Source organism: Haliotis rubra, unplaced genomic scaffold, assembly GCF_003918875.1.
Source record: "Haliotis rubra isolate DU_JTF1 unplaced genomic scaffold, ASM391887v1 Scf108, whole genome shotgun sequence".
Classification (NCBI taxonomy): domain Eukaryota; kingdom Metazoa; phylum Mollusca; class Gastropoda; order Lepetellida; family Haliotidae; genus Haliotis; species Haliotis rubra.
In genome coordinates this window covers 1,098,907-1,220,802 of record NW_025764981.1, presented here as the reverse complement: position 1 = coordinate 1,220,802, position 121,896 = coordinate 1,098,907, and the positions used below count along the sequence as shown (strand labels likewise).

Here is a 121,896-nt window from a genome sequence, read left to right as displayed (position 1 = left end):
GAGCAAATAGTGTTGGGAGTAACGCTGCTTTGAACGGTATTTCAGTAGTGTCACGTCCTGTCACCTTTATTTTGGATTAAAGCCCAAAATGATGCTGGTGTTTGACGTTCACCACATTGTCAAACCCCACGAGCACATGTAGATTCTGAATATATTACCCCCGAAGACCCGGAATAGAATTGGTCTTCAGCAACCCATGCTTGTCGTAATGGCGACTTACGGGATCAGGTGGTCAGGCTCGCTGACTTGGTCGACACATGTCATCGTATTCCCGATTGAGTAGATCGATGCTAATGCTGTTGATAACTGGATTGTCTGGTCCAGACTCAATTATTTACAGACCGCCTCCACACAGCTGGAATATTGCTGAGTGCGGCGTAAAACTAAACTGACTCACTCTGAATATATATGTCACAGTGAACCTGAATTCTTGGTTATGGGCAAAGACGAGGTGTCTGGCAAATGTCAAATGGCATTTCTGGTGTCGCACGCCGTGATATTGCCGGAATATTGCTAAAAGCGGCGTAAAACCATACTCACTCACTGACCAGTTGCCAACACCATCCCGGATGTGCCCTGTTACAATTTGATATTTTACGAGTGTTTCCAGCGGGATCTGCAGTCACACTATCAATGGGCACCATTGTCCTCTTCAGAAATATTTGTCACTGGTTGGTTGAGAGTTGAAATTGCACGACATATGTCAGGGGTATCAGATGTTCAATCAACGACGTGTGCACGGAGTCTGCTCCCTTTTGTCCTCTACACAGGACCAATCATGAATTCTTTGACATATTTGAAACATTTCTGACTTTATCCTGTGGTCAATGAGGTTTCAAGTGTAAGTAGCCTCTGGCTTCGGATTGGTCGATACCGGTGAGCATTTGGCCAGTTATTCCATCTTCCTTGTGAATGTAGCCATTGAGGGAGTTATTCTGTTCTGATTGGACGATATAGGTGAGCTTTCGACCAATCATTCCATCTTTCGAGTGAATGTAGCCATCGAGGAAGTTAGTCTGTTCTGATTGGTCAATGCCGGTGAGAATTTGACCAATCACTGGAACACTCACCGGGCCTTTCATGCAAAGACATTTTGTGCGATCAGTGATTACTGGTGTGATTCTACTCTGAACCAGACGTCAGAGCGGCGTCGTCTTGCCGAGAGGTGACGTGGCACTCTGAAATTATGACGTAAATAGTAAATTCATGAAAGGCACTTATGATGATTATGATTTCTAGAAAATATACTTAGTTATATTTGTCACATGTGAGTTAGAGATGATGATAATGATGACGATGGTGATGTTGATGACGGCGATGATGATGCTTATGATGATGATGGGGGATGGTAAAAATCTATTTTTTTTATCCACTGCCAACCATATTACAAGGCAGGCTGTCTGGGTCAGACAAACCAGGGGTGACATTATGAGCAGTATCATGATCGCAATGTCCCACTAACGACGGCGACAACAGTGGAGCAGTGTTCTACGACGGCGACAACAGCGGTACACAGCCATCGTAGCTGACCAGTCGATGCTCGTCAGTCGACTTTTACGACAATCAACGGGTCTATTTTGATGTGGAACCCACATTGGCTGCGGGTAACGATGTCCGCAATTATAGTAATTGTGCTGGTGTTGACAACGACGCAGATGAATCGTCGTCGACGTGGACGATCAATGATATTCATCATGAAACGAAACTATGTGAAACTTAAATGAGTCAAAACAAGATCGCTGGATTATTTAGTCTGGAGTGAGTGAGTGAGTTTAGTTTTACGCCGCTTTTAGAAATATTTCAGCAATAATCCTAATATCATGCAGAAGTTGTCTTTGGGACCTTTGCAACGAGACTTTTCAGGGGCGGTGGGGTGGTCTAATGGTTAAAGAGTATGCTCTTCACGCTGAAGACACGAGTTCGAGTCCCAACATGGGTACAATGTGTGAAGCCCATTTCTGGTGTCCCCCACCCGTGAAGGTCCGTGTTAGAATTGATCTTCAGCAACCCATGCTTGTCGTAGGAGGCGACTAAAGGGATCGGGTGGTCAGGCTTGCTGACTTGGTTGATACATGTCATCGGTTCCCAAATGCGTAGACCTATGCTCATGCTGTTGATCACTGGATTGTCTGGTCCAGACTCAGTTATTTACAGACCGCCTTCATATAGCTGGAATATTGCTGAGTGCGGCGTAAAACTAAACTCACTCACTTACTCACTCTGCTGTTCCCAGCCGTGATATTGCAGGAATATTGCTTATAGCGGCGTAAACCCCTACTCACTCACGTACTCGAGACTTTGCATCAGCAGTTTAAACTATATCAGAATTACTGAATTATGAGTGCAAACAAAATACTTGAAAATACAAAGTTAAAAAAATAAACAACCCGACGTTGTTTTGAATCTATTTCCCCATCCCATCTGAACGGTCCCTGTCATTTCCCCGCTACTAGTTTGTTTTCTGTCGTGTTTGGCCAGATTTAAATGACAACCCAAGTCATGAAACCTCTTTCAATCCGACCTTCAGTAAACACTTGAACTAGCTCCACAAAGCCAGACAGTGACTGGCCCTTCGGATCTATACGTATTGCTAAGTGAAATTAACGATTATACACCTTCTTACACCAGTCTCCCGTGCCTCGGTTAATTTCCTCTTTGTACAAAAGTTTAATGAGCAAATAAAACGAATTTGGGTAAGTCTCGAGTGGATCGTTGATCGGACGGAAGGACTTGAAGTCGGAAATGGACGGCCGCCATTTGCAACAAATTTCATCAATACATTTTCGATTATAAACTCCGGTCATAAGTACGGGTTGGTTTCGGTTGCCAACCAGAATTGTCTTTCTGTTGGTCTTCCGATATATAATGTAAAAGAAGTTGGAATCAATAGAGTCTGAGGATATCCGAGAGCAAGAAAGGTTCATATGATAACAATTTCACACGAGGCGTAGAATTGTGTTTCTTCTTGGCTTGAGATTCGTTGTTTTAGATCATGTATCATGTCTTGCTGGTCCACGTGGTATTTGACGGTTTTCATCTGATGATCATTAACTTTCATTACAGAGAACGTTGGGTCTTCACATCTTAATATATACTAGACTTAAGTCAAAAAGACTTAAGAGTCACCTGTACAGAGAACGTTGGATCCTAACACCTAGATATATACTAGCCAAGAGAACTTAAGGATCACCTTCACAGAGAACGTTGGATCCTAACACCTAGATATATACTAGCCAAAAGAACTTAAGGATCACCTACACACAGACAAATATTAATGACATATAATTTTTAAGTATTGTTTTATGAAAGATTAAGGGATCCTTTACTTGTTAAGAATCGTACATATTTTGAATTGTTTGAAGTCGTGGAAGATGTTTTTGCGATGGGGGTAACAAATTATTATTGTTGTAACAAATACATTATTCTCCCCCCATCTCCGTCTCCAAAATGCTGTTTCGATAAATACTGGTATCAAACACCGATGGTGTCTCTAGTTCCCGGGGTGTATGATCGAGGATGCATCGAACATGACAATTAAAATATAGTAGAGCAGAAGCTGTTTTGTTTTCGAACATGTTTGTACTCAACACTCATTAGTGGTTTTCAACATTTCACTAACAGGAAGGCTGGAATAACGAGACTATTGATGATTGAATGGGTGAGTGAGTCTATTTTTACGCCGATTTTAATATTCCAGCAATATTACGACGGGGACACCAGAAATGGGCTTCACACATTGTACCAAAGTGGAGAATCGAACCCAGGTCTTCGGCGTGACGAGCGAACGCTTAACCACTAGGCTACCCCGCCGCCCCTATTGGTGAATGAGCTGAAACAACCCGATGAAGCATGAAAACAGGCGATGACAACAGAATACATAACATATTGTGCATAACATTTCTCCAGTCTCCAAGCAGATACCGATGTTTAATGCATAGTTTTGGAAAACTGACTCTGAAAGCAGGAGAGATTTGAAAGACAGTCAAGTCAAGCGCGTAATGAGGTTTGTCGCGCAGATACAATTTACCATTTTTTATAACACATATTGTTTTGGAATCAAAATCCATATAAAACTAACGTTGGTTGGTTGTTTAACGCTGCACTCAGCAATTTTTAAGTTATATAGCGGCGGTCTGTAAATACGGGATACGATGACATGTGTCAACCAAATCAGCGAGCCTGACCACCCGATCCCGTTAGTTTCCTCTTACGACAAGCTTGTAGAACTAACGAGAAGATTGATGAAGTGTAACTAAGAAAGATAATAAATGCCAGCGATAAATATGAAAGATCTGTTGCATGCTGAATAACACATAAACCCAAGAGTATCTACCTCGTTTTATACAATTTTAATTTGATTTGATTTAATGTGGCTTTATGTTGGTTGATAAGACCTAGGCTGCCCACAACGTTGGCCGTGGTATCCTCCCTAAGTGTACTTATACCATCGTAGGTTGATCACTGGATTGTCTGGTCCAGATTCGATTAGTTACAGACCGCCGCCATATAGCTGGGATATTACTGAGTGCGGCGTTAAACAAATAACAAACAAAAAATGGATTGTGGTGTTAATCTCTTTTTCTCCAAGTACTAATCACTGCATGATCCTCAAAGTTTTCCATTTTCCAAGATCAGTTACTTTACTGAATTGTCACATCGAAACATTTTACTCTGTTGATTCAAGTTTTTGTTTCAGACCTCATGTAATGTCCACAAAATTCACCCTTACGCAATTCTTTCCATGTGAGATTCAGAGCTTATCAATCAACCCTGGTATACTAGCACGAGGACTGCAAGGAGGAAGGAGGATTGCATGTACAGGTGTGATAACGTTTGACTATCTGTTTCTCAGGTGAAGAAATAATAGAAAAAGCTAAAAATCCAAACCAACTACACAAAAAGACAAAACAAAGAAAAACCCACAACAAACCAAAACAAAACCAAAAAAAAAAAAACAAGAAAAAAACAATAAACCAAACTACCACCACCAAAAACAGCAACAACATAACAACAACAATAACAACAACAACAACAACAACAGCAACAGCAAACAAACGATGATACCAAACCATACTGGTCAAAATAGATGAGATCTTTTTGCTTATGTACACATTTGCCATTCCCAATGACCAAGTGTAATGGACGTCACTTCCCGCAAAAATCCAGGAATATCACAGCGTTGACCACCAAGAAACGGTTCCAGAGATTGTCCCAATATTAAGCATTAAAGCTTGGTAGATGAGACTTGTGACGTGCAAACATTCAACAACTAGACCACGTCACCGTCCTTTTCACCGCTGCAGTGAGGCATATGGGATGTTTTGGTACCATAATAATATTTCATTCAGTACAACGAGTTTCAATGAACATTTCTTCATGTGTTAAATGTTATATCAAAGCTTATCACTAAGAGAACACATTTTAAATCTACCAAGCCGGATTTTAAACAATTATAGTTTAATTTCGAGATACATTATGGCTAAATTGTTTATTACTTTAAAATATTTAAAACATTTTTTTTCAAATAAACTTTAAACTATGCTACTTACTATTGATGGGAATATTTATATCTATCAATGATGAGGGGCGGTGGGGTAGCCTAGTGGTTAAAGCGTTCGCTCGTCACGCCGAAGACCCGGGTTCGATCCCCACATAGGTACAATATGTAAAGCCCATTTCTGGTGTCCCCCGCCGTGATATAGCTGGAATATTGCTAAAAGCGGCGTAAAACTAAACTAACTCCTCTTTCCATGATGCACGAATCTGAATCTCACAATATGTGAAGCGCATATAGAAAATATATATATTTCCTATCAAACGTTGAGTAATATGAAACAGCCATCAATTTAACAACAGCTGTCTACTATAATATACGTTTGTTCTTAACGAAAGGCAATCTGAAACCATAAAAAGCGTTTCCCATCCTGACTTATCCAGGGAATAATATCGCGATTCTGTCTTGTTAAACACCCTGGACCCATTCGCCACAATAGCACCGGAAGTGACGTCATCCCCTCCGTGCTCCAATCATAAACGTCGCACAAAAGGTCTCTCACTAGTAAGAGTAATTAGACTGGATGTAATTTGTAGCGTTGTGCTATTCGAATACATCAGTAAATTGGTCCAGAAACATATGGTAAGAGAATTGAGATATTGTACCCTGTATGATCGGAGATGTATATATACTGAACAAACATAGTTAGGAATCATGAATATGTTTTTGAATATTTGAATCTTATTGTGTGTTCAATCTCCTAAAAACCTCTACCCGTGAAGATCCGGGTAAGAATTGGTCTTCAGTAACCCATGCTTGTCATAAGAGGCGAAAACGGGATCGGGTGGTCAGGCTCGCTGACTTGGTTGTCACATGTCATCGCATCCCAATTGCGTAGATCGATGCTCATGCTGTTGATCACTGGATTGTCTGGCCAAGACTCGATTTTTACAGACCGCCGCCATATAGCTGGACTATTGCTGAGTGCGGCGTTAAACAACAAACCAACCAACCTAAAAAAACCTTCCCAAAATAGTCATGATCCCTAATCTATTTTGTTCAGTATATATTGAAGGCATAGGAAGATGGATATACGGAAGCACGGGGAAAGAAGCCAGGAAGCCAGGAAGCCAGTAATAAGCTTGTTAGTGTGCAAAGCAGTGGTTAAATGGCCCATTCTAGAAAGAACTGTCACGATTGCCACATTTTCGGTTCATTTGGGGCAGTCTTAGTGCTAAGATCGACTTTTGCATCTGGCCACTGACATCTTCTTTCTTCCTGGAACTGAATCTTGATTTTGAACTGAATGTACAATTCAACTGTGTATTCTAGTTTGTATTCAATGATACGTGTGCACGGTGAATTGTGACCCTACAAGAGCCTGGATTATTCTGTTTCACAAAGCGATTTCAGCGTGTCTACGATTGTAGGCCAATGTTAAATATGGGAGCTAAGATCACCTTAGCGCTAAGATCGCTTTGTGAAAATAGTCCCTGGTTTTTATCCATCATAGGCGTGCATTAAGTATTTTGAACGTAGTGTCCAGTGGGCAATATGTGCGTTCGGCGAATGGTGAAGGTGTAAATGGTACAACTACTTCAAGATGGACTTTAAACCCCGAAATGTGTGAAGGGTTAGTGAGTGAGTGAGTTTAGTTTTACGTTGCTTTTAGCAATATTCCATCAATATCACGGGGGACAAAAGAAGGCTACCCCATCGCCCGAGGGGTTAGTAGGTTACAACAAGATGGATTGAGGTGGGAGTGTGGTGGGGTGAAGGATGGCGTGTGGGTTGGAGATGGTGGTGATGGGGGTTCTTAGTGGACTGGGGGAGCAACTCCTTATCGCGAATACGTTTTTGACGTTCACTACGATTTTGTTCAGAGACAGTCAATTTTAGTAATACCTGATATGTTTTTAAAAAGGGCAACTTCAGATCCTCATTAATAAACTTCAAAATACACATGTTTATGAAACATGCCTTTGGGTTCATGATATATCGAGTTTCAAGAACGGGATACAAATCTTGGAAATAAAAAAAATACAAACTAAATATGTATCTTCAATCTAAGTGAGGTCCAAGTGGTCAAAAACAGGCACATTCTATATTCACAGCCAAAACGAGTTTATTAAAATACTGTTCAGCCGAAAACACAAAACTCAGCACAAAACATATAAAATATAAGACATACTCCCGCCATACTACACACACTATCATCCTTACAGCGGCTGGTCCACAAGCAGGATGGTAAGAGAGAAAGAGGATGAGTCCAATATGCAGTCCAGAGAGGGTATGAGTCTACACAGTGTCTACACCAAGCAACAGAGGAGAGTTAATATAAGCCTGCGTTTGTCATTAGTCAAACTGGTGCTTTTTCGAGCAATCAGAACAGTCACACTCGTCACACAAGCACGTGCATCGCATGCTGTTGTCAGCCTCTGTGATCGTGTAATCACGTGCAGGTGGTGCGCGCTTGTTCCAGATCTTTTTATTCCTGAAGGAAACCATGAACACTACCTCGCTTTGGGACAGGAAGAACGACGATGTCCGGGAGTTGCGTCGACGTGCGCGCGCATTCATCGAGCGGCTCAACCGGAAACGGTACCACTTCTTCTTTATCACACCACGAACCTGAAAGACGGAATACGCATATGTACTGATGTCAGCAGTTTGTTTCCATGCTAGCGTCATAACTGATGATACAACATCTATAATTAATTGCATTGCAACCCGTGAAGATCCGGGTTAGAATTGGTCTTCAGCAACCATGCTTGTTGTATGAGGTGACTAACGGGATCGGGTGGTCAGGCTCGCTGACTTGGTTGATGCATGTTATCGTAGCCTAATTGCCTAGATCGACGCTCATGCTGTTAATTATGGGATTGTTTACAGAACGCCGTCAAATAGGTGGAACATTGCTGAGAGCGGCGTTAAACAGCAAACCAACCAACCAACAATCACGTTGAGGACGACAGTAGTCTACGTTTTGTCCCTGGCTGGATGTTTTAAAGTGAACAATTGATTCGCCTTTGCATGTGTTTGTGGGGCAACAATCGGTGGGGCAGGATACGCTCACTTGTTCGTGGATGCCCGGAATCATGACAATGTAATGGTGATTCATAAACAAACGCTTATGATCGCAGTCGTCGGAATCTATTTTGCATGCTTTGAGCAGCGATATCCTGTGAATATTGAACGGCTATTGTCATGGTTACATAGAACAATACGCAGGAGATGCCCTGGTCACTGGTTCTCACTTTCTGCTCCTTAGCCAATTGAGATATCACGCCATCATGTGGAACCCGGGTTTGAACTGGTCAGCAGAGGCCTCTGCTGATACTAATTGACAAACAGAGGGTGGTCAGGCACAGGCACCTGGTGGACTCACAGTATTATTCACTAGATAATCTGGTTCAGATTATGACTGCCGTCATATATTTCTGCAACATTGGTAAATACGGCCTAGAAACAAAAAATTAAATCAACGTGGATGGAAGGTCACTGAAATCGTTTAAATCTCTAGCTCGTCACACCCTGGTACGAAACAGTGTTACAAAGTCAATGTTTGATGTCCGTCGCACATCTGTGGTTGCAATATAATTATGCGAATCTGGTACTTTTTGGTACTTTCTGGAATTCGAACCAATGGCATTCGGATCCTGGCACATCTAAGAGACACAACACCGCAAAGCAAAATTCGACGCCTGAGATCACTATATGGGTATGTATAGCTGGTACATGCATTGTCAGTATACCGCCATTTAAACAGTTTATCATGATAATTATGATGGTGATCGTCATCATGGCAGGTGTACCTATGCAAGGCGGTTATGTCGAATTGCAAAAACAATGGATTCAGAGACTCACCTCACTATTCATGAAGCAGTAGAGTAGAGATATAAAAATACCCTGCAAGAGAAAACAGCACATTAGTCCTTGTACGGTCATGTGCACTTTTTACAAAAGTCAATTTTTATTGCTTGAAGTATCATTGTTTAGGCGTCTTTTGTAAGAATCAGTGTCATTTGGTGAATGAAATTCTCATTTCGCGACCACTGACCACTCGTTAAAGGACAACAGTTTTAATATCTGGTGAAAGATCCTCCTATTTTCCGACAACCAACCGTTCTTTAAATACTACATCTGATTTGCTTTGTGGAGCAGGAACACCTCATCCCTCCACCAAGAACTACCCTTTAATTACCATAAGGTTCAATCCATGGAACATTCCTCCGCCAAGAACCACCCTTTAATTACCATAAGGTTCAATCCATGGAACATTCCTCCACCAAGAACCACCCTTTAATTACCATAAGGTTCAATCCATGGAACATAAGGTTCAATCCTCCGCCAAGAACCACCCTTTAATTACCATAAGGTTCAATCCATGGAACATTCCTCCACCAAGAACCACCCTTTAATTACCATAAGGTTCAATCCATGGAACATTCCTCCACCAAGAACCACCCTATAATTACCATAAGGTTCAATCCATGGAACATTCCTCCACCAAGAACTACCCTTTAATTACCATAAGGTTCAATCAGTGGAACATCCCTCCGCCAAGAACCACCCTTTAATTACCATAAGGTTCAATCAGTGGAACATTCCTCCGCCAAGAACTACCCTTTAATTACCATAAGGTTCAATCCATGGAACATTCCTCCGTCAAGAACTACCATTTAATTACCATAAGGTTCAATCAGTGGAACATTCCTCCGCCAAGAACCACCCTTTAATTACCATAAGGTTCAATCCATGGAACATTCCTCCGCCAAGAACCGCCCTTTAATTACCATAAGGTTCAATCCATGGAACATTCCTCCGCCAAGAACCACCCTTTAATTACCATAAGGTTCAATCCATGGAACATTCCTCCGCCAAGAACCACCCTTTAATTACCATAAGGTTCAATCCATGGAACATTCCTCCGCCAAGAACTACCCTTTAATTACCATAAGGTTCAATCAGTGGAACATTCCTCCGCCAAGAACCACCCTTTAATTACCATAAGGTTCAATCCATGGAACATTTAATTACCTCCGCCAAGAACTTCCTTTAATTACCATAAGGTTCAATCCATGGAACATCCCTCCTCCAAGAACCACCCTTTAATTACCACCATGGAACATTCCTCCACCAAGAGCCACCCTTTAATTACCATAAGCTTCAATCCCTGGTGAAGCAACACCTCGTCCATTGGTTTAACGCTCTGTAAATGTTACCTGATTATTGCTCTATCATTATGAACTCATTAAGTACAATCTGGTTCAATCTCTCGTGAAGGCACACACACTCATCCTCAACCACAACCTCTAACGTGTCACACATTTGTGGGGGCAGACAGCATAGGGTAAGGGGAGTAACTCTTACCTGACAAGCTGGAAGAACGGCATTTATAACACGATAGGCTTTAGTTAGGGACCCGTTTTCCTCCGGTTTCAGTAGAAATAATATATTAATGATTCCAAGCAGAGGAAGAAGCACGGCAGTCGCCTTAATTGCTTTTCTGAAATTAAACAAAAAAATACGTACGATAAAAACAGGAGTGAGTAGCAACTGACAGGGCTTTTCACTTTCAAGCAATTCTTTCAATGACTACACGTGTGACAATAAATGTACATGAAAGCACGGTTTGGCCAAGTGTTTCTTGGGGAACAGATTCCAGGAATTGAGCATCCGTATTGAGGAGTGATGGAAGACAGGGACATGACGAAATGGAACACAACATTGACCCGTTCTCCATATATACTACTCCACAAAAGTAAAGGACCATCTGATATCATACCTAATCTGTTATTGAATGAAATATGATTCTTAGTAATATGAAAGAATGGGATCCAGAGTAACTGTTAATCCATTAGGGATTACTGATTAGCTCTTTGTGTAATCTCCAGTAATGAAATAATTGGTGATGCGTAACTTGTTTGAATAGTTTAAGCTCTGTTCGTATATTTTTATACGTGTAAAGCAAATAAACTTGTTATTGGCTACAGGTTGTTATTGGTATGCGGGGACAAATGCGAGTGTTCACATCTAGATATATTACACACTCAAGCACAGGGGCAGTGGTGTAGCCTAGTGGTTAAAGCGTTTGCTCGTCACGCCGAAGACCCCGGGTTCGATTCCCCACATGGGTACAATGTGTGAAGCCCATTTCTGGTGTCCCCCGCCGTGATATTACTGGAATATTGCTAAAGGCGGCGTAAAACCAAACTCACTCAATCATGATGGAGTGAGTGAGTGAGTTTAGTTTTACGCCGCACTCAGCAATATTCCTGCTATATGGCGGCGGTCTGTAAATAATCGAGTCTGGACCAGACAATCCAGTGATCAACATCATGAACATCGATCTGCGCAATTGGGAACCGATGACATGTGTCAAGCCAGCGAGCCTGACCACCCGATCCCATTAGTCGCCTCTTACGACAAGCATAGTCGCCTTCTGTGACAAGCATGGGTTGCTGAAGATCTATTCTACCCGGATCTTCACGGGTCCAATCACGATGGAAACTTACTTATTATACATAAAACTTAGACATGGATAGACGAGATGAGTTCAGCTGATTTGACAGAGGTGCACTTACCGTATCCTAACAGTTTCTATCGTGTTGTTTGCCCGTAGCTTTGTGATGAGAATACGGATGATATTGACAAGGAACGCGCAGTTAATCTGAAAGAAAGCAATCAGGGCTTGTATAGACGATCAGGAGAAGACACAGTAAACATTGCCGTATAAATAATTGCATTCGGGACCAGATTTGCTAGATGTTACATCCGCAGCAGGTGCTTGTACAGATGGCATTTATACAGGCCGGCATGGTGCTCATGCTATCGCTCACTGAATTGTTTCTCGGTAGGAGTTGGGCTAGAATACGTCGACGCTACTTCCTGGTCGCAGGATCGTATTTGTTTGATCAGGTGTTAATGTGTGTGCATATTAATCCAACTCTTAATCCAACAAAACGTCATTCATTGACAGGCATATTATTATATATTTGTGGACAGATACATGTCTTCATTAGTTGACAGTCCCAACACATTTAAAGTAAATTTAAACTTGCCACCTTTTTAATCGTAGAATATGTGTGCTTTTAATTTATTGCTAGATTTCTCTTCAATCACCAATGGCTGAAGGGAGGGGTGTAAATCCAACTAGGGTCCATGCGGGTAGCAAAGGTACTGTAAGTCCCCATGGTCCCTAGTATGGTGATCTACCTTCAGTTGTTGCCGATCTATAGCCTATTTCTATATTGTGCTGTCCCCTATAGTTGAAATGTTTTAGATTTAATTACTAGTTTTAATTTCGAATCTGTGATAATCTAGTTATTTTACTGTCCTTCGTTGACAGGTTTTTACAGTTTACCATTACTTACTATGTAGGAAATTAATTGTTCTCGTCACGATATGGCTGAAATATTGCCGATGTGACGTTAAATTTTAACTCACTCACTCACTCATTAGTTGACTGCATCGACCATTACTGAAGCTATCGATACAGATCACGGAGATCGATAACCGTTAACTAAATATCGACGATTAACGATAAACATCGGAGAGGTAACTGTGAGCAAAAATGCCAAAAATATCTGAAAGAAACGAATATATTTCACGTCGCTGGTGCGTGGTGACATATTTATACATGGATTATTAACAAAACAGCCTCCTGAACATAATTTAGAAGCAACCGATGAATAAAGACCTAACTTGGTGTATTGTGTGAGTAAATTAAAAGAAATTTATCACAAATGTTCATGTACGATATCATCAATAACACAATTTTCATTTCGAAAATCATAAATAATTAATCCTATCGACGATATTTCCGATTATCGATCATTTAAGGCAGCCCTATATGATACGCAGGTTGTTAAAGCTCATTTAGGGCTGGTTTCTGACCAAACGCATAGCTTTACTCTTCTCCAAAGACAGCAGAAATCACACATGTGACTATCCAGTCTTCATCACTTCCTGCGACGATAAAATCCATACAGCTGGAGACTTGACTCTTTCCCTTTAATTGGACACACTAACAGGAAGTAGACAGCGCACTAAGATTAATGGAATGACCCGTTATAACCAGTTCAGAAACCCGCCTACTGTCTTGTAGTCATCCGTAGTAATGGATGCCAAGAAACGACGTGGGTCACCCCAATAGTGGAGAATGTGACATCTATATAGTCTATATGAGTACGTACTACTGGGGCGTACAACGAGGGGCTAGATGGTCAGTACTCACTGCAAGGGCCAATTGAATAAGGGCGTAGATGTCACAACTTACATCAAGGATTGCTAGAATTGGGGCGTAGATGGTCAATACGTACGACAGTGTCACAAGAATAGGGGCGTAGATGGTCAGTACTTACTACAAGGGTCACTAGAAACGGGGCGTAGATGGTCAGTACTTACTACAAGGGTCGCTAGAATCGGGGCGTAGATGGTCAGTACTTACTAAAAGGATAACTAGAATAGGGGCGTAGATGTCAGTACTTACTACAAGGGTCACTAGAATAGGGGCGTAGTTGTCAGGACTTACTACAAGGGTCAGTACATACTACAAGGGTCACTAGAATAGGGGCGTAGTTGTCAGGACTTACTACAAGGGTCGCTGGCATAAGGGCGTAGATGGTCAGTATATACTACAAGGGTCACTAGAATAGGGGCGTAGATGGTCAGTATATACTACAAGGGTCACTAGAATAGGGGCGTAGATGTCAGTACTTACTACAAGGGTCACTGGAATAGGGGCGTAGATGGTCAGTATATACTACAAGGGTCGTTGGAATAGGGGCGTAGACGGTCAGTATATACTACAAGGGTCACTAGAATAGGGGCGTAGATGTCAGTACTTACTAAAAGGGTCACTGGAATAGGGGCGTAGATGGTCAGTATATACTACAAGGGTCGTTGGAATTAGATGGTCATACATACTACAAGGGGCAAGTAGATGGTCAGTATATACTACAAGGGGTCACTAGAATAGGGGCGTAGATGGTCAGTATATACTACAAGGGGCGTAGATGGTCAATACTCGCTACAAGGGTCACTAGAACCGGGGCGTAGGTCACTAGAATAGGGGCGTAGATGGTCAGTATATACTACAAGGGACGCAGATGGCCAATACTCACTACAAGGGTCACTAGAATCGGGGCGTAGATGATGAAGATGAGCGTGGACTGGTTGTGGTTGTCCCAGCAGCTGTCCTGGTTGTAGAAGTGCATCAACAACGCCCACAGTAGGGTGATCACACCCGGAATACCTGTAGATGGAGAACAGACACACGTGTATCGTCATCACTATCATGGACCTATATACGTGTCTTATACAATTATACTATTACTTTCGTGCCAACTATATACAGTACAACCAGAAATTATTGAGAATTTAAAGATTGTAATTTTTATTTTATTTTTCACTCATTACTCACGTATTAATGTGAATATTAGCAGATCATAACTCGAGATTCAAAGACAGGTGAACAGTTAGTATTTTGTAAAGGCACCATGGGAAGCAATGCAGGCTTCAATGCGGCGGGGCATACTACTGATCAAAGAAGTTAGAAAGTCGTGGTCCATGCTGTCCCAATATCGGACCACCTCTTCTTTCATTTCAGCAATATTTGTCAGATTTTCTTATTGACACTTTCCTTCATAAGTCCCCAAACATTTTCTATTGGATTTAGGTCAGGGCTATAGCTTGGCCAATCTAATAATGTCATATTTTGGGTCCGAAACCAGGCCTGTGAATGCTTTGAACGATGTTTTGGGTCGTTGTCCTGCTGGAAAATCAAAAAAATTTCCATAGAACACGTGAGCAGATGGAAGTAAATGTCCCTCGAGAATATCTGTGTACCGCTCACTGTTCATATTCCCTTCAAATACACAGAGGGGGCGTTGCCCCTAACACAGATATCCCACCCACACATTAAATTTCGGACTGTACTTTGGGTGCTGATACAAAGGTTTTTCAGTTTGTTTGGTCCAGAATTTCAGTGTATTAGGAAACAGCCACACAGAACTTTCATCTGAGAAAATCACATTGTCCCAGTTAAAATTTCTATGCTGTAAGCACCAGTTCAACCTTCGCTCCTTTTGTTCAGGTTTCATGATCGGTGATGAAATTCCTCGACTTTTCTGCCAACCCATTGCATGCAGCTCAGTTCTAATTGTCTCCTTACAGACAGCCACAGTTCCTCTATCAATCATATCCAGCCTTAAGTTTTCTGAACTCCTCCGTTTGTTTTTAGAAACAAGAATACCAAGCCGCCTCCTGTCACCGACAGTCAATTTTCTGGGCCTACCTGCGCCTCCCTGGTGCTCAATGCCATATCCATTTGCAATATTTTTCAAAACACGATAAACGGTGGACAAAGGGATGCCTGTTCTACTTGAAATCACTTTAGCTGATCTGATGTCCTTGTTATAATACTCTAAAATCAACTTCCTCTTCTCTAAATCATCCATACTGAGGATCACTGAAAATGTCGTCTGCTAGCAAGTAAACAAAGGGGGATAACTCTTCACAAACTAATGAAAAAGGATTAACGGAGTTGTCTCTCTTGAATGAAACCAAGCACTTGATAGCTGGTCAAGGTTGTTTATACTAGAAATCCAATTAAACATATTCCTAAAATTCACAATAATTTCTGGTCATACTATATCATTTGTATACATAATTCAGAGCTACAGATAACTTTTTGGATCTTTAAGTTATGTACTCGCGATCGCTTGTGTTCATCTCAATTGGGTATCCTAATTTTCCTTTGAGTAACCAAATAAATTGTACTTACCTCACTCAAACTCAATTGGGTATTTTGCCATTTTTCATTAATTTTAAAAATATAATAAAGTTTAAATGTTAGTGTTTGTTATTTATATTTGATCTGCAATATGAGAAACGATAAGAAAGACTGCAAGTTGCCAAGTTCATGTCCTGAAATAGAACCTCTCAATATACAACACAAATTTCATCTATCCACCGGTTTGACATTTTTGTGTGTACGTGTAAGATCACATTTTTTTTAGTATAAACATTCAAGCGTATTTGTACGCAATAGACTTGATAGGAATTGAGTTTTCACATAAATGTTTACGTAATTTACGCATATACGCAGCTTATCTGTACCTCTGCTGAAGACGGACACCCAGTTCTATAACTCACCACTGTCTATGACGTAGATCAGCGCAAAGGGCGCCTCCGTGCTGAAGATGGACACCCAGTTCTATATTACTCACCCCAGCCTATGACGTAGATAACTCACCCCTGCTTATGACAGCGTAAAGCGGGCCTCCGTGCTGAAGACGGGCCTCCGTGGAAGACGGACACCCAGTTCTATAACTCACCCCAGCCTATGACGTAGAACAGCGTAAAGGGCGCCTCCGTGCTGAAGACGGACACAGCCAGTCTGTTGTGTAGAAACAAGCCCTCCACAAACATCCAGAAGAAGTTCGACACGATGGTGTACTTTCTCAGGGCCGTAAGCGTCTTACAAAGCCAGTCCTGCAACGCGTGTAACATACAATGCACAACTGTAACATGTTGTAACAATGAGTGACTGAGTGAGTTGGGTTTTACGCCGCTCTTAGCAATATCACGGCGCGGGACACCAGATAAAATACAATAATATTGAACTGTAACAGGCTGTAACAGATCGTGTACGATTTAGAATAGTGAACGCCTGTCATATGTGTAATATTGTAGCATACAGTCAAAATACGTAACCATGTGTAAAACTGTAACATAGCTGTCACATATCGTAACAATGTAACACTGTAAGATACAGTTGACATTCACCGTTAAGCTATATCATATTGTTATCACACCCCGTAACACAGTGTAACACTGTAGCACACAGTTAATCTTCCTCTTAACAAACTGTAACATGTCTTAACATTGGTTAAAGTATCGTGGAATGCTCCACGTTACAAAGTAACGCATGTGGATTAGGTATAACGCCAGTTTTAGCAATCACCAGGCGGCACAAACGACAAACAAACTCTCAACACCTCGTACCCATGTAGGGAATCAAACCAAGGTCTTCGACAAGAGCGCGCGAACACTTGAACCACTGGACTACTCATTGGTTCAGAGCGTTCTTGTGAAAGGCACGAGGTACTAATTACTAACCACCCCCCATGCACCCCCCAATAAGTCACGTCCACTGCTGAACAACAACAGGGCTTGAGTGAAAGTGCATATGTTTTGGTTGTTTCAGGCTGGGTTCTGTCTTCGTGTGATGCGTTTTACGTTTATATAAACATTTGTACGTGTTGAACGTTTTTTCTGGGTGGAGATTTTTATCTTGACGTTTTCGTGTTTTTTCGTCAATCATTCACACTTCACCTGAGACTGTTTTAGGTTTTCTCTATCTGACTGTGATTTGTAACGGAAGAAATGAATATTTTCACACTATCTGCCCCACGGAAGATCCGGTTTTTCAAATTGGATTGACAGGATTTAAATTGAAACGGGTGAAAAAAATATTGAATTATTTAAAAAGAGTTAAAGGGGATGACAATGATGTTGACCTCCGATTACTATTTGATTTCCAGGGACGACGGTAACGTGATCAACTGCAACAGCATCAGGCGACATCGATACCACGCTCCTCACATTGTTGACATTTTCCCCACTCTACGTAGATTGTGTTGTGAGTTTATAAAATAAAAATGTAAAAACTAATCCTTAGCCAGAATCAGAATTTCCTTTAACTCTGAAGCAGTAAAGTTTGAAAAAAACAGTTATTTAGAAGGTATGGCATGTTTTTTTTCGGGCGGGAACACAAGGGCTAGTGGTGCTACAATGACAATAGTACTATCTGAAGGATGTATTAGACATCTAAATAAAAATTCCTGACTGAGCAAACGTATGTCTCATTGCTGAAACTAAATGAAAAGTTATAAAACAATTTTTTGTCAAGGTTTTGGTTGAAATATTTTTTGTGGAACTTTTTAAATGATGAGTTGATGAGGGAATTTTAAATCGAATTAAGTCGAATCTTGCAGTGAAATGGATCGAATATTGCTATAAGCGGCGCAGATACTTATTTTTACTGAACGAGGTTTTGTCATTTTGCTTTAAACTGCAAAAATGCATGTTTTTCGAAACCACGTTTTCTCATATAAAGCGGTGTTATTAAATAGTTTGCTAGATCGAGAGTTGGTGTTTTTGCTATGAGCGACGTAAATACATTTTCCCAAGAACGAGATTTTGTCATATTCCTGCTATAAGCGACGTAAGTACCTATTTCCAAAGCAAGAAACTTTTTTTTTCTTATTGCAATAACCGTCCTAAATGCCTGTTCTCACAGAACGAGGTATGTCACATTGATAAAAGCGGCGTAGATACTCATTTTTCCAGAAAGACATCCAGTTAAAAACGCTGCGAAAACATATCTTTAAGTTATGCTCCCTGGCCCGCCATCTTGAAATATCTAAGCAGCACGGACAACACTTACGAAATCCCTGTATGACGTGTCTCTCTTGGAAATGTAAGGCTCCATCATGATGATGATGAGGACAAATCGGAATATGAAAGACGAGACGAGATTCTTGTGGATCGAGATGCGACTACACTGTAGAGACCTGCAAAACAACAGTGATACGGTTGAAAAGGCTATGTGGAATCCTGTATCAGTGTGGCGGCGTAAGGTACTTACCTGTCTCAGGGAGCTGAAATATACTTCTCGTGTGTGTCAATGACACTACGAAGTCTTGAAGATTCAGGTTGGAATTGGTCTTGCTTGTCGTAAGAGGCGACTAACGGGATCGGTGGTCACACTGGCTTACGTTGTTGACACATGTCATCGTATCTTAAGTCACTGGGCCAGACTCGATTTTTTAAAGACCGCCGCCATACAACTGTAATATTGCTGAGGGCGGCGTTCAACAACAAACAAACAAATAAACAAACAACTACACTATGACTTTTACAGCTGCAAGAAACACAATACATGACAGATATAGCAATCATTTCTTGACCTGTTTATCTCATCACGTTACATGTTTTTAGTCAGGTTGCTCGATGAGTGAGTGAGTGAGTTGAGTTTTACGCCGCACTTAGCAATATTCCAGCTATATGGCGGCGGTCTGTAAATAATCGAGTCTGGACCAGACAATCCACTGATCAACAGCATGAGCATCGATCTGCGCAATTGGGAACCGATGACATGTGTCAACCAAGTCAGCGAGCCTGACCACCCGCTCCCGTTAGTCGCCTTTTACGACAAGCATAGTCGCCTTTTATAGCAAGCCTGGGTTGCTGAAGGGCTATTCTAACCCGGACCTTCACGGGTCGGTTGCTCGATGAGATATAAATGCCACATTGTACCCATATGTGGGGACTCGAACCCGGGTTTGAGGCTTGACGATCGAACACTTTAACCACCAGGCTATCCCATCGCCCCACACGAGTAACGATCACCAATGAATGGACACACTGGACTGACACACAACCCGGTGCCCAACTGTGACTGACGATCTTTTTACCATCGGGTCTTTTGTGGCATGTTGTGTAGACTTACATGCATAGACGTTCTACCTGGATACCAGCATTGCTGATAATTGAGCCGCATTGGCATGTGTTTGTGACGAGTGTCAAAGGCGGCGCGGGACAGAGTCACCATTTAGCAAACACCTGGCATCATCACTACTTGACAGTGATCCACACAGATACATATATACTATGACAAAAAAGAAACGCATAGGCGTTTTGTATTTCTAAAAATCTATTAATTACTATTGTGTTCAAACAATCGTCAAAATATGTAACGAAAGTGTTGATAGCATGATTTTATATAATTGCACAAGTAAAACATCGATTTTATGTTGATTTTGATGAGATTTCTTTACAAGATTAAAAACGCATCGCCACAACGCATTAGAAAACGCCAGTTGAAATTGTTGCCACAGAGCATGCACGCCCTGGCCATAAAAAGTCAGATTACTAGTTCTTTCGGAAATCGGCATTCGTTTTGAAGGAGTTTTAAGGTCAAATCATTACGCTACGTCTTGACGCTGCGACACGGAACATCGCCATTGAAAGAATGCGCGCTGGAGATTACCAATCTTCTGTTGCCAGGCGTCTAAATGTTAGTCTGAGCACACGATATCACGGCTTGCAGCTCGTTTCAGTAAACAGGTATAACAAATGACCGTCCCCATACAGGAAGACCTCGAGTCACCACTGCAGCTCAAGATCGGTACATCCTGGTACTACAATTGCGTGATCGTACTGCCACCGATTGAGAGCACAGCAGCCAGGACCCGCCTGGACTTCGGAGGATATACTTCTCGTGTGTGTCAATGACACTACGAAGTCTTGAAGATTCAGGTTGGAATTGGTCTTGCTTGTCGTAAGAGGCGACTAACGGGATCTGTGGTCAGACTGGCTTACGTTTTTGACACATGTCATCGTATCTTAAGTCACTGGGCCAGACTCGATTTTTTAAAGACAGCCGCCATATAACTGTAATATTGCTGAGGGCGGCGTTAAACAACAAACAAACAAACAAATAAACAACTACACTGTGACTTTTACAGCTGCAAGAAACACCATACATGACAGATATAGCAATCATTCCTTAACCTGTTTATCTCGTCACGTTACAGGGCGGTGGGGTAGCCTAATGGTTAAAGCGTTGGCTCGTCACGCCGATGACCCGGGTTCGAATCCCCACATGGGCACAATGTGTGAAGCCCATTTCTGGTGTCCCCCGCCGTGGTGTTGCTGGAATATTGCTAAAAGCGGCGTAAAAACCAAACTCAGTCAGTCAGTCATCACGTTACATGTTTTTAGTCAGGTTGCTCGATGAGATATAAGTGCCACATTGTACCCACATGTGGGGACTAGAACCCGGGTTTGAGGCTTGACGATCGAACACTTTAACCACTAGGCTATCCCACCGCCCCACACGAGTAACGATCACCAATGAATGGATACATTAGACTGACACACAACCCGGTCCCCAACTGTGACTGACGATCTTTTTACTATCACTTCTTTTGTGGCATGTTGTGTAGACGTACATGCATAGACGTTCTACCTGGATACCAGCATTGCTGATAATTGAGCCGCATTGGCATGTGTTTGTGACGAGTGTCAAAGGCGGCGCGGGACAGAGTCACCATTTAGCAAACACCTGGCATCATCACTACTTGACAGTGATCCACACAGATACATATATACTATCACAAAAAAGAAACTCATAGGCGTTTTGTATTTCTAAAAATCTATTAATTACCTATTGTGTTCAAACAATCGTCAAAATATGTAACGAAAGTGTTGATAGCATGATTTTATATAATTGCACAAGTAAAACATCGATTTTACCTGAAAATGTTGATTTTGATGAGATTTCTTACAAGGATTAAAAACGCATCGCCACAACGCAACAGAAATCACCTTCCAGTTGAAATTGTGCAGCAAAGAGCATGCACTGTCTGGCTATAAAAATCCAGATTACTTTCGGAAATCGGCATTCGTTTTGAAGGAGTTTCAAGGTCAAATCATTACGCCACGTCTTGACGCTGCGACACGGAACATCGCCATTGAAAGAATGCACGCTGGAGATTACCAATCTTCTGTTGCCAGGCGTCTAAATGTTAGTCTGAGCACGATATCACGGCTTGCAGCTCGTTTCAACCAAACAGGTATAACAAATGACCGTCCCCGTACAGGCAGACCTCGAGTCACCACTGCAGCCCAAGATCGGTACATCCTGGTACTACATTTGCGTGATCGTACTGCCACGGATGAGAGCACAGCAGCCAGGATACCTGGACTTCGGAGGATATCCGGTCAAACTGTACGGAACAGGTTGAGAGAGATTGGACTGAGAGCCAGGAGACCCGACGTCGGGACCGTGCTACGTCGTCACCATCGCGCTCAACGTCTCCGTTATCTAAAATTGTCCACTTGGTTGCATAGACATTACCTTCTTCTAAACTCATGTAAAATTCATGTACTAAAGTCTATTTGTGGACGAGTTATACATGTTTGAAAATACAACATTTTCGCAACAGATTTCTGGTCTATGCGTTTCTTTTTTGGATAGTATATAGATATAGTCGTCCTCATACAATGGCTATATGGCTGCAATATTGCCAATGCGATGAAAAATTGAAACTCACTCATACAATGGACTCAGTTTTCAGTAGAGATTTGTTGTGATTATGGAAAGAGGACTGTCCCTTTTACATGTTAATGAGAAGGAGTAGTGAGAGAGTTTAGTTTTACGCCGCTTTTAGCAATATTCCAGCAATATCACGGCGGGGACACCAGAAATGGGCGTCACACATCCCGGGTCTTGGGCGTGACGGGCGGACGTCTAAACCACTTGGCTACCCCACCACCATCTGAAGGGTATTGGACTACGCTCCCAGCCCCACCCGAGCGAGATACTTACTTGAAGTAGGAGAAGATGAAGAGTGTGAGGATGAGGAAAGCAAGGGAGATAATGCTGGCCACGAAGTAGATGTCCCTCAGAATCTCCGCCAGACGCACCTGCAACAAGGAGTGAGGGGGTTTAACGGAGTTGATGTGTATTTCAGTTACATCACGATGTGTCCACTTCACTGGAATGAAACCCTTATATGACACAGAAGCTGAAGTCTTCTATTCGGTCAAACCTTAGGAATATAGATCAAGGACCATAATCAGTGACTATCCGAGATTCGAACCAGTGGATGCGGATCCGGGCAAGAATAGGGCAAGCTGCAAAGCCAGTTTGGACGCCACCGACAGCTTGATCTCTCGTTCCCGGTGGCTTCAAAGTGCGTAAATAACACTCGCGTGAGTGAGTGGGGTGAGTGGGGTTAGTGAGTGAGATTAGTTTTACGCCGCACTTAGCAATATTCTAGCTATATGGTGGTGGTCTGTAAATAGTCGAGTCTGGACCAAACAATCCATTGATCAACACCATGAGCATCGATCTGCGCAATTGGGAACCGATGACATCTGTCAACTAAGTCAGCGAGCCTGACCACCCGATCCCGTTAGTCGCCTCTTACGACAAGCATGGGTTACTGAAGATCAATATTCTAACCCGGACCTTCACGGGTGGGTGAGTGAGTGAGTGAGTGAATAAAGCCTAAATGGGGAACGAACCAGTTTCCACCGAAAGGACGACCGCCATGTCAAAAACATTACCTTACCGCCCCTGGTTCTGGTTTTACTGGAAACTATGCACAAGCCTTTTTATTTAGGGCTAACGGATAGTGGGATGGTCAACTGTTTGCTCGTCACGACGACGGTATGGGGTCGATTCCCTCCGCGCGTACATGTGACGCCCTTGACCAGTGTCCCGTAAAACTGCATTAAAATTGCTAAAATTACAGTAGAATTATAGTATATTACTCACTTACTGACCCTTAGGGGTAAACGTAATTAGTCCAATTAGATCAATTAGACACTGGCACATACTATGTTTAGACTATCCAAAGTCCATCAACACTTCAAGGGAGACAATTCGGCCTAAAAGGCGTCATTCGGTCACAAATTTCGACCACTTCCAAATTAGTGGTTTTCCGGTGGGATTTGATGTTATAATTATCTCTACACTAATTTTCAACAAGTGTGGTAGACGTTTATCAGTAATACACCAAGGGTGTGTCTGCAGGTCTTCTGGGGACTGGTCGTTTCTGAGCGTATAACCGAAAATTAATTTTATTATTTTCACTTACAAATACTCAATGTGCACCCGACCGTCTCCATGGTGTAGTGGTTAGAACGTCCGACCGGAGAGCGGAAGGTCACGGGTTCGATTCAACGCCGCGTCATACCAAAAGACGTTAAAATATGGTACTTGTTGGTCCATGGGTAAAACAAGGACTGGTCGGCTCGGAGTCAGTATAATGTGTCTGAGTGGGGTATTCATGCTTAACTGCGGCATGGTATCTCAGTGGGCTAGCACTATAAAACCAGTTAAAGTCTGGGCTAGTACAAGCAGCCACAGATAAGCAACATGAAGTTAGAAACGGATTGGGGATTGGGGATTCGAATTCCCGAATCTGAATATTTTTTTCATATTCGGGATTCGAATCCCGAATCTGAATATTTTTTTCACATTCGGGATTCAAATCCCGAATCTCTTATTTTTTCACATTCGGGATTCGAATGATGAATCTGAATTTTTCTTCAGATTCGGGATTCAAATCCCGAAACTTAGATTTGAGGTTGAAATATCGGAAACTGTAGTTACCCAGGTATACAACGAGCACCTGGTACTTTAGAAGGGGGATGAAATATAAGAGTTCAAATACCGAATGCCGAGTGTCGAATGTGCAAAAATACCGAATCTGAAAAAAATTCAGATTCGGGATTCGAATCCCGAATATGGAAAAAATATTCAGATTCGGGATTCGAATCCAGAATATGAAAAAAATATTCAGATTCGGGATTCGAATCCCCAATCCCGAATCCGTTTCTAACTTCATGTTCCCCCACAGATACACACGCATATGAGCGAAATATTCTTAAGTGCGACGTTAAACCCCATTTCACCTTACCTCACGTTTACCCACTATCTGATGAAGGTATTGATTGTTGGTCACTGAAAGTCTTGTTTGTGTTTCTGGGGGTCTGTTGGGGAACCTGGACGCTGATATCTGACCACCTTAGTTCGATTTTTCGTGAGGGTATAATTACCGGCGCCTCTCCATCTTGTTCTTCCGGTGTATTGAGTAGATACTTGGGCGAAATAAAACGATACTCCTGTGCTGTATCAAAACGTAAACATTTCCGGAGGAACGGCGATTTTTATCACCTTGAACGACTTTCTAAATACGAGGCTGCTTAGAAGATAAGTATCAATTCATCCACAGGAAAATATTTGCCCTCGCTTGGAATGTTGTTTTACACGATAGCCTATTTTCCGTTTACATTTAAATCAGCGTGTGTGGAGGGAATGTATAGAGTGAGTGAGTGAGTGAAGAGTGGGTGAGTGAGGGAGGGAGGAGGAGGCGGGGAGGGGGGAGAGGGAGTCGGAAAGAGAGATGGAGGGAAGGAAAGGGATGGAGGCAAGGAGAGATATGAGAAATGAGACGGCGGTCTGGATTTAATTGAGTCTTGAACGGTACGACCTCAACACAACTGGATCACCCTACCCATGAAGTCTCTTACGACCAGCACCCATTTCTGGTGTCCCCCGCCGTGATATTGCTGGAATATTGCTAAAAGCGGCGTAAACCCAAACTCAGTCAGTCAGTCAGTCAGTCAGTCTTACGACCAGCAAATTTAAAGGTTCCTTAGGACTCTTTTGTATCTGGAATACCACCAATCGGCCTATCGGTTTTTCTCCAGATAATGTTGGACACAAACACCAACAAATATAAACATGGACTGACCACGTTGCCAATTACAGTGGTGTCGTCCTCTCTACGCGTGGACTGCCACAGCTCGATACAGCCGCCATAGTCTGTCCAGTTACCCTTCTCCCAGGTGCCATTCTCGGAGCACTTCCGGTGCGCAAGATGAACTGAAACAACAATAGAAACCATATAAGTCATTAATTGAATTGAAATCTGAAAAATTGAATTTAAATTAAGGACTGAGTGACTCTCTTTTCTCCAGAAATGACTATACTCTCCGGCAAAAGAATGTATACACAGGTGTTACGTCACACAAGATGGTGGTTAGACATGACAATCATGAAATGTGTATTTGATGGTGGTGTATATGATTCGGGTATCATGGTTATGCTTTGGACCTTAATTTGACAGCATTTCGTCCTGATTTCACCCTAATGATGCTTTCATAATGTTTGTTATTGTTCAATCACAGGCAAACTGTAGCGCAAATAGGGTTGCGCAACAAAGAGAAAATGACCAGTCTCGCTTCGCTCGCATATAGAAAGACTGGTAATTTTTCTCTCTGTTGCGCAGCCGTATTTGCGCTACAGTTTGCCTGTGGTTCAGTTCAGTTTTAAGTGTATACTTTCTTTTCCCCTACAGTTTGTTGTATGCTGGAGTAGTATAATATTTCTTCTCGACGATCCAGTAATGAATGAGTGAGTGAGTTTAGTTTTACGCCCCTTTTAGCAATAATCCAGCAATATCACGGCGGGGGACACCAGAAATGGGCTTCACATTGTACCCATGTGGGGACTCGAACCCGGGTCTTCGGCATGACGAGCGAACGTTTTAACCACTAGGCTACCCCACCGCTCCAGTTATGAATAACTTTATGGTCATAATATATTAGTTTTAGAATAGACTTAGTACTTGGAAAGAAACCCAGTCACATTATGATATATTTTGTCAATAATTAGTTTGATGGTTTATCTTTCGTCTTTATTTCATTACCTTTCAAGACGGACAAGGGGTGGTGGGGTAACCTAGTGGTTAAAGCGTTCATTCGTCACGCTGAAGGCCCGGGTACGATTCCCACATGGGTACAATGTGCGAAGCCCATTTCTGGTGTCCCCCGCCGTGATATTGCTGGAATATTGCTAAATGCGGCGTAAAACTAAACTCACTCACTCACTCACTCAGGAAGGACAAGATCAGCAGAATGGTGACCAGTGCAAATGTTGGTACTTCTCTGTAGGCAATTTTGGATCAACTTATGTCATTAATCCGTCTGGATCCAGCATGTTGAATAATAATCTTGTTTTGTTGAAGGTACTCCGTTTCCACAGTCAATTGCTAAAAGCGGCGTAAAACTAAACTCACTCACTCACTCACCACAGTCAAATCGCGTCGAAGAAAACTGTTTACATTAATTCATCGTTCTATTCCGATTCCGAAAACCCAAAGTATGCTAATACGCCTATATGTAATACCATCTACAGAGCATAACCACATCAAGAGCCGTTAGTATCCTGTGAGACTCGTTGATCAACACAATACTCAAATAAGCCGCCCTGTTCTATAAACACATGAAAGTAATAGTCCTGAAATGTTTGTCTTCAACGAAATATAACTATGTGATTGTTATCATAACATGAACATTCCACATATGAAATTAATACTTCTGACACAGTTGTCTTCAAACGAAATATAACTATGTGATTGTTATCATAATATGAAATACCGCATAAAAACTGAAGTTTATGATAAAATTGTTTTCGAAGAAATATAGTTTTGGCGTGTTATTTAATATCAAACTACCGAATAAAAATGACGCTTCTGACAAAATTGTCTTCAAAGGAAAAATGACTACGGTTTTGTTCCTATAATTTAAAAGTAGAGCGTATGAAATTAATACATTTGATGCAGATTTTCTCCCGGGGTATATTACTATTGCTGGTTGTTGCGACTGTGAAAACCTGATGCTGATTACCCCGTAGTAACCGTTGATGGATGCAAGAATGTCTAAAAGCAGCAAATCATATAAGCATCAGGAAACGCATGACATCTGAAAGCCCTCCAACTGTTCATATTTGTTTAAACAACGTAATCGATCTGATATGAAAAGTGTTCTGCCTTGAGATCTGTCAGTGTATCTTGATGTCCGTAAAAATATATGTGTCATCTGAGTTGATTATGTGGTGTGATATCTCGGGAATACACAGCCGTCGCTCAAACTGGTCTGGGATGGTGGGGAGTGTGCCGTTACCGTGTCCCGATCTGATGATGCTTGATACAGCAATATAAATAGCCTATACACTGGGATGGGTTTATGTTCTCAAAGAGACTCTCGGAATGGAAGCAGATGGAACATCACTGCCGTCTTGGCAGGACCAACAACAGAAGCTTTGTATTTAGTCCAGTTCTGATACCCAGGAGAGTTAACGGGATCATATGCTCCGTTCTAGTCTCTCGTACAGACCCTGAAGCAAATATATCCAAGAAAGCCCACGCAAGTCTAGAAAATGTAGCAAGTCTAGATTTCCTCAGCTTCAGAAAGTCTCAGGGCTCCTTTTCATTATATATATATATATTTACTATGAACGTTTTTTTCAGTAAAATATGTTCATTTCAGAGACTAGTTGTTAGTCTAGCTCCGTTCCTGTGCGTGCCACTGTAGATTCCTAGCGCGGCATTCGTAACTACTCGTGTCATTCCGGCAAACCTTCGTGGATGTCGCGGAAAGGGGCGAGTGGAGACGAATGGTCCTCAGTAAGGAACGATTTGTCTCCCTTTGAATATTCTCGCGAAGCAAAGGTCTTCAACTACATGCTTGTCTCCGTTTGAATATTTTTGGCAGGATGGTTCCCAGGAGCACTTGCTTGTCTCCCTTGAATGTGATAGGACAGGAGAGGCCCCGAGTGCCAAATGCTCGTCTCCCTGACAATAGTCTAGGGCAGGATGGTTCCACGTATATGGTGCTTGTCTCCTTTGAATGTGCAAGAGCCCATATAAGTTCCTGTATCTCGTGCCTGTCTCCCTTGAATGTGATAGGGCAGGATGGGTCCGCAGTACCTCATGCTTATCTCCCTTGAATGCGATAGGGCAGGATGGGTCCGCAGTACCTCATGCTTATCTCCCTTGAATGCGATAGGGCAGGATAGGTTTCCATATAGCTGGAGTGGGGCGTTAAACAACAAACAAACCAAACAGACCCTTGAATATCCCCATTACCTCATACCTGTTTCCCTCAAATGTGCAAGGGCAACCAAGCTCCCTTTTATAGAAACATTGCATCATGTATTAAACTTTCATCCTTTTGATAATCATACAGGGCCTGTAAGCTTCGCGAGGTGCTACTCCTGGTACTAATCTGGTTCCAGGCTCCCTTTCCGCTCGCCATCTTGCGAGACGGGGGCCAGCTTACTTCCGGAACCAGATTTCAGGTGACAAGCGTATATTCGAGAACCAGTTCTGGTTCCAAATTGCGCGACCGCCAGATATGACTTTACTAGACCGGACTTTACTAGACCGGACCCAGTGTACGTTGTTTGTCACTGAGAGTACTGAGGTCTCGCGAAGTACCGTGACCCACTTACGGCCCTATTACTTCGTGAATAGTTGTGGGACGCTGATTAGGGATCAGTACAACTGACTGACTATCTGAAAACATATCACATGAAATTAATTCGCTAATTCCCGTTGCCAAATGTATAGTCAAAGATCAGTAGAGCAATATTACGACGGGCACACCAGAAAGTGGCTTCACACAGTGTACCTGTGTGGGGAATCGAACCCGGGTCTTCGGCGAGACGAGCGAACGCTTTAACTACTGGGCTACTCCACCGCCCCGATAAACAGTAGATGTCACGGTTGCGTGTTTGAGTGAGTGAGTAAGTGGGTTGGGTTTTACGCCGCTTTTAGGGTCTGTATGACAGAGTGAGTGAGTACAGTTTTACGTCACTTATAGCAATATTCCAGCAATATCACGGCGAGGGACACGAGAAATGGGCTTCACATATTGTACCCATGTGGGGCATCGAACTCGGGTCTTCAGCGTGACGAGGGAACGCCTTAACCACTAGGCTACCCCCACCGCCCCTTGCGTGTTTGAAGCTTTGACATCAGCGCGAGGGCAGTCTTAGCTACGACCTCTAGTAGTGAGCCAATAAGACTTGTGATCTTCCCGAGTTATCGCGCTTGTTTTGCTAGCAGGATGTAGGCTTCAATAGCATCAGAAACATTGGTAAACCGTGTGATTGGCTCTAGGGAGACTTAAGGCAACATCACCCAATAAATTACCACAATACTCCCTCCCTCCCCCACCCTCAACACAGAGTGAGATATGTGGGAGGTGTGTGACAGGTGTTGACAGCCCACGTGACCGGAAGTTGTATGTGGACTAGGATATTGAGATCCTGAAGAGCTTCAGATGAGACTGACTGACACGCGTGAAATCCCATCCCTGATCTCATCCTCAGATGTTGAAGCTTTCCGATTAATTTACTAGTTAACGGTGCTTTGAGGAAAGCTGTGCTTTAACCTGTCAATCGTGGATTGACTAATTTTAGAAAACGTATCCGAGTGGTTTACTGAGAACAAAGGTTGTTTTTTTAATACATGTACTGAATAAACCGGAATTCTCTCTGTGACATCTGATGGTTACTGGGCATTTCAAAACTGGTACTAAGGAGTAGGTAGTTTACAAGTGTTGACCTCTTTCGTTGAAGCCATACTGTGATGGGCAACACATCTGTGTAATTGAAGCCCTACTTTGATTGGCAACACATCTGTGTCATTGCAGCCATACTGTGATGGGCAACACATATGTGTCATTGAAGCCATATTGTGATGGGCAACACATATGTGTCATTGAAGCCATACTTTGATGGGCAACACATCTGTGTCATTGAAGCCATACTGTGATGGGCAAGACATATGTGTCATTGAAGCCATATTGTGATGGGCAACACATATGTGTCATTGAAGCCATACTGTGATGGGCAACACATATGTGTCATTGAAGCCATACTTTGATGGGCAACACATCTGTGTCATTGAAGCCATACTGTGATGGGCAACACATATGTGTCATTGAAGCCATATTGTGATGGGCAACACATATGTGTCATTGAAGCCATACTTTGATGGGCAACACATCTGTGTCATTGAAGCCATACTGTGATGGGCAAGACATATGTGTCATTGAAGCCATATTGTGATGGGCAACACATATGTGTCATTGAAGCCATATTGTGATGGGCAACACATCTGTGTCATTGAAGCCATACTTTGATCAAAGTATGGCTTCAATGACATATATGTCTTGCCCATCACAGTGTGGCTTCAATAACACAGATGTGTTGCCCATCAAAGTATGGCAACACATACTTTGATGGGCAACATACTTGTGTCATTGAAGCCATACTTTGATGGGCAACATACTTCTGTCATTGAATCCATACTTTGATGGGCAACATACTTGTGTCCTTGAAGTATATTTTGAGGGCAGTCATATATGTGCTATTGAAGCATATTTTGAAGGTCATCACACCCGTGTCAATGAAGTCAGAATGTGATGATCAACACACAGGTCTGTGTTGTTTTAGTGTGATTGGCCGCACCCCTTAAAGCCATCTTGTGATAGGTGACGTACCTGTGCCCTTAATGTTTATTTGACATATATCAGCGTCATTGAAACCAGGTTGTGATGGATGACACACCTCTGTTATTGAAGCCTTATTGTTAAAGGCAACACAAGTGTTGTGATGGATAACCTTACCTGTGTCATTAAAACCATATTGTGATAGACGTCATACCTGTGTCATTGAAGCCATATTGTGTTAGACATAATACCTGTGTCATTGAAGCCATATTATGATAGCCGTCATACCTGTGTCATTGAAGCCATATTATGATAGACGTCATGCCTGTGTCACTGAAGCCATATTGTGTTAGACGTCATACCTGTGTCATTGAAGCCATATTATGATACACGTCATACCTGTGTTCTTGAAGCCATATTGTGATAGACGTCATACCTCTGTCCTTGGAGCCATACTGTGATACACGTCATACCTGTGTCATTGCAGCAATATTGTGATAGACGTCATACCTGTGTCACTGAAGCCATATTGTAATAGCCGTCATACCTGTGTCACTGAAGCCATATTGTAATAGACGTCATACCTGTGTCATTGAAGCAATATTGTGATAGACGTCATGCATGTGCCACTGAAGCCATATTGTAATAGACCTCATACCTGTGTCATTGAAGCAATATTGTGATAGACGTGATACCTGTGTCACTGAAGCCATATTGTAATAGACGTCATACCTGTGTCATTGAAGCCATATTATGATAGCCGTCATACCTGTGTCATTGAAGCCATATTATGATAGCCGTCATGCCTGTGTCATTGAAGCCATATTGTGATAGACGTCATACCTGTGTGACTGAAGCCATATTGTGAGAGACCTCATACCTGTGTCATTGAAGCCATATTGTGTTAGACGTCACGCCTGTGTCATTGAAGCCATATTGTGATAGACGCCATACCTGTGTCCTTGAAGCCATATTGTGATAGACGTCATACCTGTGTCACTGAAGCCATATTGTGATAGACGCCATACCTATGTAATTGAAGCCATATTGTGATAGACGGCATACCTGTGTCATTAAACATGTTATGATAGACGCCATACCTGTGCCATTGAAGCCATATTATGATAGATGCCATACCTGTGTCATTGAACCCATATTATGATGGACGCCATACCTGTGTCATTGAAACCATATTGTGATAGAAGTCATGACTGTGTCGTTAAAACATGTTATGTTGGGCGACTTACCTGTGTCGTTGAAGCCATATTGTGATGGGCAGGGTCCGTATATGGTGGTATTGGCTTTGGTAGCGGGCCAGCACTGATAACGGTCCCATGTCGGGGGACAGTATTGTGTGCCTGGAAATAATTGATAAATACATCTTAATGCCATCTTCATTAAAAGCGTAAATCTCAGAACGTGGTGATAGTGTACGAAACTGATAAATAACACATGGTTACTGATATATCACTATATCAACATGCATGCATAAACGCGATCCGAGTTAGAATTGGTCTTCAGTTACCCATGCTTGTCGTAAGAGGCGACTAACGGGATCGGATGGTAAGGCTCGTTGACTTGGTTAACACATTGCGTAGAACGATGCTCATGATATTGATCACTGGATTGTCTGGCCCAGACTCGATTATTTACAGACCGCCGACATATAAGCTGGAATATTGCTGATTGCGGCTTTAAACAACATCCAAAACAAAATAGACGTATATTGTTCGTATAATCAAATATACAACTGCATTTTACAATTACCATAGCTGCAATATGGTAAGATATTTAAATAATTACATATGAAAAAACAAGACTGTTTCATTACAGTCTGTATGGCAGAATAGTGATTGAACGCAAAATCCTCCTATCTCACAGATGAATGTGTTGCACAGCTGTTGGGGTTTGTGAACTACTCTCAACTATGGAAACCTGGAAGGGACATTGCAGTGCTGTCGCCTTTTCAAAATTAAGCGTCAATAAATAGCCAAAGCCCGACAACGTGACAATGCGACATTTTGGCCATATGGCGCATTGTCACGTTGTCGCATTTAAAGACTAGTTTCTATTCTACAAAGGGGTGTCCATGCAACAACGCTACAGTGTTCAATGTCAAAGTATGTCACGTGGTCGCATTGTCCCCTGTCTAAGATGTGTCTAAAAGCATTAAATTGCGCGACAAGTCGACAATGTTCCTTCTAGGATTCCGTACTGATGTGGCACATTAAGATGCTTGATCAATGCATTTCGTGTCAGTTACTAGACTGCTGTTTTCGGACTCGACAGGTGTCACAGATGTGGAATATTGCTGATATTCTTATCAACGTTGTAACCGAGGGGTAATGGATGAAATGGCTTTTAGCTCGTCACAATCCTAAAACCATTGACTTTTCTATTGCGAAAGCGTGAAGTCTATGTTCCCGTCTCAACAATTGTTGCAATGTCACACTCTATCACAGTCGTAAACGATTTCTAAACTCTTTTAACTCACAAAACATCGATAAGAAAGAAAATTTCTAAATTTAAACATGATCATTTTGTTTTAGACACGGTGATTTGTTCTATCCTGGGATCAACGGAGCGTTGTCTGACGGAGTAGAACTCAATTCTCCTTGACAAATACATATCTTTTCAATACACATTTTCCCCATGATACACCATCGGTGTGCGTTATGAATTGGTGTCTCCACAAAGGTAGTCTTGACATGACAGTGTATCTGGTTGTTTTAAAAGTATTTAGGTTTAGGGAGACAGTGAGTGAGTGAGTTTAGTTTTTTCGCCGCACTCCGCAATATCCCAGCTATATGGCGGCGGTCTGTAAATAATCGAGTCTGGACCAGACAATCCAGTGATCAACAGCATGAGCATCGATCTGCGCAATTGGGAACCGATGACATGTGTCAACCAAGTCAGCGAAACTGACCACCCGATCCCGTTAGTCGCCTCTTACGACAAGCATAGTCGCCTTTTATGGCAAGCACATGGGTTGCTGAAGACCTTTTCTATCCCGGATCTTCACGGGTCTTTACGGAGACAGTAAATGTTTCCACTCCAAGGACCACGTTGATGAACCCACGTCTCATCAACTGTCACTAACCTAACATGTAAATCCGGGATGCGATTGTATCTGGTTCAGAGGACATTAGAGGTGACGACCGGCCACCATTCCATCTGACCGCATCCAAGAGACCCATCGGGCACACACATTTGACGTATGTAGATGACCATGAAGTGTTGTTTCTGCCTGACTCACACGAGAAGCTTGTCCCCTCTAACTCATGGACGGTAAGGACCTATTGTTCAGAACCAGGTGTGGACAGCATCAGTGTTAATTGTTGTGCTGCTGATGGTGGGTCGACCAGAACGGGGTGACCCCCACACTGCCTCCCCCTGCTGAAATTACTTCACCGCTCGTTTTTGGTATATGGCTGTCGGAATCCCCATAAACAGCATGAGTAAGTTCATATAGTGATGTCATTATCCCCAGACAATGGACTGAGCATGTCAAATCTAGCAAGTCGATAATGAGGTTAATACAACACTTTGGCCATTCTGGATACAGGATTGACGGAAACCTCCGTTACTCTGGCCATGATAAGGATGAAAAAATGATTTGACAATCATGCAGTTACTATGAATATATGCGGCATGAATTCGAACATAGTGATGTCATTAATCCGAGACAATTCACTGAAGCCAACCAAATCTAATAAGATGACAAAAAAGGTTAATACTAATATAGAATAACAATATAGATAACAATGTCACACGAAATAAAATAAGCATAGTCACACGAGCATAAGACAAGCATTTGATACTATGTCAGATAAAACAAGCTTGATATGTCAGTTAATACTAATATAGAATAACAATGTCACACGAAAGCATAAAACAAGCTTGATATGTCAGTTAATACTAATATAGAACAAGCATTGTCAGTAAGGTGACATAATCCCTCGCCGCAAATTATCAAATCAAACCTAAGATGAAGTTAAATGTCAACAAAAACATGACCAGTCAACCTCTCTTGATATCTTGCTCTTTAGTTGTTCAAACACACAAATATTTTCAAGACTGATTTTGACCTTGACATGAATGTCATAGTGTATGAAATATGCAAAAATGGTACTAAAGAAATTGCTTGTTGAAAAACATTCAAGGTAAGTCTTGAAAGTCTATGAAGAGAATCCAGTGAATTCAGGTTAACATGCTGATATCTTCAAAGTGTCGCAGTGACCTTGTCAATTATGTGAAGGTCACCAAAACTGACTGGGCCCTGCTCCTTCATTAGATGAAGCTTGGTGTCAAATATGAAAAAAATCCAGTGACTGTTTTTTGCGATATCTTGCTGGCTATCTTAACATGTAATTTAACATGGTGAAATCTTCAAAGTGTCTTTGTGACCTTGAACATTAAGTGAAGGTCACCCAAGTCGACTGGGCCTTGCCCTTTCCCAAGATGAAACTTGATGTCAAATATGAAGAAAGTCCAGTTAATGGTTCTTGAGATATCTCGCTGACCATCTTAACATGCAGGTTAATATGCTGAAATCTTCAAAGTATCGCCATGACCTTGAAAATTAAGTGAAGGTCACCAAAATCGACTGTGCCCTGCGCCTTCTCTAGATAAAGCTTAGTGTCGAATATGAAGACAATCTAGTGAACGGTTCTTGAGATATCTCACTGACAAGAGATAACGTTAAAAAGTCCCCTTGTGACCTTGAAATTAAGGTCAAGGTCACCAAACCTGACTGGGACCTTTCTTATACTGTGATGAACCTAGGTACCAAATATGAAAAGAATCTAGTTAACAATTCTTAAGATATTCCAATTCGTACGTACGTACGGCGCGAAACGCGCGGCGGGGGATAATAGCAATGTCACACGAAAGCATAAAACAACCTTGATATGTCAGGTTACTGTATTTATAACCTAACCTCGTATAGAAGGCATTGAGTATTCGCCTCTGCCGTTTGTTTATTTTTTGTTCTAACCGCAGTACTCCAGCTTAATGATGACGGTTAGTAAGTAGTCGAGTTTGGACCCGACAATCCAATGATTGACATCATGAGCAGCGATCTACGCAATTGGGATACGATGACATGTGTCAACCAGGTCAGCGGACCCGACCACCCGATCCCGTTAGTCGCCTCTTACGCCAAGCATTAATGAAGACCAATTCTAACCCGAATCTTCACGGGTTACTGATATAGGATGACGAAAGGTGAAGGAAAAATGGGATGTGACGTCGCGCTCAAGCTTTTACACGGGGCAGGGTAACAACAAGTTCCATTTTAACGCCATTTTTGTCCGACAAGGGTCATCATCGAACAAGTGATCTTCATCTCCCCGGCCAGTGAATCACAAAGACTGTCTCCATCGTATAGGATCCGTCAACAATCTGCGCAGTCAGATTCTACAGCTAATAACTTTCATAAACTTTACACACTTTCATCAGACACTCAGATTCGTGAGTGACTCACAGCTTTACTGGCGGCCATTCTTTATCTTAATCTAGCAAATGATTTAAACAACATCGTCTTTGTATACACCCAAGGCAATGAGACATACGCTTAGTTTGACGCCATTTTGTTTATCTGGCCTATTGACGTCATTCGTTAATATGTTATTAAAAATTACACGCTTTTAGCAGACAATCTCTGTTGACATAATACTGCTCCGTTTATGACGTAAGACTTGACCTCAATCAAGTAGCCAGCACTTCCGGTGAGAGCAACCTTCGCGCATGTCTACTGATCGGACTATGAAACACTAATCACCCGGAAATGAAAACACTGATAAAAGAATGATACATGTTTTCATGTTTTTTCCATGGTTAAAATGACAATCAAAACCTCAAATGAGTCGTACCCTTCCCTTGTAAAATATCAGGACTTTTAGAACCAGTTTCACATTGCGTGCAATCGACCTACATTTCAAGAAGGCGGATTTTCGCGGAAGGTTAGAGTGAATAACTATCATATGTTTGGATTGCCCTAGAGATACGCTCACTATGTAAGCAAATGTCGTCTATAAACAAACCCCCGCTTTGTAAAAGCCCTCGTAGGCCTACATTATGAAGCGATCTGGGATCTGCCACAGTTAATCAACCAGCTCATTGTTGCAGATTTGCCCTGGTTCAACGTCTTTATCCCATCATGGTTTTTATCTGTTCTTTCCAAAGTTTGTTACCTTTCATTGTCATAGACCAGTTAGATTGATTGAATTCTGGTTCGAATTGGTCTCCAGCAACCCATGCTTGTCGTAAGACTGACTGACTGACTGAGTTTGGTTTTACGTCGCTTTTAGCAATATTCCAGCAACATCACGGCGGGGGACACCAGAAATGGGCTTCACACATTGTACCCATGTGGGGATTCGTACCCGGGTCTTCGGCGTGACGAGCCAACGCTTTAACCATTAGGCAGCCCCACCGCCCCTTTGTGGTAAGAGGATCAGATGGTCAGACTTGCTGACTTGGTTGACACCAATTACGTAGATCGATGCTCATGATGTTGATCAGTGAATTGTCTGGTCCTATGATTCACGGACCGCCGTCATATAGGTAGAATGTTGATGAGCGCAGCGTTCAACAGTAAACAAACTTTGAATTCTAAGGGAGAAGATAAACGAAGCTATATCTTACCTGCACCTTTTGCCGGCTATTTAGATTGATACTTGCATTGGAGGTGAGGTGAGGTGATATGGGGTTTAACGTCGTGCTTGAGAATATTTCGCTCATATGACGACGTGCGTGAGTGTGTATGTGTATGTGCGGCTGCTTGTACTAGCCCAGACTTAAGCTGGTTTTATAGTGCTAGCCCACTGAGATACCATGCCGCAGTGAAGCATGAATACCCCTCTCAGACACATTATACTGACTCCGAGCCGACCAGTCCTTGTTGTACCCATCAATGCCGAGCGCGGATGCACGGAGGCGGTCACTTTGCATTGAAAGAAAAGTAAGCAGTATGTCTTAGTCACACTTAAACTCTTACGAAGGATGCAATTGCCCCAAGAAACGATTGATCCAATTCATTATCTTCATCACCTTATACATCGGTATCGTTGGCAACGTTTCGCAAACGTTTGCTCGCAATGGCTGTTATGCATGGGTGATTTGTGGGGAGCCTGTCATTTGGCATAAATCTTACTAACATGGCATAAATCTATCATTGACTACACGCTGATGTAAGGCTCTCCGTAATTATGCACTCATTTTTATCATTGCCATCGTATCGGCGCCGTAAAACAACATTAATTCACCCGGCGTTATTATTCTCATCACGACGATGCGCCGTGGAACTATAAGCGTCATTACGAATAAAGATCATTGAAACTCGTCAATTACAACCAAATGTTGAAATTTCAAGACGAATGCACTGGCGAAATTAATCACACCCCCTGGAGCAATTCTAGTTGAGACCCGACCTTGAAAGTTCAAGGCCATAAACAACATGGCTGAAATAACAAATCGTGTTCTTACATCCTATTTTGGCCAATTAATTTGTTGCAAGCCCGCGGCAGTTAGGGAAGGTCGGTTTTGGGGGATGGGGGGAGTTCAAGCGGGAGTAACTCTGAAGAACCGTTACAACCTTCATAAGATGCGATTGACCCATATGGTTTCCATATGCGCATAGGTACTATATGGACCGATTCTGGCTATTCCCTGACGGAAATCGTCCGAATATGAAACAATATGCCAGTTTCGGCACGTTGGTGTGACATGTAGTTGCCTGCTGCTGAAAGGTTACATGTATATAAAATATTAAAGGTACCAGACATGAAGAACGTATAAACACACACATTACAACCTATTTTATCAGTTACAATGGGGCGATGGGATAGCCTGGTGTTTAAAGCGTTTGCTCGTCACTCCAAAGACCAGGGTTCGATTCCTCATATGGGTACAATGTGTGAAGCCCGTTTCTGGTGTCCCACGCCGTGATGTTGCTGGAATAGTGCTAAAAGCGGCGTAAAATCAAACTCACTCACTCACTATTTTCTTAAACAATTTGTATATTTTATGAGAAGCATTGCAATAGCAACAGGTAATCGTGTGTGTACATACGTATGTATGTACATGTGCCTTTCCCGGTTAATCTGTCTCAACTGTTTTTTCCTGGTTATCAGGTCCGGACTAGCAAGGTGACATCGTGGATGATTAACACAAATTCGTAAAAATGTCAGCTAGAAAATATTCTCAATGTCAGTGCTGTCCTTTGCAGTAGATGTAACTCTGGTCCGTTTTTGTCTGTCACCTGTCTGAAATGTGAGCCATCTTGTCTCAAACTGTGACTGCAGTCTGTCTACATAATATTTAATTAACTGGGGACTATATTATTTAGAGGATATCTTTTAACGAAGATTTGCCTGTGGGAACCAGAGATTCGCCTATGTAGTGTACCGTATATTCACTCCTAGGTTGTACACTTGTTTAGACGCGTGCCCAGTCGCTGAAACGGATATGGTTAACATAACCAGATCAGAGACAGATTAAACACAGCAGAGAAAAAACAATATAACGATAAAACAATAAATTGTCTGCGACTGAAGAAAGCTGAAGGCGTCAAGGGATACGCAATTAAATGAACAACCACTAATACAAAACCAAGCTTAAAAAAAACTACACAAGTGTAAGGCAAAAAGGTCGTCGTTTACAAGAGGGAAATAAACATCGCCATGTATAACACATCGTAGTGGTGGTGTGTTGCCCCCGATGCCGGTACAACATTACTCACTATCCTCCTCAATGAAGCCCCCTCCCGTCTGTAGCGTTCCATCTGTGTAAACATACCCAATGGGATGGCCAACAGATGCGTCGGAAGAGAACTATCCGTTCCGTTAAGTAGTTCGCGCTTTGGGTTCACGCGGAGGAATACAAAATGGCATATCAATCCAACATTGACCGGAAATGGCGAAAAAAGCGACATTCGGGGTACATGGAAAAATAATATACTGGGCGCGCAGTTGATAAACATGCTCACATGTATACAATTAATACCTGCTTAAAGCAGAGACCTAGCATATCCGCTATTTAGGAAACATTTACAAAACGCATTACATTATTACAAAGCAGATTGTTCCTGTATGGTCGAGTTTAGTTCCTGGTAATGGATTCACTCTGCGCAGGGCCTTTCATCATACAGGTTGTGAAATCAGGTGCAGACAGAACATACATAATAGAGGTGGCGGAATGGGGCATAATGTTACGTCTAGGAGTTGTGCACTTATGTGGCGACGTGAATCTGTTTGTTGGTTTGTGTTTGTAGGTATTGTGTTAGTAAAACATTCGCCTTTGCTTAACTTGTTGTTTCTCGTGATAGCTTCGAATATTTTGGCCACAGTTACATACGCCTTTCCCTGTGTGTTCCCGCCATCGCAAAAAAAATCTTCAATGTGGTATTAAGTCATTTTCAAAAAAGGGGGGGAACCCCTGACCCCCTTCCCCCCGGATACGCCAATGCACACAATACTAATTCTGTGCCGATCAAACCTAGTTCTCTCCCTTTAATGCACAGCTACAAACAGGGCATCAACAAGTACCATGTTTTACGTCTTTTAGTAACACGGGTGCTGGGATCGAACCCGAACTTCCGCTCTCGCTAGGGTATTAACTTATAACTGACGTGTTAATGATAGGCAAAATTTTCGATATTTCACGTCATTTTGAGAAATACAATTTCTATCTAAAAAAGATATATTTGAAGCTGTTGATCTATTTTGATTTCCCCAGATCACGATAAGACCACGTTGCCCAATCGATATTTTTTCCCGCCATCTCACTCGGAAGCCTGACGATTATTATTGAAACCAACTACACAAACACCGTGTCGTGCTTGAACAAATGTCTGAATGTAAAATCAAGGCCAATTCAGATACATGAAACCGTGGAGAAGAAAAACAGGGTGAATAGAACTCGGTAATTCCTTGTCGGTGTTTCTGGCACCTCTCTTCCACAGAACTTCCTTCACGAACCTGAGCTCTTAGTTATCAATGCGCACATCTACACCGTCGACTGGTAACTGCAGTTCGGGTCGGGTTGATCAGTAAATTTTTGATCAACTTGCCGTGCACTACACCGGAATCTAACCCGATCAAACGGTGTAATCAATTTTAATGGCGTCCGTGTTTCATCGGTCTGGTTGTGAACTAGTATTGTACCCACATCATTAGGTTTTGGATTTACACGAAGTCTGTAGACGTGCTTGTCACGCCTACTCGCATTTACTCGAAGTCTGTAGACGTGCTGGTGTCACGCCCACTCGCATGTTTAACTCGTCTAGCGGATATTATTAATGATATATCATCTCCATATAGCACATCTTACACTGGAGTTTTAAAACCCGTTTAGGGGACTGATACCGTGAACTGCCACTTGGGACCCATTGCTAACACCCCGTCTACCGGGACTAGGACGAATACAGTATCTAAACTAACGGGACTTGTATCAAACATGGCTATCTGACTAGGGGGACGTGTGCCACACATGGTTATCCTGTCTGATGGGACTTGTATCAAACATGGCTATCCGTCTAGTGGGTCTTGTATTAAACATGGTTATCCGTGTAGTGGGACTTGTATCAAACATGGCTATCTGTTTAGTGGGTCTTGTATCAAACATGGTTATCCGTTTAGTGGGTCTTGTACTAAACATGGTTATCCCGTCTGATGGGACTTGTATCAAACATGGCTATCCGTCTAGTGGGTCTTATACTAAACATGGTTATCCCGTCTAGGGACTTGTATCAAACATGGCTATCTGTCCAGTGGGTCTTGTACTAAACATGGCTATCCGTCTAGCGGGAATTATGCCAAGCATGACTATCTCGTCTAGCGGTACTTGTGCCAATAATGGTTATCCCGTGTAGGGGGACTTGTACCAAGCATGGCTATCCCTTCTAGAGGGACTTATGGCAACCATGACTATCTCGTCTAGCGGTACTTGTGCCAATAATGGTTATCCCGTCGAGCGGGACTTGTGCCAAGCATGGATATCACTTCTAAAGGGACTTGTGCCAAACATGGCTTTCCCGTCTAGAGGGACTTGTGGCAAACATGTCTATCTCGTCTCGCGAGACTTGTGGCAAACATGGCTATCTCATCTCGCGAGACTTGTGGCAAACATGGCTATCTCGTCTCGCGAGACTTGTGGCAAACATGGCTATTTCGTCTCGTGAGACTGCAGAATACACATTAAAATGCATGTCAAGAAACAAATGCTCTAAGCCGGCTTTGGATGATGCCGGCTGAATCAAACTGATTTTACCTATTGGAAATCAATAATTAAACTGCAGAACCCCATGCTGGTGAAACTGCAGCTTCCGCTGTGATGGTTTGTCAAAAAGCGAAAAATAAATTGAACAAATGTCTGAATGTAAAATCAAGGCCAATTCAGATACATGAAACCGTGGAGAAGAAAAACAGGGTGAATAGAACTCGGTAATTCCTTGTCGGTGTTTCTGGCACCTCTCCTCCACGGAACTTCCTTCACGAACCTGAGATCTTAGTTATCAATGCGCACATCTACATCGTCGACTGGTGACTGCAGTTCGGGTCGGGTTGATCAGTAAATTTTTGATCAACTTGCCGTGCACTACACCGGAATCTAACCCGATCAAACGGTGTAAATCAATTTTAATGGCGTCCGTGTTTCATCGGTCTGGTTGTGAACTAGTATTGTACCCACATCATTAGGTTTAGGATTTACACGAAGTTTGTAGACGTGCTGGTGTCACGCCTACTCGCATGTTTAACTCGTCTAGCGGATATTATTAATGATATATCATCTCCATATAGCACATCTTACACTGGAGTTTTAAAACCCGTTTAGGGGACTGATACCGTGAACTGCCACTTGGGACCCATTGCTAACACCCCGCCTACCGGGACTAGGACGAATACAGTATCTAAACTAACGGGACTTGTATCAAATATGGCTATCTGACTAGGGGGACGTGTGCCACACATGGTTATCCTGTCTGATGGGACTTGTATCAAACATGGCTATCCGTCTAGTGGGTCTTGTATTAAACATGGTTATCCGTGTAGTGGGACTTGTATCAAACATGGCTATCTGTTTAGTGGGTCTTGTATCAAACATGGTTATCCGTTTAGTGGGTCTTGTACTAAACATGGTTATCCCGTCTAGGGACTTGTATCAAACATGGCTATCTGTCCAGTGGGTCTTGTACTAAACATGGCTATCCGTCTAGCGGGAATTATGCCAAGCATGACTATCTCGTCTAGCGGTACTTGTGCCAATAATGGTTATCCCGTGTAGGGGGACTTGTACCAAGCATGGCTATCCCTTCTAGAGGGACTTATGGCAACCATGACTATCTCGTCTAGCGGTACTTGTGCCAATAATGGTTATCCCGTCGAGCGGGACTTGTGTGCCAAGCATGACTATCACGTCTAGTGGGACTTGTGCCAAGCATCACTATCTCATCTAGCGGGACTTGTGCAAATTATGGTTATCCCGTCGAGCGGGACTTGTGCCAAGCATGGATATCACTTCTAAAGGGACTTGTGCCAAACATGGCTTTCCCGTCTAGAGGGACTTGTGGCAAACATGTCTATCTCGTCTCGCGAGACTTGTGGCAAACATGGCTATCTCATCTCGCGAGACTTGTGGCAAACATGGCTATCTCGTCTCGCGAGACTTGTGGCAAACATGGCTATTTCGTCTCGTGAGACTGCAGAATACACATTAAAATGCATGTCAAGAAACAAATGCTCTAAGCCGGCTTTGGATGATGCCGGCTGAATCAAACTGATTTTACCTATTGGAAATCAATAATTAAACTGCAGAACCCCCATGCTGGGTGAAACTGCAGCTTCCGCTGTGATGGTTTGTCAAAAACGAAAAATAAATTGAACAAATGTCTGAATGTAAAATCAAGGCCAATTCAGATACATGAAACCGTGGAGAAGAAAAACAGGGTGAATAGAACTCGGTAATTCCTTGTCGGTGTTTCTGGCACCTCTCCTCCACGGAACTTCCTTCACGAACCTGAGATCTTAGTTATCAATGCGCACATCTACATCGTCGACTGGTGACTGCAGTTCGGGTCGGGTTGATCAGTAAATTTTTGATCAACTTGCCGTGCACTACACCGGAATCTAACCCGATCAAACGGTGTAAATCAATTTTAATGGCGTCCGTGTTTCATCGGTCTGGTTGTGAACTAGTATTGTACCCACATCATTAGGTTTAGGATTTACACGAAGTTTGTAGACGTGCTGGTGTCACGCCTACTCGCATGTTTAACTCGTCTAGCGGATATTATTAATGATATATCATCTCCATATAGCACATCTTACACTGGAGTTTTAAAACCCGTTTAGGGGACTGATACCGTGAACTGCCACTTGGGACCCATTGCTAACACCCCGCCTACCGGGACTAGGACGAATACAGTATCTAAACTAACGGGACTTGTATCAAACATGGCTATCTGACTAGGGGGACGTGTGCCACACATGGTTATCCTGTCTGATGGGACTTGTATCAAACATGGCTATCCGTCTAGTGGGTCTTGTATTAAACATGGTTATCCGTGTAGTGGGACTTGTATCAAACATGGCTATCTGTTTAGTGGGTCTTGTATCAAACATGGTTATCCGTTTAGTGGGTCTTGTACTAAACATGGTTATCCCGTCTGACGGGACTTGTATCAAACATGGCTATCCGTCCAGTGGGTCTTGCACTAAACATGGCTATCCGTCTAGGGACTTGTATCAAACATGGCTATCCGTCTAGGGACTTGTACTAAACATGGCAATCCGTCTAGCGGGAATTATGCCAAGCATGACTATCTCGTCTAGCGGGACTTGTGTCAATAATGGTTATCCCGTGTAGGGGGACTTGTACCAAGCATGGCTATCCCTTCTAGAGGGACTTATGGCAACCATGACTATCTCGTCTAGCGGTACTTGTGCTAATAATGGTTATCCCGTCGAGCGGGACTTGTGCCAAGCATGACTATCACGTCTAGTGGGACTTGTGCCAAGCATCACTATCTCATCTAGCGGGACTTGTGCAAATTATGGTTATCCCGTCGAGCGGGACTTGTGCCAAGCATGACTATCACGTCTAGTGGGACTTGTGCCAAGCATGACTATCTCGTCTAGCGGGACTTGTGGCAATAAAGGTTATCCCGTCGATCGGGCTTGTGCCAAGCATGGATATCCCTTCTAGAGGGACTTGTGCCAAACATGGCTTTTCCGTCTAGCGGGACTTGTGCCAAACATGGCTATCTCGTCTCCCAAGACTTGTGGCAAATATGGCTATCTCGTCTCGGGAGACTTGTGCCAAACATGGCTATCTCGTCTTGCGAGACTTGTGGCAAATATGGCTATCTCGTCTCGCGAGACTTATGGCAAACATGGCTATTTCGTCTCGTGAGACTTGTGGCAAGCATGGCTGTACCGTCCAGTGGGGCTTATGCTAGGCATGGCGAACCGCGTTCTGGCATCCCTACCAAGGTCGAGTTGACAAAATATATAGAATCACTTCTGAATAAACAGAACCATGGTCGGGGCGAGATAACTAATTAACCTGTGACTGGTACGTCTGCAGTATACACAGTAAAATGCATGTCAAGAAACAAATGCTCTGAGCCGGCTTTTGATGATGTCGGCTGAATCAAACTGATTTTACCTATTGGAAATCAATAATTAAACATGCAGAACCCCCATGCTGGGTGAAACTGCAGCTTCCGCTGTGATTGTTTGTCAAAAAGGAAAAATAAATGTCTTTATGTGAAGTTAGATTATTATCTGAGATTACGGACGAACCGGTGCAGTTAAACTGGCCGTTTATCAGCCTCGTAGGACTGTTGGGCAGCCGCATCTAAGCTGGTAGGGGTGTACTGGAAAATACATCAAATCTTACGAAGATTCACAATAGTGTCTCGGGGAGAAATGGGATTAAATCAGAGAGACAGTACTACACATCTTCAAATCTAAAAGAGTATTTCTTGTGATTAGACACGTAAAGATCCGGGTTAGAACTGTTCATAAGTAACCCATGCTTGTCGTAAGAGGCGACTAACGGGATCGGGTGGTCAGGCTCGCTGACTGGGTTGACACATGTCATTGTATCCCAGTTGCGTAGATTGATGTTCATGCTGTTGATCACTGGATTGTCTGGTTCAGATTCGATTATTTACAGACCGCCGCAATATTGCTGAGTATATAAGAATATATACAGCAATATAGGAATATATACAGGAATATAGGAATATAAAACTAAACTCTCACTCATAGTCTCAAGAAGGTTGAGTTGAAGGGGTGGTGGGTCACTTGGTAATAACAACGGTTGCCGTGGCCGTGGCCGTGGTCACACCTAACCCCCGGGGGACATTCCGCCCCCAATGGGCGCAGTGTGTGATTGAGCAGGGATTAACGACATTTACGCTGGTGTAGTCCGGCGAATACTGGTCTAGCTGGTCACATTGAGTAGCCAAGCGGTTAAATAGGTAATACCCAGGTTCGACTCCCACCTTGATGAAACGTGGGAAGCCTATACATGTGTTCCTCGAGTGATGTTTGGTTAGAATAGGTCTTCAGCAACCCATGCTTGTCGAGTAAGAGGCGAATAACGGGATCGGGTGGTCAGGCTCGCTGACTTGGTTGACACATCGTATCCCAGTTGCGGAGATCGATGCTCATGATGTTGATCACTGGATTGTCAGGTCCAGACTCGATTATTTACAGACAGCCGCCAATAAGGTGAAATATGGCGGTGGTTCACAACAAACAAAACTTCACTGCTCACCTTATTTTTGTATAATTACTTTAAACAATGGCTTCCATCTCCCAACAGCCGCGATTCAAAGCAGTGACCACGTGACCAAACCGACCAATCAAACACTACCGGACAGAAAATAGCATCTCCTTGTATACATTCCCTTGAACAGGGATTAGCAATCTCGACCTAAGATCAATCACCTTGAGGGTCAGCTTGTCCATCATTGGATATGAATGTAACCGGTAATTGAATCGATTTGATAGGTCACTCCCAACGGGCTGGCCCTCGAGGATCTAGAGCGTCCCTTTAACTGTATCATGGAAACAAAATACTCTCAAACCGAACAGGGACTGGGTTTTTGTGTGAGCAATCTTGTATCTATTCTTAGTGTGTTTATATTTACATAACAACGACGTGTATATTTAGTGGGTAAGAATTTTGTACAATTGACATTTTATGGGGAAATCCTTTCAGATTGTTGTTTACATTGGAGTGTGTGTTGTCGCCATCGATGGGAGCTAATCTTGGAAACAACTGTTGCTGGGTTAGTTGGTGACCTTTCTGCAGGTCAAGGTCACAGGTGAATGAGTTCTACTATACTACTACTACTACTACTACTACTACTACTGCTATTACTACTACTACTACTACTACCACCATCATCACTACTACTACCACTACTATCTGCGCCACAACCACTACTACTACTACTACTACTACTATCACCATCACCACTACTACTACCACTACTATCACCATCACCACTACTACTACTACTACTATCACCACCACAACCACCACTACTACTACTACTACTACTACCACTACTACTACCACTACTATCACCATCACCACTACTACTACCACTACTATCACCACCACAACCACCACTACTATCACTACTACTACCACTACTACTACCACTACTATCACCATCACCACCACCACTACTACTACTACTACTACCACTACTATCACCACCACAACCACCACTACTACTACTACTACTACCACTACTACTACCACTACTATCACCATCACCACCACCACTACTACTACCACTACTATCACCACCTACCACTACTACTACCACTACTACTACCACTACTATCACCATCACCACTACCACTACCACCACTATCACCATCACCACTACTACTACCACTACTATCACCACCACAACCACCACTACTACTTCTACTACTACCACTACTATCACCATCACCACCACCACTACTATTACTACTACTACCACTACTATCACCACCACAACCACCACTACTACTACTACTATTACTACTACCACCACCACCACTACTACTACCACTACTATCACCATCACCACTACTATTACTACTACCACTACCACCACCACCACCACCACTACTACCACACTACTATCACCACCACAACCACCACCACTACTACTACTACTACTACTACTACTACTACCACCACCACCACCACTACTACCACTACTATCACCATCACCACTACTACTACTACTACTACCACTACTACACCACCACCACTACTACTACTACTACTACCACTACTACCACCATCACCACTACTACTACTACTACCACTACTACCACCATCACCACTACTATTACTACTACCACTACTATCAGCATCACCACTACTATTACTACTACTACTACTACCACCACCACCACTACTACTACTACTACTACTACTCACCACCACCACCACTACTACTACCACTACTATCACCATCACCACTACTACTACTACTACTACCACCACCACTACTACTACCACTACTATCACCATCACCACTACTATTACTACTACTACTACCACCACCACCACTACTACTACTACCACCACCACCACCACCACTACTACTACTACTACTACTACCACCACCACCACCTACTACTACCACTACTATCACCACCACCACTACTACTACTACCACTACCACCACCACCACTACTACTACCACTACTATCACCATCACCACTACTACTACTACTACTACATCTACTACTACCACTACTATCACCACCACCACTACTACTACTATCACCACCACCACCACCACCACTACTACTTCTACTACTACTGTTAATACTACATTTGGACATCTAAAAGCTAAACAAACTGACGATGTGACTATAAATTTTAAACTCACTCACTAACTCACCTATGAACATGATCTGTATATATGTCACCAACTATATATTTCTCTTTCAGTGTTCCTGCCAAAACTCAACACATGGGTTATCGGAATACAATGGGCGAAAAATAGAATAGAAAACCTAATATTGGTCAAAGGCAACACCATCTGGTCGTAAGAGACAACTTAATTGCTTAGGTTATAGTCCTGCACGATGTCCCCGTTGATTGCAAGTCATCAATCCCAGGTGTGTAGATCGATGCTCATGATATTAATCACTAGATTGTTTGGTCCAAACTCGATTATTCACAGACGGCCGTATATTGTTATACCGGAATATTGGTCAATGCATGCGGCATAAACCAATAAATATACTGAAAATGATCATTGCCTTTTTGACCTGGTATGGCGTCAAGCGGTCTTTTAAATAATGAGTTAATTTTTAGCTCGAGATACTCTCTTTTAAGGCAAACAGACGGAGTCGGCTGTATCCCGGCTCAAGTTATGTATCCAAGCACTCACTCAGCTTGTACACTGATGCTCTGACATTTCAACACACAGACTACAAACTCCCCATCCTAAAGTTCACAATGAAAAAAGGTGCATTGAAAAATTGGGATAAAATAGCCTACCGCGTTGAGACGAAACACGATGATGTAATTGTCTGTGCAGACGGTGTTTCAAACCTTGGAGTCAATCAGTATTCTTTACTTACTTGCGTGGATAGATAAATAAAAAGTTTGTAAATTACCATATCAATCACAATCTATGTCCAGGGGCGGTGGGTTAGCCCGGTGGTTAAAGCGTTCGCTAGTGCCGCCGAAGGCCGGGTTCGATTCCCTATTGGGTGTAAGGTATGAAGCTATTCTGGTGTCACCCCTTATGACACTAGTGGAATAGTATAGCGGCGTAAAACTATACTCATTTATTTTTTCTCTTAAATCTAATTCCATCTGCCAAAGAATGCTGTAGAGCCGAGACAATGCCGATTCTGCGTGAAATATAACTGACTCCAATAGCCAATATTTGTTTAGGCGTATCATTCATTCTGGACCAGGTTTAATTGAAATACTTGCTTAAAACATAAATATAACACCGTTTCGATTGCTTTCTCAAACGTCGGTATTTCGAGGACCACGTGGCCAGCGAGTCCTATCAATATAAGAACTCATTTCTATAGAGTTGAGAGCTGGAGATTGTACTCCAGGCGGCCAGGCAAATAAAGGTACGGATTGTCTTGTAACTGTAACTCCACACAGCGCCGGTGCGTTCCCCTTCGGGTCTAACTATGTACACCTGCTATTTATTCACTGTTGTGATCTTTCACCTGTTAGATGCAGGAATTCCTCATTTCGTGGTCCGGATTCTATCAAGGCTGCGTTTTTTCGAGCATGTCCCAAATCTACGTTCGTGCATCTATAATTGCTATTCATTTAGTCATTCGTTAACCATTTGTTATGCAATTCTAGAACAACCGTTTAGTCTAGGAGACTGCTACCTCTAACATGACATTTTAAAAAATATTTCGAAATGTATTTGAGAAATATGAAACGCGGAACATTTTCTGAAAACCCTACATTTTATTCTCCAAAACGCAACCGGAGCCTGCTTGAGGTGCTGTAGACATGTTTTCATCAACGTAGAAAGGCATAGTTGACGAAACTAGTCAGGCCTGGGGCCTCGATGTCCGGCGATAGTGCCTTGTAAATCTAGATGTAGGGTGGTTTGATTAATAGAAAGGTTTCTAAACAGTTCCAAATTGATGCTTCAGGTAGCTTTGAAAGCATATTAACAGTCTGGTAAGGTTGGGATACTTTGCCATGTTAGGTCTGTTCTGTCGAGCCAGCAGTAACACATTTATGACAGGTCTGATTTCCTTTAGTCGTATGATAATGTGTAATTTGCAAAGGCAGGACAATTGTTCACCTTTAAAACACGGGAATATAGGTTACGAGTCAAGAAAGGGAATTTAAGTATTATCATTGATGCGTGAAATTTGGAAATGACCTCCGTTTGTCTACCATAAAGTTTCCTGGAAAGGTTACTGTAACCCTAATCGAACATGGTTTCCAAAACAGACGGGGTGCAGTTTAGTTAACTGGGCCCAGTGTGTTACAGCGTGGCAGTTTCTATCATCGAAGCTGTGAGACCATCTTCTGTTGATGACCCGACGCCTGTTACGAGCTTTCAGAGCTTCAAACCAATCTATGCGTTGTATTTATATTTTACAGTGTACTGACTATATGGATACATATGGTGCATGGTGAGGTGAGGTGAGGTGAGGTTTAACGTCGTACTTAAGAATATTTCGCTCATGAATACGTGCAAACACCTAGTTGCGGGTACAGCAACGTGCAGTGAACTCGGACAAAGTACTGTGACTATGTGTCCCAGTCCACTCCAGCTGTGAATGGGTACCTCGTTAGAATGAGAAAGCCACAATAACTCGGTGCGCCTAGTGGCTGCAAGAGTTGTATACTCCCCAGGGAGTTGAGATTGATAATACGATGTGCCGTTGAGATTGACATCCAATGATCGAGGGAAAAATGCCAGCCCCTTGAGCATGCACTAGTTGCCTGGATATGTGCGCTATATAAATATCCTATAATAATAATAATAATAAATATGACGACGTGCATGTACCTGTTACAGAGGGTCCAATTCTACCGTCCAGGTTAGAATTGGTCTTCAGCAACCCATGCTTGTCGTAAGAGAGGAAAACGGGATCGGGTGGTCAGGCTCGCTGACTTGGTTGACACATGTCCAGTTGTGTAGATATATAGACGCTCGTGAAGCTGATCACAGGATTGTCTGGTCCAGACTCGATTATTTACAGACCTGCGCCATATATCTGGACTACTGCTGAGTTCGGCGTTAAACAACCAACGAACCAATGTGAAGCCGAAATTTGTCTAGGTGGGTAACCTAGAGGTTAAGACAAAGGTCACACTGAAGGTCCAGTTTCGACTCTTCATATGGGTACAATGTGTGAAGCTGATTTCAGACAACCTTTCCTATTTATAGCTTAACACCGAGAACGTTCAGTACCGGAAAATGGCGTACTTCCGGTCACACGTACATATGTAGTTGTACCTTTTCGCCAAAACTGATTTTCCTTCCTTCATTCTATTTCTCACACCATCTGTTACGTTCATAACATTTTAATATAGAGAAACAGATCATATGTATTCTGGTATGCCTTGTGTATGGTAAAGGTCCTGTAGTTTTGCTTATGTGTTAAAGTGAGTGAGTGAGTATGGTTTTACGCCGCTTTTAGCAATATTCCAGCAATATCACGGCGGGGAACACCAGAAATGGGCTTCACACATTGCACCCATATGGGGAATCGAACCCGGGTCTTCGGCGTGACGAGCAAACGCTTTAACCACTAGGCTACCCCACCGCCCCTCATGTGTTAAATATAAAGACGTTCCACTGTTGGTCGGCACAAGAAACACAGCACATTAGCATGTTTTGCTTCAAGTAGACAGGAACCCATTCAAAAGCAGATCACTTAGCGGTGGGCCACCTTCACGGACATGTACGAAGATAACCGAGGTACGCTCGGCATTCGATTGAGTCCTCAATCACTGAGACAGCGCAAACACACCATAGAACGTTTCAGCATGGGTTATTTCGTCAAGAGTCTAAACGATTTCTGATTGACGTGTTCAGGTTGACCTGTCGGCATTGCCTTGTCAATAAACCTAATTATTCGCCGAGATTTCAACCAGCTTATTTGATCACACTGAAGGAAAAGACTAAAAAACTAGATGACTGGTACAATTAAGTCAATCAGAGAAATACTTGTCCATAACCCAATGACGAAATGAGCAACTGTCGGTCAAAGAAATCAAGTACGGCGAACGGTAGATGACGGCGTATTGTGTTTTGTGCACGCAATCAAAGGACCTGTCTGTTTTGGGGCTCAGTATAAGAAATCACGTCATTGACAGAATGGTGATGCCTACTAGCTGAGCTCCCTACACTGTCCACTCGGTGTGGAGTTGACAGCGACACACTGTAGAGAGAAGCAGTGATGGAACTTAAGGCAAATCAATACTACAATTGTACATGGTCGTGGAAGAATTAGAAGAAAATTGTTTGGTTAATCGTGATGACTTAAGATAAGGGCCATTAACTGGATATTGATGACTTGGATCAAAGTGTGGACGTGTTTAGTGGGGGCTGCATATTTCCGTACTGGACTGAACTTGCACTTTGTCTTGGCCGTTTTCGCCAAGCACTGACGTAGGTAATCGAGTAGCTGTTAAAGGGGTCTTACTATAGAGTATTACTTGTCTTCCTATGTGGTATACGACCAATATTGCTCTGAGTGAGCTCTGAGTGGAGTGGTGTAAGATTTGTGTGAGTGAGTGAGTTCAGTATGGTGTGAGTGAGAGTGGAGTGGTGAGTGAGTGAGGAGTGAAAGTTGAGTGAGTGAGTGAGGAGTGAGTGAGTGGTGGTAGTGTTGAGTGAGTGAGTGGTGAGTGAGTGAGTGAGTGAGTGAGTGGTGAGTGAGAGTGAGTGAGGTGAGTGAGCGAGCGAGCGAGTTTTTACGCCGCTTTTAGCAATATTCCAGCAATATCACGGCGGGGGACACCAGAAATGGGCTTCACACAATGTACCCATGTGGGGAACGTAAGAATTGTGTTTTCATATGGTGTGAAACTAATATTCCCATATGTTGCTATAGTATGTTCCCTTATGGTGTACAATTTACTTTCCCGCAGGGTGCAAGATTTACATTCCGTGGGGTGTAAGATTTACATTCCCGTAAGGTGTTAGATTAACATTCTGATATGGTGCAAGATTTACATTCCCACAGGGTGTTAGATTTACATTCCGATATGGTGCAAGATTTACATTCCCGTAGGGTGTTAGATTTACATTCCGATATGGTGCAAGATTTATATTCCGATATGGTGCAAGATTTACATTCCCGTAGGGTGTAAGAATTACATTCCCGCAGGGTGTAAGATTTACATTTCCATGTGATGTAAGATTTATATTTCCATATGATGTAAGATTTACATTCCCATATGATGCAAGATTTACATTCCAATATGATGCAAGATTTACATTCCCGTAGGGTGTTAGATTTACATTCCGATATGGTGCAAGATTTATATTCCGATATGGTGCAAGATTTACATTCCCGTAGGGTGTAAGAATTACATTCCCGCAGGGTGTAAGATTTACATTTCCATGTGATGTAAGATTTATATTTCCATATGATGTAAGATTTACATTCCCATATGATGCAAGATTTACATTCCAATATGATGCAAGATTTACATTCCCGTAGGGTGTTAGAGTTACATTCCGATATGGTGCAAGATTTGCATTCCGATATGGTGTAAGATTTACATTTCCATGTGATGTAAGATTTACATTTCCATATGATGTAAGATTTACATTCCCATATGGTGCAAGATTTACATTCCCATATGGTGTAAGAGGGATAATTTCATAAATACACGATGTCTTTCAGAAAGCGTTTAAATGCAACATTTGTAATATTCAGGAATATGAGAAAAAATAATAAAGAATGCTAAAAATGTATCCACAATATGTCATAAAGTGTATTTTGTCATAGGTTATAGATATATCTTCTCATATGATCATGTAAATAAATAAATGTAAATTTCATATTCCCGTATGGTGTTAGAGTTGTATTCTCATCTGATGTAAAACGCGTATTTAAATGTAGTGTAAAATTTTTAATTCAAATATGGTGAAATTTATACTCACATGTGGTGTAAAATTCATATTCCCTCTGATGTAAGGCGTATATTCCCATTTGATGTACGGCCTACTAGAATCACATTCTTATAGGCATAAGTCTTTGAAATTCCCTTTGGTGTTACGTGTATTCCCAAGTGACGTATTGCCTAATGAGTGAGTGAGTGAGTGACTTTGGTTTAACGCCGCTTTTAGAAATATTCCAGCAATATTACGGCGGGGGAAACCAGAAATCGGCTTTACACATTGTACCCATGGGAGGAATCGAACCTGGGTCTTCGGCGAGTAGAGCGAACGCTTTAACCACTAGGCTACCCAACCGCTCCCTAATGCTGTGTTACAGTCCTCGATAATGGGTTATTTGTTGTCGTATTTTAGGGGTAACATAGGTAAAGAAAATCGGAATAATCTTAACAGTGCGATTAGCTTTTTAACTGTTCCATATTATTTTATACTTAAAGTTTCCAGTTTAGGGTCGAGTGGTTTATTGTTACTGTGTGTAGGTTACACAGGTGAGTCTGACTGGTCTGGGATATTTCACAGGACAGAGCTGGTAGTACTGACAGAAAATATGTGTTTATGTCTGTTCATTAATTCCCAAATCCCCATCTCCTCCGCTCGACCCTCAAATTAGGTTCCATACGAAAACGACCGAAGTCATTGCACTGACGGTGTTGGGAGTAAGTGATCCACTATTTCAGAGAATAGTCAATACTTGCCACTAAAAGCTCCTTGCAGGGTATTGACACTTCCCGTTTCTCGGGATACTACGCTATATTGCATACTGGAACATACTGTTAGGCCGAGAAGAATATTGACACAAACGGGAAAGAATGTGTGTGAAAAAAGGTTATTGTTGTACAATTTCAGGGCTCCCAGATGGTGGTTTACAGAGGGCGTTTGGGATGAACCAGAAACATGATAAATATATTAGGTGTTACTCATGGAAGTATTAATATCGTCCCTTGTATTGTCGAGGCACACGGTATATATTCTTGTATTCGTTGAAAGCGATCGGACAAATGCTGACAGAAATAGCTTCTATTTATGTAGGTGGGTTGGGGTACACAAAGATGCCTTAATCAGAATTGGTCTTCAGCAACCCATGCTTGACGTAAGAAGCGACAAACGGGATCGGGTGGTCAGGCTCGTTGACTTGGTTGACACATGTCATCGTATCACACTTGCGTAGATCGATACTCACGCTGGTGATCACTGGATTATCTGATCCAGACTCGATTGTTTACAGACCGCCGCCATATAGCTGGAATGTTGCTGATTCGTTACACAAACAAACAAACTTAATCACTAATATAGCATATGAATAACCGCGGAATTTCGAGTCGGTCGAATTTGGTGCAGGTAAACCAGTGTGTCGCTGACACTCATCTAGCGAGGCATTGCAGGTAGTAATCGGTGATAGGTTTGTAGAAGTATTTGTTTGCATACTTAGTGAGGTTATTTAGGGCCGTTTTGAACAGCTTTATATCATGGCGAGTTATCTTGAAGTGGAGTGAGTGAGTGAATATGCTTTCTCAGCGCTTTTACTGATATTCCAGCAATATCACAGCGGGGGACACCGAAAATGGGCTTCACATGTACCCAATGTGGGGAATCGAACCTGGATCGTCAGCGGGACGAGCGGACGCTTTAACCATCAGACTACCCCTTGCTGTGGGAGGAAACAGAAAGCGTTAAGTGAGTGTGGTAGTTGGTTTGTATATCTGGTGAAATGTAGATATACAACGTCAAAGACAGAGAGTAATCGGTTTCCATTATCCGCCGAAACTGATTCCATTGGATTCCAGGAATGGGTCACGGAACATCAGTGACGCCACCAGGTGTTCCTACTAAGGCTAGGGCGTATCTGTGATTCGATCCGGCTGATTTCGAGACAAACAAGGGACGCAAACATGAGTGAGTGAGTGAGTGATGTTTTACGCCATTTTTGGCAATATTCCAGAAATATCACGGCGAGGGACTCTAGAAATGGGCTTCTGACATCTTACCTATGTGGGGAATAGAATTCAGGTATCCGGCGTGACGAGCGGAATCTGTAACCATTAGGCCACCCACCGCCCCGAAACATGAGAGATGTTATACTTATACATTGCATACGTGTATCCTGGGCTGTTATTGTTGGGATATTGTCTCTACAATTTCAGAAGTCCATCAGCGGGTCCACAACTTCATATTCGGCGACCAAATATACAATTACAAGATATACGCCCATTCTGTTGAAATGGACATATCCTATATCCTTTTTACGTACTGTGAACAATAGATATACGACTTAACTCGGGGAATATATAAACATATAACTCTCTTTTAACACCCATATCCAGCAAATGTGCCAACGATACTAAAAGTTGAAGATATTAGTCACAGCATCTCAGTAAATACTTTTAATTATTTTGATTAATATATTAATAAAATCTATAAAATAAAATATAAAGGTCTTTTGGACAACTGAACCATCTCCAAGTTTGACGCTGTTACGAGTACAGAATTAGATGTCGGTTATGTCGTTGCATATCAGTACATGGTGGAGATGTTTACAACACTGTCACAATACAACTTGACTCTTGAGAGTTTCTAGGACTTCAGTCTTGTCCCACAACGAAGCACACATGACAAATGTGGTCGCACCTTAGGCAAGTGAATGTTTTCAATACTGCCTTGGTCACCAAGCAAAACATGGGTACCCGGCAGGATAAGTCATATAACTATTAACCTTCCAGCGCCTCACGTGCAGCTTGGGTTATCCGGGGTAATATAGTCTGTCATACAGACCCTGAAACAAATATACTCATGCCAATAATGGTTGTCATTCTCCCCACACACACACACACACACACACCCCACCTCTCACCCCACACCCCCTCTCCAATTAAAAAAATTGAAGGGGGTGACAACCATTATTGGCATGAGTATATATAGCCAAGAAAGCCCATGCAAGCCCATGCCCATGCAGTTTCGAATGAAGAAAGCTTCTGGGCTCCTTTTCATTATATTTTATGATTATTTATGAACAGTATTTTTCTGTAAAATATGTTCATTTCAGAGACTAGATGTTAATCACTGGTAATAATATCCATCATGTTGTATTCACTTAGAGCATGTCCCTGCGGCGTGGAGTTCAGCGTTATATAAATGGCCTTATAATAATGATAATCTTTGTCTTGATTAATATTTTCGTGTTGAATTCGTTCTACGCTAGCTAATTAAAGGTTCACCCAGTTCGACGCTGTCACGAGTACAGAATTAGATGGCGTTACGGGGGCAAGGTGTGGTTGCATCTATCTCATTACCACGTCGCCATCGGCTCAGTCACGCCTCGTGTCTCACTCGCTGTATACCCAGGCTCAAATCACGGAACATCAAAGCGAGCCGACAGGTGCGAGGGCTTTACACCTGTATGGAATGCCCGGATGCAAATACTTGCCTCACGTGGCAGGTTACTCAAGGTCATGACATTGACATAGCGTAAGAATATGGCGGCACAGTTGACGTTCGATTGCATTGTGTTTAAGTGTTTTCAAGCAACTAAAGCGTTTATATGAACAAATATTTTCTAAATTGACATTTAACAAATACCTGGTGATTCCGAGGTCTGTCCTTTCTCTGGATATATTGCAAAACAATTTCTTCACTCTGTGACTACAACGTTTGCGGCATATACAAAACAATAAATTTTCTGATAATTTACACAAACAGATGCCACCACACGCGTGTTAGGATGCCATGAAAACTCTCCGCCATTGATACAGTACTGAGTTTAAGTTCTGGTTAATTTTCAAACTCCGGCGTTAAAGTCAATTTTGTCAGAACAGCTGATAAAATATCAAACATGTCAAACGGATTGTTTTAATTGTCATGTCGAGAACCAGTAAAAGTTCGATACTCGGTGTTTTTTGTTGAACGGAAGTCAATATATTCTCAGTTTAAGCGCAGTGTTTTATCCACGCTGGCAATGCTATATTAACTAGACTGTACCAGCTGGTGTTGGTATATCCACGTTGTCGTGCTGACAAGGGATATATAATTCTGTATGTTACTCTGTGAATCATCCTATAACAATTACACAGTACTGCACAGATCAAACAAACAAACAGACATACATTAAACTCACGTAACGGATAATCAGTATGAATTTAATAAATTTACATGGAACAGATCAATAATCTGTAAGCTATAATACGCAAGCTATGTTTAATATAGCTCGGGGGGCGGTGGGGTAGCCTAGTGGTTAAGGCGTTCGCTCGTCACGCCGAAGACCCGGGTTCGATTCCCCACATGGGTACAATGTGTTAAGCCCATTTCTGGTGTCCCCCGCCGTGATATTGCTGGAATATTGCTAAAAGCGGCGTAAAACCAAAACTTACTCACTAATATAGCTCTTGGAGCGGCTTATGGAGCTACTCATGGCGAGGCTTAACGGAGTTTAGTCTTTTGACGTATAAGCTTCATAGATTATTATGAGGACATGACCATGGATTTGGAAGCTGAGTTGTGTTTTACGCCGCATGTTACAGAAATTCAGTTGTACCACAACGTGACTCTTAAATGTAAGAGGAACACCCCGAACAGCACATGATGTAGAGTGAGTGATTTAATTATACGCCGCTTTTAGCAATATTCCAGCAATATCACGGCGGGGGACACCAGAAATAGGATCACACATTGTACCCATGTGAGGAATCGAACCCGTGTCTTCGGTGGGACGAGCGAACGATTTAACCACTAGGCTACCCCACCGCCGTGCCCCCTGCCGTGATATTGCTGGAATATTGCTAAAAGCGGCGTAAAACTAAACTCACTCACATGTAAGCTAACACGCTGGTATAAAACTGGGAAACTGTTGACTAGCCTTAACTCACTCACTCACTCCTACTTCGTGTTTGTGCTTCACGTGTTTGCAAACGACAGTCTTTACGAAAAGCCATTACCCGGGGAGTAGGAACGTGTACAGAATAATGAACATGGCGAATAGTGTACGTCCAATGCATCCCTATTAAATAATTGCAATGAAACGGCCGTAAGAAATCTTTCTCTTACATCTTAACCACTGCAACGTACAACCAGTTCAGACCCTTTCATCATGACACGTGACACATTCTTAACTGTTTACTTGTATTTGGAAGTTTGTAACAGTTAAACCGCTGACTCTTTTCCTAAGCAAATAATTAACTTCTAAACGAGGCCCTAACAGCCTGACTCTGACATTTCCAAAGTTTAAGTACAATAAAACAACCCCCTTTCTCAATCTAGCCATTACATGCGTAGGCATGTCTTTTATCTTCACACGCCCCCTCTAGTCGTTCAGAAAATAGCATGTGAAATGTTTCCTAATAAAGAACGAGTAGTCACTTTAGGGGTGGTCTCAACATGCTTGGACTATTTCCCCATCTCTGAGACGTGACCTAATATTTGATTTAGATGAATCGGGTGAAATAGAGAATCTCACCGAGGGCCTTTTGAAATCCAATATATCAACGAGCCGTTAAATGATAAACTCCTACTTTTGCAATTTTTTGTCATTTTTGCGACTTGTGTGTGGCACAAGGGGAATCCTAAATCGTTTTAAATCAAGTTTTCAGTTTCACACATATATAAGTGAGTATAATTTTACGCCGCTTTTGCCAATATTCCAGTAATATGGCGGGGGTGGGGGTGGGGTGGGGTTTAAATGGGTTTCACATGTTGTTCTGTCTGCATCGAAAGGTTTTCGGTGTGACGAACAATACCGACGACTAGGTTAACCCACCAACCCACCCACCACCCCACCACCCCACCAACCCACCACCCACCACCCACCACCCCACCACCCACCACCACCCCACCAACCCACTACCCACACAGCACACAGTAATTAGCAGGGTATGAGAGTCAGTTTTTGCGTGGTTATTGGTGATGTCAATTAATTGTGTAGGCATGGTAATCCTTTATGTTTTAATCTTATATTTTATACATTGTATGCACACACTGTCTAGTGTGTCTCATTGGCCATCTGGCCTGGTGTTTGTATTTTTCTGTTCTTTTACCACTGTACACTCACGGGATTCATAAATAAACAAATTTGCCTGTCTTTGTCTGTCGGTAATCGATGATAATGTACTGTTCACACAGAATCCTGGATCAATAGAGCAATACCTCGAAAGTGATATCTCCTGTAGGACCTAGTTTTGGGTGATAAAAAAATCATTACATTGAAAGTGAATGATAATTGGATGGCATAATCATTGATGGTATTAATATTAAAACGGCGGCTGATCATAAGGGCACGCGTTATAATTTTCTTACTAGGAATGAAACTAGCATAAACATCTTCGTGGTGTTTTTTTTTCAGACTAAATGACTTTTGATGTTCTCACTATTTTGCCAAGCCGAGGTCGAGTCATTTGAGATAAGTTTTGAGTCGAGCAGATCCAACCTCTGCCAAGGGACACAACCTAACAGATAAATACGTCAAAACCTGATCAAATGATGACATAAAACGTCAAAGTCAGGAAATAACCAGGCTCGGTTACCCGATAAGATAGATTCAGTTGGGCGAAAAAGACTATGAATTGCCACTATCTTATAATTACACTTTATATATTTTGTATTGTACGTGGGCCTAAGGCCTTTTAAGGAAATAAACTTGAATGATCGAAAAGGCAAAGTAGCGATTAAAATTATATGAAATGTCCTGTCTGAATGGCAGAACCAACAAAAAGGTATTTGGCAGAAGCACCTGACCATTGTAACGATCCGCCAAGAACTGCCAAGAGTTGGAGAGTAACAACAACATCAACAACAAGAACAAAAAGGAAAAACAAACAAAACCGATGACCAACAAATGTTGGGTGTGTTCTGTGAAGAAAGGATGTATTTAATGTGTTGAAGGAATGGAAACAACATGAAACAATATCGTTTCCGTTATCATTAGAAATCTCTGCTGAAAGAAATACTATCAAATAGTGGCGATGGCAGGTGCTCGCGAGGTGAGCGTATCCTGTCCCATCGGTCACAAACACATGCAAAGGCAAGCCAATTGTATCTCGAAAACATATGGTACATAAATAGTTCATTGATGAGATATTGTTGGTCGCTGGAACTAAAAGTGTCCTCCACATATCAACATTTTTGTGAAGGTCTCACAAAGGTCTTGGTGTGACTTTGATCAAACAACTTTTGGACACAACAAATGATAACTTAAAACAGTCAAAGAAAGTTAACGAATTTTAGAATTAAATACTTAAGTGATTAAGAATATGTTTGAAATATTCTGGCATGTTCCTTACAAACTTTATATAGGGCTCTAAAGAACTGAGAGAACATCCAAACCAATTCTTCCCCAAAAGACTAGTTTGGTTCATCTTTTCAAGAAGGGTAAACCCTCCTGACGATTTGGAAAGCTGTCTACCAGTATGTATGTACTAAAGGTGCTTTCGTCGTGGTCTATAAAACAAAACAATTATTTTAGGAATTATGCTTTCGTTGCTGCCCAGAGACAATCCTTAATGGATCTACATCCTTGATGTCATCTGACGTCAGAAAACACTACAAAACAATATAGAGTTTCCCTAAGCATTGCCAGAAATAAAGCTATTGCGTATAGATTTGGTGCTGGTATTGTTTTGTCCCTCGCCATGACACGTTCCCACAACACCCTACACTTCCGGTGTCAAGGACGTCGTGGCTGCCTCAACGCTCTTTCACGCGCCTGGTTAATGGCAGATCAATTATTGTTGACACAACCTTAACACAATCAGGTGAAGGTGGTTTGAATCACAAGAGATACAAGACACAAATTTAGTATCGGATATCGACACAATGTGTGAACATAACAGATTGGGTTCTCACAATAGTTTCACCATAAACCAGTGCCTCGTCCTTGAGGGGTGCACAAACATTCTTAGACTGAATTAGCGCTTATACCATTGTTGCACCAAATTATTGATATTGTTATACATTTCTTAGATCGAGTTAGCGCTTAATACCATTGTTGCACCAAATCATTTATTAGGTTTGATGGTTGAAATTACATTTAAAACGTAAAGGCGACTGATACGATATAAAAGAGAAACTTGATGTAAGTGGAAAATTTGCCAGGCTTTATTACTGCATGGGTGTAAACCAATGACAATGACGGAATAAGTAAGTAAAAAGCTTTTAGTACCTAATGTAATGCCACTCTTCGTCATTTGTATAAGATAAAATCCTCCAAGGGTATGAAACAAGTTATTGATGTCTTTTGTGGAATCTCATCATTGTTAATATCAATGAAAAGACAATGATCAAATGTTACATGTGTGAGTTTGTCCGTGATTAATGTCAGTCTTCATGTGTAAAGTACAAATTCAAAGTTCAAATTCCAGCCCTAACCGGGATTCAAACCCACACTCCCAGAGTAAGGCGGCATGCAAAGTCAGCGACCTACTCAGCCACCTTAGCTTTCATACAAATGGAAGTCCGATAACTATACTCAACAAAAGAACTTAAGGAACACCCCAATTTTCACTATTAAAGTATTTAATAGTTCATATTATGATCCATGTAATACTTAAATATTGAATATTGGGGTGGACCTTAACTTTTTTGGTTGAGTATATATAATAAGGAAGGATAGCAATATATTGATGAACAATTTCTTTATCACAGTGAAAGCGGCTTTCATCCGTCACATAGATACACTTCTCGGGCCTCTCAACCCGGGTCTTCGGCTTGACGAGCGAACGTTTTAACCACTAGGCTACCCCGCCGCCCCATTCAGGCCAAAGACACAAGTATGACATATGTATCAAATACACTATCATCGAGTAACTATTTAAAAATACAGTTCGCCCTACCACCATGTATAGTGTAATAAAGCACACTTTCGCCCTGAACTATTATAATTAAAGCACGAGGACGCTTGTTATAATAGTTCAGGGCGAAAGTGTGCTTTATTACACTATACATGGTGGTAGAGCGAACTGTATTTCTTTTCTAAGATGCCAAATTTAATACTTTCTAAGGATAATTACGATTCATTCAAGGCAGAAAACAAACGACGGTGTCTGTGACCTAAATTAAGAATCCTCGCACAGGGCTAACTGGCGCGCTGTTCTATTGATGTGTCTGTCCCCTACGTTAAGACGAACGTTACCAGAAAATACAAATGATAACAGTTTGATGACGGTTTACGTTCGGATTAAATATCGTCTCTAAATTATTTTAATTACATCTGTGATTAACGTAAACCATATGGGGCAATATGAACGTCGCATTTCTACTACCAACGTAAGTTTAGATCAGTACATTCAGATAAAGCTGAGTAGTCAAGCGACATTCCACGATTGCATTGTGGGAATATAAACATTGCGAACGTTACCGTGTCGCTGAAAACCTATGAGTCGAATTGAGACATTTTAAACGTCGGAAAACACAAACGTAATGTTTCCACCAGTGACGTTAGCTGCGTGAAGCAACTACAAACCAAGAAACGGGATGCATCGGAGTAGTTTACTGTAGGAGGCTGTACGAGGCGATGGCAACTGACAGGCATCGTGACGTCGCTTACATTGTGACGTAATGCAAATTTGTTCGATTACGAGGGGGCAGACTAGAATGGCATTACATTGTGACGTAATGCAAAAAGTGCACATTATCGTCTCATAAAGTACTGTCGGCGCCTTTGATCTTTCACCGAAGCATCTTAGAATTCATGTTCATTCCAGTTTCTGCCACTATCAGACATGATATAGGTTATGTGTCTATAAAATGTGAGAAGTAAATGTTTCATGATTTAAAAAAAAATAATTGAATAACATATCCACTTTGACGAGTCACGTATAAACCTAACTGTAATATCATGTCTATTGATGTGAATAATTGAGAAGGGTAGTTATTTCCTTAAGTCAAATAGACTCTTGACCCAAGTAAACCACCATCAAATAACGCCATCAAACCGTGCTGAAATCAAATCATATCGAAGGGAGCTAGGGGAAAATGTGCCCGACGGTTACAACCACAAACTGCGCGCGGTGATTGTTTCAGTTTACGCTCGACTTAAACGAAGACCGTTAGCTGTTCGCGTTATCTAATTTAATCGTCTTATCCCTTCCCCATAATCTGGTACATGAATAATATCAGTGTTCCGCGAAGCCTAAACGCCACCTATCGGGGGTTAAGTAGGCTCAATGGGCTTCCATAACGGGATAATGGGGAGATAATTGAGGGATAATCGATCAGGTTATTGTTAAGAACTGACGCGTGATAGATTGTGAGAGAGATGTTGATTTGACGGATATACATCACACTTGACCACCGGGCAAACTCTCACATCATGCTTGACCACTGGGCATCCTCTAGATAGTTTCATCCGTCACATTGATACACTTGTCGGGCCTCTCAACACAGATTAAAGAGCCCAAGCGTTTATGCTTCCCTTGCTTGTAATAATGGGCCAATTTGCCGGACGATGAACCCCTGTTTGCGTGGAGGAGGTGCGAAAATAGAGTTTTACATAATTTTTGAATGTTTCACACACATGACACGTCAGCGCTGAAGAAAATAGGTCTCGATTATCCCTCGAAAAGGAATCTACTGAGTGTAAACGGGAAAATTGCGGTGAAAATCAGCTGAAAATTAATGATGACACCAAGTGTCCCAAAATGCATTTAAAATGGGAATCACATATTCCGATTTTTACATATATTTACCGTTTAATTTTTAACTACAATAACATGGGCACAATTTACACTGCGAGTGTTATGAGAGCTTTAACAACGTTTCCTTGGTCAAAAACCATACAAGTCATAAACAGACATGATCGAACCCCAGTCTGCAGCGGAACGAAAGACATTAACCCACTAGGCTAGCGCTACCAGTGTTCGAAATAGGCACAAAACGAAGGCCCGTGTTAGGTAGATTTGGCATCGGGACAGTGGTTTCAAATGAGTATGTGCTGTTGGTCACTGGATTGTCTGGTCCAGACTCGATTATTTTCAGACCGCCGCCATATAGCTGGAATACTGCTGAGTGCGGCGTAAAACTAAACTCACTCACTCACTCACTCAAATGAGTATGGGTACCTATGACCTGCTGTAAATTTAAGTTTCGATTATTTGTCACTACAAGCTGCCACTCACTCACTCAGAGGTTGACTCACTCACTCACTCGCTCAGAGGTTGACTGTTGGACTGTTTGTATCCCAAAACGAATAAAGCACATTTCTTTGCACGAAACACAACATTCACCTGAAAACCACTTATGAGCATTCAATTCCAATGCGAGAACCCAGATGGACCAAGGACGTGTTGGAAGCTTCACAATGATAACAACGCGTGAGGTATTTGTTTTGTTCTTAACAAGGCAGTCAGAACACATCGTCGATTTCCGTAAATTTCCGGAATCCGTTTCCGACATTAATATTCATGAGGCGTTAAGATACAGATCTGTTATGGCAAAATCAACATTAACTGGAGACGCATGGGCAGTTGGACCAGTTTTCTCTGAGATCTGTGTAGGTATTTCTAGATTGGAGATAATGTAGAATATATTTGCCGGGCAATAAACTTGAAAACATAGAGTTTGCTGTTTTTTTTGTATACAATCGATATCCCTTATACTCTTTCAAATCCATCTCGGATGAATGTAATCAGATTATTTTAATAAAAAATAAATGAAAATAATTTTAACACTGGAGAAGATAGTGTTAGGGCAGACGAAATGAATCCGTAATTGGCTGTGTCAAAAAAGGGAATCAGAAAAGAGACGGATTGAGACAACCAAATTAGAACGACGATCCAGGAGTATCCGAAACGAAAAAATGGGAATGGATATGAAGAATATAAAAGAGGAGATGAAATCACATTTGGGGTCTGTTTTTCCAGAATTCTGCACTTATGCCGATATAAGCACGTATTCAAACATTGACACATGTGATGCATCACGCTATATAATGTTTCATAAACCACCAGCCACGCCATTTTTAATCGACCGCAACAACGGTATTAGTTGAGACAGATACATGTAGCTTCAGAACCAATTTTATGGAAAGATGAACTTAATGTGTTTCATTTCTCAATACGTTGCCGATACAATCTGGGACACATTCACCAGATTCAATTCCACTGGTAGGAAACTGATTCAACATATCCCCTGCTTCTCGTAAAAGGGCGTCAATGTGGAATTGGTCACTCAAGAGATTCTAACAGTCTGTCAAAATGGTGGACTATGTTGTGATGAATAGTTTCTTAACAGATCAAGGGAAACACAGAGAGCAATATTTTGGAACAGTTTTCAATTTCTTGTAGACATCAGCATATAAAACTAAACTAAGGAATGAAGACGTGAAACTTTTGATTACAAATTCTTTTTATTATATAAATAAATGTTATCCATAAAAGTTCCATGTCTTCATATTCTCAAGTATTAAATGTCTACAAAGACCTGGAAATAATGTTGGGTGCGTTCTGACCAGGTTTTTGGAGAATTTTTCCTAAATCATAAGGTTGTTTCAACAATGCATGAAGTGGATTTTATATTCAAATTATCCAAGAAGTCGTCGCTGACAATTATTCTTTAAAGCATTTTACTAATTGGACGAAAGCGGAGATTTGCTCAAACACATCATTTCATCTCCAGAATATACAAAAATAGGTCCTCAACTGACAATTACAATTGACAGGATTAGATACTTATGGGTCTTGAGTAGGGACAAACAGAGCGAGGTGTTCTCATTTCATCTTGAATATATACAAGGTAGGTCCTCTACTGACAATTACATTGGAAAGCATTACATCCCCATTGGCCATGAACAAGGAAGAATGAACGATGTGATGGAAAACAGCGTGAGTATCGAAGAGGATTTCATCTTCAGTACAAGATCTACAGATGTAGATGTGGCGCATAACGCTGGATAACACATGGGACCAAACCCCTGAAGATCGGGGTTAGAATTGGCCTTCAGCAACCCATGCTTGTCGTAGGGGCGACTAACGGGATCGGGTGTCCGTCATCGAAGGCACGAGCATCGATCTACGTAAATGGGATCAACCACGTGCCAACAAGGTCAGAGAGCCTGACCACCCGATCCCGTTAGTCTCCTCTAAAGTAAAACTAGTTTGGTACCTTGAACAACAATACAAAAAAGACCAGTTCTAACCCGGATCATTACCGGGCAGTACAACACGAAGGACAATACATGGGCATAAACCCTATCCCTGCAGAGTGAGTGAGTGAATAGCGGTTTAGCAGTATCCCAGCAATATCACGGCGGGGACACCAGAAACGGCCTTCACGCATTGTACCATGTGGGATTTGAACCTGGGTCTTCGGCGTGACGAGCGAACGCTTTAACCACTAGGGTATCCAATCTCCCGCTCCGCAGAGTGAGTTTACGTTAAATCTCAATCAAGACTGAGCCTTACCTTCGTCTAACTCATCTGGCCAGTCGCACGGCGGCAACGTAATGACGGACACATTGTTGAGGACGTAGAGGCTGGTGACGTCAGGGAGTATGGAATCGGTGGTTGACGCCATAACGTGGCTTGAGACGAGACTACACGAGAGTTGGTGCAACGTCTAGTAAATCACAGTATAGATCCCGTGGAGCCATGTTGACAAGAGTATGCCCCAAACAAATCTGCAAACAAGAGAATGCATTGAATGAAAACGAGAGTGGTACACATATCGAATGCATAGACAAGGCACCTCAATTATTGCCCTGCACAGGTGAGGTGAGGTGAAATTGGGTTTAACGTCGTGCTTGAGAATATTTCGCTCATATGACGACGTGCATGCGTGTGTATGTGTATGTGCGACTGCTTGTACTAGCCCAGACTGAAGCTGGTTTTATAGTGCTAGCCCACTGAGATACCATGCCGCAGTGAAACATGAATACCCCACTCAGACACATTATACTGACTCGAGCCGACCAGTCCTTGTTGTACCCATTAATGCCGAGCGCCAGGCAGGGACCAACAAGTACCATATTTTAACGCCTTTTGGTATGACGCGGTCGGGGATCGAACCCGCGACCTTCCGCTCTCCGGGCGGACGCTCTAACCACTACACCACGGAGGCGGTCCCCTGCACAGAGTTGAAGTCCTTCGTTAGTCGGGGACATGCTATTGATTGGCGGAAATCCGATTACGACAGCACGAGGCTGTACACCACTGAACATGACTTGTTTAATTGTGTTTACCAATTCTGGGCCAATATTCCACGTCAAATATTGTGAATAGCGCTGTGAGAATATTCCACGTTATATATTGTTGAACAGTACAGTGAGAATAGTCCACGTTATATACTGTTGAACAGTACAGTGAGAATATTCCACGTTATATATTGTTGAACAGTACTATTGTACAACCACGTTATATTGAACAGTACAGTGAGAATAGTCCACGTTATATACTGTTGAACAGTACAGTGAGAATATTCCACGTTATATATTGTTGAACAGTACAGTGAGAATATTCCACGTTAAATTCTATTGAACAGTACAGTGAGAATATTCCACGTTATATACTATTGAACAGTACAGTGAGAATATTCCACGTTATATACTATTGAACAGTACAGTGAGAATATTCCAGGTTATATACTATTGAACAGTACAGTGAGAATATTCCACGTTATATACTATTGAACAGTACAGTGAGAATATTCCACGTTATATACTATTGAACAGTACAGTGAGAATATTCCACGTTATATACTATTGAACAGTACAGTGAGAATATTCCACGTTATATACTATTGAACAGTACTGTGAGAATATTCCAGGTTATATACTATTGAACAGTACTGTGAAGACATTCCACGTTATATACTGTTGACCAGCACTATGTCTATATTCCTCGTCAAATACTGTTGAACAGCGCTGTTTATATTCCACTTTATACACTGCTGATCTATGTGAGAATATTCCACTGTCGAACAGTTCTGTGAGAATGTCAATGTTATATGCATAAAGCAACTATGTGCAGTTATACAATGTTAAATAGCTATTTCTGAATACTTCACTATAAATACCGTTGAACATAAATGTGTCACCATTCCATGTTGAATATTTTTTAACACTTTCGTGTCAATATTCCACGTTAATTACGGCTATATACTACACCATGTGAATATTGAACGCTTAATATGTCTTTATTTGTTTGTTGTTTAACGCCGCTCTCAGCAATATTCCACGTATATGGCGGTGGTCTGTAAGTAACCTAGTCGATGTTCCACGTCAAATACTGTTGAACTCTCTGTGTGAAGTTTCCATGTCAAATACATGATGACCTCTATGTGACTATACTCGAGTATATCTACAATCGGGCGAGAGAGCACCCGTGAAGATCCGGTTAGAATTGATCTTCAGTAACCCATGCTTGTCGTAAAAGGCGACTAACGGGATCGGGTGGTCAGGCTCGCTGTCTTGGTTGACACATGTCATCGTATCGCAGTTGCTTAGATCGATGCTCATGCTCTTGATCACTGGATTATTTACAGACCGCCGCCATATAGCTGGAATACTGCTGAGTGCGACGTAAAACTAAACTCACTCACTCACTACAATCAGGCGAGCGAGGGTAGGTGTATATTGAAAGAATTAACCAACTGAGACGATAACACTGACTGACTGAGTTTGCTTTTACGCCGCTTTTAGCAATATTCCAGCAACATCACGGCGGTGGACACCAGAAATGGGCTTCACACATTGTGCCCATGTGGGGATTCGAACCCGGGTCTTCGGCGTGACGAGCCAACGCTTTAACCACTAGGCTACCCACCGCCCGAGACGATAACAACAACCAGTTATTATCCAGCCTCATGTAAGAATGTCGAGTTTTGATTGGTTCCAGCGTAAGACTCTGATAAAATACCATGTACACCCGTCACGATCCGCGAGCAGGAGTACAAAAGTCATATTATCCCGCCACGCCTCGGTGACCACGCGAAGTGAGAAAAGCGTGCATCGCCAAGCCTTTAGTAACGTGCGCTGCATTGAGGTCAATCGATCAGCTGTTGTCAACATGGCATCTCACATAAATAAAAACAAGTCGATTCGATGCGTATTGTTTTCTTTGATTTAGTAAAACATTCGGCTAGATAAATGCGTTATCACATCATCGGGGTTTTATCAGTCCCGAGTAAGGGGACTGATAAAACCCCGTATTTAAATTTCCCTCGACACGATGTGATAACTTATACTGTTAACGCCGTTAAGATATGTATGGTATACATCGATAGCATAGATGTTACTATGACACATGTTACAGATGCACATGTTTCAGAGAACATTTGGGGTGGTGGGTTAACCTAGTGGTTAAGGCGTTCGCTTGTCACGCCGAAGACCCGGGTTCGATTCCCCACATGGGTACTATATGGGAAGCCCATTTATGGTGTTCCTCCCCGTGATATTGCTGGAATATTGCTAAAATCGGCGTAAAACTGAACTCACTCACTCAAAGGACATTTTAGTATATGGGGCCGACGTACTACTGTCGTTGTTGACAAACAAAGTTTGAAGGATTTACTTCACAGTCCTGGAAGCACATGTTCTACCTCGTCATTGGTCGCCAGTAACGTGTTATAGAACAAGATAAATAAGACAAAACAAATATGGCTCCGTCCAAACCATACAAGACATTCTGGGTTGCGTTGTTGATGTTTATTTTGTCTGTTTGTTGTTTAACGCTGCTCTGCAAAAAATTAACGCTGCTCTGCAAAAAAACCCAGATACATGCTCGACTCTGGACCAGACAATCCAGTGATTGACATCATTAGAGATATGATGCCATGCACAACAATGTCCGCGAGTCTGACCACCCTGTCAGGGTACCCGGCCCTTATGGTAAGCATTTCTTCCTGAAGACCAATTCTAACCAAAGTCCACAAAGGTCACCATGTTGAATTGTGCGCATTAAATCAAGTTTAAAACTATTTCTTGTCATAAAATAAAACTAGTTTCTAGTTGGACAGTTTAGACAGTTCGAACTGCCACAGAGGATAAGTTTGGTGTCGCGGACACTAGCATAATGGTCCAGGTCTGACAACATTAATACCCTGCGTTAGGCTCCTATGTCATATCTGACGTGTCACGTGGTGCATCCTGACGTCGAAAATCTACAAATTAGTGACCGATAAAAAGTGTGTTTGTCGAATGAAAAACTGTCGACATTCGGTCCATCTGGTAATGTTATAAACTTCATCCGAAACATTTAAATGATAACTGTATTTTAGAGTTGTCAGAAAATACATTTTATGAGATTCTACAACAGCAGTCAAAATCTACTTTCGCGTTTTGAATGTCAAGACAATTTGTGATAAATCCAGACCTCAGCTGGGGTGACTGTCACCGCGGCGTGGTCCGTATTTGGAGTGACTAGGTAGTCTAGTGATGTCAGAATTCGCTCAGCATGCCAAACACTGTGAGTGTAATATAAAGACAATTAATATGTCAGGGGTATTGAAAAAATAGTTTCTCACTGACGCGTATCATCTCATTTACTCGCTGACTGACTGACTGACTCACCAAAATACAAAGATAACTTTCACTCACTCATTCACCAAACTACAAATATCACTCTAACTCACTCACTTACTTACTCGCATCACTCACTCACTCACCAAAATACTCTCTCTCTCATTCATTCACTCACGTACTGACTGACTGACTGACTGACTGACTGACTAACTCACTCTACCGCTTCACTCACCAAAATGCAAAGATCTCTCTCGGTCACTCACTTGATCACTCACCAAAATGCAGAGATCTCCCTCAGTCTCTCACTCGCCTCACTCACCAAAATACAAAGATCACTCTCACTTACTCACTCTAACGCGACACCCACAAAATACAACTCACTCACTCACCAAAATGCAAATATCTCTCTCAGTCTCTCACTTACTCGCTCACTCGCCTCACTCACCAAAATACAAAGATCACTTTCACTCACTCACTTTAACGCCACACCGACAAAATACAACTCACTCACTCACCAAAATGCAAAGATCTCTCTCTGTCTCTCAATTGCTCGCCCACTCACCAAAATACAAAGATCAGTCTTACTCACTCACTCTAACGCCACACCGAAAATACAAACATCTCTACTCCTCTACTTACCAAAATGCAAATCTCTCTCTCTCTCTCTCACTTTGCTCGCTCACTCACCAAAATACAAAGATCAGTCTTACTCACTAACTCACTTTAATCAAATCCCCAGTTACAATCATTTAACTCACTCACTCACCAAAATACAAAAATCACTCTCACTCACTCACTCACCGAAATGCAAATCATTCTCACTCACTTTGATCACTCAAAATACAAAGATCTCACTCTACTCACTCACTCACCACTCACTCACCAAAAATACAAAAGATCACTCACTCACTCACTCACCGAAATACGAAGATCATTCTCACTCAATTACTCACCAAAATACAAAGATCACTCTCACTCACTCACTCACTGACCAAAATACAAAGATCACTCTCACTCACTCACTCACTGACCAAAATACAAAGATCACTTTCACTCACTCACCAAACTACAAAGATCACTCTCACTCACTCCCTCACTGACCAAAATACAAAGATCACTCTCACTCACTCACTCACTGACCAAAATACAAAGATCACTTTCACTCACTCACCAAACTACAAAGATCACTCTCACTTTCACTCATGGTAAATATTTCTCATGCAGTGGCGTCTACATAATGTTCATGATACAAAGAGAAACCAAATATGTTTATAAGATAATCTTTTCTAAAACATTTCACGATTCCTACTATGCCTTGAGCATGGGTTTATGATCACTTCCACATAGTAATGTTAACAACGGCCCCATACAAAACTCAGGAAGAAATCCGCCATGAAATATTTAAGTATGCTTTCCCGTTGCATTAACCCATTCACGTTAAACACACGACCACCGTAAAAGTTTCCCTGCTATTGATAACACCATACCAACGGCCGATATGTCAATTCTTTCTTTATGCGTGTGGGCGTGCGCGTGCGCATGCGTGCGTTATATGTGGTATGTGCAGTGGTTTACACCCTCTTTATCGCCAACACAAGAAACAATCAGGCACTGTCCGAGTAAAATCATGTCACAATCATTTTCTTGAAGAACGGTCATTTTGAAGCACCATCATAACTACATCAACAATGTAAGCCGTAATACGTGAGCAAGACGCTAAAAATCAATTCTGACTATGAATGGTATACGAAAGCCGTAGCCTGAGCGGTAAGCTGAAGAGGACACGAATAAAACACATGTGAACAGATTCTATTGAAATAAATACTGTCCGTTTTTCATGTAACAATAAAGGATAGTAGCGTGGGAAGTAGGTCACGAGCCGCTGTCCAGCTGACTCTTGTCCTGGACAAACTCTACAAGTGTTTCCTTGTTTTTTTATCCACTAACAAAACTCTCAGATCCTTGTCTTCGACTGGCCGAGCGTGAGAACAAAACTTTGGTCCGAATAGGTTAACAGTAGAAATTCTTATTCGCGAGACTCCAGTCACGAGCGTGTTCATTTATTTAAAACACATCCCTATTTGCTAAAACTTAAAATACAGTCTTACTTTTTGAAAAATGCAAAAGAACTCTTTGAAGTCAGCACTAATATTGCATGAGTCAGGCCATGGTAGTCACGTCGTTGTCGGCACTGGTACAACAGATATGTACCCCAGGTACGTGTCTGTATACACAAACCCGGACCCTAGGATAAGGGTACCCATTCTGCACCGTTTTCTTTATCGGAACCGTCATACTTGCATAAGATGTATTTGATCGCTGTATATAAGAAACGACCATACACAGTAACGAATATTTACCGATGCACAATACCACTCCCAATCAGTTAAACGGGAACAGTTACATACAGTTTCGGTTTTGGGTTGAGGAATATGGACTCATCCTTCGTTTAGGGCACGGGGTACGTATCCGTATTTTGACTGTTTGGGGTACATGTCTGTATGCAGAAACGTACCTGGGGAACATAGCTGTAGTACCTTAACCGACAACGATCCCTTCAGCGCGAGTCACCTTTGTGTGATACACGTGGAATACGTTTTACACGACATGCACGTGGGTTTTACACGTGCTATACCCACGTGCAGTCTAATTAGATACGCGTGGTAGGTCAACGGTTAAAGAAGGGGAACCCCCCATCGCCACGGGGTCGTCCCACTTGTCCGGTCAGGTAATCCGATGTTATCGCCACTGTGGTTAGAGCAATGTTTGCCCTTAACCCTGAAAAGCTGCAGGCCCATAGGACCCAGAACCATAAAAAGTTATGGGTCCTGATCAGACTGTGTAGGCCCTATATTTTACTATCTTAGGAAATAATAATCTTAGTTATTGGGGATTAAAAAGATGTCGGCCATAAGGACCTACAGAAAACAAAAGCTGTGGGTCCGAGTGGTTTTCAGGAAATAATACTCTTCGTTATTGGGGATGAAAAAGCTGCAGGCCCTAAGGACCCAGAACCATAAAAAGTTGTTGGTCCTGATCAGAATGTGCTGGCTCTATATTTTAATATGGAAATAAAACTCTTAGTTATTGGGGATTAAAAGCTGTCGGCCATAAGGACCTGCAGAAAACAAAAGCTGTGGGTCCGAGTGGTTTTCAGTCGGCTTCGGGCCTAAGGACCGACGTTAATTTCGAACGCTGGGTTACCTAGCTTTCGATCATAATCCCCGCGTTCTTTTTTCCATTTGCCAAATCGTAAAGTCCATTCCTAATGTCCATCAAACATCTTGCAACAATTAGCATAACACAATACTCACTTATCTTTGGTCACGCCTTACAGCCAGTGTGTATGTCCAACTGACGGACCGGCACAGTGAAGTCACGTACATGTATCTTTGTTTATTGTTGCTGACTAGGAAGTCTTGATGGACTACCTGTCCGGTCTGGAGGGCAATGACCTCGAACGGTCATCTCGTGAACTATCCAAAACCACCAACAAGGCATCTCTATATACTGTATATGATACATAGAGGATATTATATGAGTGCCTATGTCATACTATGTTTACGACACGAGTGCCTATATGTCGGTATTTCCCGAGCGAGAGCGAGGGATATACCGATATTTAGGCACGAGCGTCGTAAACATAGTATGATATGGGCACGAATATAATATTCTGTTTATTACCGAAGTCGTCAAATTGAGGAAAATAACCCAAATCTACTTTCAAACATAGGCTGGCTACCCGCCGTCGCCGCATGTAGAACGCAACGTCACAGAAGAAACGTGACGTCATAGCATTGTTCATGACGTCACGTTACCATGACAAAGTGATATTTTGCCCTAGGGCATCGTATGAAAAATATGAACCCCGATATGTTCGACCTCGTATAAATAGGTATAAACTTGAAGATACTGAGGAAGAAGGTTTGTTATAAAGGGACATACCACAGTGAAATATGACCAGGTGAGGTTTGCTTTAGGGATGGACATTAGGGTTAGGTTTTTTGTCGGCTGTTTAAAGCCGCACCCAGGGCTTTGTTTGGTTTAGTGAGTGAGTGAGTGAGTTAGTTTTACTTTTAGCAATATTCCAGCAATATCACGGCAGAGGACACCAGAAATGGGCTTCACACATTGTATCCATGTGGGGAATCGAACTCGGGCCTTCGGCTTGACGAGCCAACGCTTTAACCACTAGGCTACCCCACCGACCCGGCTGGGGTTGGAGTCATCGGTGAAAGATTCATATCTTACTATGACTGAAAACAAACAACCATGCACAGAACAAAATATGAATATTCCGAACAAAGATTAACTCACTAACATGCGATCCTTCTGTAAATACAACCTTCCACGGAGGGAATGCCGTTTTCGTCAGCGGTAATCAGAATGACTGACTGGGAAGTTCCAAGCCTAAGAAATTGTATAACAAAGCTAGTTAATCAGAAGCTTTGACGCTAAACGATTATCCTACACGAAATAATTCATTGCGATTATACAAAAATCCTCAGTAAAACTATTACTTGACACATAGCCTACAGCTCCTGACCTCTGCGCCACTGAACACACTGCACCCTGAGTGGTGTTAAGTGACACGGTTATACAATGTGTTCTGAGTCGTGGATAAAGTCGAGTGTATACGAGTCATATTCAACACCTGGGAGTCAATCAATGATTGTAGGAGAATTACAGATGGCACGTGAACGAATGTCGTTAGCCGGAGAAGAATATCATGGTAATCTCCAGTTTTAACTCCTGTTCAGATGGCAAAATGACCTGAAATCTGTCAAGGAATGATTAATTCCTATCCTAATTCGCCACATCGATTTTATGAATAGAGATTAAGAGTACGTACGCCAACCTCCCCCCCCCCGAAATAAAAAAATAAAATTAATAATATTTAAAAACAAAAAATAAAATTAAACTTAAAAAAAAAAAACAAAAAACAACAACAATCAAATAAAACAAACACAACCAATAACAGCAACAACATAAACAACAACCCCAAAACAAAACCCCAGCAACAACAACAAAGCGGCAACAAAGCAAGATACCGACCAACCAATCAACCAGCCAAATACAATGATGACGTAACATATTAGCTGATAACTTATAACGTCATGTAACATTGTACTTAATTACGAATGGAATCACATAACGCTTACTGACCAATTTCCATCAGGAATCGATATGTTGCATACGAGAGATTATGGAACTGAATCATTACAAATGCTATTTCAGGGCTGCGTTGAATTGCAGTAATTCTAGGAATATTATATGGAGGGAGTGGGGGGTGGTGGTGGGGGGATGGTTGGGGGTAGCCTAGCAGTTAAAGCGTTCGCTCATCACCGGATGGATCTGAGCTCGATTCCCTTCACGGTACACTGTGTGAAGCTCATTCCCTGATCTTGCTGGAATATTGCTTCAAATGGCGTAAAACCAAAACACAGTCGAAGGTCGAAACCCTGCACAAATGTATTTCCCTAAAACATATATCTCCCCGAAAATAATTAGACCTGTCTACTCGCCAAACTTGTCTGAACTTGAGAGCAGATCTTACTTGACACCATGTGCTGTTGTAATCACTCACTGTTCAACATCATGCGTTGCCCTGCCTGTGAACCTGGGAGTCACGGCCTTCTTAACAAGACTGTCCAGTTGTGTTTATTCGTTATGGGTGATATAGCTTTCTGTACAACACTCCATCCATCCATGGTGTAAGTAATGTATCTGCCAAACATGCAATCTTTAATGAAGAAGTTTTGTTTTGCCGCTGTCAAAACGTTGGGCGTGTGTAGGATACATTACCTGGTTTTCTTATGCGAGGGACTGTGGGGTAGCCTAGTGGTTGAAGCGTTCAGTCGAACGGGTTCGATTCCCCACATGGGTAGAACGTGTGAAGCCAATGTTGTCCGTGATATTGCTGGCATGTTACTAAAAGCGGGGGCGGTGGGGTACCCTAGTGGTTAAAGCGTTGGCTCGTCACGTCGAAGACCCGGGTTCGATTCCCCACATGGGCACAATGTGTAAAGGCCATTTCTGGTGTCCCCCGCCGTGATATTGCTGGAATATTGCTAAAAGTGGCATAAGATCAACTCACTCACTCACTGTCTGGCAGACATAATTCTTAACTTACTGCTGGCAATATAAGTGAGAACTGTTGACAGTAACTATGGCGTTTTATGTAAACAAATCTTTTTATAAACGTCAGAGAAAACAGAATTATGGTAAATAAAAGCGACAAGACCCTTTCCACATCCATACGAAATAGCTGTCAAAAGCTGACGGATTGTACAATTCCGACTAGATCATGAGCATTATGCTTATGAATCACTATCAAAATAGTGCTAACACCAGGTGTTCGCGAAAAGATGAACGTGCCCTGTCCCATCGGTGGCACGACGAAAACAAAACGAAAAGAATAAGGTACCTTTTAGAAAGAACAGAGTGCCCTAGGGACATTTTTTGAAGGGTGATTTGGTCAGAGTTCATTATTTCGCATGAGGGGGTAACCTAATGGTCCGCTTGTCACGCTGAAGACCCGAGTTCGATTCCCCACATGTGTGAAGCCTATTTCTGGTGTTCCCCGCTAAAAGCTGCATAAAACCATACTCACTCACTCCCTTGTTTCTCATGATCAAATAGCATTGTACTCATCACTATAGTGCGTTTGGCTCAAAAGCGGACCGATGAATTGCAATCTAACTCAAAAACTAATAAACATATAATACTCAATGAAACGCTGATCATAATCAAAACATCAGACCAACTCTGTGATTTGTTTGCAGAATTTATGTCCTAAAATTAAAAAAGGTGTTTAACAAACTATCATTAAAATATTGACACAGTTCATTATTTGTTACGAGGGAGGAGTGCAGAGAAAGGGACAGCCAGATGTTAGAGAAGCACGTGCACAAGTGCCGACAAAGTTATTGATTCATTAACCTGTGCTGTGCCGTCTCCATCCTTTCTCGCACACCTGGCTGTCCCTTTCTCTCCACTCCTCCCTCGTAACAAATGGTGAACTGTGTCAATATTTGGTAATGAGGAACACACATATTTACCCACAATTTGATGAAATGATGAAGAGGTTGTATTTGTCATGTTACTCCCTCACTAACTCATGAGTTTGAGCATACCAACTGATTACTGACCCTACCGCGAGAACACCCAAATCTCGTACATACGTGACCTTGACCTTGTGTTCCGTGACCACATATTGTCCCTCATCTGAGTATTTCATCAGAATAGTCACCGCATGTTTATGTGTTTATGCTATATACTCACAGGAACGCCCTACGACCCTTGGGTTCTCGTAAACGAACAGCCACAGAACGCCACGGGCATTTCCGGCGTTTTACTTGCGTTTTGGGAAGAACTGTTTTGTTCTCTAATGGCAGAGAAAACTAAGGGTAATGCAACTTCGGAACTGTCGTCGCGTATGTTGTATAGGACTGAAACGGTTCGAATAAAGTGTGATAAATAGTTCGAGTTAAGTGTGATGTATACTACAGCAGTAAATTAATATTCTCGGGTACTCGGGGAGTTATGTGCCGTGTGTGATTACATTGTCTCCCTTCCTCTGCAGCCATTGTGAACAACTGAAGCCGAATTATTGAAGTAAAATACAACATAAGAAAAAAAATATATCAAAGCAACCAATTAAATGGTCGACCTTTTGGGATGGCACTGTCACCACAATGAGAAGCCACGTGACACTGGGACTTCTGAAACCTCCAAGACATTCCATCTCCTCGCTGTATCCTCCTCGTCAAGCATCGAGTGATAGGCGCAGCTTCAAATAGCTCTGCTTCGCATTATAACAAAGGTATGTTTGTTGTTTACGCATCGATGTACGCAAATTGTTGATTGGTTGGTTTCCTGTTTAACGCCTCACTCAGCAATATCCCAGCTCTATGGCGGCGGTCTGTTAATAGTCGAGTTTAGACCAGACAATCCAGTGATCAACAGCATCAACATCGATCTACACAACTGGGATACGATGACATATGTCAACCAAGTCGGCGAACCTGACCACCCGACCCCGTTAGTCGCCTCTTACAAGCATGGTCGAAAAGCATGGGTTGCTGAAAGCTTTTCTAAATTGGATCGTCTGTGGTCTGTTACAAAACACCATAGTAGTGGCGTTATGGAGTTGAAAATATTTGTATTTGGTACAAAGGAATCATTCAGACTTAGTAATGAAGCAAAACTATTTCAGGTATTATAGCATTTTCACGGACAGTAGACTTTGTTTCGTCGATAGTCGAGGTTGGTTTCTATCTGGCTTCGACGTTCTATATTCATAGACATTTCTGGAAATTTAAAAATCTTCTGCAAAACGTATTTAAAACTTATTGGTAAAAGTTACCGAACGTTTCTTTTTCCAAATCACAAACAGCCATGTTAAACAGTGGCAGGATACATTCACCTAAAGGGGCGGTGGGGTAGCCTAGTGGTTAAAGCGTTGGCTCGTCACGCCGAAGACCCGGGTTCGAATCCCCACATGGGTACAATGTGTGAAGCCCATTTCTGGTGTCCCCCGCCGTGATATTGCTGGAATATTGCTAAAAGCGGCGTAAAACCAAACTCAGTCAGTCAGTCAGTCAGTCAGTCAGTCAGTCAGTCATTCACCTACATGTGTTATACGTCGTTGTTCAAACGTATTTATCTCGCACGCATTAAACCCCATCTCTCCTCGCCTCAAGCCAAGCATTTATTTAATTTAATTTACAAACATACACTAATAGAGCTGCTGCACACTACCCCATTTCTCACAGATAAAGACCCTTTTGTCCACAGAATAGAAAGGTAGTGATCCCATTCGGAGACCAGCGAAACATCGCTGTTTCTCCCAATATGGCGGTACTTCCGGTCAGACATTGCTTCCTCCGCCTGGGGAGAGTTCTTCCTGTTCTACTTCTATTTCTGTCGTTTTCAGGAGTTACACAACATACACGGCAGCGTGTACACGTGGAACCAGAGTCTGGGCACCAGATGTCCCCACAACGACATCGAGACAAAGAGAACACGGGAATATACAACCCTGTTGGGTGAAAACTAAATATAGACCTCGGAGCTATTTAGGAAATGAGAACAAAATGCCGAATTCCATGTGGCGTGTGCACCAGTACGGTTCACAGTTGGGTTGTAATTATGGATGGCCAGTTTTTATGTAAAACATTAATATATGTATCGGATGTAAAAAGTCTATTTGTTTAAACACGAATCTGAATTAGGTTTTGAAGCGAACAGTATGAAGCGAACTTTGTGGAAAAGGAACACTGGTAATCTGATATTGTAACTAATAGACATTTCTGAACATACATGGTGTTGTTACTTGGTTGAATAAGTGAGTGGGTTTAGTTTTACGTGACTTTTAACTATATTCCAGCAACATCACGGCGGACGACACGAGAAATGGGCTTCACCCATGTGTGGAATTGAACCAGGGTCTTCGGCGTGACGAGCGAACGCTTAAACCACAAGGCTACCACAGCGCCCTCGAGCCAGTTGAGAGCATACCAATAGTTTGGTACATAGTTGATGAGATGTCACTGGGATCCAGTTCAGTGTTCTACACAAGGCGGATGCGCCTACTGTATAGACCAGCAGTTGGATGCAGGGATTGGCGTGTACATTTCCTGGACAGTTGGATACCGTTAGACTTGGTCTCAGGAGCCTTTGCTGGTCGTAAGTATGTATAGGTCGGTTGGTGAGGCGCGGGGATTTGGTTGATGGAGCGTCATCGTATCCCGACGGTGTGGGGCGTTGTTCACAACATCGATCACTGGATTGTCTGGTCCGGATTCGATTACTTACAGGCCGCCGTCATATAGAGGGAATATTGCCGATCATCGTTTCGTCAAACAAACAAACAAATAAACAAATAAACAAAAAACAACACCCGATGTGTTTGTTTCACGTTCTCAACACATTATCAGTCTAGAACATTGTCGTATAATGAGGACAAGATAAAAATTTTTTTCTAAATGTCACGACAAAACACTAAAATATATAGTTATACTGACATCCAGCAATCATTGGTCGTTGATATCACAATCAACATAAATTGCTTAAGCATGGTTGCTGGGAATCGCGCCCAGAGATAGCCAATCATCGATGACGCATTCATATGTCCCAACTCCGAGGTCACACCAAGAAAGGTCGCGTCATTCCTAAAGCTGTTAAAACACGCCACTTGTTGTTTCCCCGCCCAACGCTCGCCAGAAGGTGACTGGTCTTCTAGGAGTCTGAGAAGAATATCCATGTTATAATGTAGTATGTTTATCAGCGAAATCCATTAATCCAAAGATTTCACAAACAAACTTGACTCTTGTCACCACATATTGAAAACAATTTGACGTTTCTCCTTTCCTACAATTTGCTGACCCATTTAGTAACTTTGATAATACCCCTGAATATGACAACCGGCCTATGCGGGGTAAAGTACGCCAATAGTGGCTCGCGACTTTCTACCTACTTGAGTATGTAGGGTAAACTATATCTACACTACTCATTCATGTTTACCTGGGTGACAATATGGGTAACCTATGCTTATTCAGGGCGAATAACGTGTCATATGTTTACTAAGCTTAGGTCCAAATGGTGTTTGTTCTCTGTGTTTTAACATATGTTCCTCTTGTCTGACGACATATAATTTCATCTTTTATATGTATCAATAAAAGGGGTTACATATGCTTCTTTTTCATAAATACTCCGAAGTTTTAGAAGCATTCATATCTTTGTCACAATGCATGCATGGATGCATGCAGGCATGTATGTATGTGCGTGCGTGCGTGCGTGTCTGTCTGTCTGTCTGTCTGTCTGTCTGTATGCCTGCCTGTATGCCTGCCTGCCTGCCTGCCTGCCTGCATGTATGTATGTATGTATGTATGCATGCATGCATGCATGCCTGTATGTATGCATGTATGTATGTATGTATGTGTATGTATGTATGCGTGCCTGCATATATATGCATGTAAAATATGCGTGCCTATATATATGCATGTAAGTATGTATATCTATTTATATGTATGCGTAAATATACTCATGTCAATAATAGTTGTCACCCCTTCAATTTTTTATTGGAGAGGGGTGGGGGTGGGGTGTGTGAGGTGTGTGGGGGTTGGGGTGGGGAGGGGGTGACAACCATTATTGGCATGAGTATATAATCTTGTTGTGTCATTATTTTGAGGATTTCAGTATATATGTACTTTTGCAGACTGCTGAACCTCACCCCTTTATATATATAATATAGTATATTTATTTCTATAATTTACTTTTTTATTTATGTGGATGAGTACGTGGGTGTTCCCTGAACTCCTGTAATGGCCTGCATTGTAAGTGAACTATGTGATCTAATACGCATGTAATAAGTTGTGAACATCCCCTCATGGGTACAATGTGTGAAGCCCGCCGTGATGTTGCTGGAATATTGCTAAAAGCGGCGTAAAACCAAACTCCGTCAGTCAGTTGTGAACAAAACTTCCATCAGGATAATAAAGAGTTATCTTTTCTTATCTAACAAACGGATTGCGTGTCCAAATTTCGAGAATCAAATCTCTTATGTCAGTCAATGTCGATTGTCTAAAAACAGCCGTCATACAGCTGGATTATTACCGAGAGCGACCCTAATTAGTAAAGCAACGAATTCTCACAACAGGGTCGACGATATCTGTACATAATATCAAGATAATTCATGTCTCGTGCTGATGAGGACTACATTCTAACCAAACACATAATAAGGAAAATGCCACAGTTTATAACAAATGTCACTTTGTTTGTAGCAGTGAGTGAGTGAGTTTAGTGGGGAATCGAACCAAGGTCTTCGGAGTGACGAGTGAACGCTTTAACCAGTAGGCTACCCCACCGCCCCTGTTTGTAGTACACTGTTACAACTTGGATGTACCGTGGCGATAGTTATCCTACCGTCATACTGCAACCATGGCGTCAGCTGCCAATATGGCTGGAAGATTGCTCAACACAGCTTCAAACAAGGAACACACCAACACGCTGAATATATAAGCGGGTGGTTACAATGTATGACCCTGTATGGGCCACGAACGTGTCATTGTACCCCACAGCGTGGATAGTTTTGACAATCCTTTCAATTCAAGTTTTGATAAAATTTAAAGTTGGCTACTCTATTTGCCTGCAGCGGGAAGAGACGTGTAGCAGGATAAAGGAACTGTTTATAAAAATACACAGTCGTTATTTGCTCACCTTAGCGGACAAAGCACCTGTTCAGTTATCTACCCTTTCACGATGTTATAATTTGAAAAAGTGGTAAGTGGTTTAAATGGAAACACACACGCACTGTGATTGTGGACACCGTATAGCAAAAATTGTGAATATAGAGTCTCATTTGTCAGCGGTCACATATTAAACTTTAAAAGTGAATCAATAACCAAAGGACAGATATTGACAAAGAGGTATGGACATCATAAAGCACGTTATGAATACTTCAAATTTCATATTGAATTTTTTTGTTGTTGAAATATTTGACAATTTTGTTGCACAAACGCACTGTGAAAGAAGATGTTATTTGAAATGATAAAAGAAGAGTTCATAAGTTGTGATCTCCAGTTTTCCGAGCACTCAATGGTATTCCATCATAACACTGAGTCACACAGGGGTCTACTGTCCTCGTGTATTGGAGCGTGTTTATACCAACACTCTCGGGAGATCTGGATTGAGTTTAGTCTTACGCCGCTTCTAGCAATATTCCAGCAATTTCATGACGGGAGACACCACAAATGGACTTCACACATAGTACCCATGTTTGAAATCGAACCCGGGTCTTTGGCGTGACAAGGAAACGCTTCATCCACTAGGCTACCCCTGGATTGTGAGAGGCAAATGCACTTCACACTTTGGTATCTGAAATACAAACAAGCAATAAACAAACTGACCACCTCCGTGGTCTAGCACAGAACGCCTTCCCGATGAGCGGAAGGTCGGGTGGTTCGAACCTTGCTATTTCAAAAAATAATAAAGGGTTGTACTTGTTGTGACCGCACCTGGCTCGTCAGAAGGGCACAATGTGTGAAGCCCATTTCTGGTGTCCCCCGCCGTGATGTTGCTGGAATATTGCTAAAAGCGGCGTAAAACCAAACTCGGAAAGTTGGAAATTTACTTTGAGTCACTCAGTCAGTCGTCAGAAGGGGATAAAACAAGGAGTGGTTGGCTTGGAGTCCGTATACCATATTAGGCTGGCAACATGGTATTCCAGTGGTCTAGCCTTGTCTGAACAACCGTTACTCAACGCGCGGGAGGTCAGCTACACGTGCATGTCGCTTTGTAAGTGCAATAACCTTGAACGCGAGGAGGAACCTCATTTACGTCAAATCTAATACTCCTTAGATCAGGTTAGTACCGGTCTTCGGCAAGCCATGCTTATCGTAGGGCCGACTAACGGGATCGGGTGGTCAGGCTCGCTAACTTGGGAGGCCCATCTCAACGCATCCTAACTGCGTAGATCGTTGTAAACAGCATCTGTCACTAGACTCTATGATCCAGTATTTACAGTTCTGTACCTTGTATTCTCCTGAGTGCGGCGTTAAACAACAAACAAACCAGTCAAACCTCCCATCCACAGAGAACCGATGTTGGAACACAGTGCCTTCAGCTCATCACCAGAACATCTTGGTTCAATTAGACTCTTTGATACAATGTGTGGAGCTACTTTGTGTTGCAAGATATTGTTACAAGCGGCATGAAACAATATTCACTCATCCACATTCTGTATGTCTGTTTGATTGACGACCTCGGTTATCCAGACAACTTGTGTCTACAAAATATTCATGCCCAGTTGTTTTGGAGGAGGAGTTATAATCCAACTATAATCAATAACGTACTTATATCATACTTAGAAGCAATTTGTCATTGAATCCCAAAAAGATTAATGAGTAAAATATACTCTGAATTACGTTTTGGATCCTTGTGGGACATTATTTCTTTCATTCGGGTCGGGGATAGTTGCTAGGTAAACATGCCTTAAACTAGATTACAGCTGGTTTTGTCTGGGTTAAAGTGAACTGATATTACAAGTCTCAGAATTGGGACATCTCCAGGCTCTGTGGACATCGGGTTGCTATGGAGACAGGTCACGCGAATTAACGTGAAACATGGCGTGTTAACTTCGAGGATTAATTAATCCACATCACAAAATGGCACTCATAATCAATACATAATCAATCAAATGTAACATGGGATTTTCAATTGAAGGTTCAAGATTATAAAGCCTGAAGCACTATGGGAAAATACATTCCAAAAATATTTCATTATTTTATAGCCAACAATGTTTCGAACGTAAAATGCATTTCACAAAATCGCAACCAAGCAAGATATTGGCTTCGACAGATTCATCGGCGGGGATCGCAAATATACGCTCCCTTTTTAATTTTTTTTTTTTTAAACCCGCCAACTTCCCCAAAACTGACATGTTAAAAAACCCAATGATCAAATGGATCATGTTTTTATATTCCTCTGGGCAGACATTACAAAAAATGCTTAAACACCCATTTTGTGTCGCTATGGACATAAATACAGAATTTAAACTACTGTGATAAAACCCATGAAAATATATCGCAAAAACTTCAAAATTTAATACACTATGAGCAAAATATTTGAAACTGGATATGTACTTTTGCGACTACCGACATTAGTTTTGGAACCAAAAATACGAAAAGCAAAAAGGAATGTCTGGCTAATAAGTTTTCACGCTCAAAGTTTTACGCAATACATGGTAACAACAGGACTATTAGACAGGGGGCGGTTGGGTAGCCTAGTGGTTAAAGCGTCCGCTCGTCACGCCGAAGGCCCGGGTTCGATTCCCCAGATGGGTACAATGTGTTAAGCCGATTTCTGGCGTCCCCCGCCGTGATATTGCGGGAATATTGCTAAAAGCGTCGTAAAACTGAACTCACTCACTCACTATTTGATAGTGATGCTTCTGACATAGTCGGTATCGTATACTGGATTTTGGGTATTTCTTGTAATTAAGAAAATGTTACTTGCCCCTTTGAATAAGCGTGCATCACGTGATAAGTATATACACTTTGTGTGAGTGAGTAAATGTTGCTTTAAGCCGCACCAGCAAGAGCTATTCCGGGCTAGAAAAGCAAACATTTACCTGTGGAAGGGCAGGTGTGGGAAGGGCTGTACTTCAGCTGCCAAAATGTTACATCACGCAACTGGTTTTGACAAAATAATTGACGCAGAAAGATAAATAACCAAAAAAAAACAGTATCAAATCGACACTACTTTAAAAAGTCTAGATTTATTAAATTTCAAATAGAAATGCAATCGATTATCTATTAAAATATATATTTATATATATATTAAAAAAAATATTTAGAGGTTAATTGTTCGTTATTTACTTTATAATTATTAATTTAAAATAATAATAATACGTTTACAGAAAATACTCCGACTTTAATTAGTCGAATTCAGGTGCGGTCGTGAGACACTATGTGAACCACTTCACGCCGACACAGAAGACGGATTTAACACATGTTTACCTACTGTCGGGAATATTTCGTCCCATGACTGGCCAGGTGCGTGAGGGTCTGACGATGTTGACCGTAGTTCACCTGTTCCTTGTTTACCTGTACAGGTTTACCTACAGCCTATACAGATATGAAGGTGACACAATAAAGCACCTGGGCCCTGATCCGCAAAGCATTCGTAGCACTACCACATTCGTAAGCCAATAATAAACTATAGAGTTACGACAGGTCGTAACGTTACGAACGCTTTGTGGGTCGGGATCCTGCTTTGTGGTATGTTCCCGTTGTCAGGGAGACACGTGCCATCTTTAGTGTTATACATAGACAGGGTATCTAGGAGGGAGAGAGTGAATATTGATTAACGCCGTATCATCATTGTTTCAGCTCTTCGCGAGGATTTAAATTGGATCAACAAAGATTTAAGTCAAAGGAAACTTGGGGTAAACTGTTTATAAACATACTGGTTTTGTATACAGATTTAGAGTGAGTGAGGAAGTGAATGAGGAAGTGAGTGAGTTTAATTTTACGCCGCTTTAGCAATATTCCAGCAAGATTACGACAAGGGGACACCAGAAATGGGCGTCACACATTGTAAACATGTGGGGAACTGAACCCGGGTCTTCAGTAGGGCTGCGTAATATAACCGGTTTACCGGTATTTACCGGTTCAGACATGAAAACGATACGTATTGCGATACGCCGATCGAAAACCGGTATTTTGACATGCATTCGGAAAACGTCGAAACACTCGGAAATCTTCGGATTTTTCTTTGTTTCATTTGTGCCAAATATTATTCAGTTTTATTTTATCATGGTTAAAATTGGTTATTAAAGCTTAATCAAGCATAGTGATTTTGTTGTGTTTTTGCTCTATAAATCAAACAGTAACTCGATTATAAGTAGTTTTTTAAAAAAAATACTTCATGCAATATATTGCAATGCATATCGCAATACATGCTTTCGCATCGCAATATATCGCAATATGAATATTCTCTGCAATACCCACCCCTAGTCTTCAGCGTGCGGCGAAGGAACGCTTTAACCACTGGCTACCCCAAGACTGTAGGGGTGACAAGAGGGATGACCCCACTTCATCCATGAAGTAGAAAACGTCCTCTTCTGTCAAGCAATAATCCAGCAGCTCCAGCATATGATATCCTCATTTCCCAACTTCCGGGTTACAACATCCAAGGCCTCATTTAAGCTTCCAGTGTTTATGGAGACATTTCTAACGAAATAATGTCCGCTGCAATTCCTCGTTAGATTTGTACCATGTCTCCGTGTTTGATCAGGTGAACAATTGACTAGCCCTGGCGTGTGTTTGTGACTGGTAGGATACGCTTCCCTGTGTGAGATCACCCAGTATCATCAGTGTTTGCTAGTGGATCATAGATGCCTACTTCTGGAATGGTCAGTGGACTCTGGATTTAGCAGATATTTCTAACGAATATGGAAAGGACGATACAAACTAAATTGGTTGGGTTTGTTGTTTAACGCGGCACTCAACATTATTCCAGCTATATGGCGTCGATCTGTAAATAATCGACAATTCAGTGATCGACATCATGAGCATCGATCTACGCAATTGGGATACGATGACATGCATATGTGTCAACCAAGCCAGCGAGCCTGACCACCCGATACCGTTAGTCTCCTCTTACGACATGTGCCAACCAAGTCAGCGAGCCTGACCACCCGATACCGTTAGTCTCCTCTTACGACATGTGCCAACCAAGCCAGCGAGCCTGACCACCCGATACCGTTAGTCTCCTCTTACGACATGTGCCAACCAAGCCAGCGAGCCTGACCACCCGATACCGTTAGTCTCCTCTTACGACATGTGTCCAACCACCATCCGATACCGTTAGTCTCCTCTTACGACATGTGTCCAACCAAGTCCAGCGAGCCTGACCACCCGATACCGTTAGTCTCCTCTTACGACATGTGTCAAACCAAGCCAGCGAGCCTGACCACCCGATACCGTTAGTCGCCTCTTACGACATGTGTCAATCAAGTCAGCGAGCCTGACCATCCGAGTTACCCTCTTGATGTTAAGACCCACCCGATACCGTTAGTTCTCCTCTTTACGACATGTGTCAACCAAGCGGATCTTCACAACCAAGTCAGCGAGCCTGACCACCCGATACCGTTAGTCGCCTCTTACGACATGTGTCCAACAAGTCACAGGTTTGGTCCCATGTGTTATCCAGCGTTATGTTCCACATCTGCATCTGTAGATCTCGTACTGAAGATGAATTCCTCTTTAATTCTCACGCTATTTTTAAGCACAGGTTGGGCACAAACGAGGGGATACTATTAGTCAAGCTGTGGCAGTAAACATTCTAATTATACCGTTGTCTGTACAGTCAAGAGGGATCAGTTTCAGCTATCTACATACGCTTAGGGGGGTGTTAGAGTAACCCACCCCCTTAAGGAGCCACCAGGGTATCATGTAAAGAGCCCCCATTGTACCACTGACAACATACACCACTGACACAGATTACCCATGCCCCCAGGTGTATTGTTCTGGGAGGAATACCTTTGCCATTTCTCTTGCACTGCCTAACACTATAGATAGTAGATACAATCAAGCACCGTCAGTCAAGTTGAGTGAGTGAGTGAGTGAGTTAATATTTAACGTCACATCGGCAATATCTCAGCCATATCGTGACGAAAACAATTTATACAATAAAAAGTGAAAACATTTGGAGGATTAAAACATCAGTCAAGTTGAGTGAGTGAGTGAGTATGGTTTTACGACGCTTTTAACAAAATTCTAGCAATATCACGGCGGGGGACACCAGAAATGGGCTTCACACATTGTACCTATTTGGGGAATTGAACCCATGTCTTCTGCGTGACGAGAGAAGACTTTATCCGCTTGGCTACCCCTCCGCCCCTGTGTCGAAGTTGAAGGGATTTTCGTAAATACTTCGAGATATCCGAAGTACGACACAACCACAAAATGATAACTAAATCAGTGATATGCAGAGATCTAGCTTTTACTTCGAGGCAACGGTATATTCGACACATCAGAGTTCGACACATCAGAGTTCGACACATCAGAGTTCGACACATCAGAGTTCAACACAGTTTTCAACACAACTTAGTTTGAATAAATTGAACTAAGAGCATCGACAAATTAACTAGCGATTCTGACGTTGAAAATCGCAACAGAAATCAATCTACCTGGGAGAGACATCATTAATCTTACTAATTACGATTTTTCATTGTATTAATATTATTGCAACTTTCGTGATACCTGGCAGGTCGTTATACACGCATACTATACATCTGGCTGGGACAGATAGTATAACACAGTATAACAAAGGCCCTTTACACAGTCACCGATAAGTGTTATCCAATAAGGATCTATATTCAGATAATAATACTCGTGGATAAGGATACGAATCATAGCACCATGGCAAGCGTTAACTACTGTGATTACTGTAGAATTATATAAGTTTAGGTTATGCAAATTTAAACAGATTAGTCTAATACCATAACATTGTTATTTGTTACATGTGTGATTGTTATGTGTGCAGCGTACTTTATTATCTTGACAAAATAAAGGCAGGACGTTCTGACCTTCCAGTGGCAACTTGTTTCGTAAGGTCAAGGTCGCATTACCTCAACGCTTCCGCTACGACAGGATACTCTTGCTATTATGACGGATCCTTTACGTTTTTCTTACACTAGTCACGTTGGACGGTCATACATTCGAATGTGGCGAAGTTCATATGCATACCCACTCACTCACTAACTTCCCTGTGTTCAGAGGCCTCATAAATTTGGTCCTGACTCCCTAAACGTACATACGGCCCCCCCCCCCCCATCATTTTACCTATCATCATCTTATGAACGTCGTCACGTACACTCGCTTTACCTTTCATCATCTTTTGAACGTCGTCATATACACTCGCTCTACCTTTCATCATCTTTTCAACGTCGTCATGTACACTCGATTTACCTTTCATCATCTTTTGAACGTCGTCATGTACACTCGCTTTACCTTTCATCATCTTTTGAACGTCGTCATATAGACTCGCTTTACCTTTCATCATCTTTTGAACGTCGTCATTTACACTCGCTTTACCTTTCATCATCTTTTGAACGTCGTCATATAGACTCGCTTTACCTTTCATCATCTTTTGAACGTCGTCATGTACACTCGCTTTACCTTTCATCATCTTTTGAACGTCGTCATATACACTCGCTTTACCTTTCATCATCTTTTGAACGTCGTCATGTACACTCGCTTTACCTTACATCATAACTTTTGAACGTCGTCATATATAGACGCTTCACCTTTCATCGTAACTTCTGAACGTCGTCATATATAGACGTGTCACCTTTCATCATAACTTCTGAACGTCGTCATATACACACTCCTAACATATTTCATAAAAACTATATTTAACCTTGACGTTGTGACACTGATGTCGCCATATACACATGCCTAACATATTTCATCCTAACTTCTTAACGACGTCATACCCTCGCTTTACCTTTCATCATAACGTTTTAACGTCATCGTATGCACTCGCTTCACCTTTCATCGTAACGTCTTAACGTCGTCACATACAAACACTTCACAGCTTCCATCTTACCTCGCCATGTACACACACTAAAAACCTTTCGGTTTAAGTATACGTGTACTTGACGTTGTGACATTGGCACACAGTGTGCCTCCCTAACGTCATCAACTTGTCATGAGGCACCGAATCCTTTGTCGAGCATTATGAGTTTTGGTCATATTATTCCAAGATGTCTCCCTTGACTAGCAAAAAGCATCGGCGAATGAAGATAACAAATATTAACACGCAACCATTTTCATAATCCTTTGAAGAGTCATTGTGCGACTAATCGCTCATAACAGTTCCTGTACAAGGCCCTCCCTTGTCAGTTGTTCCGATGACAAAGAGAGTGCAGACTCTTACAGGAATATATAACCCGATATTGGTTTCCAACAGACCGACTCATCAATCGTAGGACCTAGGGATATGGAGCCGATCTGAAACTGCAGTGTCTAATTGGAGTGTCATGACTGTTTCCACAACCTGGGGTGATATTATGGCGAGCGTCGTCTTTCATCAACGACACGGATATTCCGCTGACACAAGAAGATCATACTCTGGATTTCGAACCCACGACCCGCGGGTACTTGCGAGGATGAGGACATAGCTCCGCACAGTGAACTAGTTCACTGTAGATCATTGGGTTCACGCAGATTTCGTATCTTAGTGCAAAACCAGTCACCCTCAGCCTTTGATTTGTATTTATGTTTGTTGTTGTTGTTTCATGCCAAACACTCACTCACCACTCAGGGAATAGAAAGTGTACCTCCATATGTGAGAATGTCAGTTTAGTTTTACACCGCTTTTAGCAACATTCCAGCAATATCACGACGGGGGACACCAGAAATGGGCTTCACACATTGTACCCATGTAGGGAATCGAACCCGGGTCTTCTGTGTGACGAGCGAACGCTTTAACCACTGGTCTACCCATTGTTTTGTCTCTTAGACCTTAAACGTTCGCAGTGTTTCGGCGACGTTCCTGATTCTCGGCCTATTATGTTGATGCTTAGGTCACATCCTGTCATCAAGCGTATACTTTCTTTTGCTCGGTTGAATGGTTGAATACTACCTGTCAAGATTATAGGCCAGTCAATCTATTTACGTTTTTATCCTTAGGCCACATACTACCTTCAAGCGTATACTTTCTTTTGCTCGGTAGTGTAGCTGAATGGTTGACCAGCTGTCAAGATAATAGGCCAAGTCAGTTTGAAAAAGTCGAGTCGACATAACCCAGGACAACAATAATAACATATGTGATTAACTATATAATTCGTCGCTATATATACATGCATGGTAATAAATGCAACTGACGTCTGTCCGTCCGTTTACATCGAGAATGAATCAGTACGGCTGGGCATTTAGTGCAAATGGATGACATTATTTATTTATTACACTACTTCCCATATAATATATATCTGTATTCAATGTCTCATAGGGAACCGCTGGGACTGCTTAATCAACAAACGACATTCCTGCATATAGGCGTCCTGGATGTGTGCCCGAGGTAAACATATCTACTTGACGGACAAATCTAAAGACCAATGGCAAGTTACATTGTAGCAGACCTTCACGAGATCAAATTACGGTCCTAGGCCAATAGAGCGGGGCCCAGGCAGAACCATCAAAGCTGTTGCTAGTAAAAGGGATTGTATGTAATGAATTGTCACGTCGATATCCAGTTCTGTTGAAACTACTGTTCTGCTGGGACAGCCATTCCTTCACAGATGTCAGTGTTTTGATTAAATATTATTATATTACGGAGTTCCCCCATATTTTATGTTCGCCCGGCCCATAATACGGTTGTACATTAACGACAGAGACACTGGCAGTAGTATGTGAACTAAACTGGAGGAGTCTGTTATGTGTTCACACTTGTTGAACGTACGCGAGTGGAGTTCAAGTGATACTCCAAGAGCTGGTACTCATCTCTACCAATGTAAACAGGTCATTTCTATAAATAACCAGTCCCCCTTAAAGAAGGCCGTGTGCACCATGTATCTAGGATACATAAACACATTGAGAACACGATGACATGATTATTTTGACTTCTACTCTTGAATCGTGAAATTCTGCGAAACTCTGCATCAGAATCGAGAAGCTTCTGCTTCCAGGAAACCCGTCTATAAACACTTCCCCAAAAATAAATCATGCGAAAAAGCCAAAAACAGAAAAAAAGAAATTAAAGAAATAAATACATAATTAAAAAAATAAAAATAAAAAAAATAAAAAAATAAATAAATAAATAAATAAATAAATAAATAAATAAATAAATAAATAAATAAATAAATAAATAAATAAATAAATAAATAAATAAATAAATAAATAAATAAATAAATAAATAAATAAATAAATAAATAAATAAATCCAAAACAACTGCATTAGACAAAACCAAAGCTGTGTCTTTCTTTCACGTCGTATCTATAGTAGGTGTGATATATAACCATGAGTATGTACTGAAGCATATAAATGGATGTAAATCGACATGAGATATGATGTATATTTCAGTCAGTACGCTTTACTCCTAATATAACGGAGTAAGTTGTGTTGAGTTGCGAAGTTTAGGAACCACAATCCAATACAAGCATAATTGTATTTTATGTCATTTTTAACAAGAATGATAGACAGAAATAAATACCTTTGGCTGTCTAAGATTTGGAATATATGAGTCACAGAATGACTGACTGACTGAATTTAGTTTTACGCCGCTTTTAGCAAAATACCAGCAATATCACGACGGGGTACACCAGAGTCACAGCATGAGCTCAAATATAAACGTATTGAACTGAACGGTACATATAAAGATAACATTAGGAATTTTAAAGTATGTTTTAACGCTCAGTTTAAACAAAATTTCAACAATTGCACGGTGGGGTACACAAGCGTTACACATCCCATGTGTGGAATCGAACTCTGGCCTTAGGTCTGACGGGTGAACCTTGCACCATCCGTCTATCTTGTACATTTATATATTCTGGTTTGTTCAAAATCTGGGATTCGTACTAACAACCACCAAACTATATCTTCCGTTTACATTAAACTGCCGCCGACGATAAACATGAAATATTGTTCCAAACAGAGTTCAAATCAATTTTCCACAGCTGCTTTGACGTTTACAGTTACAAACATCTTTTTTATAACTGTATGATTAGGTATAAAATACACATGAACGAAATTATATCAACCTACATGATATAAACGAAATAATCTCTGAAAATATTTATGCATTGGATTTCTATAAAAATACCGAACGCCAATCTAATTTCCGAGCATACATCTAACAAGGGTTGTGTAAATCGATAATAAATACTCTCAATAGTTATTGACCATAAACGTTAGGTAAACATATATCTCAGATTATGAGAAATGATGCTTCAAAAATAGGAGCCTATTGAAATATAATCCGGTTAAAGATTCAATTTCCTGTTAATCACGTTTCTGAAACTGTTGATATAAAACGCTGATCGGCTACGTTTTATAAGAAAATGTCCGCACATTGATTACAAACTTAATGTAGCTTGAAATAAACTTGATATTTCTCGTCTAGTTTGTCTGAGGTGTCTGGAGCTACACAGTACATGCGTGTACGCATGATCAGAGTTGAATAAGCATAGGTTGAAAACTCGGGACCCAGTTTGACTCTCAGTCTGAGCCTAAGTTGAATGAAGTCTGGAGTAATTTGAATCTTGGGTCATAACCCAAAACTGAGATATTAAGGGAGTTGATTTAAGCCCACAAATGCGGTCGTGTTGGGGTTTTGAGGTTCTGACTTTTTGACATGGGATGCAGCTTAGGGTACGTAGACTATCCAGATAGGTCCTGGCTGTAAACTGACAGATAAAAGAAAATATACACCCACTTTTAATGGCGGCTAAAATACAACAATCATTAAAAATGGTTAATCGATGTTCATATATTTTATACAGTTGGTGAATGTTATATGCATTGTGTGACCATACTTAATATGATGTGACTGTTACTTGCCGTGTGCACACTGAATGGTTAGTGAAGGCTGCACGGACTGTGCGTGCACACTGAATGGTTGGTGAAGGCTGCACGGACTGTGCGTGCACACTGAATGGTTGGTGAAGGCTGCACGGACTGTGCGTGCACACTGAATGGTTGGTGAAGGCTGCACGGACTGTGCGTGCACACTGAATGGTTGGTGAAGGCTGCACGGACTGTGCGCAACACTGAATGGTTAGTGAAGGCTGCACGGACTGTGCGTGCGTGCACACTGAATGGTTGGTGAAGGCTGCACGGACTGTGCGTGCACACTGAATGGTTAGTGAAGGCTGCACGGACTGTGCGTGCACACTGAATGGTTGGTGAAGGCTGCACCGACTGTTCGTGCACACTGAATGGTTGGTGAAGGCTGCACGGACTGTGCGTGCACACTGAATGGTTGGTGAAGGCTGCACGGACTGTGCGTGCACACTGAATGGTTAGTGAAGGCTGCACGGACTGTGCGTGCACACTGAACGTCATGTGAAGGTAGCACGGATTGAACGTGCACACTGGAAGTCATGTGAAGGTAGTAGGATTGAACGTGCACACTGATCGTCATGTGAAGGTAGCACGGATTGAACGTGCACACCGAACGTCATGTGAAGGTAGCACGGATTGAACGTGCACACTGATCGTCATGTGAAGGTAGCACGGATTGAACGTGCACACTGAACGTCATGTGAAGGTAGCACGGATTGAACGTGCATATTGAATGTTTGCTGAATCAATAGAGGTCACTAGGGTGCTCGGTAGCAAGGCGCTACATTGATTATGTGTACAATTCATTAAGATTAATTTCTAGCACTTTTGTGGGCATTAAGATTTGATCAAGATATATCTCTGTGTCCCAGTTCTATGATCTAGTGAGACGATCTCTGGTAACCTTCAGACCAATGAGGAGAACGTTATCACTTCCACGTAACCGGGGACGTCAGCGGGTCTATAAGGAAGCCTGATTTATTTTGTAATGCAGTGAAATAGAAGGACAAAACCATTTCTGTAATCACAAAAACCTACTAAAACCAGAGTGTGTGGTATGATTCCAAATATATCATTAAGATGTTTTACTAATCACTATCACAATTGTTTGGTTTTTAATCAAAGTGTTTATATAGAGTTCTTTTTCATAAAATACCAAAGCTTTAGATGCATTCAAAGATCCATCGTTGTTGCAAGGTATGTATGTATGTATGTATGTATGTATGTATGTATGTATGTATGTATGTATGTATGTATGTATGTATGTATGTATGTATGTATGTATGTATGTATGTAAGTGTGTGTGTGTGTGTATGTAATGTATGTATGTGTGTATGTATGTATGTATGTATGTATGTATGTATGTATGTATGTATGTATGTATGTATGTATGTATGTATGTATGTATGTATGTATATGTATGTATGTATGTATGTATGTATGTATGTATGTATGTATGTATGTATGTATGTATGTTCACATGGACACACAAACACACATGTATAATTATATATATTAATATGTGTTTGTATATATTCATACCGTATATGCCCGTATATACGCCGATCTCACAGATAAGCCGAGGTCCTAACTTGACCCCTAAATTCTGTATGAAAATGTTATGTTCCGTACATAAGCCGAGCCACCAATATATATGTGTGTTAATGTTATATACATAACGTCAATACAAGATACACATCCGGCCAAACAGATTCAATTACACGTAAAGGGCAAATTCCTGGTGAAAATTACGATGTCCAAGTTCCCACAAAGCAATAGTAGTTCCTCAAAGATGAGCCACCTCTGTACTATGTACTCTCCTATATCAGAGAGGTAAACCTAGTACAGACAAATCCCCGTGCTATCTGTAATGCTGCATAACATTACGGACACACAATGGGTACCTCGAAGCCCTTGATTGTGAATAGAGGGGATCAGTCAACTCCCACCAGCACAAAGCTATACATACAAATATAAGGTTATTCTTGAAATGGTCGTGTGATCTGTTCATCTACGGCGACATATATATGCATTTCCACATGAATAGTTTTGAGACGTAACACGTTGATATTTTATCACTAAAGAAAGCAATTACAAATCACATCCTCCGTATTTGAAGTTACCACAATGGTTGTTAAAAGTCAAATATCTCTGAAAACATGTCAAACAGATCCTAAAATAACATTTAAACAAGCAAATCCCTAATAAATCCACAAGTCTATATTACTTTAAGTTCAGGAATGAAGAAACATTCTCGACTCCATAATTACACTTAATTGCAATTCAAAGATCTTAAAAAGCCATTTCACAAAATATTTGTTTTTGTAGATCGATGCACGTCTTCAGAATCATTATGTTCCCCTAAGGGACAATCTTTACTTGCTTTCTTATATTCTATTGCTGGACGTGAATGAATGAACGGAGGTTATAAACACGTGTGGTTTTCTGTTTACAGCATTGATCGGGTTGTTTTGTATAGGGCATGGTGTCAGAAGGCCATTAGGACATTGGTTCCTGATGAAAGACCCTAAAGAAACAGTAACATTAAGACCTTTCGCAGTCGCTTTGAATTCATCAGTTAGTGTCCGTGGTTTTGTTGTTTTGTTGGTCAATATTGAGATAGAACTTTTGAACTGGTTGATTTGAGACAGAAGACGTGGGTATCTAGTGGTTAGATAGTTAGCTAAAGTTTGATCGAGTTCGAGATCTAACTTACTCATCCTGACCGGGTTCGAATCCCCACATGGGTACAATGTGTGAAACCCATTTCTGGTGTCCCCCGCCGTGATGTTGCTGGAATATTGCTAAAAGCGGCGTAAAACCATACTCAGTCAGTACTCATCCTGAGATATTATCATGTCATAGCCGAATGTGCTATAAAAATAATGAACGGTGTTATCTCTTATAGGGTTGGGGTAGCCGAGTAGTAAAGGTGTTTACTTGTCACACCAAGGCCCGGGTTCGATTCCTCACAGGCTAATGTGTATTGGCAATACCCTATGTTCTCCTACCGCGGCAGTGGAATATATTGCTACAAGCGGCGTAAAACATTGACCACTCTCACACCGTGCTATCTCGGGGAATATTCATAATTCGCTAAAAGCTGAGTAAAACATTTACTACTCTTGTCGAAGATGGAAAGCTTACCTTGTGTGTGTTCCGCTACAACTGTCCGTGTTGTGTCCAGTGAGTGGTCAGTCCAGTAATTCCGTGCTCACAGAAGCTCACAGATGAATGACTCTCAAGAGACTTAAAGCTAACACATATTCCCACTGTGACAGATTCACTGTATTTGAAAAACGTCAATGTCACTGACACCAAGGCTAGTTAATAAAACCGGAAAAATATCTACAGTGTGTAATCAAGTTTTATAAGTCAACACACATTTCTAAAATAAAACACGATAAGTATTTCTCTGTCCATGAACAGATTCAAGTTTCGTAGTCGCCAGAGCCAAATCCAAGGCGAATCCTATGTAACTCGCTCATTAACGCAGCTCAAAATTCTGCTGAAACCGTTCGGGACCTCTTTGTAGATGTCAATTGACAGTCCCGGGGGAGCGTCAAACAAAACAGTATAATCTCCCAATTACGGCCCTGTTAATCCTCTGTAGTGCTTGCAGTGACTATCGAGCGACGCAGTCCATACCGTACTGGCTGGCTAGACCACCGCTCCGTGTATACGCTGTTACAATCGGAACCACACTGGCTTATGTATACGGCGATAGGCTCGGCGAGGCGGGCCGACTTCGGATCGCTTACAACATAGTCTTGTTGCTCTTCACACCGACTCCACGCCTTGTGCACAGATGTGGGACACGTACAGTCTCCTGCTAGTCTGTCGGGGGTAGGTTGTATACTAGTATGTACCTTGGTAAAGGTGTCAACTGTGTCAGTACAATACTTTCCGTTAGTTGATGAAAACTTTGCCATTAAAACAAATCTTAATTAAATATATATTAATATTAACTATTTTACTTTTAATATTTTATGTCACAGGTTTGTGATATATCCTGAAAATAGAAAATTATCATGAAAACATTCTTGTGTTTGGGGAATACGAATTATGTCGGACGTTAAAGTGCACGTTAAATCTCATCATCATCATCATCATCATCATCATCATCATCATCGTGTTTTGGGGTGGTAAATATTCTGTATTAGGAATACAATTTTCATTATCGAGCTTTGCGCTCTAAATACATGGTGTTTATTCTTAACACACATACGCAGTCAGAATTCCAACGACAAAATATTACATATTTCGGAAAATACAAACTTTAAATTCGAAAAAAACCCCTCCAAAACACAGATTCTCACAAAAACGGACATGGAAACTGATCCGGCTAGTGATCGCAGTTTGTGGCTTTAGTGCCTTCTCTCGCAATTACCATTGCTACGCCTGTTTGACAATACTTTTCGGTATTTGACTATTATGTTGATTAAGATACCAGTTAGCGCTGTGATTTATCAAGATGCCAATTATGCTTCGATCACCGACCGACGATCACGGTGGCGCCATGTTTGTTTGTAAACACTGTAAGTAGAAGCTGCAAGGAGACAATCACACAAAGATTGCTGAACGTACCCTGTCGGCTGTCACACAAAGACTATTACAATAATAAACTGAAGAAACCATATTTCTCAGTTGATTTTATCATAATGTTTGATTTTCAGCTGAAAATTACTTTAGTTAGCAATATTATAAACTAGCATCTAGTCTCTGAAATGAACATATTTTAGAGAAAAAGTATAAATCATAGAATTATAGAATTATATGAAAAAGATCCCAGAGACTTTCTTCATTTTCAGAACCTGAAACTGTGGTAATATATTTTATTCTCGACGTGTTGTATGGGTACATTTGTTTCAGGGCCTGTATGACAGAGTGAGTGAGTATAGTTTTACGCCGATTTTAGCAATGTTCCAGCAATATCAAGGCGGGGGACACCAGATATGGGCTTCACACGTTGTTCCCATGTAGGGAATCGATCCCAGGTCTTCGGCGTGACGAGCAAACGCTTTAACCACTAGGCTACCCCACCGCCCCTCTGAATGACAGAATAGCAATACATCAAAACGTGAACTGTACTGACGCTTAGTCAGCACTCAAAGAATACATCCACATGATTTTGCTTTATAAAGTGAGTAGTGAGTTTTGTTTTACACCACACTCAGCAATATTCCAGCTATATGGCAGCGGTCTGTAAAGAATCGAGTCTGGACCATACAATTCAGTGATCAACATCACGAGCATCAATCTACGCAGTTGGGAACCGTGTCAACCAAGTCAGCGAACCTGACCACCCGATCCCCTTAGTCGTCTCTTACGACAAGCATGGGTTGCTGAAGATCAATTCTAATCCGGATCCTTAAAATTTAACATATTTCGAATAATACACAGCCGTTATTGAGTACCTTCGACATCTTATCTGTGCAGATCGATAAGTTGTTCAGCGCAAATTGTATAATAATTCAAGCATGGTAATGGCCATGTTGTTGAAAATGTATTTAATAGAACCAGTCTTCACTTAACGAATTTGGTATTACTCAAAATTTCACAGTTCAATTTTACTTTTTTTCAGAAATGACATAAATTCCTTCTAAATTAGTGTCAAGAACATATTTTTTCTTTTGCCCATCATGTTTTAGACCACAATTTTCTATTGAAATAACATCTTTATAGAGTTTATTCCATCTCACTATATTGCAATAATTCTTCATTGTGCCCTGCCCTGTGTTTCAGATTGTCAGACATAACAATGCCCCAACATTTGCACTGGTTTAAAACGCGTGCAGGGTGCCAGTGTGTCTCGGCTTATTCCAAGAATTTGATTAAAGGCCGCGAAAAAATAAAATACATAATGCCATACAGTTATTCCATATGGTGATTGAAATAGACATCTATGGCTGTTTGTTCTGATTGCCTGGAGGTATGTTTACACGGTAAAACTAGTTGTATAAAATTTGTTGTGAGAGATTCAAACAATATTACCTTAAAATAACGGGGATCTGCACATCCCGTGGATTCCCCGGGGGCTATGACTTGCATTATAAGGATTCATTACATTGTTCTGCGTGATTTGGAAGCTTCGTAAATATTGATGTGCCAGTTTTACCACACAGTCCATACAAGGGGTATGCACATTAAATGAAACACCGAGAACAAGTCGAGTTGGTCTTTGTTAGCGCTCATCACGAACCGCACGTGCATTTGTTTCACTGTTCCAACTACTGCGCTTACCCCATTGTAATACAAACCAATAATAGCGATTTGAATGTATGATCGTTTGTTAAACAACTTTTATCCTAAGATGAGTAAAATTCTGAGATTTAAATGTTCAGTTGGCAAGGTAAAAGTATGAAGATTCGCAATCTTAATTTCACTCTATTTGATTTACTTTTTTATTTAAAGTGAAATTCATCGGTATATTTTCACTGCAAACAGACCATAGACACAGCGGCGTTTGGCTGTATCTATCATCTATCAATCGTGGAGTTATATAGCGAGCTCGAATACTAGAGGGTCGGTCGTATAAGACAACGCTGTTCTCCTTGTATTGTTACGTCCCTTAGCTATGCCATGATTCAAAATCCGCCATAACCAATTAACAAATATCTGAAATCGTCATCGATTATTTGATGACTGCGTCAAACAGACCGGATTATCCCATCCGCACTCATTACAGTCATACCAATATAACCACCTTGTGCTTTCTCGGACAATATCGTCCTTCAACGTCTAAAACACACATGCATGTATTCATACACGCACTCTCACGCATGCGCACACAGGCAAAGAAACGCACACAAATACACACTTTCACGGACCCACGCAAACGCATAGAGGCACACACACGCAGACACCTGGAATATGAGGCGTAAGTACAATACCCTGTAATGTACGTTAAACCTAGTTTCACCTGACCCACCTTAAGTTGATCTCACGATTTATATCTATTGAATGTATTACCCTAATGACAGACAGACATTGTCTCAGTTCAACTCATGGCAATACGTTATTCGAGACCTACCCGGCACCTACACTGAAGGGTCCGTTTAAACATACACACCGCGCTGTGTAATTTCACATGTTACGTTACCGACGGAAACAATATATAAACCACTGTGATCAGGCCCCGATTTCTCGAAACAAACTTAAGTCTGAGCTTTGACTTAAGTTCGAGTTTTTACTCAAATTTGAGAAACGCAGGAAAATGCATTTCACAGAATGAACTGAAATCGGCATCAAACTCAAGTATAGTAGACAGTTTGGGTTTGGTAGATAGATTACTTAAGTTGTTTGGGCTTTTATATTTTACAAATGCAGTTGAGATAAAAATTCAGCTGTTTCAAATTGTGAAACTAAGTTGAGATTTGAGTAAAACTTAAGTTTGTTTCAAGAAATCGGGACACGGGAACACAACCAGTCTACCTAAGGCATCATAATCAATGCGATACAACTGTCCCAAGTTCATGTAACAGAATCTAAACGACACATCTGCCCTGACCTTGCTCTCAATAAACTTTACTATTACGTGAACAGAATAAGGAAGTAGATAAGGAGAGGCTGTAGATAAGGATACAATCTGGATACAATCATTTTTTGAGTTAGCTGCATCTTATGTTAACATCCCCACTAATGCTGTTACTCATTATACAATTCCGGTCGCTAGAGGTAGTTCCTTATGAACGCAAACTGCATATAAACTGCCCATATCTACCAGAGAACGACGCTGTAGCTTGTAGAACGTCGGCAGAGGTTGTAAGGGATACAAGCGGTGCATCATCCACGTCGCCGTTCGGCTCTGTCGTTGACGCGAAAGTCGTTGACGTGAGTGGGATGTTGTTTCATGCAGTTTTGTGGGTGTGCTGAAAATCGTTAAGCCGTCTTCTACTGCGTTTTGTCAGTCCGGAAATCGTGAATATCCTTTCGTAAAGCAAGGGCATATCTTGTCAATGGCGTACTGTCGCAAACCGAGTGTTGATAAGAAACTTTTGCAGTTTGACAAAACTGCTGTCAACGGAGAAATGTGCAGTTGTGGGATTTTATGTTGGCGGTTGAAATTATATAGCTTCAGCTCTGACATGTAGTCGAAAATTAGCAAAGAACATAAACTCAAGAGAGACGAGGTCGTGTTTTGACAACCTAATTTGTTTTATTGTGCCTGATTTTTGAACAGTGATTTATGGTGAAAATATAACATTTATGTTAGGAGGGTGACCTGTTCTGCAATAGAGAAACCAATGTCAATCTGTCTCAGCGTTGACAGTTCTTAATGAAATTAGTGATGATGATGATGATGATGATGATGATGATGATGATGATGATGATAATGACGATGATGATAATTAAATTAGTGTTGATGATGATGATGATAACAAAATGGGTGATGATGATGATAATAATAATGATGATGATGATGATATAATTGGTGATGATGATGATAATACAATTGGTGATGATGATGATCATTATGAAGCTGATGATGATGACGAAGAAGATGAAGAAGATTATGATGGTGATGATGGTGATGATGATGATTATATGATGATAATGAATTAAGTGTTTGAGAATGAGAGAGAGGAAACCATGAGAGGAAAAGTGAAGGGAGAGAGAGAGAGAGGCAGAGGGAAAATTCTACTCTTGACTCAGGGTCTGACAAACAGAGATATTCAGAAATCCTATACACATAAAGGAGTGTCTCACATATTCCCATTCATTCTTTCCACGCGTTGAGTAGCCTCATCTCATCTTACATAAGGATCTGTTTATAGCGAGAAATGGGAGTGTTTATAATAAACACATGTAGCCGCACACATCAAATAAACACCAGAGGATGTCAAGGCTCACGTGATAGAAGTGTTCTATATACACGGTACAGCCGCCATCACAGATGCTTCATACACTGTCGTGATGCAGGTGTCAAATGGAATCAGACAGTTTTATCACAGGAATGACAAGCCTTTATGGATGATATTAACTTCTTTATTGTACAATAGCGACGTTTCGGTACAGATACTTATACCGTTTTATCACATACCTGCCATTGGAGTTGATGAATTGTACTGTGAACAGTCCTTTGTATGTCCTGTCTGTTATATATACTGAACAAAATAAGTTAGAGATATTGGTATTTTTATGATTGATATTTTATCAATGTGTCAATGAATAAATACATCATTATTCATAATTTACATATAATCCAAACTATTTTTTTCCAGTATACTTACGTTGATTTGTCTGTAGTTATTTTACCAACGTTTATACACATCAGAGTATTTTGTATCGGAGCCAAAGTGTGCTAGTAATACAATTATGATAATGATCATATGATGTTGATAGTATGATCATGATATGATCACGATATGACACATTTATAATGATTATATGATTATATTATGATGGTGATGTAAGGTTGATATGAGGTGAGGTGAGGTGAGGTGAGGTGAGGTGAGGTGAGGTGAATTGGGTTTAACGTCGTGCTTGAGAACATTTCGCTCATATGACGACGTGCATGCGTGTGTACGTGTATGTGCTGCTGCTTGTACTAGCCCAGACTTAAGCTGGTTTTATAGTGCTAGTCCACTGAGATACCATGCCGCAGTGAAGCATGAATACCCCACTCAGACACATTATGCTGACTCCGAGCCGACCAGTCCTTGTTGTACCCATTAATGCCGAGCGCCAGGCAGGGACCAACAAGTACCATAATTTAACGTCTTTTGGTATGACGCGGTCGGGGATCGAACCCGCGATCTTCCGCTCTCCGGGCGGACGCTCTAACCACTACACCACGGAGGCGGTCTGTTGATATGAGATGGTGATGGTATTGTTGTTGATGTTGTTGTTGAGGCCGACGACGACGATGTTGATGATGATGGTGGTGATGATGCCGTATTGGTGGGATGTTGTTGGTGGTATTGATGATGATGATGATGATGATTATAACGACGACGACGACGACGATAACATAAAATGCTCCATTATCTATCAACCTTGAGACCCCTGTCCATCAATATGCCTTGACGAACTGTCTATGTGTATCTGCCGAACTGTTTGACCGCCTTTCTCTCTCCCATGCCGTATATTAAATGCCTGCCTACCCGTTTGACCCCGGGCCTAGCTGTTTTACAACCTAAATGTATCGCATTGCACGTAAGCATTAGATTATCGGCCGACTTTGGCTCCATCAGGCCAGCCCATTAATCTGTCCACCTGTGGCCTCTGGCTTCAGACCAAGGTGACGTGCTCTGACCTGACATTGAAATCGGACATGTCGAATCAAGGACTTTGCAACAAGGACGGTGTATCATATTGCTACAAGGTGCTCTAAAATCATTGTGATGTACGAAATCCATCCACTTCGTGTAAATAAACCAACACAATGTGCAAAGGCACTATTATATACTAGGCACATAAAGAAACTGTGCATACACAAATTTAAAATCTAAATTTATCAAATCTGTGTAGACACATAAGGATTTAAACTCAGAGATTAGTGACATGTATCCAACATGCATGCACGTGCCACGTTCCGTGACGTCAGTGGGTTCGTCCTTGAGACGTGCAAGACGTTGTTGCACGTGCATTCCGGGAAAGAGAAACAGAGCAAATGAATGCCACACAATACTGTCAATTTGGAAAGCTCAATTCCCGCCCTTGCGATCGTTCAAAAAATTAAACGGCTATTGAAACGCATAGCATGTCAAGGCTCACGTCAGCACAACGTCATGAGGCCATTGGGATGGTCCGTGGGGGAATGTCTCAACGACAAGTGGCTGCACATTTCCACTGCCACCGGAACACCATTTCTGCACTGGTGAGACGCTACCAGAACACAAATGACGTCATCGATCGGCCACGTTCTGGACGTCCACGTGTAACAACGCCAAGACAGGACAGATGGATAAGGGTGACCCATCTTCGCCATAGGTTTCAGACTGCAGTGATGACTGCCCGAACCATCCCAGGACTTCGCCGTATCCACCCCAACACAGTTCGACAACGTTTACGTCATCACGGGATCAGACCACGACGTCCCGCCATACAGCCTATCCTGACACAACGTCATCGACAAGCTCGCCGAATGTGGTGCCGAAATCATGTCCGCAGACCCTTGTTTTGGTGGAGAAATTTTGTCTTTACAGATGAGTCCAGGTTTAACATTTCCCATAGTGATGGACGTCAACGTGCCTATAGACGCGTGGGAGAACGTTATGCACAGGCCTGTGTCTTGGAGAGGAATCGCTTTGGTGGTGGTTCCGTGATGATTTGGGGTGAAATAACAGCACGCCAAAGAACTCCTTTGGTGATTGTTCAGGGCAACTTAACTGGTGTGGGCTACAGGGATCAGATTCTTCGACCTGTGGCAATTCCTTTTCTGCAACGTCATGGCCCTGGGTTAACATTCCAACAGGACAATGCCCGCCCTCATACGGCAAGGGTTGCTATGGATTTCTTGCAACACCACAACGTTGACTTACTGCCTTGGCCTGCAAATTCACCGGATCTCTCCCCGATAGAGCATGTTTGGGACGAGATGGATCGACGTCTACGCCGTCTTCCTCATCCGCCAGATAACGTCCTTGACCTTGCAACAGAACTTGAGAGAATCTGGCGTGACATCCCACAAGCCTTCCTTGCACGTTTGATAGGCTCCATGCGTCGTCGATGCACTGCTGTTCTCAATGCCGATGGTGGACATACCCGTTATTGAGCTTGTGACATGGTCGTTTGACCCCTGTCCCGCTTATGGACTCGTGACGTCATTGTGATTGACTTTTCAATTGAAATTCTCCCGACTTGTTATGGTCTCATGATCCCTCCATTAAATTTTATATGTACCTTTGACATTGTTATCGTACTTATCAACTGGGATAATATTTTGACAAAGCACAGTTTCTTTATGTGGCTAGTATATGATGTAACATTTGGGTCAAAAAATGGAAACACCACGGAATGGGCGTCAAATGTGAACAAAAATTTATCTTTCATGTAAATTTTAATGATGATTTACTAAATATTTCTCAGGGTGGGGACCTTGGACGTCCTCGGTCAGAAATGGTCATCATCAGTGCATGCCTGTTGTAAGAGGCCAGTAACGTCTTTGTTGATGATTGTCATCTTATCCCAGTGAGGTACGTAGTTGCTCATGGTGTCAATCACTAGATATTGTCTGATCCAAACTGGGTTAAATACCAACCGTCATGCAATTGGAATATAGCTGAGTGCGATGTTCAAGAGCAAAGAAATCTCAGCAATGGTAAATACGTATAACGACCTTGAAACGTAGATTGGTGGATAAGCCGGTCGGTGCAGGGTATTCGTTATTCCCACAATGGTACGGAGCTGACATATGCTCACATGCCTTACTGGATATACATCAAGTCTGGACACTTTGTTGTCCAAAGTGAGTGTGTGAGTATGGTTTTACGCCGCTTTTGGCAATATTCCAGCAATATCACGGCGATGGACACCAGAAATGGGCTTCACACATTGTACCCATGTGAAGAATCGAACCCGGGCCTTCGGCGTGACGAGCGAACGCTGTAACCACTAGGCTACCTCAGTGCCCCTGTTGTCCAAAGATCGATATGTCTTTGTCTCCAAGGGTTACTAAGGTTTGGTTTATTAGTGCAGCATTTCAGTTATGTCAGCTTAATATAGGAAGAAAGCTTGACCTGAGGTCTCAGACATGTTCACCCGTGAAGGCCAAGGTTAGAATTGGTCTTCAGTAACCCATGCTTGTCGTAAGAGGCGACTAACGGATCGGGTGGTCAGGCTTGCTGACTTGGTTGACACACATCATCGTATCGCAATTGCATAAATCGATGCTCATGCTGTTGATCAATGGATTTTCTGGCCCAGACTCGATTATTTACAGACCGCCGCCATATAGCTGGAATATTGCTGAGCGTGGAGTTCAGCTACAACGCAACCAACCCAACCCAACTCAGTCATGTACCATTTTGATCAAACGGAATCGATAAAACCCTTTCCACATTCATCTCTGCTAAAGGCTGAGACTATATCACGAGCAGAGGTATGGTGTTGCAAACATAGAAACATAATTTTTCATTTTAAAACTGTGATTCTGGTTTGCATTATGTTTGACTAACTCCTTACTCTGTCATCATCAGAGTGGTGTTATCACGTTCCTTGTATGGCTGTAATGTATGGGAGAAATTGTCTTTAACGAAATATGTCATGATCAAAAACTGTCAACGGTATTTTTGTAAATAAATAAACGTGTGCCCAACTGAATACAGATGTAACTGGGTATTTTATACATACAGGGACACATAGAGAATCTCACCCAAGTGTCTGCTGATATCAATTATATAAACACGAGTTGTTAAAGTTACAAGTTTTTACTTTTATCAGCGAGTGTTGATATCCTTGATATCAGTAGACTCGAGGGTGAGATTCTATATCATCAGAAATCACTCTTCATTAGTTTTCAAAGAAAAATGTACCTCTCTGAACACGGTACTGCCATTAGACTTGCAGTGCAGCGATGTTATAGCATTGTGACGTCATCAAGTTTATGATGTCATAGCATTGTGAGTCATGTAATTGATAATGTCAGGGCATTGTACAAAATCTACTGCCAAAACGATATCTCCTTGGAGCTATCGTTTGATCTCACACAAGCAATATCTCCAGTGGAACACAGTTTTGGATGATACTTTAACCTACAACTTCTGTTTGCTTCCTGGTAATCTCTGTTATCTAAATCAATGTACATGTGTATTCTTCTCTGAAATGGAACTTAAGTTCAACAAGACAAGCGGGACAAGAAGCGACAAAACCCTTTCCACATCCATAAATAAAAGCAGAGTCGACTGTACACATCCGACTATATTATGAGTTTGTGTTTGTATATGTGTTTCGTTCTGTTGTTTGTTTGTTTGTTTGTTTGTTTGTTCATTCAGTAATATTACAGCTGTATGATGGCGGCCTGTTAACAGACTGACCAGACAATCCTGTGACTGACATCATGAGATTCGATGACAGGGGTTTATGAATCACTGTCACATAATGATGACACCAGGTGTTCACTAATCATCTAGTTTAGCATGGTACATCTCGTTTAAAAATATGATTTGTCTGACGAAGTAAATGATTGTATGATGCATTCAAACTTCATTACAGAACGAATTAATGGAAAGATGCATCTACAGGACGAAAATGTATTTGAAACATAACTTCAATCCCAGAGAACACCAAGTCGCTCATAGCTGCAGAATGACACATGTTCCACTGAGGCAACAATTCGCTTAAATGGTAAGCGTATCCTAGTCTTAGTATGGACTTCAGAGGAGATTATTGTTTAAATTTCTCGATATCTAACAACAGAACCTTGGGTTAGGAAGATTTTCTGTTGATAAAGACTAGAATACTTTGTGTCTCTAGCGAGACTTGTTGGCTTAGGTTCAGTGCCAACAGAATCAATAGAATGTATTTGTGGAACAGTTGCAAATAATTCCGTAAACAATGTTTGTTATTTTATGTCACGTCAAAGGAGTTTAGAAGCAAATGGTATATGGCAGTGTACGTTATTTTGAAACAATGCATTTGTATTACATTGTTTGTGTTAAGATTCAATAGAGGTTCATTGTGTTTTGACAATAGTTGTGTGTTAGGAATGTATTATTATCTGATGTAAGCAGTTGTGTGGATATATGTTGCTATATGTAGATGCTTTGGGGGTCGATTGTACTCTGGACGAGCACAGACTAACCCAGCATGATGTGGAACATTCTTGGATATTTTAAATTGATTACTGATTTGAACATATTTTATTCACAAGGAAAAGGATTGAGCAAAGTTGGGTAACCCTCTCCAGAAGAAGAAAAAACAGAAACAAAACAAAAACACATATATTATGATAGTGATGTAAGGTTGATATGAGGTGAGGTGAGATGAGGTGAGGTGAGGTGAGGTGAGGTGAGATTGGGTTTAACGTCGTGCTTGAGAACATTTCGCTCATATGACGACGTGCATGCGTGTGTACGTGTATGTGCGGCTGCTTGTACTATCCCAGACTTAAGCTGGTTTTATAGTGCTAGCCCACTGAGATACCATGCCGCAGTGAAGCATGAATACCCCACTCAGACACATTATACTGACTCCGAGCCGACCAGTCCTTGTTGTACCCATTAATGCCGAGCGCCAGTCAGGTACCAACAAGTACCCTATTTTAACGTCTTTTGGTATGACGCGGTCGGGGATCGAACCCGCGACCTTCCGCTCTCCGGGCGGACGCTCTAACCACTAAACCACGGAGACGGTCTGTACAAATGTAAGACTGTATAAAGCGATAGGTGCTTGCTACATCAAGACCAACGACTTGGTGAAGAACAATCTCTCTGGATGTCTAGTCAAGGTCTAATTCGAAAGCCTTCCACTGTGGGTGCGAGATAAATATTGTTATCGGTGACTTTATAACTTTTACAACCGCTTGTTTTTACTGCCAGTGTAATGTTGTATTGCCATTGAATATTGTACTGGTATTGTATTGTGTGCTGTCAATGTAATTACGTTGCAGTAGTTTGTATCGATTTGTAAATCTAGTTAATTTTGTGATACAGTAGTTTGTTTGATGTTTTTACAATGAACTGTTTTGAGTACAGATATCTGGGTTAACGTATTGCTTTGATTTGGAAATCTGTATGCAGCTTCAACATACCATATTTAATAAATTCAATAACTTGGACATACGATGATATAATTGAAAGATAACAATGTACGGGCAAAACGCATAATTAAGTTTGGTTTAAAGGCGGAACAAGTCTACTAAACAATGTATATATTGCCAGCAAGCGTGCACTGGGAAGTAGCTAAATGCTTACTTGTAATGGGGAAAAAAGAGCGTCTGTTTTTCTCACTAGTGGGTTTCTGTCTTGTCAATATGCCTGACAAATTGTAGGCCCTTTTTGTGTATCTGCCGAACTGTTAGTAAAACAGTCTGCATGTCTGCCTATCGGTCGACCTGTCAGGATGTTTGTCCGTCTATCTGCCGAACTGTCTGTCTTCCCTGATTCATATCTCGTGTCTGCCAGTCTATCTACCTTCATGCCAACATCGGCTACAATATTGCTGAGTGCGGCGTTAACATTCCATCATCCATCAAACAAACAAACAAACAAACAAACAAACACAAAAAACAAAATGAAAAAAAATGTAAAACATTCTCAACTAATCGTTTCTAAGATTATCGCATGGCCCAGGAAAATTACAGTTAGGAATATGGCCTGTTAACATGCATCAAATACTCGTTCCTGATTGGTTACTGAATGTACCGTTTCACTCCCATGTACACAGATAAGGTCATTTAAATCTTCATCACAGGTAAATACCGAACCTCTGAATTAACGCCCCACAATCTGATTATATGTTGTCAACGTGTAAAACAACTGGAAATGTATCTGTGAAATGCAACTGCATGAATAAATATTCATTATGTCGAAACTAAAGTAAATAGGTTTTATGTCACAAGGATCGACTTTATAGACGTTGACGCCATTGATGGACGTCACGTCGATGCTGGTTGATCCCTATAATGTGTTAATGGACGACATCACCTGACATCACCCAGCAGGAAGGATAATAGATACCTTTACAGGGAATCTCACAACAACATGTCTGCACAATCATCACCCAGACCTTCCGTAAACACCGCACCGGCGGGTCGTGCCTCCAAATTCAATCCAGGGGTTTCCTGGTGTTTAGTGAGGATTGGTGCCAAAGTCTCAGACACACGGCATGATGTCCAAATGGTTCGCAAGATGTGAATTTGATACTGAGTGAGTGAGTGAGTGAGTGATTGAGTGATCTACATGCGCTCAACCATGCACCCACTCTGATATACAGAATACATATTCATTGTTATACGTTTGAACTCAGACTCTGATGTACATAGTTTCTATAATATCCGCTCCGTGATAGTACCCGTGAAGGTCCGGGTTAGAATATTGATCTTCAGTAACCCATGTTTGTCGTAAGAGGCGACTAACAGGGATCGGGTGGTCAGGCTCGCTGACTTGGTTGACACGTCATCGGTTCCCAATTGCGCAGATCGATGCTCATGCTGTTGATCACTGGATTGTCTGGTCCAGACTCGATTATTTACAGACCGATCCCATATACCGGGACTATTGCTGGGTGCGGCGTACAACTAAACTCACTCACTCACCGCTCTGTGATAGAGAGGCAAACTGATGTAGATGCACATTGACACACTTGTTTTCTGATGTATAAATATATTGACCCATCTTCTTATACACATATTGCATTTTAATATCCACCTCTCTCAGGCACTCACCCTGATATATACGTATTGGCTCTTTGATATGCACGCCCTTTCATACACACGCACCCCGATATACATGAACTGACACTCTCACATACACGCGCGGCGGTGTGGTAGGCTAGTGGTTAAGGTGGTCACTGAACACGCCGAAGACCCGAGTTTGATTTCCAAAATGTTCATTTTTGGTGTCCGTGTTGTCCCTGTGAAAATGCTGTTGAACGGCAAAAATACCCTCACTCACTTGTGCTCTCTGACATGCACGGATTTTACAGTGTGGTTTCATACATAACACCGAGACGTATATCTCCCCAAGTGTGTGTGTGTGCGTGTGTGCGTGCGTGCGTGCATGTGTGACGGAAAACGACAAAGCATGTGTTGCCCCTGCAGGAATCGTCCGACATACAGTTGGTGACTGAACATGCAGGGTAAGGAGCGCGCGGAGATATAATAATCTGCAATCATTATTCATGACGAGTGCCGCTCCTAAAGGCTTGTAATACAACAGGTTTTCTACACATTAATGTTCAATATGGCAATATGCAAATATAATTATACAGATGCTCAGTTCTCAAAGGCAGATGATCAGTATTATTCAGGAATCTGACCGCCGTTCGATACGCCAGTTCCGCGCAGTGTAAAATATTCAGATTTAATTATCTACCATGGATGTTTCAGTGGAGTGCAAAATATGTCACGCGAACGCATCTCCAGCAAGATGACATCACACAAGGCAGGAAGTTTTAGTTGTTAGGATGCGCCAAATTCCACAATAATGTCAATCAATTTTCCACTTCCTTGTGACTGACGTCACTAATGCTTGCAAATATCCACTGACTGACTGATTTAGCTTTACGCCGCTTTTAGCAATATTCAGCTATTTTCCCAGAAATGGGCTTCCACCTGTAACCTGATTCGAACCCGGGTCATCGGCGTGACGACAACTTTTAAAATTAGATACCCACCTGACATGGAAGCTGCCTCTGAACAATAGAATATGGTTCCAGCAGCGGGATAGCCAAGTGGATGAGGTGTTCGCTCCTCCTGCCAGAAGCCCTGGTTCGAATATATGCATATGGCTGCAAAAGGTGAAACCCCAATTCTGGTATCCCTAATCGCGGTAGTGAGTGAGTGAGTTGCGTTTTACGCCGCTTTTAGCAGTATTCCAGCAATATCACCGCGGGGGACACCAGAAATAGGCTTCACATATTGTACCCATGTGGGGAATCGAACCCAGGTCTTCGACGTGACGAGCAAACGCTTTAACCACTGGGCTACCCCACTGCCCCTCTGTATGACAGAATAGAAATACATCAAAACGTGAACTGTACTGACGCTTAGTCAGCACTCAAAGAATACATCCACATGATTTTGCTTTATAAAGTGAGTGAGTGAGTTTTGTTTTACACCGCGCTCAGCAATATTTCGGTCCTAAAGAATCGAGTCTGGACCAAAGAATCCAGTGATTAACAACATGAGCATCGATCTACGCAACTGGGATACGATGACATGTGACAACCAAGTCAGCGAGCCTGATCACCCAATCCCCTTAGTCGCTTCTTACGACAAGCATGGGTTACTGAAGATCAATTCTAACCCGGATCTGTAAAACCCATAATTCGAATATTTGTACCTATGCGGAGAATCGACCCTGGGTCTTCGGCGTGACGAGCGAACGCTTTAACCAATAGGCTACCCCACCGCCATCTTGATAGTGAAGGAATATTGCCTAAAGACCACACTGAAATATTTGTGCCTCTGAATGTCGTCTTCATCTTCACTGACATCGTTTAATTACCAGTATGATAATGACGACACCTACTAATTATTATGTCCATGATAATGTCCGTAAGTCATCCTTCACCTTCGAACGCGTTTACAAGTAAAATGAGTGAGTATGGTTCTGCTCCGCTTTCAGCAATATTCCAACAGTAATAAAACGGCGGGAACACCAGAAATGGGCTTCTTATATTGTTCCATGTGTGGAATCGAACCCGGGTCTTCAGCGTGACGAGCGAAATGGGCTTCTTACATTGTTCAATGTGTGGAATCGAACCCGGGTCTTCGGCGTGACGAGCGAACGTTTTAACCACTGGGCTACCCCATCGCGCCTTTCCAGGTAGAAATACCCTGTGACGGATATGCGACGTGACACGGAAACAAGATTACACCGAACTGTTTGAGATGGCACTAGAGTGGGTGAGTGAATTGTGTGCTTAACGCCGCATTAAACAGTATTCTAGTTATACCGCGACGTGTCAGCTTAATGAGGGGGAAAGCCAGATGTAACGCAGGTCTCGAACATTTACCACTATGATGGAACCCACGAACATAGCGCTGATAAACCTAGGGAAATACTCGGGGGGAAACATTTCAAAACTCTCATTCACATACACCTGCTTCCTAGTGTATTTCTAGCACAAGAATGCTTATTTCTTTCAACGTTCGTTAGAACACTAACGGGCCCACGCAGAAAACAAACACACAAACCGATAGAACAGAGGTTCGCGAGGAAAAAACAAAATGGCATTTTCGTGACATATGTCAAAACCCACTCCTTGTGACATCGCATCAGTGACAACAAAAAAATCGCTTCGTTGATCTGTTTCTGTGTTGTTTCAAGCCAGAGTAAATGTCCAAATTGTTGTAACATATGTCAAATATTTTATATTTTACGTGACTGAAAAAGAATGTAAGACAACTTCCTCTGACAGGTCAAGTCTCTTTCTTTAAAAGTCCTGGTGATTTGAAGACAGGATTATCTGATGCAGCCGCCATCACTGTTCTTCCTGATTGTCCTCTCGAATGGTTTGGTTTGGTTGTCGCTTAACGCCGCAGCTATATGGCGGCGGTCTGTAAATAATCGAATCTGGACCAGACAATCCAGTGATCAACAGCATGAGGCATGAGCATCGATCTACACAATTGGGAACCAATGACATGTGTCAACCAAGTCAGCGAGCCTGACCACCCGATCCCGTTAGTCGCCTCTTACGACAAACATGGGTTGCTGAAGATCAATTCTAACCGTTTCGAATGGGCAACATCAAGTAAAAGACCGTTTAGGTTACACAAAACCCTATAGACTTGCATAGTAATGTTATATTTTCTTGAAAAATATCCAGGCCGTTTACAGTCATTATATGAGGTGAAATTGGGTTTAACGTCGTGCTTGAGAATATTTCGCTCATATGACGACGTGCATGCGGATGTGTATGTGTATGTGCGGCTGCTTGTACTAGCCCAGACTTAAGCTGGTTTTATAGTGCTAGCCCACTGAGATACCATGCCGCAGTGAAGCATGAATACCCCACTCAGACACATTATACTGACTCCGAGCCGACCAGTCCTTGTTGTACCCATTAATGCCGAGCGCCAGGCAGGGACCAACAAGTACCATATTTTAACGTCTTTTGGTATGACGCGGTCGGGGATCGAACCCGCGACCTTCCGCTCTCCGGGCGGACGCTCTAACCACTACACCACGGAGGCGGTGTCATTATATGAACATATATGAACAATATGGCCTTAAAGTTGCAATAAAACCACAAATTGATGCTGGCTTAAACAGTTTCCTTTCCGAATACAGGAACCCCATTTCCGCAACAAGTGTCACCGACTTGAAATTATTTGCGCACACATTCAGCATTTATTAGTCACCGTGTTAAAAAAACAGGACAAGATATTCAAACTGAGATCAGTTTTAATTACTGTATATTAAAAAAACATAAACATCTTACACATTTTCATCCAATCACAGCTGTCACATGTCTCGATCAGAACTGAAAAAGGTTCACATAGCAAGAGATTCTTATGTAGTATAGTATAACATTTAATAAACAGTGATTGTGGGGCAGGCTTAAAAGGTAGGGTTGGGGGTCAGGGTTGGTCAGTCATACAATTTGTTGAGTGAAAGGAATTGTATTTCGTCGGCAACACAGTATATTGACATATTTTGTAGACGTTGGGGTCTACTGTGTAAAGACCGAAGAAGATTGTTTTCTAGCATTTTCTGAAACGCCTGAGGCTGATAATTGGACCCTAAAATGTTGTCTGCACCTTCCTTTGTTCTCAAAAACGATTCTTTAGCTGTTTGATATACGCACAGACAACAATATCAAGCAATTGTATACATTTTTATAACATAACTGACGTCATAAATCGATATCGTGTGTGGAAACAACTTTCAGACATAAGAAGCTTTCTATGAAGCACAAGAATTTCTTCGCAAAAACCTTTCGCCTTTATGGTTGTTTTTGAAACCTTCACATACAATCTACAAAATTTTATATGTGTCCAAATATACATTGATTCCTGTATGTGTCCACAGGCAAGTTTCCCTCAATCAACAAAGACCGAGTTTTTACCAGATCAAACGGTAAGTGATGTACATATTCAAAAACTCCGGGCAAATGAAATGTTGCAGAACGTGATGTATGGATGTGGCGGACCCTGGAAGGAACACTTGTCTGCATTATAATCTCCTAGCAACATATTCAGTCCCCAAACGGTTCACAATGTCAGTTTCCACGAAGTAAATGCTCTCTGTAGAATGTTTTAATGGAATATAACGAACGACTTTCAGTGTCCTTAAAGTCTCGTTGAGAGAATACATCGACAAGTTTATTTCAATGTCCACTTTATAACGACGTCTTGCCGCGAGGTAGAACCTTCTGGGAATTGAGCGACATCTTTAGATCGGAATTAGGGATAAGAAATTTTTACGCTTGTGTTTGTATTTTAACAACTGTCCTTGAATGCCATTATCAGAAATATTAATCATTAAACATTACGATGCCAGCACCCGATATTTTGCTTGTCTTCGAAATAGATATCTGTGTTAAACGAATAAATAAATATGCTATGTTCAAGCCAACTGTAGAAACTAGAAATATGACAAGCCGAGAGCTATAAATCTATTTGATTATCGTTACAGTTCAGAGTTACCGAGTGTCTCGTACATTAAGGCGTTAATGCAGGATCTCCAGACAATAGTTGGTTACATGAATCATTTCTTCCTGTGTCTTTGGGAGTCACATATATGATGAAGCATCCCTCTGTGGCTGAGGTGCTGGAGTCGGTCGTGTATGTTTGGTTATGAGGGGAGGTGAAATGGGGTTTAATGTCGCGTTCATGATTGGTGTACTCATGTGTGTGCGTGCGTACGTGTGCAAGCGCGCATGAGCGTGCGCATGAGCGTGTGCGTGTGCGTGTGCGTGTGCGTGTGCGTGTGCTTGTGCTTGTAATAGACCGGCCATAGTGTCAACCTGCTGATCATGAGAAACTATGCCGGCGATTAACATGGATAAGCGAGTGAGTTTATTTTTACGCCGCAATATTCCAGCTATATGGCGGCAGTCTGTAAATAATCGAGTCTGGACCAGACAATCCAGGGATCAACAGCATGAACATCGATCCCCCGTTAGTTGCCTCTTACCACAAGCATGGGTTACTGAAAATCAGTTCTAACCCGGACCTTCACGGGCCTAACATGGATAACATGCCGAGACACATCATATTGACTCCGAACCGATCGGTCCCAGTTATGTGCCTGGTTACAACGGCGATTGGCTGTATGCAAAACGTGAACGCCAGAGAAGAATCAGTCTGCAGAAATGATTACGTTGATACCTTGACAAAACAGCGATTGACTAACACAAAGAAACATCAACGCCAGGGACGAATCAGTCTGCAGAAATGATTATGTTGATACCTTAACACAACGGCGATTGATTAACACAAAACGTCAACGCCAGAGAAGAATCAGTCTGCAGAAATGATGACGTTGGTACCTTGACACAACGGCGATTGACTAACACAAAACGTCAACGCCAGAGACGAATCAGTCTGCAGAAAGGATTACGTTGGTACCTTGACACAACGGCGATTGACTAACACAAAACGTCAACGCCAGAGACGAATCAGTCTGTGTAGAATCAAAATTATCTTGGTTTAAAGCGTAACCTTAGTCGACACCGGGTGTTTGCGAAAAGCGTAAACATGTCCGGCATGACGAGTCTTTCCTTGCCATTAAATCCGACATCAATTGAATAAACAACGTTGTGTCGAACCTTTTCAGTGTCGAATGTACCATTGAATCAGTGTGCCTCGTCTCTTCGTAGTGTTTACTTATTAATCCTTTCTATGGTGTTGTCTATCCTCGGATGACTCGAATGTTTACGTTGGAACTTTGACACAACGGTGGGTGATTGTAACACAAAACGTCAACGCCAGGGAAGAATCTGTCTCTGTAGAAACAAAATCCTCTTGGTTTAAAAAGAACTCAAGATCAGTGTCGACATGGGTGTTTGCGAAAAAAGAGTAAGCATGACAGGTAAACACATCAGTGCATGTTCAACCGGAAGTGACACCATGATATCAGGAAAAACGGAGAAAACGTGCTTTCACTTTTTCTCGCCAGTGGATACAATAGCATCGGTCACATTCTCAAACACATCAAACCCCGTTTACGTAACGTGCACTAAACACCTGATTCTCATCAACAACCTAAATGAGTGTAAAGTAAATTCTTCCTCATTCAGAAGTGTTTAATATTTTTGTCTGTTGAAATGCATTGGTTCTATCAAAACACACCGGAAAGCTTCAGATTCGTGTTCGCAATAACACTATGGTATACATCAAGGAGGCAGTTCTATCTGTTTGGTGAAAGCTAAGTATATTTAGAAGACACTTGTAAACACAGGTGTTAGCATACCGCAGTGCTTTAGACCCATATCACTGACAGCCAGCCTATCAAGCATGTATTGCTGGGACGAGGCCAGCTGGGGAGCCTTGCGGTAAGAGATCTCATTTGTCATTGAGAGAGCCGGGGTTCGATTCCCAACATGATATAATGTTACGCCATCTGCCAAATCCCCGAACCAACTCACTCATTCATAAAAGACTAAAAACTCTCCACATCTCTCTCCCTTACTCTCTCTCTCTCTCTCTCATACGGACTCACTCACCCGACATTCACCTACCCACTCACTAATTTACTCAACCATAGCTGCGAACCCAGTTCTTTACTCACTCACTCATCCATAAAAGATTAAAAAGCAACCACACCATCCACCGACCACCATCACTCAATCACTTACCCCAAACCCATCACTCACGTTATATATGCCAAGTGTCGCTGAGGTTCAAAACGACTTATGTACGCACTCGTAAATGCAATCCTGCAAATTCACCACATCACTACTTCTAATGATGTGGAACTTACATACCCTCGAGAAAAGTGACCAGAGAGGTGGTCTAGGTTTCATTTTGACGTTAGTGTTTTAACGCTGCTTCGTTTTCTGCAGCTTCATCATGTCGTATTAGCGCAATGAACCTGAAGTAGCTCAAGTCGTCGTCGGTCGCCGCATCTCGAAACTCACTTAAACAGGTAAGGTGCTGACTGACTAAACATGGCAAGACGTTTACGTGTGTCTCATTCTATATTCATCACCTGGGAGTGGTGCTTGATACCAGGCGCTACAACCATTGACATATACTCACATACCTGACTAGAGCAGGATACGCTTAATACATATACTAACTCCACACGTTACAACTCATCAACGCCTTTCAACAACGTTTCAACAACAAAAGAATGTGCTTAAAAGCCAGTCAAGCACCTTCAAGTAGGTGTCGTATTTTAGCAGTGGCAAAATACTTTGAAATTTCCAATGTTTATGCATTCTGAGCCAAGTTTGAAGGACCCGAGCCTGGATGTATGAAGACTATATTCAATACTTATTTTACTGTTACTGCTAGTGCCTCAAGTCAGCGCCCCGACCTTCTGACTGTCGCCATCACGCGATGCTGTCTCGGATGTAAACCTTTAGAGGACTGTACGTACTTAGATCATATAGGGTCAACATGTGAATAATGACCAGCTTTACAAAGCCAGGTAAGTTCACGTAATTGGATTTAAATGTAAACGTCTCGGTGGTTGAGTGAGTGAGTGAGTGAGTGAGTGAGTGCTGACTGCATCATAAATGACAAAGCGAGTGGTGGGTTTTTGGTAAGTGCTTG

General features: G+C 41.8%; 1 protein-coding gene across 2 annotated transcripts; it reads right to left on the bottom strand.

Moving 5' to 3' along the window:
• Window positions 1-339: 339 nt before the first annotated feature.
• LOC124281100 (corticotropin-releasing factor receptor 2-like) lies at window positions 340-100,215 on the bottom strand. 2 transcript variants are annotated; one of them, XM_046717124.1, is made up of 13 exons: window positions 99,708-100,215; window positions 68,435-68,649; window positions 32,632-32,742; window positions 25,837-25,967; window positions 22,899-22,996; window positions 18,951-19,077; window positions 16,837-16,993; window positions 14,623-14,753; window positions 12,082-12,167; window positions 10,868-11,003; window positions 9,362-9,403; window positions 8,012-8,125; window positions 340-1,178 (listed from the first exon to the last, which is right to left on the bottom strand). In XM_046717124.1, the coding sequence occupies exons 2-13, from the start codon at window positions 68,544-68,546 to the stop codon at window positions 1,140-1,142; spliced, it is 1,284 nt and encodes a 427-aa protein (XP_046573080.1). In that variant the 5' UTR covers window positions 68,547-68,649; window positions 99,708-100,215; the 3' UTR covers window positions 340-1,139. The 2 variants fall into 2 exon arrangements, with proteins under 2 accessions (XP_046573080.1, XP_046573074.1); XM_046717118.1 differs by lacking the exon at window positions 340-1,178 and having other exon boundaries at window positions 7,602-8,125.
• Between the last annotated feature and the right edge of the window lie 21,681 nt (window positions 100,216-121,896).

Bases quoted from the DNA above. Each gene is read 5' to 3' on its own strand.
- LOC124281100 (XM_046717118.1), bottom strand. From the start codon at position 68,546: ATGGCGTCAACCACCGATTCCATACTCCCTGACGTCACCAGCCTCTAC. The intron at 19,078-22,898 runs GTAAGTATCTCG...GTTGTTTTGCAG, and splicing joins TTCATCTTCTCCTACTTCAA to GTCTCTACAGTGTAGTCGCA. The intron at 16,994-18,950 runs GTAAGTGTTGTC...CACGCGTTGCAG, and splicing joins ACACGTCATACAGGGATTTC to GACTGGCTTTGTAAGACGCT.